This window comes from Thamnophis sirtalis, unplaced genomic scaffold (assembly GCF_051295495.1).
Source record: "Thamnophis sirtalis isolate CommonGarterSnake01/CBP01778 unplaced genomic scaffold, rThaSir2_p1.2 scaffold_1, whole genome shotgun sequence".
NCBI classification, from domain to species: domain Eukaryota; kingdom Metazoa; phylum Chordata; class Lepidosauria; order Squamata; family Natricidae; genus Thamnophis; species Thamnophis sirtalis.
This window is the reverse complement of record NW_028261381.1, coordinates 147255216-147399394: the sequence shown is the minus strand read 5'-3', so window position 1 is coordinate 147399394 and position 144179 is coordinate 147255216. Positions and strand designations below refer to the sequence as shown.

At 38.8% G+C, this 144179-nt stretch overlaps 1 protein-coding gene across 2 annotated transcripts; it reads left to right on the top strand.

Moving 5' to 3' along the window:
• The first annotated feature begins 39272 nt into the window (after positions 1-39272).
• JAG2 (jagged canonical Notch ligand 2) lies at positions 39273-117029 on the top strand. 2 transcript variants are annotated; one of them, XM_014072245.2, is made up of 26 exons: positions 39273-39667; positions 40450-40770; positions 76201-76255; positions 78444-78698; positions 80119-80179; positions 81712-81842; positions 82200-82319; positions 83573-83686; positions 84518-84631; positions 86863-86976; positions 87394-87440; positions 88248-88421; positions 90656-90806; positions 91525-91689; positions 92596-92709; positions 93741-93854; positions 94440-94553; positions 95522-95638; positions 97107-97134; positions 98306-98391; positions 101749-101862; positions 102029-102144; positions 106416-106664; positions 110199-110327; positions 113156-113315; positions 114470-117029. In XM_014072245.2, the coding sequence occupies exons 1-26, from the start codon at positions 39587-39589 to the stop codon at positions 114949-114951; spliced, it is 3726 nt and encodes a 1241-aa protein (XP_013927720.2). In that variant the 5' UTR covers positions 39273-39586; the 3' UTR covers positions 114952-117029. The 2 variants fall into 2 exon arrangements, with proteins under 2 accessions (XP_013927720.2, XP_087583342.1); XM_087727216.1 differs by lacking the exon at positions 86863-86976.
• The last annotated feature ends 27150 nt before the right edge of the window (positions 117030-144179 follow it).

Here is a 144179-nt window from a genome sequence, read left to right as displayed (position 1 = left end):
TTTGTACCTTGAGATTAGAGATGGGTAATCTACATTTCATGAGCTGCATATACTCCCCATGGCTATCAAACTGGCCAGATTCTATTAGTTCATCGGTGTTTCCTAAATCCCTTTTCGGGAAATTCTTCTTTCCCACCGCCATCCTTATTTAGGGATTCATGGCACTGTGTTGACTAAGGACAGAACTTGAGACTAGGTGGCTCTTTTAAGACAGCAATTATTGCACGATGTATCCGTTCTATTTCGATTTCAAAGGGCTTTCAAGAATACTTGGTCTACACATTATGCTGGCGGTGCTTTATATTTCCATGCTAGTTTTTTTTTATAATGCATTTAAACACTATGGAAACCAAAGCCATTACCAAGAAAGGGGTTGCATTTTCCAGAGAGTGCACTACAGAACTGACGTTGCATGTTGTGAGAAACTGTGTGTAACAGAGCCTCAAGCAAGAATGCTTAGCTGTACTATTTTAGTTTCCTCATCTGTTGCATCACACCTGACCAAGTATTTTATTTCATAGCTGCCATTGTTCATCAGCAACTGAAAGTTACTCTGTAAATTTGCTTTTTTCTCATTTCTGTTCTCTGTAAAACTCGTGCAAAAGGATTGTTTCGGCATCTCTCTATCTCTCATTTTAAACAATAACATTTCATTGAGTGAACTGAAATTCTGGAGAATCTTGAGCCTTCAAAGTTGCCAATCTTAAACTAAGCAGAACAAGCCGAGTAAGACCCACAACCAGTTTCATTCAAACCTCTTCCCAAAAAGAGGTTTTTATTGCTTTGCGTTTTGTGGAACCAACCAATGAATCAAATCAATGATGAGAGGTAAGCAGTAAGTATTCTGCTTATTTTTAATAAATATATTTTAATTTATGTATCACAGAAGTTGTCAAATTATGTGACATTGTAATTACCTATTGTCAGTTGTGAAGGCAAAGCGCAAAGCAAAATCAGAGTGAGTTGATGGCATTTCTGCTTTGCCTGTGCTGGTCTGATCAAATTTTCTTTTTAAAAAATGCAATCCCATCTCCCATGTGTTCAGAATCCCTTGAGTGTCCTACTCAGTGATGGGTTCCGGATCCTGGTGCAACCAATATGGTGCAACGGGGCCCGGCGTCTCCCACATGCATGTGTGTAGCACACGCGCACAGTGCGCGAATGCATCTTACCTCTGCGACACTCCAGTTGCTTGGTGGAGCGTCACACAGGCGCCGTATGCCTTGTGCACATGCGCAGAAGTGCCAAAGAGCTCAAATATAGGTAAGGAGCTCGGGCGGACAGGTGGGCCCTCCGGAGCACTGTACCAGAATGGTACCCAGTGCTCCCAGCAGGCACTGGTACACCCGTACTGGGGCGTACCACCTGCAACCCACCACTGGTCCTACTCTACAATTTAAGAACTTTTGTTTTTACTCATGGTTTGCTCCATTATGGTTTATTAAATGAATCGTGTTTGGCTGGCTCCAAAGCCATGGTTTATAAGCCTGAAAGGCTGGGTTCACATGTTGTATTAAGCTGCAAAAGGGACCTTCACTTTGCAGCTTAGCATTTTTATGTTCTTAGCATAAGGAAGCTGCCTAGGTTCCTATTTCCATTTTAGTAGACTTCTTATCCAATCAGAATCGAAAGACCTGAATTTTAGAGCGTTGTAAATGGAAAGAAAACACGCCATTTACATGAAGACTTTTAAATCCATGGTACTGTACTCATTCTTTTGTCTGGCCTTTGAGAGCAAAGAGTATTTTGATGAGAAGAGCTTTAATCTGAAGCTGAGAGAAACCTCAGTCTGGATGGAGGTCTACTTGTTTTCACACCTTCCTTGCATCAATGTTTTCAAACGTCAATATATTTGTTTTGTAGAATTTATCTGGCTTTGTAATTTAATTTGCACTGCAAACAAGATACTCCTTGGAAATGCTTTAAAAACTGAAAATACCTCAGATGTAACAGATTTACATATTGTTTTTGTAAGGGGAGCTAGTCACTAAGTAGAACGAATGGTTTCATCTTTGCAGTTCCATCAGACTCCATCCATTTTGAAGTACTTCCACCTCTGATCTTCCAGTGAGAGGAAACCCCTCCCACATTAATATCTGCCTCCACATTTCAAGGTTTCTATGCATGAATTTTCTTTTCTTGACTTGACACTAGATTTGGGGCTCTATCCTGGCAAAAATATTATCTTAAAAATAAAATAAAATATAAAATAAAAAGCACATTATTTTAAAGGCTTCAACAGTAATCACAATGTGGTTTTTTTAAAAAAAAAACTTCAGAGGAAATGAAAGAAATGTCTAAGGAAAGGGTCAGCAATACAATGGGATTGTCTACTTAGCCACAGTAAGAAGCAGAGAATAATGGAGAGTTCATTGATTTCCTTCTCTCCACCACCTCCCCTCCATTTACTGTAAGGTAAATTGGAGGAAGGCTGTGTAACAGGAAACTTAATGCTCTTCTAGGAGCTATATTTAGGCAGACTCACTGACACGATACTGCAGAATAAAATAAATACGTTGATGGAGATCCTCTTTGGGGACTCTCGGCTTCATCATCATGGCCCTCAACAGCTAAACAAATTATTCTGCAGACATCCATATAATTGTTGTTATAAAAAGATACAGTCATGAAGCACATAGTGCAGCTATATCAACAGACACTTTAGACCTCAGAAAATCCTTGCAATGAATGCCAAATTTAATTAATATTATTATCTAAGAAAGAGAGCACACTGCAAGATCAGGCCACTCATAATTATAATTTAAGATGCACGCTTCTAAAGTTATATTTGGTGCCTAAGCAAACTTCAAATGCTTTTGACACAGCTTCCTATTTACAAACTGTAAATTGTAAACTATTTACAAACTGTAAAGTGTAAATGGTCATTTACTTGAAATATCTAAACACTGAAATCCATCAACATTAAAACTAGCTAATGAGTAGTCTAATGTGTTATATAGTATATGTGTGTGTGAGAGAGAACATACATATAATAAAACTTGCAGATATGGGCTCTATACCAGATCTGTTCTAAACACACAACTGAATTGAAATGCAGCACACATTTTATTTTAGAAGTTTGACTCACAGGCCTTACCTGTTCAGATCTTGTATATTTGCACCCAAGCATAGGAACTTGGGGTGTGGAAATGAACAAAAAAGTCTATAGTATTCCAGGCTTTAATGAAATACTTCACAGCATGTAGCCTCTCATGTTTCCAACAGCCATCCAGAGAAAGACTTTTACACACAAGTGAGAGCCATAATGTATTCAGGTGTACCTAAAGTAAAATTCACAGAAGGATAGTGAAATAACACAACAAAGTTAACCCCCCAAAAAATTGGAAATTCTATTGAGGCTGTGTGTAGCTATAGAATCCTGGAACCCTGCTGATTCAAAAGCCATTCAGACAACATTTTTCTTTAGTTGCTTTTAACAGAAAGATACATACGTGTGTCAGCTCAGCATATACCTTGTCTTCTTCCAAGGATGTCTACAGATTAGGGCTGTACCCCAAAAAATCAAGCTGGCCCACAATCATGGCACCTTTTAACCAGTGATGAAATTCAATTTTTTTTACTATGGGTTCTGTAGGAATGGCTTGGTGGACGTGGCAGGAGAAGGATACTGCAAAATCCCCCATTCCCACCCCACTCAGGGGCCAGCCAGAGGTGGTATTTGCCTGTTCACTGAACTACTCAAAATTTCCGCTACTGGTTCTCCAGAACCTGTCAAAACCTGCTGAATTTCACCCCTGCATGTTACTAATTTCACCCATGCATGTTACTAATGCATGATTGTAGTGGCCAAGGTGGCGCAGTGGTTAAATGCAGCACTGCAGGCTACTGCTAGATCAGCAGGTCAGCGGTTCAAATCTCACCGGCTCAGGGTTGACTCAGCCTTCCATCCTTCCGAGGTGGGTAAAATGAGGACCCAGATTGTTGGGGGCAATATGCTGACTCTCTGTAAACCGCTTAGAGAGGCCTGAAAGGCCTATGAAGCGGTATATAAGTCTACTGCTATATTTTTGTAAGCACCAGGGACACACACACACTCCCACTGTGGAAAAATGTTAGTAGTAGATAGAAGAGAATTGGTCTGTCTTTGTTTTGCTATCTTATCTCACTTAGCTCTTATAGTGCTATACTTATTTCCCAATTTCCTACTGTTCCATTTCCCATTTTTATTGTAAACTACTTCACTTTTGCACTTATTGTTTGTTATCAGTTTTTATCTTCCACTTCTCCTATTATCTTTCTCTTTGTCATTTTTCCTTCCATTTTTGCAGTCAACTAGTTCCTGAGGGCTAGGCTACTTCATCAGTAGCTTAGCCTGCCTGCCTAATGTTTCAGCTATGGGATAGAGAACAGATCATGGCCCTTTTCCTTCCCTCACCCCAATCCTAAGTAATGCCAACCTCCCCTGCTATAATTTTGGCAATGGCAACCCCTGAAACCTTATTTATTTATTTATTAGACTTATATACCGCTTCATAGGGCTTTCAGCCCTCTCTAAGCGGTTTACAAATTTTTTAGCAAATTGAGTCAGCAACTTGCCCCCACAGTCCGGGTCCTCACCCAGGCTGAGTCGACCTTGAGCCGGTGAGATTTGAACCGCTGAACTGCAGATCACATTCAGCTAAAGTGGCCTGCAGTACTGCACCCTAACCACTGCACCACCTCGGCTCTTAGCATCCTTTGGGTAGTGCTCACTGTCTTTGATCATATGCAGGCATTTCTCCTGCCTCTGATGATGGGTTTGTCTAGATGACTGTGGAATAATATGGGTGGGGATGGGGAGAGATGAAAACTCCCAGAATATGGGCTGTTGGCACTTCCTTGCTTCTCCAATCCAGCAACTGGTCTGTCTCTGGCCAGCAGCTCATATTAGCTGGGCTACTGCTCTCTGGTTCCACAACTGCTCCATGGCTGACAATGGTCTCTACCCTGGATTCCTCTGGCTGCACCATCACTCCCTATGCCTAAATTCTGCCACAGTGTAGTGGCACTGTGGCTCTTTTGCCATAGCTGTGCATGCTTGTTCTTTGGCATCTTCACTGACACAGCCTTCCCTCCCCCTATCAAATTGTCACTCCCTCCAAAAGCAAGACAAGCATGTTCCTGTTTATAAGGGCCGGCTCCTTCTCTTCCCTTCAAGAAAATAAGGACGTACGTGCAGGCTGTTTGGCCTTTTTGGTCATCCTATTAGAATATGATTATGCAATATGGGATGTCTGAACCCAGTCCTCTTAGAAAAATGTGATTGACACATTCATTATTCTTTCCTTACCTGCTTTCAGAAGCTCTCAAGCCTTCTGATGATAGGTAATCATTTTTGTATGGTGCAGCACTCAGCACTGACCTCTCGATGATCTCTGCTGGTTCCAGGAAGACTCATGCAAGAAATCCACTGGGAGAAGCAAAAGTTTTCTGCCGTTTTTCCTACAGGATTCTAACAGCAGACAAAGCACCGAGATCATAGCGGCTGAAGCTAACAGTCAGTTTCCTGTGCTGTGCAGTCGGCACAGGAAGGGTCAAGCAGAAAACTATTGTCTCTGTGTTGCTATACATGTTTGGTGCGAAAGATGACTTTCTGGAATGCAGCAAATTTTATGCATAAGGGGGGAAAAGTGGAAAGTAGGCTGCATAACAGCCCCCTCCCCCAAGAAAAAGTTGGAAACCGTATTCAGCAGTAATGATCTTAGCAACATCAGAATACATAGCAAGAGCTTCAGGGTTTTTTGTTTTAGGTAATTTATTTGAAATTGCTAGTTGTGGCTGTCGTTTCCCCCCTCCCCCAGCTTTATTTTCTGTCTCTTCCCATACCCCCTCCCCTCCGGGCACTTTTTTTCTCCCCTGAGCCGTACTGTTTTTTTTCTTCCCAAGGAAACCAGGAAACCACCCATTGAACAGTGCAACTATTTAACTGTCCATCTCTGGATGACAGACGCTCTCCAGGTCTTAAAGAGCAGCTTTCCACAGCTCTGTTGCATGAAATCTCCCAAGAAGGGAGGAAGCTAATGCCAGAGATGGGAACATGGACCTGTCCAAAACACATGCTCTGCCACGGGCTTGTTTTCTTTGTCAAGCTTCTGAGTGTTTTAAGCACATTGTTCACAATATGCACATACTGTATATCCCCATATATTGTAAAATTCTGCATATCCAATTGACATTATAGTTTGGGCTGTAGTCCAGTTTGAGCTTTGTGTTTTGTCTGAATTTTGATTCATACTAAAAAGCTTGATGTAACTTGCTAGTCAGTAAGGTTGTTTTTGCTCAATGATATATGTGTGACTGCTATGAGAACATGGACAATAGCATAGGCCCCTATTAAAATCTATAATGACATAATGACAAATGCGACTTGCTATCATCATACTAATAACACCTTAATATACTTGCGTTATGACATCTGATGCAAGTGCATAAACTCATTTAAGTGCACGTGTATTGTTATTCCCCTCTTCCCATGAACACTCATCTATGTATCTGCATAAAAACAGCTGTGGGTGTGTATGTTCCAGCATAACTCTGGAATGCCTTGAACAGTTTCAACCAAACTTGGTACAAAGATGACTTACTCTCTGGAAACAAATACTGTGGGGGGGGGGGGTAAGACACCCCTAAAAGACCTTGGGGTGTGTGTTCTGTTAAGATACAGCCTGTTGTGTCTTAAAATGGCTTCTACTGTAGTGCCATAAAATGACTTCTACTGTTCAGTGCAGTGGAGTTGCCATGGTAATGGCTTCACAGTACTCTACAAGGGGGCTCCCTCTGGTAAGGGGGAAAATCCAACATTAGAAATTACATTTGGTCCAGACCAGTGATGGGTTCCGGATCCTGTTCCAACCAGTATGGTTGGAATGGGCCCGGCGTCGCCCACATGGACATGTGCAGTGCGTGTGCACATGCGCGTGGTGCGCATATGCATACCTACCAGTGATGCCTCCACAAGCCTCCGCAACACCCCAGCTGCTTGGCGGAGCATTGCGCAGGCACTGTACATGCTGTGCGTGTGCGCGTAAGATCCAAAGGCTTTAAAGGACGGGTAAAGAGCTCAGGTGGGAGGGTTGGCCCTTCGGAGCATCGTACAGGAATGGTACCCAGTGCTCCGGGCAGGCTCCCGTACACCCATACCAGGGTGTACCACCTGCAACCCAACACTGGTCCGCACATTTTCCCCCTATAAATAAATGCCAAGGCAACACTGGGTTATCGGCTAGTGGCCAATAAGTATGTGGGCATCAGGCTCCGAATTTACAGACGTGGCTCTGCTCTCCCTCTCATATGTTCAGTCACTCAGGAAGCGAGCCAGCTCTTTCTTTCAGTGTCTGTAGACTCAACAATTTGCCTACAATCTTTTGCTGCTCTAAAACTAATCATATGTGATTTGAGTTCATATCAAAATTATACTCAAAAGTCAAAGCACCGTAAATAAAAACACCTTTTAACCGGTACTTAAAAAGCAGCAAGGACGTTGACTCTGGATTACACCCATTTATCTGCAAACTGCAGGAAAGAATGGAAAAACTGCAGCTCATGCTATTGTAATCATTTAAGAACCAAACAACTCAAGAAAGAGTTAATGTCCCATTTTCTTCTTGATGAAATGAGCCAGCTTGTAGAAAGAGGGAGGTAGAAAGCATGAACCTTCTGTTTAAAATTACAGTTGTAAGCAAAGGGTACATCAAGCAGGCCATATTAGGCAAAGTGCAATCTTTTCTTGTAAAAAGTCTGGAGAAAAGTAGCTCTGCTGACCCCATTTGTAATCAGTCCACTCATATATTTGGGATAAGGAAAACAACTACAGATGTCAGGAGAAGAGAACACCCCAGCCTTCTGGGTCTCTCAAGGGGTGCGGAGAGGGACTAGCAGGGATCGCCACTTTTGCTAGTGGCAAAGAGATTTAAATCCTTTTTAAATCAAATGCACGAGTCGCTTTTTAGCTATAGCTTCAATATGCCCAAACTGACACTTCTACTTTTTGGTACAAAACAATGCTTTCATCATTTCTGACAGCAACAAAAAAAACCTAATTCAGCAATGAGCTCCTTGGTGATACGCTGGAAAATAAAAACAGTTTCAACTGGGGTAGATGAACAAAGTAAAAAGTCAGCAGTTCTCCCAGTAAGGGATTTTTTTTTTTAAAGGAAAAAAAATCTTCTTTATGGTCTTGCCATATTTAAATTTGAATTTCAATTTCATGTAGAGGGATCACATAGAAGTTTTAAACATCATTTAATTAGTGCACATTGGCTTATTTTTTATATTGAAGCGGATACGCTTCAAAGTGCTAGTGGTAACTTATAAAGCCCTTCATGGTATTGGACCTGGGTACTTGAGAGACCGCCTGCTGCCAATTATCTCCCAAAGACCCATTAGATCACACAGGGTCAGCCTCCTCCGGGTTCCGTCCACCAGCCAATGCCACCTGGCTACTACCCGGGGGAGGGCCTTCTCTGTGGCAGCTCCGGCCCTTTGGAACGAACTCCCCGCAGAGATTCGGACCCTTACCTCTCTCCAGGCCTTCCAGAAAGCCGTCAAAACCTGGCTGTGCCGGCAGGCCTGGGGTTGATGAGTTCCCCTCCTCTCTCGACCTGTGTGGCTGTATGATTCTTGTTTATTTTAAATCACGTGTATTGTGTTCTATGTTCCCCTTTCCCCCTTTGACTTGTTTGCCGCCCTGAGTCCCTCCCGGAGAAGGGCGGCATACAAATAAACTAAATCTGAATCTGAATCTGAATTTGTATTTATTATTTTATTTTACATCCCACTTTAGGAACTCAGGAACTCAAAATGTTTCTCAAAGCATCATCTGGTGAGGAAGGTTGAGTTGGGATATGATGACCTGCTAGCAAAGCTGGTTGTCTCCATATTTGCTCCAATTCTTAATGTGGTTTGAATGCAATGATACTAAGAGCTACCAAATGACTTCAGCCATATTTTGTAGAGGTTAAATAGGGTCCCATATTTTTCCAGGCTACCCAAGATATGGTTCAAGCATTGCCTAGTGTAAGAACAAGAAATAACCCATCCTGGCCTTTCTGTTAGGTCTTTTTGTTTCTAAAACACTGCCTAATAGGTAATAAGCCCATTGTAATCATACAATCTAAAGAGCTAAGGATGTTGGCTTCAAGAGTCCATTGTTGGTTGTCTTCAGCTGACAAGCTGAGCTGAAATACTCAGCATGCCAGCCCTTTGGGCTGTAGCCAAGATCAAAGAAACAGCTGCCTGCTGAATCAGCATCTGTTATCTAAAACACGCTGCCTGTGTCTCATTGCTACATCTGCTCAACGAGAGTGCTTCTAAGTTTTGTCCTGCTTCTGGCTTGACTAGAACAGACAGCAGGGATGGTTTACACACATTACAGATTTTTAATTTGAAGGGATGGGACAATTACATGGGTATTTTCTTACTGCACGTATATTTTGCAATGCATGTTTCCGAAAGTTATCACCCTTCATAGATTGCCCAGATTGCCCAGTTTACCATATAAGAAACCATGTCAGTAATAGGCAGGCAACACATTCTAATTCCACATCAAAGCATGTTTGCTGCAGAAATTTTGCTGTACAACTAAGCAATATAATATGGTTGTAAAACATTATAGTAAATTGCATTTCTGATGCCCCTAGAAATACTTCCAATTTTTGCCACATTAGTTAAACCACAGACCATATCACAAGTTCTGTATTTTGTTCTGGACAATGGATATGAATAAATTGAACCAGAGCATAGCAAATTTTATAGAAATTGATTGAGTAAATAAGGATTGTTTTGCTTGTAAAAGAATACTTTTCTAACGTTTGAAGTGCTATTGGTTTTATACATTATGCTAAGATTGTTTTTTTTTTGCACAAATTAAGCTAAATGTGGGTTATTTGAAAAACAATTTTAAAATAAAACCGTGTTTTCCCAAAAATAAGACAGGGTCTTATTTTCTTTGACTCCCGAAATAAGCACTTTGTCTTATTTTGGGGGAAGTTTTATTTTTGAGGTGCAGGAGCCAGCGAGCATGGTCACCTCATGGCTGCTGCTGTGTTGCAATATTTTTGGGAGGACTTATTATCCAGGGAGGTCTTATTTTTGGGGAAACAGGGTAGTGGGGTAGTGCTTAAGGCATCAGGCTAAAAACTGAAAGTTCACAGAGTCATGAAGCAAATGGGTGACTTTGGGCCTGTCACTTACTCCCAAGCCCTAGGAAGGAGGCAATGACAAACCACTTCTGAAAAACCTTGCCAAGAAAACTGCAGGGACTTCTTCCAGGCAGTCTCTGAGACTCAGACACAATTGAATGGAAGAAAATGATTTCTCACTTACATTTATAACATCAATAATCTTCACAATAATCCCCATCAAGCCAACCACATGTTCTTCTTGGAGGTATTTGCCTGCTTAACCTCTCCAGGCCTGAGACCATTGTTGTCACATGTTTAAGAAAGCAGAATAATTATGCGCACATGTGGATGAGTCATCATATGCATGTTTACTTGTTTAGAAAACCAGCATTTGTGTAGAGATGTATTTAACTTCTTGTTTCAGCCCACCTGCCAGCAATCCTCTATGCCTCCCCTGCTATGCATTATGAATGTGCGGTTGTTTCATGGAGATAAACAATTGTCTGCTGCCTGTTCTTCATCTATCCAACGTTCTCTCTCAGGCATATTGCTTTTTAGCCAGTCTGAAATGTACAAATAGCACATTAAAAAGTGACGGCATAAACAAAAAGAAAGAAGTCTTCCCTACTAAGATGTGAAAAAACATAAATTATCAGCCCTTTAAACAAATGGTAAAGACTGTCCATATTAGGCTTTTAGAGCCTAATGTATGTATGTACACGTCCCTTGTAAAAACCCTTCTATTCCAGGGACTTCTGATTTGTATATTTTTAATGTTTTTGTGCAGATTCAAGCGCCTGCAGCTACACTTTCACTGATATGCCTGCCTTCAAAGGAAAACTCTAGCTATACTTGTATGTGTTGGTGTTATGATCCAGACTGATTCCTAGAAAGACAGTTGCAAAGAGAGGCTTTATATCTGGATTTCCTGGAAAACAGAAGAATCCAGCTCGCTTGCATCCATTCCTATCAATTCTCTAATGCAAGAGTGCCATTCTTAACTGAGACTTCCCAATTTTTTATTTGTTAAGGTAAAGGAGGTGCTCATCTCCATTTCTAAGCTGAAGAGCCAGCGCTGTCCGAAGATGTCTCTGTGGTCATATGGCCAGCATGACTAAATACCGAAGGCACATGGAGCGCTGTTACCTTCCCACCAAAGGTGGTCCCTATTTTTCTACTTCCATTGTTTATGTGCTTTCAAACTGCTAGGTTGGCAGAATCTGGGACAAGTAACGGGGGCTCACTCCATTACGCGGCACTAGGGATTCGAACAGCTGAACTGCCAACCTTCTGATCAACAGGTTCAGCCATTGAGCCACTGCATCCTGTTTTATTTGTTACTAACGTGTTTCCCTGAAAATAAGACAGGGTCTTATTTTCTTTTGACCACCACCACCCTCCCAAAAAATAAGCACGGCCTTATTTTCGGGGAGGTCTTATTATTTTTGAGGTGCAGGAGGCAGCGTATGGTCACGTCATGACTGCTGCTGTGTTGCAATATTTTCAGGGAGGGCTTATTTTCAGATGAGGGCTTATTTTAGCACATGCGCTCAAAAGCTTGATTGGGCTTATTATCCAGGCTGGTCTTATTTTCAGGGAAACAGGGTATTTTTCAATGACTTTTATTTTCTGCTTTCTCTGTAGAAGTTCACAGTACTTCCAGAAGTCCCAGTCCAACATGTTAACTAGGAAGCCATCTAGATATTTGTCAGCTTTGTTTAATTTTAGGAATCTTCTTTCTATTTTTGCAGATCTCTCCATATCATGTTCTTAGGTGAGGATTTGGGAGTGTGTCTGGTTGATAAAATGGGGCAGGGAGTTTTTGTTCTTGTCAAGCAATCTTCAGAATTGGGCTTGTTCACTCTTATCATACCTGCTATCTGGAAAGCTAACCATATAGTAATTTAATAGACTCCTGTGGGTAACTATTATAATTTTTCTTCAAACATCTCATTCAGAAGAGATTACTGTGATGCTCTTTATCTTCGGTACCTCCCAATGAGTTTTGGAAACATATAAATGTAAATGTATATTCAAACTCTACTTGAGACAAGCAGTGAGGGCATTTTGGGAAGAAAATTGGTTAGCAAAAGGAAATAGCTATTATATTTCATTTGGCAAGAGCATTTTTCTGCTTTTAAACCTCTGCTACTACTGTATATTTACGGAAGAAAAGGATGTGTGCAATTCTGATATGAGATTAATGAACAGTCTTCGCCTTTAAATGCAATATCTATTTTTTCCCCACTGTAGTATCCTGGAAATAATAGGAAGTTCAAACTGGGCTTTTGTTCATTATTTGCCAATTGTCTTACATTTTTCATTTTCAATCACTTTCCCAGATGAAGCTCCCCTAGGCAGTTTGAGTTATCCAGATCTACAGAAGATAACTATTTTCACAATCCTGGCAGAGTCTATCTTTCTCCCCTTGGGACCTATTTCTTCCTGGTGTGTGTTTGATTATACTGTTCATATTAGAACCTGTAGGGTGCTGCATGATTAGATTGACTTTTTTTTTGCTAGATTGAAAAAAATGATTCATGTTTGGCAAAGTGGACTGAAGAAGATATCTGAAAACAATTTATAAAATGGCAGGATGGTGGTGGTGGTGGGGGAAGTGCCCACTGCAATAACCTGGGATAAGCTATTGATGATTGCTCAGAACAGGTGAAGGGTCTGAAAGTTTGTCCACATAGTTGCAAACCGTTAAGTCCAACTCTCTAACTAACTAAAGCTGGAGGAACTTCCACTTATCACATAAACAGCAATTGTTTGTGAAAGTGCCTTTGCCATGACAGATTTGTCTCTACAAAAGTGTCAGTGACAAATGCAAATGAGGGCTAATTAATGTTTTCCAGCAATCATACTGGCGATGATAGACTGGTATTCATGTCATTTCATTGCTGGTGACAGTGCTGCTTATGGAACTGAGTACAGATGGGTGGAATGCTTAACAGAACCAGAAGATAACCATGAAATGGCATTTATCAAACTGAGAATCAGTTTCACAGGGTGCATGCTAGGGTGGGATGGCAGCGTTTGAAGTTGATTTGGAAGGGAACAATCAGAACAGGGAGTTCTAGCTAACAGAATTTATGACACGTGGTTATGTGAAACACCTTTACTGATTAAGCAGAATTCCCGTATTGAAAAGATTGTGCCAAAACAGAACACCTGCTCCAGGAGAAAGGGACATATTATTGGCTTTTCCTGTGTTCTCTTCAGTCTGTTATATTGCTTTGTTGCCACCTAAATCATTGTATGATTGTGTCATATTGGATAGTTCACTTTAATTCATAGTTAGGAATGGAAGTTTCAAGCAGATTTCTCAAAAAAATGGCAGGTATATATGAGTCTGTTCTATTTATTTCCACATCATTTTATATATGTGCAAAAATGCATTTATTACACATGTACAGTAAATCTTGAGCAGAGGCCTTAATTCTCAATCTATATCCATTTCATTGGTCTGGCAGTTTTACATCAGTTTGTAAGCCTCTTGTATATAACTCTTCAGCAAAAAATGCCATCACATTTTTTTTAGAAGTCCAGGGGGTGCAAGTTGTGGCCAGTTTGCTCACAAGGTAGTTCTACAGTAATTGCAACAAAACATGCACGTTTGTATTCAGCAAAACACAGAATGGTGGATTATGTTTCTGTTGATCTGATAATTGTATTTCTAAAATGCATCTCTTCAGGATAAGTTCCCCTGGAGCTAGGGAGTGGAAGCGCTGCGTCTGGAATTGGAATAAACACCTTGCCTTCTTTTAAACTTGACAATAGGGATCATCCCTTAAGTGCTATTCAGTGATATTTGAAGGTTGTGTTTCTCAACCGTGGCAACTTAAAGATGTGTAGACTTCAACTCCCAGAATTCGTTTCCTAGCATGCCTGCCATACTTGCCAAGGTGAAAAAACGTTGTTCTAAGGCAGTGATGACTAACATTTTCAGCACCAAGTGCCAAAACTGGAGCACGCGCTGGAACACCGGAACCCAGAAGAGAGTAGCTGGCTGGTGTGCATACCCGCAGTGGCCAGGTGCTCTTCCGGGTTACATCACGTGCATGCGCACTGGCCAGCTGCTCTCTTCTGGGTTCTAGGTTCTGGCACGCGCATGAGCGCAGGCCAGCTGACCTTCAGACCAGCTGTGACAAAACCCATAAAAGCAGCTGGTGATGGCGCACATGCCCACAAAGAGGGCTCTGAGTGCCACCTCTAGCCATAGGTTTGCCATTACGGCAGTAAGACATTTAAAGCTCTGAACAGTTATAGGAGTGATCTCTGTTCTAAATAGCACCCTTTCCTAAGGATATCATTATTCTACCTATTCTATGCATTTGAGGTCAATAAAACTGGAGATTCCGATCTAGATTAGAAGCAGCTTATTTTATACTTTTATTATCTACATGGACTGCCAACATTATCAGAAACCGAACCTGTGAGCATTTGTATGCCAAGCAGGGGCTCTGTTACTGCAGAACAAATACTTTCCAAAATAGAAATGCCTTCCACAATATTAACAGACTCACCAAGCTAGTCCTACCAACAATATGATTCAATCAGAGAATGAACTATATGGGGTTCAGCTCATTAAAGCACGTTGACTGTCACCATTGATATGCCCTTACTTTATACAGTAATAGGAAGGTTCAGACTTTTCCATTCTTGGTTTTTTCCTAATAAGCTTCACTATATCTCCAACAATTGTTTCTGTCACTGGACTGGATCCTTGATATTGTATGCCTAGGAAATGCAAAAGGCACTTCACAAAGGAGATTGAAAAAGGACTTTTTATACAAAGTTATTTTTTTTAGAGAAAGAAAGAGGCTTCTAGCCTCCCTCTCTTTTCCTGGAATAAACTGAATGGTGCATTACTCGTGGCCTACGAATTATTAGCCCATGATCAAAACAAGTTCACCAAGGAGCAGAATGCTATTAAAATGGAAACTACTGCCTGTGTAATTCTGTTACAGAGGATAGTTGCAGTTAAAAGCCTTTTAGGCACAGGACTGTTTACATCCTTTCTCTTGATGAGAATATTCTCAGATATCATATTAAATGTAAATGGCTTCTTTTAATGGGTTGGATCTTGACATCAAGCCATTTTGTAAGTGCCAACTTTGAGGTGCTGAAAGGTGACAGCATTTTTTAATTGTCCCTCTGTAATCACGGGCTCCTTGTGCTGAAAAGAACTATGATAGAAAGAAATATGAAGGACCACATTTCTTGAATCTATCTAATATCAGATCAATAAACTGAGTGTTGAAAGAAAAAAATCACCCAAGCAAATATGAAAGCCTGATTTTAATGCAACTTATAGCATTTGGGGTAAAAATAATTTAAAAAGTAGCAGTCTTGCCTCTTGAACAAGGTCCTCACCAATTTATCTTACTCTTCCTGAAAGATATAGTTTCTCCTTAAGCTATGCAATGTTCTCAGCCTACAAACCAAGGAAATCTAGAGGGGGAGGGGGGAGATAAATAAAATCAAGATGGTGCCCATAACCATGCAATTGAAACTTACTTCTCTTTTAACTTATGTGACAAATACATTCAGTCATTCAGCCCCACAACATTTTTGACACCTCTCCCCCGCTTACGAACACCTCTGCACTCAAACCACTATCTGTTTCCACTTTTTCCACAGTCTCTTCCTCTCCAAGAAAGTATGTGTTGTTGAAACTTTTTGCAAAAATTGAATCATCCTTTGCCCGAAGGGGGCCTTTTGATCTTGGGACGTTTTCTTTTCCTTCAGGGAATCCTGCTGCCAGTGCTTTGTTCCTAGGAAGGTAACATTTTGATTTCAGTGCACCAGGAGTGGTGGTGTCAGGACCTGCATGATCCAACACTAAACAAAAGTGTTGAGACAGGGCACTTGTGTTCAGCAGTTTAAAAGAGCTGAAAGCAAATGTTTGGATCAAATGTGAGCAGTAAAACTTGATACCACACAAAAGCCCTTATTTCCTATGCAGAGACACTAAAGCCTAAGAGCTATCTACCTAAACCCTCTTCTCCTACTGTAATGGTAGAGGATCTGTTGTGGTCTTGAGCAGCAAACCTTGCCTCTTAACCTTGCAGTGAATCTTGGCTTTGCTGATATATTGCTTGACCATTCCTTGGACAAATTGCTTTTTAAGCATAGCTGAAGTATGGTAGCTATTTTGGCTTTTCTCACCTGTCTGTTGCAACCTCTTTCTATGTCTTAGCAGTTGGGCTGGCTTGATAGCAGCATGTCTCTTACTGCATCCTTCACCAAGCAGCCACTGAGGTTCTAATCCAATTTTTTCAAAGATGTGTGCAATAGTGATCAGTGGGGATTTAAATTATTCTGACACCTGCTGGAATCTAATTCTGCCAAATGTTAGAGATTTCAACAAATTCTTCTCTCACTCACAATAACAGTAGATCTGCTATTCTGAATTTAATCATTACCAAGGACTATTTTGTTGAAAAAGTGAAAATAATTTATTCCTTGGGGGAAAGTTATTGTATTATCCTTGAATTTGTAATATCCAGAAGAGGAAGAACAATCAGACTTGCATACTGGACTTGAGTAGAAGAGATTTTCATGAACTCGATGTGAAAATAAATTAGTTCTAATGACTTGGAATCCTGAAAGATGGGGAAGATTATGAAGTAAGCATGGATGCATGGAGGATTATGAAACAATCCTCATGATAAAGGAAATTGGAGAAGTCTAATGAGATTGGTGTCAGGGTTCTGACCAATGCCACAATTAAATGATGAATCTCAATCCGAGGTTCAAAATAAATGCAGTTATTTATTAGAAGTATCATGTCGGTACGATCCAAGTGAAGCCAACTCTGATTCACGCCTTGGCTCTGACCTTGTTTCCCACTCCCCCCAGGTGTGTCATCAGTCACATTCCCCAAGGAAGCAATTTCGCAGGTTGTAGAAGTCCCTCCTTCTGGCCATTGTGGATCTCCATGGAGATGTCCTTGACATTTGCTGACTGGAATGTGTTGTGTTTTGATTGAGGTGCAAACTCCTCAATACAGCTGCGAGGCTCAATTCCCCATCCCCCTGCCTATGGCAATTGAAGAGCAGGTCGGGAAGGCTTCGCGAGTTGACAAGTGGTGTGTACAGATGAACATTCATCTAAAATACTGATGTGTGAAAAAAGACACATACAGGAAATGCAAGAATATCACAACCAAAGAAGAATCCAAAGTTATCTTCAGAAACTTCATGGATTCCACCAGAAAACCTAAAGCTCAGAATGAATTGAAGTCTGAGACATAGCACCAAAAATAACAAAAAAAATGATTATTTAGATATGTTGAAAACAAAAGGAAAGCCAAAAGAAGTGTAATCCATTGTAGAAAAAGATGGTAAAACAGCAAAAGATTATTGTGAAAAGACAGAATTTATCTCCTTGTTAGGTCCTATTTTCATGAGAAAGGAAATAGAAACCTGACTAATCATTGTTGTGCAACTTGGGAAAGGAAAGAACTGCCACTTAGATTAAAAGAAAATTAAGAAAGAATTTAACTAATTAAATGAATTCAAATCTTCAGAGTTAGATGGATTGCATCCCAGGGTACTGAAGGACCTACCACAGATGATCCCAGAACTATTCCCAGAGTTCTTGAAGAACTCCTGCAGAACTGATGACATCAAAATATTGGATACAAACAAATATTATTTCTGTCTTCAAATTCAGGGGGGAAATGGAGTACCTGGGAAACAACTATCATCATGGTGTTGTTAGAATATTCATGACTTGGAGTGACATGGTAACAAGATCAGCCAATGAATAGGCATAGCAACTAAGTCAGCCAATGGGAGCTTAAACAGATCTGAGTCTGAGCTGAGAATCAAAACTAAAACTACTGTCTGCTCTGAACTCTGAAATGAAACTAATTGTTCTCTCCTGCTTGTGTTCTGCTTGTAACTTCTACTATGTTGAAAGAATTTACTAGTGTTATTGTGCATTTATTCATCTGTTAATATGTATATAAAGAAGTCAATGGATCCAGCTGAATCAATTATCTGTGTGTGTTTTCTGGATTTGATTTTTCTGCACAAATTCTGACAGATGTCTATGTTGAGCAAGATCAGTAGCATGTTTGTGAATACTCAGATAGACATGCTACAGTTAACAAGAGTCAACATGGGTTTGTACAAATACATTGTGCTAGACTAATGTTATTGTTTACTTGACTGTTATTAATTTAATTAAGAGAATGCCGTAGACATAGCATAGCTGAACCTCAGCAAAACTTAATACTTCATAATATTCTCCTTCATAAAATGATAGAATACAGTACCAATTTAACTTGGATGTAAATAGTTGGTGGAATGCCACATAGCTCTGTCCTAGGCCTTGTACCGCTCAGCATATTTATAGTCCATGCCTTTGATGAAGGAATATTTATGGAGTTTATAAATGAAACAAAGTTGTCAGTGGAAATGGCAGTCACAAAATATAATGAATTCTTCTTCACAAATTGATCCATTAAGTGCCCTTAGAACTTTTTATCTCCTAGTGACCATAGGAGTTTTCTCCATGGTGAACTATCCCTAACCTTATCCTTAAGACTTTCAACAGTGCATTCATTTTCACTGTAATGGGAGTCAATCCATCTTGCTCTTCTTTTTCATGCCACCTTTACCAGCATTAGAGACTTCACTAGAGGATTCCTTCAGTAGTAGATCCTGCACATTATAGTGGATTGGACTCTAGGTACGGCTAAAAAAAGATTGTTGTTTTGCTGTAACCCATATTCCTGTACATTCTAGTTTCTTCTTGGAATTATTTATAAAGCTACAGCCACAAAAATAGATTGCAAGTGGGGCAGTGCTGTAAGAAGGAATGCTTCTATTCAGGACACCAGCATCTCTCTTTCATTCCACCACCTCCTTCCCAAAACTTAGCCAATATTCCACACACATCAGAAATGTTTTCCCTCTAATTCTCCTAAACTAAAGCATGGTTATTGCCAATCCTACCTACATTCAAAGTACACTTTTTTGTACTGCTTTAACTGGATCTTTCTCAGTTCCATTTCTGGAAATGTTTAAAAATAGAAAATGATTTCTTTTGACTATGTAATGATCCTATCACCATTATTCTACCCTTTTTATATGGAGAGATAATAGAAAGCCCTAGCTGAATTTTTTTTTTTGAAACAGGGTTATATGGAAAGGGAAATTGTTTTTACCTCCTGCCCTTGAGTGATGCAGATCTAAATTTTTGCCATTCAGGATATATATTCCAATTTATATCAGATTCATAATAATGTTTGTTCAATAGTTGTTAAGGATTCAGGTATATGTATATGCATTTGTATTAACACACACACATATGTATAGATATGTATGTATCTATACATATATACATAGAGAGCCGAGGTGGCGCAGTGGTTAGAGTGCAGTACTGACTGCTGACTGCTAGTTCGGCAGTTTGGCGGTTCAAATCTCACCGGCTCAGGGTTGACTCAGCCTTCCATCCTTCCGAGGTGGGTAAAATGAGGACCCGGATTGTTGGGGGCAATATGCTGACTTTGTAAACCGCTTAGAGAGGGCTGAAAGCCCTATGAAGCGGTATATAAGTCTAACTGCTATTGCTATTGCTATGTATTTATGTATACACACAAACACACACAAACACACATATTACATTTTAAAATATAAATAGGCACAGAAGAGAGTATATTCAAGTTTCATCCTTTTTGTTGAACTTTTTGTTCATGTAATGCTAGACAACCCAGAAAATCCTTACCATAGCAACTACCAGTACTGTTAAAATTTTGCTACTTAGAAGCAAAATATGTAAATAATTTAATCTAGGCTACAGCATCTGGATCCTATGTGGCGAGATGCAGCCACTGGTAGTAGACCTTAACTTGCACAGATGCAGATTGTAGTTGAAGCAAAACTGGACATTGACTGTGCTGTCTGTACCATTACCAAAGAATGATGCATGTGTCACCGGTTTAATTAAGACTGGTAACCTAGTCTCTACCTCCTCTGTCTTACTAAAAAGCATTATGCAAAAATCATGATTGACTAAAGCCATGATCTAAAGGCCCATCCAATGATAATTCAATGATAGGAAATTATGACTTGAAATGTAACAGAAGCTAAATGTAAAAAGCATGATCTGACAACCAAAAGACAAAAATATATATTATGCAGTTATGATATTACATTAAAGTGAAGGTAGGTGATCAAATAATCAAACGTGGAAATAATGAATGCATGCAAGGAAGTAAAAGTTTTGATATAATTATGAATTAGCAATTGATTATGTGCCATTAGGTCAATATTTACTTTTAAGAACCTAAATGTCCTTGCATCTCTAGATGCATAAAAATAACAGGGCATGTGCTTCTCCAGTGCTCATACTACACTTGCACTGATATCAATTTTTGTACTAGTATTAGCTAGGACAATTTTACTTCATGCTGGTGTGTTGAGATACTAAATCTGCTCCAACATACAATGTTGCCAGGTTCTCTGCAGCAGCACTCAACATTCTCAGATGATAATTTCTGGCTTGTGTTTCATGGACAACATTAAATGCCCATTATAAGTCAATGGGCATTTAATATATACTATATTAGGGTACTCTGTAACCTAATAGATATAGTCTTTTACATGCTAACATTTTATGATTCCCTATATCTTTCCAATGTTCCTACCACTCCAGTTTTAAAATCATGCTCATAAACAAAGTTCCATAGGTTTTTTCCAACTGTTTATCCATCAGTACCAAAGGGATTGTCTCTGGTTTTGATTGTATATTATTGTATATTTTAAAATCTCTTCTGAATTACTGTAGGTATTTGAATCTATTTTTAAAGTTTTTTTAATGTCCAGCAAGCATGAAAAAACATTACCTCTTGTTCACATTCTCAGCATATATTTAAGATTCTTTTTAGACCATTTTTCTGGTGATAAATACCAAAATTGGTACACAATTTTGTAAAATTTCTCTTTTAAGATTGCAACCCAATGTGTATTTCAATCCTTCCGTCTACATAGACTCCCATACCCAAGGTTTTTAACCCATTTTATCATACTTTCACTTGTTCATCTTTTGTTTCAACATTGCATTTTGAATTCCATCTTACTTTGCTCAAAACCAAAAGCCCTTTTATCTATTTTGAGTCTTTCTAATACTTGTACATAGGAAAACCACTGACATGTACTATGTATCCTTCTGATATCAGATCTCTTTTGATTTTATTTTAAAATTTTCTTGGAAGAATTCCAATACACCACATGTTAACCTTTTATGCATAATTATCTTGTATAATATTCTTGTAGTGACAGCCGCAAAGGTATTTTCTGAGACATCCTAAGTTTACATCTATCCCATACTCTCTATATGGCATGTGTAGTAAAATGATTTTTGAAATCTACATTAACTTTAAATAAATAGCCATGCCAGCCAAATTAGAAGCATGCCCTTCTAATTCTAACAACCTCCTGTTTCTCAGCATCACTCACTCCTTCATCCAAACTAAGCAAGCTGCAAAATACAATTTCAAATCAGGTAGATTAAGCTTCCTCTATTTTTAATATCTTATAATACCTTGTACAGTTGGCAACATTCTGAAATAATGCAATCGGGGGGGGGATTATTCTTCTGGATGATGTGAATGAATTAAAGGGAACAAGAAGAAAAAGTGCAAAAAGGGAGGGGGCATTCAGAAATCCCAGAATGAATTAGAAGAGAATGAGAATATTTGTTTAGAAAGTAATCTGTTGATTTCAAATATGTAGTTTTCTATTCATAATAATAGTAGGAAATCTATATATATAAAAGCGAAAACCACTCACACCACATCACCAAATCTCCAAAACCTTAAAGCCTACAAACTTGAAATGTGGCCCGTATGTTCCATTTGGTTTCTAGGTGCTCGCTCAGAAAGGATTTTTTGAAATGACCATCAGATCATTAGTATTTCTTATACTATTATTAACATGCTCTGATGCTAAGGCATTCTACTCCCCCATCCCCACTGAAAAGATCTCTGTTCAAACTGCCACTTGGGCATGGCCAGCGCCTGACTCTGCCGGCCAGCTGGCTGTGAGTTTGGAGATGAGCCTGAGGAAGAGAAGGGGATAAGATAGGAGAAGTTTCTGTGGGGCAAGGCTGAGGGAGAGAAGGAGAGAGGAGAGGCTGATTGTAACTATTATTTTCAAGCTGTAAGTGTCAATTTATCAAGCTCAAATCACATAGTTTCATAGCGGAGCACGGGTATTCAGCTAGTAATAAATAAATCTAAAAGCACAATTGATTTGGGCATTTTTATGATGCTGAAGGACTGAAGGAATTGGCAAAAGATAGAAGAGTGATGAGTGTTTTGAATTTGAACAGATCATTTTTGGTAGGGCACGGTAGAAAGAAGATGCAGAATTTGTTTGATACAAAGTGAAGAGCAATCTATTGTATAGCACCATAGAAGTGTGTGGAGTTACGCTAATGGGAAATACAAAAAAATAATGCTTGGTGGAATGAGAACGTGAAAGAGCTTGTAAATGAGAAAAAATACATGTAAGAAAATGATTTCTGCAAACTACTATGAGAAAGAGATTACATTAGGCATATAAATGGAAAATGGAAAAAGATATAGTTGTAGAATGTGCTCAAAAAGAGCAAAGAATAGTTAAAATTAAAAGAGGCAGAGACAATTCAGGGCAATTTTGGTGGAAAGAAACTATCTTGGAAACGTATGAAGAGAATTAATGCACCTCCAGCAGTTATGTACTCAAATTTAAAAGTGATGCAATTTAAAAGAAATGTTATCCAGAGGTAGGATTCAAGCTAGACACTGACACAAACCTAGGTAATGTCTCTTTATTTGCAAATATAAATTCCTTGCAGAGGAATTGTATCCTAGAGTATTGTAGAGAACCATATGACCTTGGAGAAGATAGATGGGGCTTTTAGAACAGCAACAGAAGAAATATACATTCAGCCAGGGAGGCAGGAAGCTATAAGAAAAAAACTCAGACTAGTTCCTCCCAATTCCCTGGGTTGTAAGAGGAATTCAAGGGAAGACACAGCAAGTGTCTTCCCTTGCAAGATGCTATTACTGGAGGCCATTCAGTAATGTTTAGTCTTCGTCTGGAATATTTTCCTGATCTAGCTATCTTGTAAGGCTGTCAGATACTAAACAAATTAGTTGTTTGACTAAAACTTTATAATCTTTAAGAAATGCCAGAAATCTGGTGAAGTGACACATGATAAGGGCATGTGTTATCCCTATTTTATAAAAGGGAAATGAAGAATTCCAGGATTTGCAGACTGGTCAGTCTGATCTGAATAACTTAGGGGATTTTAGAGCAGCAGTGTTAAACTCAAGGCCCGTGGGCCGCATGAGGCCCACAGGGTACTTAGATCTGGCCCACAGGGCTCCCCTAGAAACAATGAAGGACTGGCCCATGGTGCCTCTGCCAGCAAACACAGAGCTAGGGAGGGTCGTACGAGGTCCTCCTGAGCTCTGTTTTCATTGCAGAAGGCACTGCAGGAGGCCATCACAGCTGAAAACGGAGCCTGGGAGGGGTGCCCTCAGTGGTGGGTTGCTAATATTTTTACTACTGGTTCGGGTGCGCTCCCACAGGAGCATGGGCAGAAGCGTTCTGCATGCGCAGAAGCATCCAGGTAGGTGGGTGGAGCCTCCTGCCATCCCTATTACCAGTTTGCCTGATCTGGGCCGAACCAGAAGCAACCCATCTCTGCCCCACATGTATGATGTCGAGCTGGCCACGCCCATCCTGGCCACACCCACCCAACCCCCAAGGTCAAACACAACCCTGATGCAGCCCTCAATAAAATCGAGTTTGACACCCCTGTTCTAGAGCCACAACATAAAGAGCTTGTTTGGTAACTGATCATGACTTTTGAAGCCATGCTAGACTTTTTCCAGGAGAATTTCTTTAATTATTATTTTTAATTCAGGAGATGCATCTCTTTCCAGTAAAATGTTTAGCAATGTATCCCATGAAATTAAGTGGATACATAACTAATTTTCAAATTATACTCAGAAGTGCTCATTAATAAATCTTCATCATAATGGAACCAGATAACAGATAAGATGTCAAAATGTTATTGGTAAGGGAGAGAAATTGGCCAAATGTAATAGGATGAAATTAGACAAAATGTCAAGCTAATTTAAGAGACAAAATTACATACAGCATACAAAACAATCCTTATTGTTTTATGTGCATAACACATAGTAAAGAAATCAATTTGTTCTCAAATCAAGGAAAAGCAGATTAATCCCAAGCTCTTAAACTCACCAGAAGGTAGATAAAATGGTTTCAGGAGACTCCAGCCTACCAGCTAGCTATTTACTTTTAAAAACATTTATAGATTGCAAGAGTAAAATTGAATCAGAGTTAGGACCCACTCCAGGTCATAGTCTCAGGGTAAGAAAAGCCGTAAGAAATAAAAGCAAGGCCAGAAATATTTGAACAATGCAGGGGATCCACAAGATATGATCAAGATAGCAGCTGTGATAGTGTGATCAAAAATTTCCCTAGGTTTTTATGTGTGTTCACATAAAACACACATATTGTTTGAAACAATATCTCTCCTCCATCCTTGATAATTTTATCCAAACTCTAGGTGTCTGAGAGAAACATATTGTCATCATTTGTCCCTTGAAAATAGTCTGAAGTTGATAAGATTATATCATGGATGAAAGAAATACAAGCTGAAATTGTAAATGATTAACTGCAACTTTTAATTAGTGAGACAAATCAGAGAAATTAAGATCGAAGAGTGTGAGCCTTTATCTTTTGAAACTAAGGGATGAATTTTAAATATACAAAAATATTCTTTTTCTTCCAAAAGTAAATTGTAGCATTACTGTCTTAATTTTCTCTCAATAGCTTTTCTGACCTACCGGTACCTGATAAAAGGATCGACAATGTTACTTTTCACATTTATTTATATTTAAATTATGAATTATTTTAGGTATATGATACGTCTATACATAGGTTGCATTACATCCAAGTTTTTAAGATTTTAAAAAAGTTGTAGTTCTACAAATATTAAGCAGGGAGTAAGTTTCATGGAAATATTTGGCTCACTTAAAGACTAATATAATATAATATTATGTAATATTATTGTTTCGGCTGTAAAAGCTTTGTGACAAAACATAGGAACAACAGTTTATATGCCTTAGAACTGCAAAATAAAGTGCATCAGTTTTATTCAGTGAGAATTATTTTGTATACTGACAGTGACAGATCTCTAATTGAATGCTTTAGGTGTTCTTGCTTCAAAATGTTAATTTGATTCTTGAAAAAAGCCATATTTCCTACTAATCAGAAAATGGAGTATGTTTTGCTTTGGTACAGATTTCATGATATTTTAGAGTAACAAAGTTGCATTATTTGATACTTCTTTAATTTGATAATACAATAAGGTCTTTTTTGTAACCCAGTTTTTATATATTTATTATTTATATTGAGATGTTTAATGTATTTTTTTAAAAAAATTTCTCTTTGTTGTCTTATTTTGGATTTTTTTCTGTTTTAATGACATTTGAAAAATTCATTAACTATTTCTAATATGTCATTGTGTATTTCACTGTTTATCTTTTGTATTTTTGTATTCAGGTTTGTGTTTCTAATATTTCTATAAAATAGAATAAAATGGAAGAATTAAAATAAAAATATGAATTGTCCAGGATGTACAACTATATTAACTGATTAATATTTCCTAGAACTATTGAGCTATATAGTATTTTATTATTTATTTATTTATATTTATTTATATTTATTTCTATCTCATCTTTATTATTTTTATAACTAGGTTATAAAGCAGTGTATGCACATGAGACTATTTTCCCCACAACAATAACCCTGTAAGGGGTGTTGGAATGAGACTGGTCCAAAGTCACTCAGCCAGCTTTTGGCCAAATAGCCCCCCAAAAGTGGGGGATAGTACATATCCCCCACTTTTAGTTACACCCTACTGCAATCTCAATTGTTTGTTTTTTCTCAGTATAATGACAGGCAGGGGAAAAAAACCTCATTGTTATCCCTAGATTTGCTGTACCAGACTGGATCAATATTTTACTTTATGTGTTACCATGCTTTCATTTCCCAAAGGATCTCAAGGATATGGGGCATTTGTTGCAAAACATTTATAGTATAGGAGGGTGGTTAACCCTTCTCCTAAGCAATTATTCTTCCCTGCAAACTGTTCATTTCCCTCCAGGACAATGTGTGAAACTAATAATTGTAAACCTAATCTTCCAGATCCTCTAATTCAGGGCTGTCGCCGTTTAGTGAAGGGGAAAAAAGTCCTGATACATCACGTGATGATGTGAGTTTGACACCCCTGCTCTAATCATCTAGATAACAATTCAACTAGTACTTCTGGGGCCCAAAGGAGAAGGACATAAAAACAAGAATCCTTCTCTATTAGCTATCTTTAAAACCTGGCAGTGTGTAGCCTTAAACACTTGTGACCAAAAAGACCCAAAATAGTTTTGTGGCCCGAAAGTTAGAAAATTAGGTACGAAGGGACATGTCCCAGATCCAAACCCTACTCAACCATGAAGATCCCTACGTAACATTGTATCATTTCTCTGTGTAGAGAGATGTATGTGTATGTAGACACACACACACACACACACACACACAACCCATGATTCATTGGGTCATTCTTCTTTCCACTTATAACACGGGTTGCACTGTTTCTTCTCCCTTCATCATGACCCTCAAGAATGCCCCAGTGAAGCTTTCTCCTTGGCTTACCCACAGAACTCTCTGCCACTTTGCTGGAGGGTGGGGTAGGGGAACAAAGGGAGAAGTGAACCACAAGGAAAAGGGTATCCACTTTTCTCCATTCTAATATGTGCCCAAGGGCTCCCTCTCCTCCATGAAGGAATGGACTTCTCAACCAGCCCTTCCGTGCCAGCAAAAATCCCAGTTACTCCCTTGTCATTCCTCCTTCCACGTATAATATAGGCCCCCACCATTTGTTCTCACCTCACAGTCCTCACAGAAGCTCTGGTGAGGCTGCTGCTATCACTGCTGCCTCTCCCCCCCCCAGCTGATCTGTGGAACTACCTGCCATTTTGTGGTGGGGAGGGGAACACAGGGAGCTTTGGACCACGAGGAAAATTTTACCCCCATTTTTTATTCCATCCTATCAAGGAGAAGGCAGGCTCGTGCATTGACCACTGGCCTCTCTCAGCCACCCCTACTTTGCCTGCAGGAATCCAGGTCGCTCCCTCATTCTTCTCTCACCAGCCACTATTATTCAAGAGATTTCAATTTTTAGCTTCAGTTCCAAAGCATCCAATGTCTGCTTGTCCAACTGTTCTTGCTGCCAGCTGATTGGGTATAGGGGTCAGAAGGAGGTGGGAAAGAAGGTAGGAATGTGCCCATCTCATCTTTCCTTGTGCCACGTGATCTATGGGTTTCTGGGAAGTGTAGGCAGAAGGCATGGGGGCAGTGAAACAGATACAACTTTGCCAACATTCAATCCCATGGGAGTCATGGGTCCCTATCAGCCCTCTCCCCAAAATAAACAAATAGGAAACAGGACTAGATGGAATGAATTCTACTTTATCATAAGATTATACTAATAGAATCTTGCAAAATCTGAAGGCATGAACTTTCCTGCTTGAACCATTAAAGCAGGACCTTCCTGTTGTTTTTTCTTTTCCTGTTAAGCTACTATGGACTCCTTCCGTTCTTTTCTAAAACAGCATCTCTTCCCCTTTTCCCCCAAGGCAATTCACACATTTTATTACAGTTTCAGATTTTGGACATATTCTATATGTTAGCTTATTTAAGGTATGTTGATTCAAAAATTATTGCTCTAGGATGCACTGTTTTGCCCAATTGATGCTTACAAAGTATCAAACATACTCTGAGGCTACACACATAAACACAGGGCCACATTTTGTAACAGGGGACCTAACCATGCCATTGAGAAAGAACGTTGGTCCTTACCTGAATGTCTATTCTCTGTAGCGTAAGTGGGAGGGGATATAACCGGGTTTGCGACAGCCTGATTGGTCCACAGCCTGAGGGATTTTTCTTTAATATCACCTCCTTTCCCTCCTGGCTCCCAGTTTCCCTCAGTCTTTTGGTCCAATCACTTGGCTCCAAACGAGGTTTCTCAGTACTAGTGCTTTAAGAGTTTCTGTTTCACTAAAAGAGTAAAAATTGGCTGCTTGAAATTGGACAATCTAAATTGTAAGTAAATTCGGAGCTACAGGAGAAAAAAGTCAATTAAAAATGAAATACAACCAAACAGATATTAATAAACCTTCTCTAGTGTTTGCCCGATTCTTTCAAGGTCATTAAGTGGCCATCATTGTAGCTTGTTGCTAAAAATTCCATAACATTATTCAGCAAACACAGATTTTTCACGTATTATGGATTTTCCTCCAACTTAATCAATGGAGGTTTTGCAGGAGAGCAGTAAGAAAGCCAAGGAGCGTAATGGCGAACCTATGGTAATGCATGTTTTTTTTGGCACGTGGAGCCAAATCTGAGGGCATGCGAGTAGTTGTCCTATGTCAGCTCAAGTGCGCATGCGTGCGCTGGCTAGCTGATTTTCAGGCTTCCAGAAGGAGCAGGGAGGCCATTTTTGCCCTCCCCAGGCTTCAGGAAAGCCTCAGGAGCCTGTGGATGGTAGAAAGGGGCCCAATGAGCCCACTGGAAGTTTGGAAATGAACTTCCAGTAGGCTCATTGGGCTGTTTTTCATCCTCCACAGGCTTCGGGAGGCTTTCCTGAAGCCTGGGGAGGGTGAAAATGGCCCACCGGAAGTTGGAAAATGGGCCATTTCCAGCCTCTGGAGGCCCTCGGGTAGGGGGGAGATCATTTTTGCCCTCACCAGGCTCCAAGTAAGCCATGTGCACATGCACAGGGGGCAGAAGGGGTGGGGTCACACACATATATGCACAGGTGGGCACAACACGGGGGGGGGGGGGAGAGGATATTTAATTATGGGTGTGGGCATGCACATGCGCTTTTGGCACCCGAGGAAAAAAAGGTTCGCCATCACTGTTTTAGGCTAAACTGGGAAGTGAAGAAGAGAGAAAAGACAACAGAAAATTATATTCACAATATTGCTAGTAAAAAAAAATAGAAGTGTTTATGTACTGTAGTTATTTGGAGGCGAGAGAAACTTGAAGATCTTTACTTTCACCTTATTTTGGAAAAAGAAAATTTGCTTTCATGGGACTCTTGCCTTAAAAGTTCCAAAGTAGCACTTTATCTCAGTGATATAACAACTGTTGTGAGTCTCTCTAAGCACCTATGAAAATTTACTGGAGAAGGAAACATTGCAGTAAATTGCAGCTGCACACACAGAGACTGACAGATGCTTGCCATTGAGAGCCACGTAGTTCTGTATCTGGATGTGGAAGCTCAATATCCAAGCACAGCTTGCCTTTGGCAAAAGCCCCAGGCACTCTGGAAATTAACGTCGTATGAATCACTGAATGGTTCCCTCTACTGCAAGTTATTAGCTTTTCATCTTGGGTTTGTGCCAGAGATTTACAATGCTTTTTCAGTATACTTAGTGTTTGGCAGGTGAAACAATCTCTTTCTTGCTATCAGCAGACTGTTTCTTCCACGGTGCTGCACACTGTTTTCTCTTACTACATAGTAACATTTCCCAAGAATTCTAGCCTTGTACAAACACTTCTACTGCATTGTTATTAATCTCATAGGGATAGTTTAATGTAATAGATCAAGCACAGAACTCCACAATTTTAGACATGTTTTTTTCAGGTACAAGTTCACTTACATCAAAGCAATTCGCTCACAGGTGAAGAGTTGCATTCATATTAATAATTTCAGCATCATAATCTATTGGTTTGCAGAATGGATATGCATCATCTTTATACATAACCACAATCTTGCATTTCATAATAACAGAAATTAATGTGGGAAGTTTGTAAAACTTAAGATGTTTTCAATCTATTTCATGGTAATTATTCAATTTGTTTTTCTTTAGTTATGGGTTTCACAAATACTTGCCGGGTTCATCTACTGTGCTATATATAAAGCCAATGACTTTAGTTTAAATGTTTTATTAAACCATGCTTTGAACAAGCTATGTGTATGTACTATTGAACCACAATAGGTGGATTCTTTCAATATTAAAAACAAATAACAGCAATGTATCTGAATGAAGTCACTCTATAGTTCTCAAATAGAGGCTGGGATCATATATCACACCAAATAAATCAATTAATCAATTTTACAAATCATAATAGCATACTAGATGTTAACCCAGCCAGTAGGAACCTACATAAACAAGTAAATTGAGCATCTTGCAAAGTTAAGGCAAAAGAGACTAGAGTCATCAGCCTCCTTCCCAGATAAAACAAGAGCTAGTAATAGTTTGAGGGCACTAGTTGTAATAGTAGCAGAGTTACAGCAATAGCAGCAAAACTAGTCAATGGAAAGATGATCTTAAAGTATAAGGCAAATTGATAAGGGAAAAGATTTATCCCCTGGGCAGATATCTAGATTTAAAGTCATGTAAACCTGTGTAGCTAAGTAACAGCACTTGGAATTATGTTCAGAAGCAGATCAGAAGGCAATATTGTCTAGAACAAGCAAAGATGCCAAAATGGTAACATGATGACATCAAATACAAAAATACACAATTATGTAATATTGCCCTGATATTGGATAAAAAACAAGCATACAAATCTCATTTCATTGATGACTTACCTATATACATGTTGTCATTTGCCCCACTTGCACTTCCCTGTGGGGACATCTCTATGCAGTGTAATTCCTTATGCACTAGCCAGATGTGCTACCAATAGTTTTGGCAGCATGACTATTATTATGAGAAAACCCAGGAGTAAAAACACATCACAAAGCACACAGAGCCTTTAGACAATTAATAATGGTTTTTATACAACCATATACAGGTAAATAAATCCCTTACCACTCAGCTACGGACACAAGGAGAGAAATGAGATACACGATGAGAGAGATACCCTAGGAGAGAGAGACATGCCTTCTCATGGCCTCCCTTAAATAGACACCAGTAAATCACATGTGTGGACTCCACCAGTCTTAAAGAGGCCTGTATTGCTGAATCATCCTCACTGCATCAGCTTACAGTTTACAACCTTACATCAGCTGGCAGCTATTAAATCCTCATACCTGACAAAAAGCACCTTAGCAATATACTGATCATACATTGAATTGTTTCCAATTTTTTAAAAGTAATGTTCAAGGGTGACCCCAAACAGAGCATGTTATGACAGTTTAATCAAAAAGTTGAGGGAAACGTAAAACTGACTTCAAAAGAGTTTGAGCCATTGAAAGAAATTTGGTACAGCTCTCCAGTGACCAGTTAGATCAGTTCTACAGGCTATGAACTTAAGTTTTGGCCAAGAGTGCCATAACCCTAAGAAGCTATTACCTCTTTTTTATGGACAACATATATAGTCATCCCTGCCATTGACCAGGTGACTGAAGGCCACTCAGTCTGCCCTCCTTTACTTTTAGAAAAGGTGTGCCATCACAGATGGGTTTTTGATTGCAGCAGGATACAAATATGTTTAAATAAATAAATGAAGGGGGAGACCAACATAACTTCATACAATTGCCAAAACAACAGCAGTTGCCTGCCAGAAATTAATTGTGCCATCAAATCATTTTAACTTCTAGTGACCACATAGCCTCTATGACAACCTAGCCCTAAGCTGGTCTGATCTTCCATCACCACTAATCTCTGTAAATGAGTCCACCTTGCTACTAGTCAACCTCTTGTTTTCTTTCTTTTCCACCTTTCCCAGCATTACAGCCTCCTCCAGAGACTTAGGTCTTGCATTTTGTGTCCAAAGGAGGATTTCAGTTTAGCCATTTGTGTCTCACGTGAAACTCTGGGTTGGTTTGTGCAATGATCCATTTGTTTGCTTGCTTGGCTGTCCTAGATATTCTCAGAATCTTCTCCAACACCAAAGTTCAAAAACACCAGAAATACTTGGCTCTAAATGTATATGTCTTGAATAAGTAGAATTAAGGGGAACCATCCATTGGCTAATCAGGTAGATGACCAAGGGCTGACTTATCTACACACATTCAGATGTATACCTGAATCCATTGATAAAAGAAGATAGAAGATGGAAGAAGAGGAAAAAGGGGGAGATAGGGGACAAGGAGAGAGAAAGAGAGATAGGAAGCCCTGAAAGGGTATGTGCTTACTAGCATATTATTTGATAGTTGCTTCTTTACATGCATTGGATTTAGGGACAATCTGAACAGAAATATTATGACACAATAACTTGTTTTCATCCTGGATATATGTATGTTTGGTGACAAAGCTGTCCAATATTTTCAGTATAGCAGTTATCCATGGTTATGCATCTATCTTAAGTTATAGTCAATAATTAATCAAGGAATTATCTATGCTTGATTTCCCTCTCTTCATTCTCCTGCATTCACCTAGTAATGATATTGAAAAAAGTATGCAACAAAGACGAGAGATTAAATGCTATGAACAGTTAAACCTAAAGAACACAAGACTAAAAGGAAAAAATACGGTAATTGAAATTCTGTCACAGAGGGAACTATGGGGATTTATTCTCAATAGTGCCAACAGCAGAGCAAAAAACAATAGATAGAAACTTTATCAAGAGATCCAAACTTGAAATAAGCTATGAAGCTAGCTGTTTCCTGAAACTGTGGATGCTTTAATATTGGAGGTTTTCAAACAAAGCTTGTTCAGACATTTACTCTTGAGAGGTCTGAAGATAGCTGTCTTGGCCAGGGGATGGAACTAGAAGACCTCCAAGGTCCCTTCCAAGCCTATTGTTGCAGAAAATGACAGGCTTTAGACGTCTCAGGATACAGGAAAGGTTTATTTGGCAGCCAGATTCAGAAAGCTAGCCCATGGCTATCATTGCAAGTTCTGAAAAGCCTTCATTATCGAAGCACACATTCTTATACATTCTCAAAGGCAGCGTAACACTTAACTCATTTCTTATTGGTTACCTTGAGGAGAAAGCCTTATAAGGAGATGGGGTCTTACTTCTCCTTTTGTTACAGGTATGGATTACGTGTCATTAACGAACTTTAATTGAACCTTGTGGTTTGGACTTTTGACATAGGGGCATTGACTAGAACATCTTGTCGTTAGAGAATGATGGCATTTCTTTTAAGCAAGTTTCTAACTATACTTTTTATGCCATGTCTTCATTCTTATATTTTTAATCCATATTTTATTCTACTTTACTATGATTCTATGGTCTCTAATGCAAAAGGCAAGATGCAGAAAATCACTGATATATTATTTCTCCATGTGAACTATACTGCAAAGAGAAAACAGTCAACATTAACTGTTAGCACCATTTTTTTTTCTTTTTACTCAAATATTTCCCAATGGCCATAGTACAATATCTAATTACAGCCTTCTTCTAGACCACAGGTATAATACAGCAAGTGGCAGTGAAACAATGACCATTCCATTGTTCAAAGTCTTGCATCAATGTCCATTGCATTTCCAATTATAGAAAATCAAGGTTCAAATGTTTCCCAGGTCCCTAGAGGCATTCAGAGCCTTCTATTTTGATAGGATGGCAGTGAGGAACTGAACCTGCCAAAGTCAGTAGTAAGAAGACCATGTTCTGCCACCATAAATGTTAGCTCTGTGTGAGGTTGAAGACTAGAATTCCTTCACCACAATTAGTTACTGGGATGGTGTCTATCCCCACTCTAGTAGCATGCAGGCCAGGGGTGGGTTCCTGCCAGTTCTAACCTCTTCTATAGAAGAGGTTCCACAAATCTACAGTGCCGTGTAGAACCGGTTCCAACTCCCTCCCCCTGCCCTTCTTCAAGATGAAGAGAAAGAGGAGGAATTCTGGGAGTTGAAGTCCACAAGTCTTATAGCTGTCAAGTTTGAACACCCCTGGGATTTTTTTCCAAAGGGTTAGATGTGCAAGGGTCTTGTAACTTGACAGCTTTAAGACTTGCATGCTTCAATGCCAGAGTCACATGGCCGGCAAGCCACTCCCACCCGGTCACATGACCAGCAAGCCACTCCCACAAAGTAGGCCACACCTACAGAAGAGGTTCTAAAAAAAATTGAAACCTACCACTGATGCAGGCCAGCAGGTATGCAGCCCACCTCCAGGCCATTTATTATGCATACTACGTGTATTGAACTTTTACAACCTGTTCAACTTCTCACTAGCTGGTAGTACACAGGAAACTCAACTTGATAAAAATTGATGTGGTATTCTATACATAACAGCCTCAGTTCTGAACAAAGGTTTTGAGCGCTAATAGGCTTTTGAACTAACCCAGAGATTTATGAAGTATCCAATGGCATCAATGTTTGATATGCTATTTCTGGGCATATGCCAGCTAAAGCTCCTGTATGAGTGGTATTTGACCTGTTGGCATCTACAAATGAGATGACAGGTCCTTAGAGAAGAAGGATGACCATGAATGATAATACCTCCAATTTCCCACCCACCCCCACCAGCCATGGCTGGCATAGATGCTGGGGAATCCATTCCATCCTGGCACAAGAAGAGGCAATGCAATGGTAGGATAGACAAGTATTGTACACTCCTTGGCTAAGATTTTATTAAAGGGCATAATGTTGTAGTTGGAGGAACAAATGATACGTGTATTCAGGAATTTCTGTAACATTCTTTGCTATTTGGGAAGGCTGAAAAGTAAGCTGGGCCTGGAAGACGAGGAATAAGTGTTGTAGGTAGGCAGTGTTTGGAAGGCATGAACTCCTGGCTGTCTGGTAGTTGCATGAATGAAGGGATAAAGTAGGTTTTTTTTTAAAAAAAAAACACTTTCTGCTCAATAGTAAAGATGTAGTTAATTAACTAGCAAAGACACTTACTAAAAACACACCATCATTTCAAAGTATTGACCGCCTCCCAATTAGTCACAGGAGCAGATAATATAGCAGTACTGATCATAATACATCTTGTTATGTTAGAGAAACTAAATCATTGATTTGGTTTACAAGCTACACTACATGCAATGCGTGAATGTAGCCATTGTGATTTCTAAACCATTCTAACCTATTGTTTTCTGCTGTAAGCCCAACTATTTTGTCTTGTGATCTGGTTTCTCAGACCTCTTTTGCCTTTTACTTAATTGGCAACCATGGTTTAAAGTATGTCTTTAGTGAGCTCAGATCCTGGTTCTCCTCTTGCCTTTCCCCAACCCACTTTGATAGGGAAGGTTCCTAGACTCCAAAGTGAGGATCAGCAACTATGCAAGTAGGCCCATCACAGTAAGAAGATAAAAGACAGGAGACATAAGGGGTAATGGGACAGATGAAGTGCAGCAGAAGCAGCTGAGCTGGGGTGAGCAGCTGGCCAGCTGGCTCCCATTTAGCAGCTGCTCTTGTGTCAGCTGAAGGAGGTACTGTAGCTCAGCTATATGCTGACCATGAATAGCAGAAGAGTGGTGTGCCGGTTGGCAGCTGAGGAATCAGGCTGGATTTCTGAAAAGGGGGGGCAGGGGGCTTGCTTTATGAAATGTTTCCAAGCCCAGCAGGGTGATTACAGTCCATTGACTTCTTGGTTATTTGTTCCCAACAAGCTTCTCTAATAGAGCAGTAGGATGAAAGGGTTAATGATAAAGGAAAGGTTTTTTTTTAGGCTTACAAGCTGCTGAATACACCATATAACTATGTGGATGTTCAAGCAGCTGACATCAATCAACTCCGATACCTTCAGCACTCACAGAACAGCTGGAAAAGAATGGATGGTTTGCTACAGGTGATTTACAGTCATGATGTGATCATCTTTAACTGCAAGAAGATTGGGCTGCATTTTTTTAATGTTGGTTTTTGTATTGCCTTTATTATTTTTATAAATAACTTAAGGCAGTGAACATACCTAATACTCTTGCCTCCTTCGATTTTCCCCACAACATCCCTGTGAGGTAAGATTGGCTGAGAGACAGACTGGCCCAAAGCCACCCAGCTGGCTTTCATGGCTAAGGCAAGATGAGAATTCAATTTCCTGGTTTCTAGCCACTAGACCAAATTGGGATTGTTGGAAGAAATGTCCTTCTGGGTTCAGTTCCAAGTGGGGAAAAAGACACTGGAAACATGGAGGCTTCTTGGAAAGATGGTTTAATGGTGGACAGGATCACATGACTTGAGCTCCTGAACAGAAAAGTGATCAAATGCTTCCAGATGTTGGGTGAAAAAGAAAAAGAGACAGAGATGCTGAAAGCCCCTGGTTTTATCCTCTCTGGGCTTTGAATTTGAGCTTGTATTCTGATTGGTTGTCAGACTCCCATGAGGCCATGCAGGAGCAACTCTGTAGGCTGCGCTTTGAGTCCAAGTTTGGTTTAGCATTGCTTCTTCCCAGGTGTCCTGTGGTGAGATGAGTAAAGGGCTAATACTCTCTTGCCTTAATCCCATCACCCTGGAGCTGAAGGGGGAGATCTTTGTTATGTAGAATAGACTGGCTCGGGCATTTTAATGGCCAATTGACAAAGGTGGGGGCTATTAAGATTGAGTTTGTTTCCTGCCTTAAAACATGTTTCTCCATTTCTGATCCAGGGAAATATAATATTCTGCCTTTTCAATATTTCCCAGGATATTTCATTTTTCTAGAAGAGGGATGGGTTTTAACTTCCTACAGAGTCATGCAGGTGATTGGTTTATGGCAACTACATTGGGGTTTACCTAGTAAAGCATGAAATAGTGCAATTTGGGAATCCAGTCAGCCTTGTAACAATATACATTTCCATACAACAACAAAAAGCTGAAACAAAAAGTATCAATAATTTATCAACATAGTTTGGGAAGGCTTAAGATGTATAGCAATGCATATTATACCTGTCTTTCCTCCAATGTCAAGAGAATTGAGCACCCAATGGCCAGTCAGAAGAACTATTAACACATTAAGGTTAAAGAAAAATGATAGGGAAGGAGTTGGGGAAAGCAGTACAGGGAATAAGGTGACTGAAAATTTACTAGCTCATAGAGCCTTTACAATCTGATGCCCTCCAGCTGTATTAAACAAACTCTCATAACCCCCATCCAACACAACTAGTGGTATTTTAAAGGATACCATTGTTAGTTGGCTGGCACTCTGAACATTTCTGTTGAGATAATATGCTATTTTTTGGTAGATCTTATTTTTCACATCAATTTAACATGGAACATCTGTTTTATTGGTTGAGTTTATGTACTGCTCCAAATCAAAACTGAAGAAGTATATTAAGCATTTATGTGAAAAAGTGCCTTAAGCATCAGCCCAAACATTATTAGTTTAGATTCAAAAAGGCTAAATCATAGTCTATCTAGCTAAATCTAGCTAATCAGAAGTCTGGTTCACACAAATCAGTTTATAAACCATTAATCTTGATAGGCTAGGTTTATACAACATGCTAGATTAAATTATGATTAAATGGCTTGTGGCTCAGTAAGACAACAGTCATTGTCCTAGTAGCAATTTATAACATCTTCTAGAGTCATCCAACCATTATTATGTTAAATAATTAAAATAATTTGTAAAATGAAGACAGACATATGGTTCAGTGATAGTTGTGTAATGCAATGAAGAAACTTTAAGGCCCATCATGGAAATGGCCAGTGTGGGACTTGGTTTTGATTTTACTTGTTAAATTGTCTCATTCTGGTGCCTTCCAAATAGGTTCAGATTGGGAAACTGGAATTGGAGTCCAAAAACGTATGGAAGATGCTACTTGGACAAGGCTTTTATAGAGTGCATTCAGAAAATGGAATTTCATTTCATCTCCATCTGACAACAGTAACAGAATCATTAGCTGGTTTTTTTTATTGCTCAGGTAGCCACAAATGCAACAGGTTCTACATGAGGATAACCTTGAAAAGTATCCAGAAGCTTCAATTGGTTCAAAATGCAGGCGGCCTTGAAGCTCATGTCTCATCTTTCCTGAGAGAGCTGCATTGGCTGCCAGTTTGCCAGGTCCGATTCAAGGTGCTGGTTGCCACCTTTAAAGCCCTACGTGGCTTATTCTACAACAAAGCAAACCATTTATGGTTCTGCATAATTTTTGAACCAATCTTGAGCTCTGCAGAGAAAGAATCAAGGCTAGAACAATAATAATCTTCATGAAATGGTCACATGCTAAGAACCAAAACTTGCAGGTTTAGCAACCTGCTAAAATATGCTAGGCTAAAATGGTATTGGTTAGTTTTTGGTTGTGCTGTACAAATTCAACCAGTGTGGTTTATGATTTTGTCTATTTCAGACTGGCTTCCATAAATCATAGCCAAGTATGTTGAACAAAAAGTCTCTCATTGGCATTTATTCATTATTCCTTTTGGAAGATAAGACAGCTTTAACTCACTCAATCTGGTACCTACTATAGATGAAGAGTTAAAATTCTCAGATTTCCCTCCAGCTAACATGAGCATTGATTGAGACTTGTAATTTAGGAATACTGCATTCCATTATTTTGGTCTCTGCTCCCTAACTCAAAATAAACATGCATTCTCCTTATCTATGGAACATTTATCCACAAGCGAGCATCACAAAACTTCTTTTACGGGCCTTTATGTTTCAGTTCCAAACGCTAGTAGTAAACTGCCTGAGCATATTTTCCCTCGATTCCTTTGGATACTGTAGGATCGAAGAATGGGGCATGGTTTCCGGGATGAGGGAAATCGAAAAAGCACTCCAAATTAGATTAAATTCAGAGAAATTTATCTTGGGAGTAAACGCGCACAGACAGGTATAACTGTAAACAGCCATCCCAAGGCATACCACGCTTGCTGAGCACAAGAGATACCACTCCTTTACTGGCAGCGAAGCGAAGTCTAGCACACGTTACGGGGCAAGAAGGCACACGTCCCTTCCTACCCCCACAGCGCCGCGCACGTACTGGGCAGGGCCTTGCCCACGCGCAACAAACCGCTTGCGCAACTCCCCGCCGCAGGGCCCTCGCCGGGCGGGAGATAAATGACAGGTTGGAAAAACCTCCGACGGCTGCGCACGCTCCGGCGTTTTTTCATTTCGCTTTTCTCTCTCCCACCCTCCCCGCCCTTGAAGGAGTCGCGTGGCCACACCCGTCCGCTGCTGCTCTGGGCCCTTCCCCCTCATTAATATGAAGGCAGAGGCGCTGCTGACTAATGGGCGATGAAGCTGTCACTCTGGCACCTACTTGTTGGGTGTTCGCACAGCAGAGGCGCACAGAGGAGCGAGCGGAGTTGCGAGGGACGGCCGCCGCCGCCGCTGCTGGCAGACCGTTCCCTTTTCTGTTGCGGAGTGCTCTCATCTAGGTGGATCCCGGCTGGCGAGCGCTGGCTTGCGCCTTCGCGGGTCCCAGGCTGTTAGGCTAAGCATCGGGGGAGGGGGCGATTAAGGCTCGAGAGAGCTTTCAGCTTGCACCCGGCGGAGAGCCTTCCTGCCCTTCTTGCCGCCGATGCGCCGAGCAGCGGCTGGTCGATGGCTTGTCGAGTCCTTGCCTGTCTTCCCTGATCCAAAGGCGTTCGGCTCGGAGCAGCAGGCATGCTGGATTGTGGCGGGCGGCACTGGGCTCTTTTTGCTGCGGCGCTCAGGCTGTGGCTGCTCCTAACTTTATGGACGCAGGTAAAAGAACCGCCTGCGTTTTCGGCAGGTTTGGCTTGGGGTGGTGGTGATGATTGTTCCAAAGGGAAGAGCGGGGAAGGGTAGCTTTGGGCGGAAAACGATCGGGGACGACTTTTGTGCGGTTTGTTTTACCTTGCCACTTAAACCCAGTGGTGAGATTGGAGTACCTTGTGGCTCCTTCCTTTTAAAAGGGGGGGGGAGATATACATTCTGTTTTGTGAAACTAACAAAAAAAAAACCCGATTTTGCTTCGGGGGAGGTTGGAAACCTTTACGGGTCTCCTGATGTCTATCTTGCAAGCTCCCTTAACAACTCGAGGCTTCCAATGTGTATGTATGTTTGCTTTGGAAGAAACGCGGAGGCAAACTTGCATTGCACGTTTGCGCGGAGCAACCCTCGGCGTTGTTTTTAATCCATTTCCCGAACGCGTTGATATAAAAAGCAATAACACGGTTTGCATGGCTTCCAGTTACTTTTAAACGTGGGGGAGTTCCTATTCGGCTGGCATCAAAATAATTTCGAAGTGCCTATTTGAGCTGCCAATGGAGTGTTCTGCAGGTCTTTTGCGCGGCTTGCAACCAGCCTTCCTATTCCTGCGATAAGCCGGAATTGCGGCACTGTTTCCTCTCTCCGATGCCCCTTTGAATAGTGCGTATAGTTTTAATAGTTTTTATCAGAAGGCTACTTTGTCGTTGGAAACTCTGGAGTGGCCGCTTGGCACTCCCCCCCCCCCCCGACACTACAGTTAATGAGGTTCTCCCTTTTTGCCTCTTTATTTTTAGGTCTCCCAGTCCACGGGCTATTTCGAGCTGCAGATTAACTCGGTAAAGAATGTAAACGGCGAATTGTCGAATGGGGAATGTTGTGATGGCACGAAACCCCCAACGAACGTGGACTGTAGTCGGGATGAGTGTGATACTTACGTGAAAGTCTGTCTGAAGGAATACCAGGCTAAAATCACGCCTATTGGGACATGCAGCTACGGCTCCGGATCTACTCCTGTTCTTGGTGGAAATACTTTTTATCTGAACAGCCGAAATTTTCATCAGGGTAAAAACCACGACATGGGGAGGATTGTTATACCTTTTCAGTTTGCTTGGCCGGTAAGTTCCATTTTTCCCCTCGTTCCTGGTCTGTTTCTCTATAAGCAACCGTGGTTCTGCAGCTGTGTTTTGTAAGTAGCTGCTAAATGGGCCGTCTTGCCGCTGCTTTTGACTCTTTACTTTGTGGGTAACAGCAGAACTGTAACTTGAGTTGGGTTTTTCTTACGCCCTTTCTGGTTTGTGGAGGATAGTGTGTCTAACGGGCGCCTTTCTTTTCCTTCCTGCTCTTCCCCAGCACGCGGAATTGGGGGGGGGGGGGGGAGAAGGCAACCACATTCAGATTGGAAAAAGAGCAGTATTGCAATCTTTCACCTTTCATGATAAAACTGCAAGTTTCCCCTCTAATACCCACGAAACCCAGCCACGCACGCTTTGTATTGCGGGTGTGTGGGAACCTCGCGCGAATTTGTGTGGCGCGGGGTAATGAAGCTTTAGTTTCCACGAGCTAGTGGATGGGGACAATAAAACTACCTGTGAAAGAGGGGATTACTTTGAAAAAAATTGAAAACGGCGCACCTAGAGGCATCTTGTAGGGGCGTGTCTACACTTGGTGGGAGCAGCTGCCAGGAGTGGCGGGGGGAGGGGAGAAGTAGAAGCCCGGTGTGTGATAGCGTCTCTTAGCATGTCCAGGTGCGAGTAGTTGACCTCTGCGTCAAACCTGTTATTGCTTTGGATTCTCCCCATAGAGGAAGATATTTACGGCTTGCATATTCTCGGGTTCTCCATCTTTTCTCTCCAGCGAAAAGTGCTGCTTGCCCAACCCTCTGTTAAAATACATTTGTATTATATACACCTCCAGTTTCCTGAACACTTCTTGGATTTGCAAAAGGCGTCTTTCCAGCAGAGGGCGCGTGTAGCTAGTTTTCCGCGTGGCTGCGCCTTCGGGGTTTATTTTATTTTAATTTATTTTGCCTTTTCTTTTTTTTTTAAAGAAATACTTAACGTGTATCACAGGGCGTGTTGCGCAAAAGAAGGGAATTGTGCCGGCGGGGCGTGGAAGGAGGCGGTGGCTGCCGCCGCTGCAAAGCAAGCAGCTGCTCTTAGCCCCGAGCTACGGGAAAGCGCGGGGCGCGTGCTGCTGCTCGCGAAAGGCGCGAGCGACTTGGCTCCTGGGACTAGACCTGGCGGGTAGGGAGGAGGCGTGGCGAGAATACTCACCCGCCTGGCGCGCGCTTCAACAGCGACCGTTGGACTTAAGAGCGTTTAAGGGCGAAGCGCATAGGAGCCTCGCTGCTGCTTCTTTCGTCTCCTCGGGCTTAATGGGGAGGAAACAGCTGGAAAGCCGCTCCTGGTTTTCCATAGCATTCCTCTTTCCCTTCTTCGTGGTTTTTATTTTATTTTATTCCAACTCTCCTCACTATTAGGAAATCCGTAATTTCTCCAGACGAATTTTAATTTATACCAGAATTCGATTCATGGTATAAAGTCTGTGTTGGGTACATGTGAAGTGGTACATTTACTGCAAAGTGGTAAGAGACCAAGAGACGAAGAATTTATAATTTGTTTAGGAATTCATTTCTCACTTCAAATTCTAGTTTTATAAAAAAAATCTCCATCCCCTCTTTCTTCCTCTTCCATTTTTTCTCTTTTTCTATTTATTATGACAAATAAGTGACTGGCTTATTCACTTGTTAAGCTGAGTGATGGCTTTAAAATTCACTCATGACTTTCATCATGATAGGATGGAGTAGTAGTACAAGTTACTCATTCTAAAAACCATGGTTCCAAACTACAGTGGCTGGACTTATTGAAACATATACATATTACACTTAACACCTATTAAAAAGATTTATGTTGAGCTGAAGAATGATTTGGGCTTGCAGCTTGTGTATAGAAAGCACATTCTTAACTGATTTTGATATAATCTCAATGGGTAGCATATAAAACTGCCAGTGTGGAGTTGTCCTTGTGAATTTTTACAGCACTTCCAAAGCATGCAGATCAAATGTGCAACAACTGTAGGATCATATTTTCACCCCCCCCCCAAGAGCAGCTGCATGTGATTTCTGCTCATGAGTGCTTGTATGACAGTAAATAATGTACTTTAATCTTTGGCTGTTTACCAGAGTACGTCTAGATGTATGATTGTTTGCAAAACAGAATACAGTATTATATGTACCACAGGGAACAAATGGGAAGTGCTTAACAAAAAAGAGTTGTCACAAAAGAATTAGGTTGGTTGACAAAAGATAACTGATGGAATGGATTTCTCTAAAAGGAAAATATATTTCCTAAATTCAGATGCTGAATTCTACCAATACAGCAGGTGTATAAGAATATTTGTTATTTGTACTTTTTAAATAGCTTCTATTGGTGTGTAGGAATGGCTTGAAATAATAGATAGCAATAGAAGATAAAACAAAGATTCTATAGAGAGTACCAAATACAATACAATCCACCTGTTTTTAGTTTTAAATGGAGTTTGTTTAGCAAGTTGCAGTGGCTTGTGATGGTCACTTTGATATCTGACTGTACTTATTGCATTCACTGTTGAATCTATTTTGTTGCTATTAGAAGCTAGGAATTCATATTTTCATAGTTGTCTTCTTAAAAGTTACTTGAATGATATAATAAAAACTATTCCATTCTTAAAATATTTCCTTTCATTGAAATATTCTTTTCATTGCATTTATTAAGAAAAGGATTATAAATGCAAAATTTGTGGGAGATAGATGTCTTGGTGAGATTTTGGACTTGGAAGTTTTTCAGGATTAAATTGGAACAGTAAAACTCTGCTTTGAGTATACTCTGTATGGAATATAGTTGTGTAATTGTGAATAATCCTTTATTGATGAGATACCTTACATTCTATCCATACAAATTGTTACGAATTTTAGAAAGCTGTTTCTTGGTCTAAAGGCTGAGCAGTTTTTATTAGCAACTGGTGATTTTTGCTACCTGAAAGTAATTGCTTATACTAATACTTGATATTTAAGGTCTAAATATTATAACATAACATGTTTATTTGAGGGAATAGAAACTAGTCAGTCATTGCTCAGTACATTCTTTTGTCTTTATACCAGTGGTTCTCAACCTTCCCAATGCTGCGACCCTTTAATACAGTTCCTCACGTTGTGGTGACCCCCAACCATAAAATTGGTGTCTCGGTTCCTAAGACCATCAAAAATATTTATTTCCGATGGTCTTAGGTGACCCCTGTGAAAGGGTCATTCGACCCCCAAAAAGGTCCCGACCCACAGGTTGAGAACCACTGCTTTCTACAGATTTGGATGCCAAAACAGTCTTCCGACTAAATTGGCTTAGTTTTTAGTCACATTTTGAAAAGGTCATATTTTATCTTCAGCACTTAATTTTGACTAAAGCACTTCATGTATGCTTTAATGATAATATATGCTCTAATCTTTTTAATATTTGTAAGGCCCTTTCATTTGATGTATTGCTTCACTTCAAGAGCTGACTAAGCATCTTTTCAACCTGTTGACTTTGCATTATTAATACTTTGTTTAAATCATTGTGCAAGTGTTTGAAGTTGGGAAAAAGTCAACTTTAATAAGTTGAAGTAATAAGACTAGGATCTATAAATGTTTCTCCTGGCTTTATCACATTTCAAAAAGGAACATTTTAAATTAATAGCAAGATGATCTACAAGAATATTTCAGGTTTTCACATGTAATCTTTTTAGTTTTTAAATATTCCCATGTGATAGATTATAAGGGGCTAACTGAAACAACTGTTGAGTTCCTTGTGTGTGTGTGTGTCTGTCTGTCTGTCTGTGTGTGTGTGTGTCTTTATAGGATTCTTTGAAATTACTCTTCAAAAATAATGGTACAGCAGACCATATCTGATGACTGGGGGTATGCTAGTAACGGTATAAGAAAGATGAGAAGCAGCCATACTTGCCTGAAGGGTAACATATGTTTTAACAAAACCATATTACTCAAGCCACAGTGCCACAGGATAAACAGTCTGCAAATTGTCAAATTAACTTGAGGAAAGGCAGTGGAAATGAAAATGTGAATCTTTCACTGTGCAGAGTAAAATGGGAAAATGCTTCCCATAGTACTGAAGATAAGACCTTTCTATGCAACTATCCACAACTTTTCTTGATAAAATACTACAAATTATTGTCTTTTATGGTGATTAACATAAGTCTAATCTTAGATTTTTTCCTACACTGATGAGTAATAAAATGTAAATGGGCTATTCATCTTTTGTATGCATAATATTGCAATTAAGAAAATGGGTCGGACACAGCATAGTTATCTTCTTGGGATTATTCAGTTAAGCATATATCTTCAATTATACCATGTGTGTAGTTTTAATTCTCACCTTATTTAAGAATGTCTGACTAGACTTAAATTTCTCACTTAAGGTGATGCTGAGTTTTTATCAACTAATAGTATTTTTACATGAGTGAACATTTACATTTGTTAGGATATGTGTAGAATGCAGTAGAGATCTGTCCTGTAATGTAATTTACCATAGGTTTTTTTTACACTTGTTTAAATTGCTGTAAAACTGTTTAAATTGCTGTCAACATCACAATTATTTTGATAGATGGGTGATTATATAAATTTATTAAATAAGATAAATCAAACATTTTCTTAAAATCTGTAAGACACATGAGAGAGTTTACTATCACAGCAGTGTATGAAGGAGTTACATATTTTTTTGTGTGTGTGTCATAATAGACTGTATATAATGCTTTTAGTAAGGTAGGAATAACAACTAGGAGAGAAAGAATGTTGATGTTCGATATTTGAGAAGACCATTACGAATAGTATGGACAACCAAAAAAATCAAATGGATTATTGAAGAAATCAATTCAGAATTTTCACTTGATGCATACATGACCACATTCAATTTTTTCTACTTTGGATACACTATGGAAGGAAAACAAAGAAGAAGACAACTACCGCAAGATGGATGGACTCAGTTACAATAATGATGGGTGCATGATTGAAATACATGAAGAATCAGATGATGTACAAATCGGAATGGAGAAAATATGTGGTTAAAAAAGGGCAGCACCAACTTGATAGCACATTTTCAACTTTCTAGAGTGATAACTTCAGCACTTTTACTCCAACTGTGATAATGTTGCTGTAGTTTTGGAAGAAAGAATATTTTTACCTGTATTTTTCGGATTATTTTGCAGCCATTTTTAGAGAAATAAAATCTGATCAAATTGTTGCTCAATACAAATTACTGACAAATTTGGTTATGTCCATGGTGGTACAACTGGAATTAGAATTTGGATTTGTCTACTAAACCAATTATATACAACCAGCTTTGTATATGAAAATGAAAGAATCTTAGTCTTTTCAGACTGTTATGTTTTATTAGTAAAAAGACTAAGTAAGAATAATATTAATGTACTAAACTATTGTATTGGGCCATGATCCAAATGCAATTAAAACAACCTATTATTTACATAGTTTTAATTACTGTACTCAATTGTCTATATTCAAATGATAATTTTGCTCAGACTTTGCCTTCCCATGCTTTTTAAAAAGTTTATTTTTTATTACAGCAAATTCAAGTTTCAATTCAGCATAAGACTGATAGGGTAAATCTAAAGTAAACTGATAGAATCTATTTGAATAAAATGGGTAAAAAAATATCTTGGAAAAGTGGTCAGGATGGTGAACAATTACAAAGATGAATATATATTTAAGCAACATTTGTAAAACATTGGTCCTATTAAGACATTAATTTGCAATGAAAGATTGGTGTATGTTGTGTGAAGTTTAACTATCTCAAAGCAAAATAGTATTTTTAAAACATATACCAACTTCTAGATAAACTAAACATTGTTCAGAAGCCATTCCGGAGCATGTCGGAATGTGTCTGAAACTGCTTCACAACATATCATGGCAATGAGTTATGTACATTTGCACTCATAGGAGATAGCTCAACTCAACCTGTCAAAATTGTATCTGTCACTACTCATGATTAAAGAGTATGTTAGATTTGTTTGGTTACATTGAAGCACTCTTATCTTGCTCAAAAACTGGCTTATCTTGCTCAAAAACTGGCTAATTGAAATAGTAAATCCATGCATTATTATGTGAGATGGGGAGGATATAGACTTTATTGGGTAGATAGTAAAAGGCTGCTGTTCAGGAATTAAACATACCAACCAAAAACCTAAGGAATCATGAAGTCAAGCAAGAGAGAGGATTTGTGAGTCTGGTTAAGATTTGGTCAGTTGTCTAGCTTATAAATGATGTCTTCAAAACAGATTTGCTTTAAAGACTATTATTTCATATGAATTAACAAAATAACCTCTTATTAGGACTACCTTGTATCCTTGTAAAGTTTTGATAAACCCAAAAATTAAGGCCCTTGAGTAAGTGGAAGTGATTACTTGATTCAAAGATCAAGTTGCTTGGCCTAACACTACAGATATTATAGGAATACCTGTAATATCTTTTTAAGATTTAAAAAGTATAGAGTATTGTAATCAAACTGATTTGTTAAAATGACTTTATTTCAAATTGAATTAATGAAACTTGCAGCAAAATAGAAGCAATAATACTAATAATAGATTTCATAGTATTAATACTATTTTTCCTCTTAGAACTTTTAAGTTACATATTTGATGTAAGAATTCAGCTGATAATATGGAAGTTTTAAGATAGAATTGTAAGTTTGTCTTTTAGTATCAATCTTCAAAAGTAAAGGAACAGACTGTCATGAAATATGCCACAGACTGTCACTTCATACCCAACAAAAATCAGAATCGCAAAATCATGGTATTAACTGTAGGACTCTATGGAAGTGACACTTGGATTTTGAAAAAGCAGAATCTGAAGTGTGTTGATGCCTTTGAACTTTGGTGTTGAAGAAACTCCTGAGAATAACATAGCCAAGAAAACAAACAGATCATTAAACAAATCCACACAGAGCTCTCACTGGGAAAAAAATGACCTGGCTCAAATTACCCTACTTTGGACACATTATGCAAATGAATAAGGTAGAAGGAAAGAGAAAAGGACAACCATCAAAAACATAGATTGCTTTAGTTATAGTGGTAAAGAATGCACCATTGGAAAAACTGAAGGATCAGGTTAGGGGAGATTGACATGGAGAAAAACTATGTTGCTACAAGAAGTTGAAAACAATTTAATGGCACAGAATAATAGAAAACCTGGTTCTGATTGCCTACTTCACTCTCTCTGTTTGAAGAAAGGTGTGTTATCCAATAGATGTTTTTGTAAATGAAAGGAAGCCAGAGTTTGGTTATTTACTGATTAATCCCCTTTTCTATTCCCATTCATTCTAGCATGGATTCTGTAAAAGAGTAGGGAAAGTAGCAATGTTCTATTGATATCTACAGAACTTTCAATTTAATTAAAAATATTGTGTTTAAGAAATCAGTATAAATTAGTTTATAATGGTTGAGATTATTTTTTTAAATTATTATATGTAATCTTAGATTTTGATATGTTCTACATTATGTTTATGTTCGTGGGCTACTTTGCCTAATTTAGGTATGTGCTTATACATCTACTTCTTTGTGTGAAGTCACTACCGGGTCATGGTCTATTTGGAATTGGGCCGCACAAGTGACTAGCCAGATCTGTGTCCGTGTGTTAATATTTTTAACGTGATATGCTAATACTTTTTTGACATAAAATATTGGTTATATCTCTTGATCACCAGTAATTGGAGCTTTTTTTCCTTCCTAGGTTATATATATGGCTGAATTATCGTTACTTCTAAAGTTTTTTTTTTAGTTTTATATTGAATTTTTCATTCAACAACTCAATTAGGTTTACATAATATTCTTCTCTCCAGCAATAACTCTATGGAGTAGAATGGATTAAGAGAAAATGATGGGCACTTAAAGTTACATGATGCTTAAAGTTGCACAATATTATTTTTTTACATATAGAGGACTATAAACTGATGTATGTATTGAGTTGCAGCAATAAAAGGCTACTATATTTCTTAGCATTGAATGATCACATATTCAAATACATTTACTGTGTTTGCATTTATACCCAAACTATGTATTGATAATTCAGTAACATAATACATTTTGGTTCTATTTGAAAATTTGATAGCTTCTTCATGCGGGACACTTCGATATTGAAAGCATACTTGTGATACATAAAATACTACTATAGATTGCAAACACAAAATAGGGAATATCTGTAACAATCTAGCATTTGATATATTAGTTTGCAGGATCAGGGAACTTAGCATTTTGAGTCCATAATTCATCATATAAAAAGTTATGTATGTATGAATATGTGTGTCACAGAAGACCGATAAAAATTGCAAATGTAGGTTTGCTTGATGAGGTTGCTAAGAAACTGAAGTCTCTGGAGGAAGTGGATATTGTCTGGCCAGAAACATAAAATTTTGCTCTCCAAATGCCTTTTCTTTAGATAAATTTCATGTGTAAGGAAAGAGAATTTTGAACATTCTTAAGTAGTTTTAAGTATCAACAGTAAATACAAAATTGTAGTCAAGTTCAGATATTGCATTACATCATGATTTTTTTTAATGATAAACAGACCATAAATGGCTGGGTGATACAACACAGGAAACCACAAAATATGTTTTAAAGACCAAAATACTGGAAGCATACTAAACAAAAAACCAAAGAAACCACATTAGTAGTGGTATAATTTTTGAATCTAATTCTTCCTTTTTACAGGTTCTAAAGCCTTTTGATATTTTGAACCCCCTCTTATTTATTCCAATTACATGAAGTGAATCCACATGAACGCCCAGCAGTTAAAATAGTAACGTACATCAACCATTCTCTTTACCATAAATTTTATCTCTTAATTTCCAATTTGTGTATTAAAATGCTAAAAAAACAGTCATTACTAAAATCTCTATCAAAATACATACAAATGCATCATGATGCCTACTAAAGGCTCTTTGGAATAATTCTGTCTTCATTGCTTTCTTACAGATTTCCACGGGGGGGGGGGGATCTAATATGCAAAGGAAGACTAAAGAGCCGAGGTGGCGCAGTGGTTAAATGCAGCTGACTGTAGTTCTGCAGTTCGGCTGTTCAAATCTCACCGGCTCAGGGTTGACTCAGCCTTCCATCCTTCCGAGGTGGGTAAAATGAGAACCTGGATTGTTGTTGGGGGCAATATGCTGACTCTGTAAACCGCTTAGAGAGGGCTGAAAGCCCTATGAAGCAGTATATAAGTCTAACTGCTATTGCTATTGCTACTTTCCACAAATTGGTACTATTATAGAAAGGCATTACCTTCTCACCTCAGCTTTTTAATCTCTGGAAAACGCCAGACATTTAAGAACCTGTCCCTATTCGATTGCAATACATGGGTCTGAAAAAATGGGTCCTGGAGAGATGTTGATTCCAAGTCACATGGAGCTTTTTACATCTTGAAGGCCTATAAATGTAATGTTCATTTATAACTGGAGATCCACAGCTGGTGCCCTTGCCAGAGCTGAATAAAGACCCCTTGACCAGTTTCCACCTCCTTTAAACAAGAACCATAAAACCAGTAGGATCCCCAAATTACTGTTGCAGCTTCCTGAAGAATAGTGTCTTCTGCTCAAGAAACAAAATGTGGAATTTAATTCCTCATTGGACTGGAGGTAATCACATATTTCTTGAGTTTAATTACAGCTTATTTAATTCTATCCAGATCTTAATAGCCTCTAGGCACTAGGGCAAAACTTCCAATATCACCTGTATGCCCTGAAGCATGCTGATGATTCTCATTCAAATGATCAGATGAGTTTTTCCAGCAACTTATGTTAATCAACAAGGGAGATATATTAAGCCCTATGGCATTTCATAAATTTATAGCTACAAGATCCTATAACCACTGACTGAAACTGCCCCCTAAGGACCCTTATAATGCATTTCCTTCATCAATTCTTTTAAGCAGTCAAGAGCAATATCAAGTTTAGTGATATGCAGGGTGGATTTGATTTAAATCATCTTGATTTAAATCACTAGTAAAAAGACTTGATTTAAATCAAGACGATTTAAATCAAGACGATTTAAATCATAATTTTTAAAGAGCAACTGTCATTTCTGTCCCATAGCGGCTCCTCCTCTGACCCACTATTGACTCACCGACAGTCACATTCACTTTAATGGGATGACTAATGATGTGGCAGTGACACAACAAGGTGAGGGACATGGTGGGCTGTAGGTGAGTGGATGCCTGATAAAAGACACTGCCATGATAAATCTGAAATGACAGGTGCTCTTAAAATGCAACAACTCATTCTTGCTGGTAGTTAGAATCGAATAATATTATTTGCAAACAAAACAATCATCTTCTATCTAGCCATTTAGTTAACTACTAGTTTCCAATCAACATTCTATTTCCATATCACCAATCCAAATCTAATCTATTGGTAACTAAAATGCAACTCTCCTTACTGATTGAAAAGTTGAAAAGTTGCCTGGAAAAATAATAGCAATCAATTCATAAGTTCTTAAACAATTGCCTAATCACAATGTTTGGATTACTTGTAACAGTCAGCTTCTTTGTCATATTCCTTTCATATGAAAAGCAAACTTGGAGGAATTCAAGATAAGATCAAGACCCCAGGTTTTTCAGAAATGTGGATGATTTCCCCTTCCCATTGGAAGTTTTCAAATAGGTATTTTTGTCTTGAGAAGGGAGATGGATGACTCATAAAGTGCTTCCCAATTCAGTGCTTCTTACTCAATGGATATCACAAAACACTTGAATTATGCCAAAGCTATGCTGGTTGATTTGAAATACAGAAAAGAATATGGTCAGGCTTTGGAGGCTCCAAAGCATTTGATATCTATATATAACACATCTTATTTACCACATCTCTAAACAGAAGTGGTACACAGGTAAGTTTAATGGCACTGAGTGTCAGATGTAAAAGATCAAGTTCATACTTGAAAGTCCAACTAATTTGCTAATCATGCCTATGCATAGAAATCTTCCCAACTAAAAAGATTGGATCTGATCTTTCACACCTGACAGGGATGTGCTTAACCTTATAGGTGGTGATGAATTATTAAATTTGTTTATACAGTACTTGGAAGTTACTTCTGTCAAGCATGGGAAAATCAGGGAAGTTCAGGCAGTTCAAATGAATAAAAGGTTTAGCGCAAGCTTATGCTCTCTACAAGAATCTGAACTACTAGCAGTTAAAGCAAAGAGGCAGTAGATGGAATTCAAGGTGGGTTGGACTTAGATCTCTTGTGAGCATGAAGGGACTTGAGACTGATGACGCATTTGAGCCCTTCCTTGGGCTCAGTGTAGTCATCTACAACTTCTTTATATATTTATTTTCTTTTTCTCTTGCACTTTGTCTTATTTCTTTCCATCTTTGTGTTTAGTTATATTAGTTCTTACTAGTGTAATTAAAATACATTTTGTGGTCCTAAGATCAAAGGAAAAGGAGTGAGAATTTGTTTTAATAATTCCCACTGAGTTTTCTTCTGCCATACAAAGGCACATTCAAAATGGTTTAAAAGTATTTGGTGTTGCTATCTTTCAATACTCAAACCAAACATTTTTTTTCACTGCTGCCAGATAGCAAAGTCCTTACACTCTAGTGTGCCAAGATCACTCCATTCTCTCAGAAAGTCGAAATGAGATCTGTTGGAAGACTGCTAGCAAGCAGTAACATGAAAGGGATTCAGCTTTTTTCACCTAGACCAGGGTTGTCCAAACTTTTTGCAAGGGGGGCCAGATTTGGTGAGGTGAAAATGTGTGGGGCTGATCATTCAGCCTGACATTCTTTGAACCATTAACATTAATGTGCGGTGAAGGAAAAAACGCTGACTGGCGGGGATGAGTGACAGGCTGAGCCAGTGGGGAGAAGAGGCTGTGGGCTGCTCGAAATTTGAAAACGGGCTGCAATTGGCCCCGGGCTGGACTTTGGGCATGCCTGGCCTAGACTTTATCATTCTAAATCAGACATAATTGGATTAATATTGCATATAGGACTAATTTATTGAAAGTACATTACAATATTTTTCAGGAGTATAAGATGCACCTTAGTTTTTGGGGAGGAAAAGAAGTGGGGGGGATTCTGCCTACCAGATATTCATGTGGCTGGCATCCTTAGCCTGATCAGCTTCAGCACATTACCTCACTAGTTGTGGGCACTCGTGTATCAACCTCGTTGGGACTGATATGCAGCTTGAAAAGCACAGCTGATCATCAGAGGGAGTTCCAGTGAGTAAAGGTGGTGAAGTGCTGAAGTGGTAAGACAAGGCAGCAGCTGTTCCATTTTGGGCTCCGCGCCTTGTGTTTTCGGCATCCAAACTCTACTTTTGAGACCCGTACAAGGCTGCGGAGATCACCAAAGCAGATTGCCCCCAATCACTGCCTGAAAATGCAACGTGTGGAGGCCTAAAATTGGATGTGCAGAGGCCAAAATCACGATGCAAGGAGGCGGCGATGTGCTCTGGCAATCCCCGCAGCCTTGAACAGATCTCAAACGGAGCATTTAGAGGCTGAAAATGTGAGGCACAGAGGCCAAAAAATACAAGCCACAGAGGGGGCGATGGTCTGTTGCAAACTCTGCAGCCTGGAACAGGTCTAAAACATGACAGAGGCTGAAGGATGGGGGTTGGTGGGTGGGCAGGGCTTCATTCGGAGTATAAGAGACACCCAAATTTTCACCCTCTTTTAGGGGGGGGGAGTGCAACTTCTCCAAAAAATACCGTAATTTGAAACTAAATTATGCAAGCTCCAGTAAAGTAAGTTCCCACATACTATATATGACATAGCGCTAAGGTGGTGTGTGACCAGGACGGCATGCAAATTTCGATCTCCTTGCTGGGCCACAGACCTGGTCACAGCCTTGGTTTGAGTTAACGTGCTGCGTTGGGGCTTTGAGGAGGAGTGGTGTGTGGTTTTACCAACTAGACCATGTCTACCATGATTGGGTGGTCGGCCTGTGCTGCTGCTGCTGCAACAGCCTTCCCAGCCCCCCCCCAGACTTCCCCCCTTCTGCCCCTTGCTTCTGCTATCCATTATCCATCATCTGCTGCCCAACAGGAAGACCTTTTACGACCGCACCCTAGGCCCGGCCAGCTACCACTCCAGTCATTTCCGAACTTTGGACTTTTGGACCCTTTTCCCCCACTCCCCTCCTACCCCTCCTACCATTGTTCTGAAGGTTGCCCTGTTTCACCTACGCCGCCTTGGGACTGTGCCCCTTCGGACTAATGGCGAGAATCGGGGGGATGAGGCTTTGGACTGCCTCCTGTTCTAATCTGGCATCTATGCCCCCCCCATCTACATCTACAACTATCCCATCTATCTTTGACTCTGGACCCTCACCCCCCCATACCTTCACAAATTCCTTGATCGGGCTTGCCTTGCGCAATTTTTATGGATGTTGTGTGTATGGTATGACTGTGGATGCTTGTGCCCCTTAATTTTAATTATTTACTGTATCCTCGTATTTTTAACTGCCTATAGTGGGGATTGTTTGAATGGGTGACTGTATGTATGAGAGGACTGGGAGTGCAGCCTGGTGCCTCCTCCACTGAGTGCTATTGCAGAAGTGGTAGGGTGCCCAGACCTACCTCCCGTCCTAGAATGATTGATATAGATAGCCTGCCGGAGAGAGCGGAGGCTATGGGAGGGGAAATGAGGTCTACGGGTGCGGGGGTGGGCCGGAGCATTATGGTCATGACGGGGAGGGGCAGGTACGACGGGAACTTAAAAGGCTAGCCATTACCAGGGAAGGAGGGTTCGCTACGTCACAGCGATCCCTCCTTCCGGCCCTGTTAGTTCCACTCCAGGACCAGATGGTGAGAGTTGTCAGGGCCCTGGTCTCAGGCTGTTGTTGCTAAATGCCAGTTCTGTGGTTCACAAAGCTCCCCTCGTCTGGGACCTAATATTAGACGAGGGGGCAGACCTGGCATGTACTGAAATCTGGCTGGGTCCGGAGGGAGGAGTCCCCCTCACTGAAATGTGCCCAGAAGGGTTTCAGGTGCTCCATCAGCCGCGACCTTAGGGAAGGGGTGGGGGAGTGGCTGTCATCATCCGAAGGTCATTAGTTCCTCGTAGGATCCCTGCTCCGGAGCTTGTCGAGTGTGAGTCCCTGTTGGTGAAGTTGGACCTTGAGGGTCAAGTGGGCTTGTTGTTAACGTACCTGCCTCCCAACAGCGTTGCAACAGCCCTCCCCTTGTTCCTCGAGTCAGTAGCCGAGCTGGCGGTAGAGTTCCCCAGGCTTATGGTGCTGGGGGATTTCAACCTGCCTTCGCTCGGTGAACACTCTGACGGGGGCGCAGGAGTTCATAGCTTCCATGACAGCCATGGACTTGACCCAAGTAATCCGGGGTCCGACTCACTCAGCGGGTCACACGCTTGACCTCGTATTTCTCTCGGAGTATTTTATTAGGATTTATAGGCCGCCCTTTTCCCTGAGGGGACTCAGTGGAGCAGTGGAGACGTGATCTAGATTTGAAGAGCATTAAGATCTTGCCCTTGTCATGGTCTGATCACTTCCTGCTGAGGCTTGACTTTCGGAAACCAATCCCCCACTGTAGGGAGGGGGAACCGATTAGGTGGTTCCGCCCCAGACGCCTGATGGACCCTATGGGATTTCAGACGGCTCTTGGAGAAATACCTGAGGCTCTCATCCACAGTCCGGTAGAGTCCTTAGTCGCTGCTTGGAATACAGCGGCGGCGGGGGCTCTAAACCGGATTGCGCCTTTACGGCCTCTCCGAGGTAGTGGATCCAGGAGGCCTCCTTGGTTCACCGAGGAACTCTGGGAGATGAAGCGCCAAAAGAGACGTCTAGAGCGCCGCTGTAGGGCTAGTAACTCTGAGTCTGACCGAGCACTGATGAGAGCCTATATCAGGACCTATCTCGGGGCAATACGGGCGGCAAAATGTGCGCAGTTTTCCACTCTTATTTCATCTGCAGAATCGTGCCCAGCAGCCTTGTTTAGAATAGCCCGCTCCCTCTTGAAAGGGAGGGATGCGGACGACCCTTTACAGGGTAGAGCTGAGGAATTTGTCCAGTTTCTGACGGATAAAGTCACTTGGATTCGGACGGACCTGGACTCCAATTGCACGGTACCAGTCGAGGTACCGGGGGAAGGTCTTGAGCGGATTTTATGGAGCAAGTTTCAACTTGTCGCTCCTGAGGAAGTGGACAAGGCCATGGGAGCAGTGAGTGCCTCCACCTGTATACTGGACCGGTGCCCCTCCTGGCTGGTCTCGACCAGCAGGGAGGTGACACGTGGCTGGCTCCCGGGAGGGATCCTTCCCGCGCCTTCTAAAGGATGCGGTAGTAAGACCCCTCCTGAAGAAACCTTTTCTGGAACCAGCCATTTTGAACAACTATCGTCCAGTCTCCAACCTCCCCTTTATAGGGAAGGTTGTTGAGAAAGTGGTGGCCTTTCAACTCCGACGGACCTTGGAGGAAACTGATTATCTGGATTCTTTTCAGTCGGGTTTCAGGCCTGGTTACAGCACGGAAACTGCTTTGGTCACGCTGATCGATGATCTCTGGCGAGCCAGGGATAGGGCTCACTCCTCTATCCTAGTGCTTCTTGACCTCTCAGCGGCCTTCGATACCATCGACCATGGTATCCTTCTGCGACGGTTGCGAGAGGTGGGAATGGAAGGCACCGTCCTACGGTGGTTCTCCTATCTCTCGGACAGGTCGCAGTCGGTGTTGGTTGGAGGGCAGAGATCGACCCCTAGGCCCCTCAATTATGGGGTGCCGCAGGGTTCGGTCCTTTCCCCCCTCCTATTTAACATCTACATGAAGCCGCTGGGTGAGATCATACGCCGGCACAGGATTAAATACCACCAATACACGGACGATACTCAACTGTATCTGTCCGCCCCATGCCAACTCAGCGAAGCGGTAGAAGTGATCTGCCAGTGCCTGGAGGCTGTTAGGGTCTGGATGGGAACGAACAAGCTTGCACTCAATCCTGACAAGACTGAGTGGCTATTGATGCTCCCTCCCAAGGATGGTCCAGCTATTCCATCTCTCAGCCTGGGTGGTGAAATTATACACCCCTCAGAGAGGGCCCGCAATTTGGGTGTCCTCCTGGACACGCAGCTGACGTTAGAACACCATCTTGTCAACTGTGACCAGGGGGGCTTTTGCCCAGGTTCGCCTGGTGCACCAATTGCGACCCTATCTGGACCGGGAGGCCCTTCGGATGGTCACTCACACCCTCGTCACCTCAAGACTGGATTACTGTAATGCATTCTACATGGGGCTGCCCTTGAAGAGTGTTCGAAGACTTCAGTTAGTTAAGAATGCAGTCGCGCGAGCGATAGTGGGCATATCTAGGTGCACCCACGTTACACCTATCCTCCGCGAGCTGCACTGGCTTCCCATTGGTCTCCGGACGCGCTTCAAGGTGCTAGTCGTTACTTTTAAAGCCCTACATGGTATAGGACCTGGCTACCTGAGAGACCGCCTCCTGCCATTTACCTCCCAGAGACCCATAAGATCTCACGGACTAGGCCGCCTCCGGATTACATCTGCTGGTCAATGTCAGCTGGCGACCCCCCGGGGGAGGGCCTTCTCTGTAGCTGCTCTGGCCCTATGGAACGATCTTCCCGTGGAGATCTGGACCCTTACTATCCTTCCGGCCTTCCGCAAAGCGACCAAGACCTGGCTGTTCCGGCAGGCCTGGGGCTGTTGATTTATCCAGCCCCATCCTAAGTTATGAATGTTGTGGAATTTTAATGTTGTTTTTTTTATCTTTTGTATGTTCCCCCCTTCCTTTTTTATTTGTAAGCCGCCCTGAGTCTCTTGAGAGTGGGCGGCATACAAACTCCATAAATAAATAAAATCAATCAATCAATCAATACTTACAGGGCAAGCATGAATTATACTCAACTAAAGCTTGTACTTTGAATTCTCTACAGGCTTCCCCATGTCCACAAAAAACACTAATATGCTTAATATGAATTAAACCTATAGGGACAGGGTGGAAGAGCAACTGAATCTTTCTACTTATTTCACTTTCCAAGTTGTCACTCTCCCCAAAGCTTAGCAACAGAGGAAACATTTTACAGAGGCAATATTGAATGAAGTTAAATATTCTTTTTAAAAGGTACAATGTATTATCCATGCAATATTACCTTGCAGCATATGCATATACCTCTCAATTTGAATCTGTTTCTCTTACAAACCTATTCCCCTTCTTAATTCCTTCTGAACTTCTCAGCAGTATTACATATCACCAGAGTGGATTAAAATTGATGATTTAAAAATATATATCAAAAAATGTATTTTTAAAAATTTAAATCAGATTTTTTAAAATCAAATTTATTTTAATAAAATGCTTTTGGAGTAAAAAGATACATCAATAATTTAATTTATTCATCAGGAAATGGAGCTTAGTTATGTAGCATGAGGCTTTATATTCTGCAATATTTTTGGTAAACTCATTCAATGAATCCAAGCTCTGCAAGCTAAATAGGAAAGCTTCATTTATTGCTGCTTGTCTCTACCAGTCTGTCTGGGAAGTTACTGCTGTTTTTGAAAATATACTTTGAGGAAGTTAACATTCATGTGGGTAAACCTAATAGATCATATATTTGTATTGTGCTATATTCTGCAAACAGATAATGGCAATTGTTGATTTACATTCAGTAAACATAAAGAAGACTAGAACTCTGACTTCAGTTTGCATTTACTTTGTAGTCTGGTGTGAGATTCAAATATGTTTAAAACATCAAAAATTGTTAATTTGAGCTTTTTTTCTTTAAAAAAGGGTATAGGTTTACATTCTATATATGATTTTGTGATATTTTAAATAATATCTCGGGTGATTATTAAATTAAGTCAGATGATAAGGATAGGGTGTTTAATAGCTATTGTGTTGTTTATAAAGATAATAAAGGCAGGATATAAATTAAATAAATAGTGGAAGCAAGGACAGTTTGCAAAAACAGAATGGTATGGAGATGTATGGGAACATATGTATATAAAAGCAAAGTATCACTCATGCATCATCATGAAATCTCCAGAACAATAAAGCCTACAAACTTGAAATTTGGCACATATGTTCCTCTTGGCTTCTAGGTGCTCGTTAAGAAAGGATTTTTCAAAATGACCATCAAATTATTTCTTATATTATTATTAAAATGTTCTGATGCTAAGAAGTTAGACATTCTACTCCCCCTCCCCACCTGAAAAGAACTTTTTTCCAACTGCCACTTGGGCATGGGTGTGGCCAGTGAGTGACTCATCTGGCCTGTGGACTGGGACTTCAGTGTGTTCCTACCGGTACGGTACGGTTCGGCCAAATAGGTAATGTGTTTCCCCGAAAATAAAGACGGTCTTATTTTCTTTTGACCTACAAAATATGGCTTGGGCCTTATTTTATCAAGGGAGGGCTTTTTGTTTTAGGTTTGCCGGGCAGCTGCTCTCTTGTGAGTGGGCTCCGGTACAGCCTCAGGGAAGAACAGCGGTGTTGTACTGTCACAGCAGCACAATCCAGCAGCCATGAAGTGAACATGCTAACAAGCACCCACCCGGCAAACCCCCTTTCCAGCCGGGCACAGTACCATTCACTGACCTAGGGGTATCGCCAAGCCGCGTGAGTGTCTGTTCGCCACCCGGCTCCCGCGGCTTGGTGCCTTCATGAGCGGTTGTTCTGCTCCCGCTCGCGCACCTCACAATGCCCTGGCCCAGCTCTCCTTGCAGAGCCAGGGCACCTCCGCTGCTACCGCCTGCCGCCATCCCAGCATGGTTTTTTTCAGCAGCTTCCAAACCGAGTCTTCTGGCAGTGGCCACTCTGGGAGTACGCTTTATGGTTGTGGGCTGGCTGCTGGCAGAGCATACACTCAGAGCGGCCACTGCTGGAAGACTCTGTTTGGAAGCCGTCGAAAAAGCCATGCTGGGATGGCAGGGGGCTGTGGCAGCGGAGGTGCCCTGGCTCCGCAAGGAGAACTGGACCAGGGCATCATGAGGCTGGGAGGCACTTAAGCGGGAACAGAACAGCCGCTCACGCAACCCCCCTCTCCAGCTGTGCAGAGCGCCATTCACGCATTTCAAAGGCGCCAAACCACGGGACCCAGCGGCTACAAACGGGCGCTCACACGGCTTGGCGATACCCCTAGGTCAGTGAATGGTGCTGGGCCCGGCTGGAAAGTGGGTTTGCCGGGTGGCTGCTTGTGAGCATGGTCGCTTCATGGCTGCTGTGTTGCAGCCGTTTGCCTCTGAGGTTGTGCCCGGTTCTTTGGGAGCCAGCTCGCAAGAGAGTAGCCGCCCGGCAACCCCCTCTACACCTGGGCACAGCACTGCTCACCAACCAAGCGGTATGCTGAAGGCACCAAACAACGCAAATACCTTTGCCCTCTCCCCAGTTCCCGTGGCTTGGCACCTTTGGGATACCACTAGGTTGGTGAGCGGCAATCTGCCTGGCTGGAGGGGGGGATTGTCCAGCAGGCTTTTTAGTGGGGGAGGGCTTATATTTTTGCCCACCAGAAAAATGTGGCATGGCCTTATTATCAGGATATGCCATATTTTCAGGGAAACACGGTAGTAACTTCGGCGGACACGTGACTGTACTGGTTCTATTGGCTCCACAGGCGGTGCCATCTTGTTTTTTGTTTCTGCGCATGCACAGAAGCCTTTTTTTACTACTGCTCCCTCACGCATAGTGCACATCAAGTGTGCAAAGCGTGTCCCTGAGTGAACTGGCAGTAAAAAAAATCCAGAACTCACCTGTGGTTTAAACATTCTACTCCCCCTCTCCATCTGAAAGGAGGAGAAGGGGATAAGATAGGAGAGGCTTCTGTGATGCAAACCTGAGGGAGAGAAGGGAAAAGGAGAGGATTCATGGGGCCAACCTGAGGGAGAGAAAGGGATAAGATAGGAGAGGCCTCTGTGGGACCAGCCTGAGGGAGAGAAGGGGAGAGGAGAGGCCAATTGTAACTACTCAGTGTTCAAGCTTTAACTGTCAATTCATTAAGCCCAATAACATAGTTTCATAGCAAAGCATGGGTATCCAGCTACTAGTATTGATATAAACTGACCTTTAGCTTACTCCTTTTCTTGATTTTTGTAACTTGTCACCAGTTTCTTTAGCTTACTGTTTCTTCCTTTTGTGCATCCAAATAACTTCATAAAACCCCCAAAAGGTTAAGATGATGGCACCCATTTTTCTTCCAGCAATCTATTTAGAAACAAAACAGCAAAACCAGCAACCTTATTTACAAACAAAACAGGAAAAAGTCAGTCTCCTAATTTCTAGGCTAGTACCTCAATCACTACTACAAACTTTCTGTCTTATAAAATCATTTTATAAAATATAAACATCTGAATGGCTTTTTAAATCAGTCATTATAAGAAATCCCATAGAGAAGATACAGGTTAATTTAAGTACATTTAAAGACATAAGTCATTCTCTTTGAACATTTCATCATAGCATGTCTTCCATCCTTGAGTTAACAAAAATTCTGGGATTGCTGAAGGTTGGGTCTGCTGAAGTAGGCTTGAGTTGGTTAGATGCAATTTTTATTGGTATTTTATCAATGCAGATACCTTTAGAAGAGATGAACAATGGGTGTTAAATCAAAACAAATCAGATTTATAATTAGTCCTGCAGTCAAAATTCCTGATGACAGGATGCTTGTTCAGATACAGAAAAATGTAGCTTATCAAGGCCATTATTTAACTAATGGAAAGCTCTTTAATCTTTGTATTATAAGCTCTTTGGCAATTGTAACCAAAAACAGTATTTATTTCCTTTGTCCTTTTGTTGGTTTCTACACTATTGGTATGTAATTAAAATGAACATAAATATTGACAAAAAGAGAACCACTATGGTACATGATCATATGTGTTTGAACGTTTTGTTTCTAAACTTATCACTAAAATTTCATCTTGAAAATCATATGGGTATTTGACATACATGAAATAACTTGTTGATTAATTGCAATTTTAAACTAAATTAAAATGTAAACTACACATGCCAAAGTAATTATCCATTGAAGTTATATGCCGCCTTATGTGATTGAAAATCTTTTAGCAAAATCTAATAATTTCAGCTAATTTATAGTTGAAGATTAACAAATATTAAATAGAGAGAATTTTGAAATAAATAAAACTCTAAGACAATAACTAAATGTAAAACTACTTTTAGCTGAAGGTATTCCACTCTGCTTTTGGCAAATTATACAGTCATGTGAAAAAGTACACTACATGTAAAGTTTGTTTTTTAATATATGTGGAAATACCAATATTTTATATTCATTCAAACAATATATAAAAGTAAAGGTAATATACATCCTTGACATTAATATCTAGTATTGCTCCTTTTGAGAAAAAGAACCTTAAATAGATATTTTTTATAGCTGCCTACCAATTTCTGATATTAACAGGGAGGAATTTTTTCCCCACTCCTTTATGTAGAATTTTTTCAGCTGTGCAATGTTTGAGGGGGTTCTTGAATACACAGTCTAGCCATTCCTTAGTGGATTTAATGGCATGTAAAGAGACATTGTCATGTAAGGTCTGCTTTTGGATGAGCTTCAATCTTCCGACAGGTGGTCTCTCATTATCCTCGAGTACTCCCTGGAATAATGTGCTCTGGATAGTTGAGACAAAGATAGAGTTATCTGGCCACAGTACCAGAAGACATGTATTCAATGTGGATTCTTATGATATTGAGCTGCCCAGGCTCTGATCTAGCAATGCATCCTCAAGCCATTACATTTCCACCACAATGCTTTACAGTTGGTATTAGATTCTCCTGGTAATATCGTGTTTCCACAAATATAAATCTTATTTTCTTTTGACCCCCAAAATAAGTGCTTGGTTTTATTTTTGGGGAGGTCTTATTTTTGAGGTGCAGGAGGTGGTGAGTGTGGTCACCTCATGACTGCTGCTGTGTTGCAAATATTTTGGGGGAGGGCTTATTTTGGGGGAAGGGCTTATTTAAGTGTATGCGCTCAAAAGCCCAATTGGGCTTATTATCTGGGGAGGTCTTACTTTCAGGGAAACAGGGTATGTTTTCTTTGGTTTTTGTCAAACATGTCTTATAGTACTGTGGCTAGATGATAACTCTTTGTCTCATATCTAGAGCATATTGTTCATTTTTTGCTTAGATATTATAAGCAAACTTTGATCTTTCTTGATGTTCTTTTTGGACAGCTAAGGTTTTCATACCTTCAATTTAGGAGTAATTTTTGTAGATTCTTTCTAATGGTAAACTCATACATTTTGACATCAGTAGTGGTGAGATCTATCTATAGATTATGTGATTAAATTCTGTTTTTCTAGAGATGACTTCTTCCATCTTTCATTTTGCTTTCTGGTGGAACTTCCAGGAATGTCCAGATCTGTGGAAGTCTGTAGGAAGTCCTGTAGTTGTTTGAAATCATGTCTACTTGTAGATTATTTTTCAGAGAATGAAAAGATTTGTGTTCAATTGTTGGACATCTGTTACCTTTATTAAGATCTCAGAGAGCTCTTTTGATATAGGCTTGATGCTATGACACACTTCAAAAATAAAGATTAAATCAAGCTATAAATGTGAGAGATTTTCATCTTACAGCCTTTATAAAATTCTTTCAGGATTTCAAGCAGGCTCTGATTTCAAGGGAATAGGTAGTCCTGGTTTAGCAATCATGTTTGAGATAATGTTGGTTGATTCACTTAGATAAGAAGGGAAGGGAAATAATATTTGCATTCATTGGAAAAAAGATGTGGTGCTGGCAGCTAAAAAGGAAGCGTATTCCTCATTGTGTGTCTGCTTACTCTCTTATGATCCTTTCTACTCCAGTCTCTGTGCCCTATGATGGTTGTGTAGGTAGGGTCAGACATAGGAGAGATTGCCTAGAGAGATTGCTTGGGGCTCCCTTGCTTGTGTAAGCAATCTTATAACTATGCAAGTGTGTGTGTGGGAGGGGGAGAGACTGTAATGATTGTAATAGCAATTATGACTGCAGAGGTCACACATGAGATTGTGTTGCATTGTTTAGCAACAGAAATTCCAGTCCAAATTACCATTATGTGACAATCACATGTATATCTGTTACCTGTATATCCACTTTAAAGTGTAATACCACCTTAACCTATTTTAAATGGGTTGTAGTCCTATTGATATATACTGTAATCACTGAGATCAGTGTCAATTTCTGATCTTTCTAACCAATTTCATTATACATATGTTGTGCACTGACAATAAAGAATTATAATTACTAAAGGGGTAACCTTTGACTTATAACCACAGTTACGGCTGGAAAAATTATCATTAAGCAGTATGGTCATTTAGTGAGACATCACATAACTATTTACGACATTCCTTGCCATCTTCTCCATGACTTTGGCTACTGGAAGTCAGGTGGGAGGACCACAAATAGGGATTCTGTACTGATTACATACATCTTGGTTGCCAAGTGCCTGAATTACAGATCTACAGAGGGCCTACAGAATTTATCTACAGAGTTTAGATTTTGGGGGAAGAAGAATAAGAAAACAACCCCCATCTTGTAAAATCTGAACTAGTTACTTGGGCATGTTGAACCATTTAGTACTTAGCTATTTGTGCTCTATTGTAGCACTCTGGTTTGATTCCTTGATTTTATGTCCATATTTCCTAGGAGGTGCTAAAACCAAAAGAACAATGGTAATATTTTTGTGCTGTGAGTAAAATTTAAGAGTGTTTTGGCACTCAGTTCATACTACAGGCCCTCGATTTACAATGGGTGATGGGTTTTCCATCACAAAGTGATGCATTTGTTAAGTGAGTTGCATCTGATTTTTTTTTTGCCATCATTAAGCAAATCACACAGTTGTTAAGCTAATACAGCTTTCCCCATTGACTGCTTGTTGGAAGCCCCCTGAGAAGATTGTTATGAGGGGCAATAAGTCTTCTCCTTCAGTACTTTCCTGATTACCCCTGGGATCAGTGGAAGGGATGAAAAGGCGTACAGGAGTCCATCATGTTAAGGATTGCAGCACCTTGGGCGACACTTGAACTCTGGCCGGTGAATGGCTCCTGCCTCCCCATTGGTAAGGGAGGAGGAACCACTGGAGTGACCTGAAGTGTAAGTGAGCGCATGGGACAATGGATGTGCAGGACACCATCTTGCCCAAGAGCTGAGAGAGGAGCACCAGAGACACTGAGCACTCCTGTATGATGTGACATGTCATTGTCATCTCTTTGACCCAGCTTGGCTCCTGCCTTGTCTCTCCAGCCTCTTCGCTTCTCCGTTTGGTCGCTGGGCGGCAGATCGAAAGCGGGAGCCAAGCTGGGTCATTCCTTCCAAGATGCAACTTTCCTATTGAATGACTCGCTGCCCTAGACTCGAGGAGACCCTCTGCAGTCCCTCTCGTCTGACCGGGATGCCAGCGAGAGTGTTGGGCTGAAGGAAGGAGGGATACACTCTCTCTTGCTCTCCTCTCCTATTATCGTGGAAGGCGTCTCACAAAAACTGCTGTGTGGCAGTTGGAAACTGTTGTGCGGTGTTTGTTGCCACGTGCACAGCTGCACAGCTTAGAGGAAACATTGGATGAAGGATTGCCTCCTAAAATAAAATCATTTTTATGGCAGCAGTTGATAACTTTCATTGCTAATATATTAATGAATACATCAACAACATACATGTCTTACTACCCAAATTTTCTTAATAACTTACTTTTGTTTTTATAAATCAACATGTTTTATTCAAAACTGAATCATATTTGTCAAGTATAGTGATGCTTAAAATTTGTGAAGTCTTTAGAATTTTCAATATTTCTGCATAAATATGGCTTAATGTGATCTATTCTCTACAAAGTTCTAAAGCTTATGATAAAAAAACCCAATTAAATATATGAGTTAAAAAAGTTTATTTATTCATTGAGCTGGTCCTCAGTTAACAACTGCAATTGGGAGTAGCATCTTCATTGTTAAGTGTCATGGTCATTAATTGAAACATCACATGGCTGCACTGGACTCACAGCATATGTTTTGCTTTAATTAAGCAAGTTATAAGCAGTCATTAAATGCAGCATGGCATAATCATGACTTTGAGACTTACTGCCAGGTTTTCTATTGACTTTGCTCATAGAAAGCTGACTGTGAAGCTCACAAATGGTGAGCTCAACTTTTTCAGTGGCATACAGCAATTGCTAAAGCAGGGTATAGTTAACAAAGGACAACCTGTATTGTATGTGGCAAAAAGTATGTGAATTTTTGTTTTCAGTAACTGGTTGCTGGGCCACGACTGCACCTAAACATTTCTGAGAACTGTTGACTGATAACTGCTGATTAGCGCTACACATTGTCTTAAAGGAATTTCTCTTGACCGAACAACTTCAGCTCCTTGCATGAACTGTCCACTTTAGGTCCTTCCACAACAGTTTTACAGGAATTAAGTAGGAAGGACTGAGTGAACAACTGAACCAATCCACCCATAGGGGTTCCTTAGAGGATAAACTTAATATGAATACCTCTGGTTCTAGTCTACCATCTTTAATATCTCCATATTTTAAAATCTGCAAATCAACAATCAATCCATGATCTATACGATAAGTTTGCATATAGAATTATGACTCTTTATTATGCTTGATTCTCTGTTGGTGTTAAGTAGACATTATTATCTTAGATTTCCAGAAAACTTTTGATAAAGTCTAATCAAAGACTTCTTAGTCAGTTTAACAGCAATGGAATAAAAGGATAAGGTCCCCTTCTTGAAAAGTAACTGGCTAAAGAATAGAAAACAAAGAGTAGAAATAAATGAACATTTCCCACAATGAAGAGATGCATCCCCTCCAGGGATTTGTCAGTTGTTAAGTGAATTACGTGATTAATTGAATCTGGCTTCCTCCATTGACTTTTTCAGACATCGGCTGGGAAGTTTGCAAATGATTATGATCCCAAAATGCTACATCCATTGTAAATACATGCTAGTTGCCACATTATTCTGGGGATTATGTAGTAAATATGGAAATATTTACTAGTAGTAAATATGAGGACCAATTGTAAGTCACTTTTTCAGTGACGCAACTTCAAAGAATGGTTGTAAGTCGAGAACTACTTGTATATTCAGATAGAAGCCTCCTGGTTACATACCTGCATAGCTTCTGTTCAGATCAGTATTAAAAATTGAGCAGAAAAACTGTAAAAGGAAACATGTTTTGCAAAAGTACTTTCCAGGCAGAAATAAATTTGTCATCAAAAGTCAGATGAACCAATGATTCATCCCAAAAGGATAATTTCAGCCAATTCTTTAGATAACAGTTTTTTTTTATTTTGAATGTTTCAAAGGAACATTTTAATTGTACCAAAAGATCATCCTTTGGGGCAGAGCTAGAGATTTGCAATAAAATTCTGTTGTTTCAAGGCCTCCAACTTTTTTTATGGTATTATTTTTGCTAGTCTCAAAAGAGTATAATACCTGTGTTCTGAAGATGTAATGTTTTACCTTCAGGGTTGATGGAAGAAATATTTAACAGCATTCATTATGTGGAATGCTGTTGTTATATGTTCTGATCCTATTAGTATGTCAGCAGCACATGCCTTGTTCCATTGACCGCTTTGTGGTATGCCGTAGTGTGCTGAGATTCCAGTTTTTTCTCTTTTCTATCTGAATTGGTCTGATAATGGAATTTGCTTGCTTCTTATTTGCAAATTTCTCAGCAGAAATATCCAAAAATGTGCTGATGTTTGTTCAATCATTATTGTCATCAGAGGTTTTGAGCTACATAAGGCATTTTCCAAAAGAGCTCTGTCATTAGTGGTGGCATTATCCATAGGAATTAAGTAATTCATTTATCTTTCTATTTGTTTTAACATATGTATCATAATGATAGCAATAGCAGTTAGACTTATATACTGCTTCATAGGGCTTTCAGCCCTCTAAGCGGTTTACAGAGTCAGCATATCGCCCCACAATCTGGGTCCTGTTCTATTTTTCATTTGGGCTTCAACTGTAAATTAGTTAGTGATAATATGATTGGCAAGAAACCATCACCAACATTGGAATTTGGACTCATTTTTCTTTTCTATTGCCAATACCCACTCCTCAGTTCTCACAAAAATGTAATTAGGATGCAAGCGTACACAACAGATGCAAATGTATACCTTATATGAGCATGCTCAGAACTTTTTAGTTCTAATGTTAAAATGGGATGGATGCCTGTATCCTGTTGTAGATCAACACTCTTATCATCCAGTTTATAAATGCCCTCCAGTTTTGAATAATAACTTCTATCTTCATTTGTCTTACAAATATTTGAAACTGTTTGCTGTTGCAGAAGTACAGTATTGCCATGAGTCTTTACCAGTGGTGGGTTCCTAACCGGTTTACTACTGGTTTACTGAGAGGGTGTTTCGCACGTGCGCTGCTCGCTTCTCTCCTTCCCAATCTTCTGGTAGTTCCCTTGTATTCCAGGAGCTCTGAAAGATTTGGTTTTGAGACACACCTGCCAGTTTCTTCTAAATAGCAATAGCAGTAGACTTATATACCGCTTCATAGGGCTTTCAGCCCTCTCTAAGCGGTTTACAGAGAGTCAGCATATTGCCCCCAACAATCTGGGTCCTCATTTTACCCACCTCGGAAGGATGGAAGGCTGAGTCAACCCTGAGCCGGTGAGATTTGAACCGCTGAACTGCTGATCTAGCAGTAGCCTGCAGTGCTGCATTTAACCACTGCGCCACCTAAACCCTGAGATGTAATCCATCTGTTCCTGGCAATTTGTACTTGTCAGAATGGATGGGTATTTTCTTACCATATTCTTGCCTATTTTGACTTGCATTCTTACTCCGTCTTCTACAGTGATGCTTTTGATAGACTGGATTATTATTTTCTTTCTTTTGTGTGAAGACAGATTAATTAGATTAATGCTAAATTAAGCCCATTGTTGCTCTGCAATTAGGCCCTAGTGGGACATTTATATACAATCAGTGTGACATATCTGTTAATGAAAAGCAGCCATCTGACCAAATATTTTGGCCTGTATAAATGATTTCCAAATGGCTAGTATTATGCATAGTATCTGCCCTTAGTTTGAATACAGTGATACAAGGTAGAATATCTTCATTACAGTATCCTCCTTACCCATTGAAGAAACTAAACACCTGGGCTAATAGTTTAAGCTTCAGGGAGAGTTTGTAAAGACCAGAAGACATAAAATTAATGACATTAAAATATTCTATTGTTTTAGAAGTCAAAGAATATATGTGCTGTCTTGGAAGTGAGTTTATATAAATATACCTTTTAATTAAAAATAATTTGGTCTGTGAAGTGTTATATTGTTTTATATAAGCAGTGAAGTTTTGTTTAAGAAAACAAATAAGAAATGGGTAGACTACATGTGATCTTCCAAGAGATTTTTTTGCAGTCCTCAATTTTTATGCCTTTCTTTACAGCAAGTAAAATAATTGCATTGGACCCTAAAGGTTTGACATTTAGAAACAACAACAACCCCAACCCATCCTTTTGAATAGCATTTCATCATTATTACCATCCGCAGTTCTTATCTTCTGGAAATATTTATTTAGAAAGAAAATGGCTTCTAGCAGGAAATTGGCTATGTTCCTGTGATTCACACATGGGTTATGCAATTACACCAAGCCCATTCAGAACTTGTTGTTTGGCTGTCCTGTAGTATAAACCATACAACTAAACTATAATATTGGTAAGTTTTTGTTAAACTGTCACCATTATTCTTGTTTTCAAGCCAAATTTGGGAGCATGCTCTCCAAAACACTATAATGCCATTATAACTCCCTCGTCATCTAACTTTCCTACTATATCCGGTGGTTCTTCATCTCTTGGGGAGAGTGATAAAAGATTCTTTTATCTGCAGGGAGTCCTCAAATTTCTGTTGTGTCATTATTGGCACAAGAGACATGCCTCACCTAGTTCCAACCAGGAGCATGATACAGGCCTTGTTACCTCCAACAGACTCATTAGTCATTGTGCTGCTAATGAAACGGTAGTTTACTTATATTCTACAAGACAAATAACAAAGGTTTGGGCAGAAGCCAAGAGAACTTGGAGAGAGGCAGTTAATAAATTAAGAAGAGGGAAAAGAAAGGGAAAGAACAGTATGTAGACAACAGAAATTATTGACCCCTGTAACAAAATGAACAATCAATACAATATAATACAATAGCAGAGTTGGAAGGGACCTTGGAGGTCTTCTAGTCCAAACCCCTGCCTAGGCAGGAAACCCTATACCATTTCAGACAAATGGCTATCCAACATCATCTTAAAGACTTCCAGTGTTGGGGCATTCACAACTTCTGGAGGCAAGTCTGAAAGCATTACATTCTGTCTAAACAGTCAAACAATTTGCATATTATCTTTTCATGAAATGCTATTGTTAATTTTTTTTTGTTTATAAACAGCTGCTCTTTGGAGTAAATGAAAGACAACCTATTTCCCACCCCCACAATAGAATACCATGCTCTCAGGAAAAAAGTTAATAACACAGAAGGGAACATGAGGTTAAGAATTGTTGCATCTTATTATTTAAGGATAGTAAGTTTATCAATAATATTTATCTCCAAGCACACTTATGCTACTTCTGACAAAACAATTATTTATTCAGTTCTTTGAAAAGGACAAATGTGCAGAATAAGGCCACAGGCAGCTTTGCTAGCTTCAAACTAAGACTCTTATAACCAAGTCCTTCTGAAATGAAGAAGGCCTGACTGGGGCATGAATAGAGATCATCTCCAGGGTATAGGAACAGCCTTGATAGCATGTGCAAAAGGTGGCATGAAGAAGGCCCAAGCTGGTACAGCAGTGACATTTGATGATGGTGGCAGGTGCAGCTGACGGCAGCTGTTAGACAGACAGACAGACAGACATAAATGCTGGTGACCCTGAATTTTGTTTATGCAATAGCAGGAGTGATGTAAGAGCCAGAACTTCAAGGATAATTCATAAGTCCCTTCATTTAGTATCATACCATAATTTCAAACTATCAGTGAACAAATGGAGGTTAAAGCAAGGACTGCCTGCATTGTTTCTCCCTTCAGTCTTTTCTTTTGTAACTTAAATATTTCTATCCCTTTTCTCTGAGCTTAATTTTCAAATGCTTTATCAGGTTATCTTCTAAATGAAGCTTCTTCATTTAACTTTTAAAATTCAGTGCCCAGTGCTGGGCTGGTACTTAAAGAGCAGTCCAATGTAGTGGAGAATGCAGTGGTCAGAATTTTGTCATTTACTGTGAATTACAGTTCCAGCATCAAAAGAATGATAGCTAACTACTTTTAAACATTCAGCAATCCGATAAACATTGAATGTTTTTCTATTGTTGTTCTTGTTAAATTAATTCAGTATTTTAAGGAGTAAAAAATATATCTGACATTGCTTGGAACTTGAAGCCATTGGTTGGACAAAATAGGATGCTGTTAATTCTCCTGCGTGCTGCTTGGAGAATCCAAGCTTGGGTTCAATTTCTGTTGATCTGCCCAGTAATTGAGGTTTTTTTAAGAGCATTGGCCACGCCTCCTTAGCTCAACTGCTTTCAGTTTTTCAATTCAGTCAAGCCCATAAGGTGTGATTATATTCTCCGCTCAATCAACTGAGCAGAAAAACAGAACTCTTCATCTTGTCTTCTTCAAGCAGCTCATAACATCTGCTGTTTGGGGTTTTTGCAGGGCTTGTAGCTGCTTTGCAGCTGGCTGAGAGCCTCTCCTCCAATTTAACAGCTCCTCAACATCAGTGGCTGCTCTCACATCTTCAGCCCTCAGATCTGATGGAGGTATGAAGGTGGAAGACAAGAAGGCCTTGGCCTGGGCAATCAAGACGGCTACCTCGGCTTCATTTTTTAATAGGACTACTCTCCTCTGGCTTCACCAACCTCTAGTCAAAATTCCCCCTGAGGATACTAGGCTCTGCCAAGATATAAAGAAGCTGGCAGCAGTGACAGAGTATTTTTCGGAGGAATTCGCAGGATGAGCCAGGATTGGGTATTGTCATGTCCACTTGGCCTCGAGACAGAGTTAAATTGAAGCCACACCTCTGTGCTCCTTGCTTCTGGCCCCAGTTTCACTCTGTCTGGCCTAAGAGAGACTGTTGCTTTTGGCTCCTCCATATCCAAAATCCAATCCAGACCCATCCTGCTTCAAATCCCTCCCTACCTTCTCTCACCTGCTCCCATCTGCCTCCCTGAAGTCTTCCCCGGGTGTGGCTGCTCCTGGCTGCCAGTAAGAGACCTGCATTTTCATGAGGGGGCTGTTGTTGAGGACGGACGCCATTACATCGGCCAGTTTGACCTTGTGTTATTGCCGCTTTGCTGGGGATGGGACAGAGGCTTCAGTGGAGGCTCACAGCCAATTTGCTTGCCTCGGGGGCATCTTTTACAGCAGCAGCGGGCTCCACTGACCCCCAGATGGGCCAGAATTCATCCGGATCATCACGGGATGCTTGGAGAAGCGTGGAGAGCCACATGGCACCGGCGGCGGCAGCAGCAGCAGCAGTCAGAAAAGCCTAGAAAGGGGCTGAAAAGGTCTACCAGTAGCTTCTTTAATCTCATGGAGACCATGAGTGCATTGGATTGACTCGTGACACTGGGGCCAGAAGCAAGGAGCACAGAGGTTGTTCATGGATGCACTTTGCTAATTTTCTCTCTGTTTGTCCTATATAGTGGCTGTTGCAATGCTTACACTCTATTTTGTAGATGATTCCTGGGTTTTCTTTCCTCTTCTTGGGTTGCTGGGTCTTTTAGTTTACTTGGGATGTTTAGTTGGTTTGTGTGCTATGGTGATGCCATGTATTGCAATAGTCTGTTGGTGGTTTCTGAATACTTTTGATTAATGGTAGAGTTGTCTTTTTCACAGCTTGTGTTGGTTGTGCTGTGTTGGGTTCAGTGGTTAGGCACTTTTTGGCAAAGTTGCATGGATATCCATTTTGGTGAAAAATGTTGTATAGATGCTCTTTTCCCTTTTTCTACTATTCAGGGTTACTGCAGTGTGTTTGTACTGTCTAAATTGTGTTCTTACACAGCCTCTCTTGTAGGAAGTTGGGTTGTTACCTTGCTAGTGGATCACTTGGTTGGTGTGGATGATTTTATGATAAACTTGTGTTTCTAATTGCCACTACTGCCTGTGCTGTTGAGGATATGCAGAAAGGATTATCATGTTAGCTGTTTTCTTTTATCCTAGTAAATTTTATTCCTTTGAAGATGTTGATAGTTTTGTATATGTTCTATAGTTGGTCCTTTTTTATTATGACAAAAGTGTCATAATAACACACTTTAGATCTATACTTTGGGTTGTATGTATGTATTAAGAGTCCTGTTGATTCCAGGCATTGAATTATAGTCCCGAAAACCAGACCACATGAATGCAATTGTCTTGATCCAATACAAATAGCAATAGCATTTAGACTTGTAGACCGCTTCACAGTGCTTTACAACCTTCTCTAAGCAGTTTACAGAGTCAGCAGATTGCCCCCAATAATCTGAGTCAATAATCTGCAGCTGTTCTTCACATGTTTTAGTCTCCAGTCCCCTAATCATCTTTGTTGCTTTTCTCTGTTCTCTTTCTAAAATCACATCTTTTTTTCATATATTGTGGCAACAAAAACTGGGTGCAATATTCCAAGTGTGATCTTACTGAATTTTAAAAGTCATGCTAACGCTTCCTGTGATCTTGATTCTATCCCTCTGTTAATGCAGCCTAGGACTGTGTTAGATTTTTAGTAGCTGCAGCACACTGCTGACTCATATTTAAGTGATTGTCTACTAGGACTCCAAGATTCATTTCACAGTTACTAGTACCATCTATTCTCTACCATGCATTTTGTTTTTCTTCCCTAAGGTAGATCCTTACTTTTATCACCACTGAATTTCATTTTGTTGGATAGGGTCATGTTCAAGTCTGTCAAGATCGTTCTGGATCTTGAACCTATCTTATGGGGGGTAGACTATTCCTACAGCTTGGTATCGTCTGCAAATGTGCTACTGCAAGCCAGTAGTAATTTTTCAGCTAGTGCGTTAGCTTTCCCTCCCAATTTCATAATATCTACAACCTTTATATGTATCCTTCAGCTGCCTCATCATTGATAAAAATATTCAATGGCATGGAGCCTAGACATAGGCAGTACCCAGTAGCAGCACACAAATTCCTCTAAGTCTATTTGGAACCTTTAATCAGCACTCTTTCAGTACAGTTGTTCTGTCAACTATGAGTCTTCATTATCATTGAAAGTGTGACATCCAGAGGAGGAGGAACTGAGAAAAAATGGGACCTGCATACGAGGATTCAGAAGAATGAATTTTGGATTTGGATTGGATTTATTAAATTTATAGGCCGCCCAATCCCGAAGGACTCCGGGCGGCTTACAGAAAATAGATTTTAAAAAGAAGAGTTAAAAACAGAGGAAAACAGGTTAAAAGAAACACATCATGCACCCAGTCTAATCGGGGCTGGACCTCGGTCAAGAGGTCAACAGCCCCAGGCCTGCCGGAATAGCCAGGTTTTGATAGCCTTTCGGAAGGCCATGAGAGTGGGTAGGGTCCGGATCTCTGGGGGTAGTTCATTCCATAGGGTCGGAGCGGCTATAGAGAAGGCCCTCCTCTGGGGAGCCGCCAGCCGACATTGTCTGGCTGATGGCATCTGGAGAAGGTCCACCCTGTGCGATTTATTGGTCATTGGGAAGTGTGCGGCAGATTAATTTTCCCAAGGGAATGTAGCATGGATGTAATGACTACATATTCTTTAGGAGAGACATGCGCAGGAATCATGGGAGCTTCTACAAAGAGCGTTCTAGAACATAACATGTAACTGTCAACAAGCTATATAACCTATTTCTATTTCCATGTGCATTTAAAACGCCCCATTTTACACCAGATGATTTCAAATTCATACTTTCTGACCTGCACTTTTCTGTATTAGTTTCTCAAATACACATTATTCATTCATTTGTGATTTCAATTTAATCTCTTATATTTTAGGACAGAATATTCCATCCTCTGTAGTCATCAGATGATCTCATAGACACTGACTTTGAGTGCCCAGCTTGGTCAGTTGGGACTTATTCTCTTGCCACAAAGCAATCAAAATCTAATTTTATCCCAAGTCTGCTCAGGTCATTCCATACAAACTAGGATCTTTTAATTGGACGTTATTTTTAGCCAACAAAAAGAATTGAAGGTAGACTATGGCAAACTTTAATCTTTTATTTCTCTAATTTCAAAACAGAAAAAAAAAAGGATTTTTAGACCTGAGCCTACCTCAATTTACTTAATCAAGTCTTCTCATTGACTTTTGACATTTCCCTTTAAAGTATAGTCTATATATTCTAAAGAGTATGTAGTGGTGGTTTTCTTTTTTCTGTGGTAGTTTTTTTTCCTTATATTCCTGGACAATTTTCTCCTCTTAAGTCATCAACATTGTAGACAAATTAGAATAATGAAGAGTTTATATTTGAGTTTGAAAAACTTTAAATGAGTGTTCCTGTGGGATTACTTCTTCAAACAGAAATGGTGCCCTCATACACAGCATTGAAAATGCAAGGAGTTTGCTATTGTATTGTAATTCCAATTAATATGAATAAAATACTTGAGACAGGCAGAATTGGTTTTATTTGCTTTGTGGTTATTATTCAGATAGCAGCTGCTTAACAATTTTTTTAATATTTGTCACCCAAAATCGCTAATGATTTGGGGGATCTAAATTATAAATACAACAATCAATCAATAAAGCTAGAAAAATGTTATTGTTTCCCTCCCTCAGCTTCTGAACTGAAAAATCCCTTTCTCCTATGTTGGTAGAGACAGCATCCATGCATGGGTTATCCTCATGTGTCATCCAATGGAACTGAGTCTGCAAAGTTTAAGTCCTGCCTCTTCCTGAAAGAATTCAGCTACCCAGTTCTCCAATAAACCAACTTGTTACAGGCTACTATATAACTGAAAAATAATGTGCCATCGTTTTAAGAATTGAGTTATTTTTAATGAAGGGATTCCTAAAAGCAATGGAATCTTTTTTTTTCAGATTCTTTTTTATTTTCAGAATCCCCAAAATAGAGGAGTTTTTTTCATGAATAAGAGAGAGATGTTCTAGTATTTTCCAGATTATTTCTTCCAAAACATCGTTGAAGCTTGAACAATCCTAAAATATCTGGTTAGGTATAGATTACATATGCAAAACATTGAGAACTTACCTACTCTAGTAAAGCCTCCTTTCTACAATCTAACATTTTGTTTAACCTAGAATTACTTTACAATTATTTTAAAATTTAAAATTACATTTATAATTAGTTATTTAAAAAACCAATTATACAAGTACAATCTTGGGGAAATTTTCTTAAATAGTACCTTTGATAGTAGTGATTGGATTTTTGAATAGCAAGTATTATCTGCCACCAGATATTTCTTGACTAAGTCTTTTAAATTTGCTTTGCAACAGGTCAGATCACTGCATAAATGAATTAAATCTTTCTGGAAGAAACAAGCAGTTGGTTTGGAATACATGATGCTAATGTTAAATCTGATTCTTCTTGTATGTCACTTTCACAGGATTCTGATATTGATTTAGCCTTTCCAGTAACTGATTTGTATGCTTTGTTTCAGAGGTCATTCACATTAATAATAGAAGCCTGGGACTGGGATAATGAAACAAAAGCTGGTGAGTATATTCTTAAAGAATTTGAACTCTCAGAGCTGACAGTTATGAGGAAATAGACATTTTGTAGGAAACATTTTGAATTTACAACAACAGATAAAATTAAAACAGAAAAAAATGTTTATATATTCCTTCTGTACACTGAATGTTAAATTAGGAATATTAATTAATATGAGGATTAAGAGACATAAGCAGTCTAACCTGTATTTTGTATTCTCAGAGATATATACAGATAGATTCTGAAATATGCAAAAAGTATATGAAAAATATATACTCAACAGTAATTCTGGTAGTACTCTTCTGAGCTGTTATAACTACTGATATCACATCTGAATCATTACTCTATAGCAGTGATGGCAAACCTTTTTTGGCTGCCTGCCAAAAGTGGGGGGAGCACACGGGTCGTGAGCCACCCACACCCATAATGCTATGAGCGTACGCCTCCCCCAGTGTGCATGCATGCGCATGATCAGTGAGAACCCCCCCTGCTTTTGCCATGGTTTTTTTGCCTTCCCCAGGCTTCAGAGGCTTTCTAGGAGCTGGGGAGGGGGAGGGCAAAAAACGGACCTACGGGGAACCTGCAAGTTTGGGAATGGTGACTTCCGGTTTGTCCTTAGGGCTGATTTTCAACTTCAGGAGGCTTCCCTGAAGGCTCTGGAGGTCGAAAATTGGCCATACGGGGAACCCGGAAGTCACTTCCGGTTTGTTCGTAGGGCCAGTTTTTGCCCTCTGAAGCCTTCAGAGAAGCCTCCTGAAGGCCCCTGAAGTCTCCGGAGGTTGAAAATCAGCCCTACAGACAAACCGGAAGTCTTCCCTGAAGGCTCCGGAGGGCAAAAACCGGCCCTATGAGCAAACTAGAAGTGACTTCCGAGTTCCCCATAGGGCAGATGTTTGACCTCCGGAGCCTTCAGGAGGCTTCCCCGAAGGCTCCAGAGAATGAAAAACAGCCCTATGAGCAAACTGGAAGTGACTTTCGGTTTGTCCATAGGGCCATTATTTTGCCCTCTGGAGTCTTCAGGGAAGCCTTCCGGTTTGTCCGTAGGGCTGATTTTCGACCTCCGGAGACTTGAAGGCTCCAGAGGGCGAAAAACGGTCCTATGAGCAAACAGTAAGTCTGTTCTCAAACTTCCTGTTTGCCTGTATGGACGGTTTTTCACACTTTGGAGGCTTCAGGGAAGCCTTTGGAGGGCGAAAAATGGCCTCAAAAGAACATGATCGCTGGCCAGCTGACAGGGCAACATCTCTCATGCCCTGACAAATGGCTCCGCCATAGGTTTACCATCACAGCTCTATAGTAATAGAGTTATTATAATATTTGACCTTTATCTTTTGTATATATTTATAAAGACACCTGTAAGCTTCCATATAGTTCATAATATTTTTGGCTAATGATTTCTTTTAGTATCTTAGATATTTGAAGACATAAATATGCTAACTTGTCTTTGGTGTTTGAATAAAAAAATCTAAATACATTTCTTCCCAGGAAATAAAAAATATAATAGCAGACATCAGGGATCTCAAACTCAAAAGAATAGTACAATACGCCAAATAAATCTCTGGAAGCTTTGAGGTAACTTGAAGAAGCATTGAGGAAACTTGAGGAAATATTTCATAATGTAGTAGAGATATTTTTTCCACAAGATTCCCCCTCCCCCAGGCCTTTACATTGCTAATTTCTGTATAAAAAGCAATGGGAATTCAGTGCAAGTACTGAACTCTATAGTATTTTGTTTTAAACCCCAACATAAATTCTACAATCTTCCCAATTTATTGAAAAATATGGGATGACAGGCAAAACACTAGTGCGACAAGAGAAGATTGAACCACAATTTTACCCTTCTGTATTGGGGGTATGCAGGAATCTTGTATTGTATTTCATTTGCCATTGGTTACTTTATTTATTTGTTTTTCGTGTGTGACCTTTTTCTTTTCTGAAAATAGGAACCCCTTTCTAACCAGCAGCAGCTTCCCTGCACCCTTAACAACATGATTTCCTTCATTTTTAAGAATAATTTGCTTTCTAAAACAAGTAGAAACCTAGAAAGGCTTTACTGTACATTCTTAAATGGGTGTGCTAACATTTTCTGGACTTCTGGCCACATTTTTTCCCTTTTGCAACTATATTGCTCTCCTTTGCTAACATGCTCTATATTAAAGTGTTTATTTAAATTCTTCATCTTTCCATTTTTAGATGACAAATTATTAATTGACAGAGTATCATCTGCTGGTATGATCAACCCAGAGGATAGATGGACAACACTACAGTTGAATGGCCATGTTGCTCATTTTGAAGCACAAATAAGAGTGAAGTGTGATGAAAACTATTATGGACCACAGTGCAATAAATTTTGTGGCCCGCGTGATGACTTTGTGGGCCACTACACATGTGACCAAAATGGAAATAAGGCTTGTATGGAAGGCTGGATAGGTGATGAATGTAAACAAGGTACTGTATTTCTCATGTTTATAATGCAACAGTTATATTGGAATTGTGATGTGTTTTTATGGCAAAAGAGAAGTGGCTACACTAAGAATTTTGACTACTCCCCAAGCCTAATTTTGTATTAGATACACTTGTGATGCAAACTTTTCATTTTAAGTGGCACTATTACCTTTGTTTTTTATTTATACACACATGTATGTTACCCCCCCATCCCTAGAGTAGATGTATTAAGCCTTTGGCATACATAACTGATAACAAAGTTCATATCATCAAGCCATCTACTGCAGCATTTGAAGATCAACATAAATAAATAGTTGTTCTTCTCCAGCATAGAATATCAGTGCACTATTATTAGCCCAGTACTTTATGCTGATGCCATATTTGAATTAGGCAGGACCTTTAATCCATATGTTGTCTATTCCAATTAACACTTGACTCTTAAGTTTTGGAGTCCTTTCTAAGTAGATAAAAGACAGGAGCTGAACTTTATAACTTCTGCAAGCAAAATAATGTTCATCATTGAATTATGCCTCCTCTAAAATAGCTAATATGATTTTGTCTATTAGAGATACTCTATTGAATCAGTAAGTCTTTAAAAAGCACATAATCACAAAATGTTTTAACCATAGAAGCTCTTGAACCAAGTTCATTGAAGCTCATTATTTATTAAAATGTTTTTATTCAACATTTCTTTTGAAATATTCAAGAATATACATTGTTTATCATAATCGGCAAGCTATAATGATCACTATTCACAGAACTTATATTTAAGTGGGGTTTACCTGTGATTTGCTTTCTTATCCAGATAAACTCAAGTATTACCATCTTTCAAGTATATTAAGAAATTAGACTATTCTAGAAACTGCTTTTGACAAGAGTGAGCTTGTGTTTTGAAAGCTGACCATAATGCAGTTGTTTTATTTGTCTATAGTGCACAGTTAAAACACTAAGAAGATATTTGTCTGCAATGGTATAGGATCTCCTTCTTGATGGGAGGTTGGACTAGAAGACCTCCAAGGTCTCTTCCAACGGTGTTATTCTATTTTGTTCTGTTCATCATTTTAAAGAACTTAATGTGCATCCATTCCAAAATTAGAATGTTGGCAGAGCATCTGAGATATTATATTTATATCTTGTAAGAATAGCCTTTGGACAGGATACTTTTATAATGCTTTATGTTTCCTCTTTGTATCTTTTTGTGTTTCCTGAAATAGATATTTTTAGACAGTTTTTTGTATACAGGAGGTTATGGATATGATCATTGTGACTGATAGTTTTAGCTAAAACTTAAACTTTTTCTTAAAACTATCCTTCGAGGGGGGGGGGGGGAATCAGTGCATAAAATGGTAGTATCATTTAATTACAGTAATCACTTTTTCTAAAGAGTTGGTTCTAACTGATATTTAATTCTTTCTTTTCATAGCTGTATGTAAGCAAGGATGTAATTTAATCCGTGGAGGATGCAGTGTACCTGGGGAGTGCAAGTAAGCTTGTTTATTTACTTACTTACTCTGAGTGGCATAGAACTCCCCAATATGTAATTCAGATTCAAATCATGCAATGTTAAAAAATAACTAGAAACATTCCTATGGAATCAGGAATAAAAACATTTAACAATTTTGAAGAATCCAAGCTCATGACTGAAAGACAATTATAGCAAACCAGCTTCCCTGGCTTGATAGAACAACAAAGTTTTCACCAGTTTCCTAGAAACCAGATGGTATATAACACTATTTTAATTTGTATAATTGACAACAATGTCTATATTTGAAAATATAAAAATATGTGCCCAATTTATTGCTAGTTGCTTGCAATACAATTTTGAAAAGTATCATCATTTGAAAAATAGAAACAATTTCTCAAATTCAGAGCTTTGTCTAGCAGTTAAGCATCTTCCCCACAAAATTACTAAATGCCCATAAAAATGCATATAAACAATGGTTTGGCAGTTAAAGAGTTAGATAACAGAAGGAGATCCAGTTTCCTTAGCCATGGAGACTCACTAAGTTACTTTAGGCCAATCCTTTTTTCTCACTCCAACCTACCTCACAAGATTATTGTTTGGGAGAAAAATAAGTGAATTGTATATACTGCTTTGGAACAAAATGAACAGAATGTAAATCAAACTTATATGGACAGGTAGATCATTTGAATGTCAGTAAAAACAAGTAAGTGTGCTTCTAGTGCTTAATTAAAAATACTGTTTCCTGGTGAATCTAAATGCCTCCAGTCTGATATAAAATAATGTATTCTTATTATCAGCTATAGATTACTTTCACTGTGTATATAGCTTTGGAATCAATACGATAAAATGATATAAATTAGTTAATAATTTATAGTTTTATATATTTTATTGGTGTTGTTTCCTATAGTTTTATCTTTTCTAATATTGTAAACCACCCAGAGTTAACCTGTAGTAAGATAGGCAGCCAGCAAATTTAATAAATAAATAATATAATTGATAGTGGACATCATGAATGTCTGATCTGTGGAAGGACTTTCAAGGATCAGAAATTGAGAGGGAAATGAGTTGCATTCAGCATTGAAAATGTTTTACGACAATCTCTTAGATACACATTAAAACAATGGCACATTCCCAAGTATTTTAAAATAATCAAGATGATAAAGTACAGATGGTTTTTAAAAAATAATTTGTACTTAGTATTCGAAGGAAACCTAAACATTGGTAAGCAAAACTTGACTCCTGATGAATGCTGAAATTATAAATCAGGCAGGCTGTCAGCAACCCAGAATATTCTTAATTTATATAAGAAGGGCCATTGATACAAAAAAACAACCCTTTGTAGTTTTGTAACTTTTCATTGACATATTCATTATGTCAGGTATAGTAAGAGATATGCATGTTTTTTAGATTATGGCAATCCATGTTGGCTGGATGCTTCGTTGTTAAAGACTGCTTATAGAAAATGATTGAATGCAAATTTGCAGCTTAAAATTGTATGAACATTGTAGCTAATCAATATATTGCTAACCTTTAATTTGCATTTATGTCTAGGTGTAATTATGGTTGGGATGGGCAATTCTGCGATGAATGTGTCCGCTACCCAGGCTGTGCTCATGGGAGTTGCAACATCCCATGGGAATGCAAATGTGAAACCAACTGGGGCGGCCTACTCTGCAACAAAGGTATTGCACTTCTATTTGTAATAAATATTTTAAAACTTCAAGATTAACAAAAATCTAGTAGCACTTGTTTATGTAAAGATGTTTACATAAGAGCATTCAGCAGAATATTATTTGTGTCAGGTCCTGTAACGTAGTTCTGTAGCTTGATGGATTTTTCTATATTTGCCATCATAAATGTTACAAAAATAATAGTATATGCAATCGCTTACATGAAATCAGATGCATTAAAGAAAATATAGATATGAATATATGTATGTTAGAGCTACCAAAGTATTTTAACATTATATTTGAAAAGACCTTCATATGAAATTTTGTACCTTATTTATTATTTTATTTTAATTCTTCCTTTCTGTTTAGATTTAAACTACTGTGGAAATCATCATCCATGTGTGAATGGTGGAACCTGCATGAATACAGAACCAGATGAATATAGCTGTGCTTGCCAAGATGGTTACTCAGGAAAGAACTGTGAAATTGGTACATAAAGTTAATAATACATTTTCTACTCCAGAAATTTTATTAATTAGTGAGTCTTGGAAAAATTTGGAATGTATGGCTTATTCCTTTTCCCTGTCTGCATTAGGAATAAATGAATTTCTGTTCTCTTCACTGTCTTTTATCAAAACATCTATACTTCAAAAATTTATAGATAACAGCTTATACTTGCAAGATAAAATTTGCTTTTTATAAATGACATTTATGTCTTAGATAATCCCGCAAATTGTACAAAATAATGATGCAAAATACACTAAAGCTATAATAGAGAAATGTTGAAAAGTATGTTCATCTTAACAATATATACAGTATGAAAACAATAGGAAAATAATTATTGTTTATTATTAAACGTCTATGCCATCTATCTCGCCAAGGCAACTCTAGGCAGCTTACAGTTGTATAATTAAAATCCTATATAAAACCTTAAAACAATACAAACCACACATATAATTCAGTTGAAATTCAATTAACCAAGATCAGAAGAAGGGAGCAAAGTACGTAGAGGGGAAGTAGTAGAGGGTCTGTCTAATCAATTAACCACTTCCAAGATGCCACTCCCCCATTGGGGCTCCAGGCCATCTGACAGAGCCAGGTCTTCCAGCTCTTTCAGAAGGCCAGAAGATGCAAATCTCACCTTGGGAGGGGTAGGCTGGAAGAGATAGTAGGAACCATGGCAGAAAAGGTTCTTCTCCTGAACCTCACCAGCCAAAATTTCTTTACTAATGGGGTCTGCAGCATACCTTTTCTACTAGTGCAGGTGGGCTGGCCTAATCCCAATGGGATGATGCAGTTTCTCAGATATCCCGGAGCTGTGCCAGAAAGGCTTTAAAAGTGATAACCAATACCTTGAATTCGACCCGGAAGCAAACTGGCAATCTACAAAATATTCATGAACATACACAAAATTTTTAAGCAGTTCTGTTGAATATCTCTGATTAAGAAAAAAGTGAGGTAGAAAAACAAGAAACTTGAGAAAAAATGAAATTGGCAGATATGAGATCACACTAAACCAGGGGTGTCAAACTGGTGAACCACAGGCCATATGTGTCACGCGCAAGCCATGCCCACCCTACCTCCATGAATGGAAAACATGAAATGTCACGTGATGGCAATGTGATGCAGCGAGTTTAACACTTGTGTCCTAAATGTATAAAATTTAATGGTGATTTTTCTTATAGAAAAACTATAAATAGGGTTTCAGCCTGGATTTAAAAAAAAATTTTTTTTTTTTTTAGCTGAGCATGCTTGTGTTTCAAATCCTTGTGCTAATGGCGGAATTTGCCATGAAATTTCATCCGGGTTTAAATGTCAGTGTCCTAAAGGATGGAGTGGACCAACATGTGCTATTGGTAGGTACTGACTAAGTTATATTTGTACCTTGCTGATAAAAAACTCATTTTGGTGTTCAAAAATTTCTTGCAACTCAATTGCCATTCCCTTAGAGATATCTTGAAGGAAGTGCCTGTTTCTGCAATTCACACAACTCACCCCTTTGTCATCCTTATCCATATGATTTTCTTTTGGATTCTTCTAATTAAAACTAACTAAAATTCCACCCAGAAATATGTCTTAAAATTATTATGGTATGTTGCCACAATACAGTGCTTAAGAATGTTAGCAAGAGAGAAAGAATGAGAGAGATAAGTCATGTTAGGATTGATAGGAAGGATCATCATCAGTTTATTTACTAGAAAATACTGTAATGCTCAACATGTAGCCTTTTTCTGAATTAGTTAATTTCTTTTCCCAATGGTGGTATGAAGTTGCATCATACAGTCCTTCACAAAATTCTAAATAAGCCCATAAATTCAAAATGTTTGGATGCAACTTCTTTTTTTTAAAAGAAAAATGTGTGTAATAAAATAGTTTGCCAGAAAATAAGTAGCAATGATGAAGGAGAGAAGCACAATAGATGAGACAAAGATGCAAAATGTGTGGAACTCCTCACATGGATGAGCAAGCCAGTATTTTTCTTTTTCTTATTTGATTGAGATTTTTTTTAAAACTATGTTCACCCTGTTTTTGGATTTGAACATCTTTATTTTTATTTTACTTTATTGCCAGTTTTGGCCATTGTAGACAGTTCTGGAATGACATGTCAAATTAAATTAGTATCTTTCTTTGCTTGAAAGATACTTTATAGTTCTAAAGCTATCTCAAACAACTGTTTCCCTCCCCAGATATTGATGAATGTGCATCTAACCCTTGTGCTAGTGGTGGTACTTGTGTCGATCGCATTAATGGGTTTGAATGTATATGTCCACAGCAGTGGATTGGGGCAACCTGCCATCTTGGTAAGTCTTAACATTTAAAAGTATCTCAAATTATTACTTCAAAAATATTTTTAAAGATTTTTTTTTTACAGTCATCTTTGCTGAATTATTATTTAGCTACTGCTCATATCACTATGAAAAATGTAAAATGTTACTATCTTTTGAATGCAGGACTCATATATTATACTACATTTAATCAAAATCTTATCTGTAGAATTCTTGCCTGCTATAGGGAGGCAAAATAACAGTGGCTAAATTAGGCATGTATAAATGTTTAAGCTACTGTGTTTCAGTGCAGAAAGGTTTTTGTTCCTGCTTCATGGCCATTCAGTTTTCCTTATTGCTTCATTTGCTTGACCCATTTCATGATTGTGGTATGTGCATGCTGCAGGATTACTCAGAAACATGGAGCTTTCTGTACAGATGTTTGGGCAGATTCTTTTTGAATACATAATTCAGGCTAGAGTTAACAAAAGAACCCTACAATTATTGTTTTGCTAGGGAAATAAGTAATGGCATTAGAGGAGAACCAGGTCAGTGAGAGCACTGATCTTAATGCCTCAGATATTATAACAATTTTCTGTTGAGCAAGCAATTGAATAGTTGCATAAGAGGTAGAATAGAAGCTGATATCTAACCTTTCTGTAAAAGGCTCGATAGCCATACATTATCCCAGTGTTTTTCAACCACTGTGCCGCGGCACACTAGTGTGCTGCGGCACAGTGTGAGGTGTGCCGTGGGAAAAACACTCGCCCCCCCTCCCCCCAAAAATCGTTTTTAAAATGCCTCTGTTGTCTTGGGAGCCTTCGGGGCGAATTCGCTTAATCTCCCGCCGCCGTCGTCCCTTTCACCCGAACCAGAGCTACGGCAAGAAATCCGTACGGGGGAGACATTTCGCGCGGCGCATTCCGTTCGGGGCCGGTGGCAGGTTTCGAGCGCCGCCTCGCCGCGAGCCTCGACAGAACAGGACGCCCCGAATTGGAGCAAAAGGGGCGGCGCGCGACCTGATGTCCAGCTTGACAGGCAGCGACCCTGGAGCCGCGCCAACTGAGGCAAACTGATGTGGGGACCGGGAGCCCACAGCCCGCCCGCCCTCCGCTGGGGCACAGGGGCCCTCTCGCTGGCTTCAAGCCGAAGATGCCCAGCCCGGCCGACGGCTCCAGGGAATAAACGAAGGACCACTACCAGGGCCAAAGCGCCCCTCTCGTCCTCAAACGTCCAAGGGAGCTGCAGTCACGCGGGGCCAGGGTCCGCCAGGAGCCCTGCGCGGCTGAGAAAGGAGTCTCGTCCGCCGCCCGGCTCAGCCCAACCCGCCCCTTCCAACGGCCTGACCCGAAGAAAGGGAGGGAAGCGGGCGGGGGGGGTAGAGGCTGACCACTGGCGGTGTGGGTAGCGGAAGAGAGATCCCCGTTTGGACAAAGGAGGTCCTCACCTTCGCTCTCCAAGACTGCCCCGGGCAGCCGCCTGACCATCACCAATGCTCCCTTCCCTGGAGGAGGGGAACCCAGAGGCAGCCCAGGCTGCCAGGGGCTTTCTCAGGATGGGACAAAGGTGCCGCTCCCCTTCCCTGATTGGAGTGATCAGCTTCGTGGATGTCACTTTGGCCCTTCCTGCAGCCCCTTCAACCGTCACTGGGCAGGGAAAGATCCTTCCAAGCTGACCGGGCAGGGGACCCTCCCCTCCCCTCCCACTGCTTGGGTCCTCCTTTCTGTCTTCTAGGGCCTAGAATTACTTTATATATAGTCGATATAGGCACAGAGTTAATTTTTTTAACATTTTCTAATGGTGGTGTGCCTCATGATTTTTTTCATGAAAAAAGTGTGCCTTTGCACAAAAAAGGTTGAAAAACACTGCATTAACCCCTGTGTCCACATTTGTTGGCTATTCTGCATATAACCCACAATTAAGTTGTTAGTTGAAAAATCCTAATGCAGCTGCCAGAAGAGTGATGTTGTATGGTGTGTGGTGTGGTGTGGTGTGGTTTGGTTTTATTTGGTATTTGAAAAAGTTGGAAGTAACATGTTCAGATAATTTTTATTACAGCTATTTCCCTGGATTTTATTTAAACAGTCACTGAGGCTTTCCTAGGGAAAAGAATGCAGCATGCATAATGCAAATATCAGCAAACAGTATCAAAGTAGTGAAAGAAATGCAGCTGATATTTGGAAAGCATGGAAGCTTTGCTTTGGTGCAAGGGCAGGCTCTTTCTGAGTTTGTTCTTCACTCTCTGCTTTTCTTCTCTTCTTTCACAGATGCTAATGAGTGTGAAGGGAAACCCTGTCTTAATGCTCATTCTTGCAAAAATCTTATTGGTGGATATTATTGTGACTGCATTCCAGGATGGAAAGGAGTAAATTGTCATATCAGTCAGTATTTAATATTTAGTGTATACACTTGACCCTAAGGGTCTCTTATTTATAGACTAAAAGCAGACAATCTTAAATTAATGCTTATATTTCATTTCCAAACCTAACCTTTCTACACGTCTTTACGGTGACACTTTTTATCACATACTTCCTTGCATCTAAAGCCTTAGCTTTTGAATTGTGGAATGAACTAACTGAAAGTTTCTGAGAAATTACTCACATGGGACAATTTGTTTTAAACATTGCTTGACTTTATGATTTGAGCTTTTTCAAATTTGCATCACTTATAACAATCATTTCCTTTCCTCTGGAAAACATCAGTTTGAATATTTGAAATCAACAGATATCATTAATTACGCTTCAGTCAGTTTCCATTATTTTTCCATTATTTTAATGATTTTCCTATTTTATCCATAGATGTTAATTATTGTCATGAGCAGTGCCAAAATGGAGGGACTTGCAAGGTAATTTTGTGTTCTTTTATGATAATTTGAGCAACCTTTTAAATTTAACATTTATCAAGAGGATCATAATTGGATCTTGACAGCATTTGTCTTAACCTCAACCTTTTAATTCTTTATATCCTTGTAGACAAATAACACTGTAGCAATTGTTCATGTATGGACAATACAGTACAAAGTTCAAGATTCAAATGGATAGCTGGCAGCCATTGAAGAATATACTTTCAGTAATGTACATAGGTAGTGCTTGAATTGTGACAGTAATTGGGACCTGAATTTCCATCACTAAGTGACATCACAGTCTCTATTGCTGTTGATAACTGAATCCCATCAGTTATTGGGAGAGGACCACCCAGTTGCTATCATGTCTCAGCAGCAGGCACTGCAGTAGGACGCAAGTTGCAAGTGCTTTTGTTCAGCACCATCATAGTTTCAAACAGTTGCTGAACAAATATTTGTTAAACAAGGGCTACCTGCATCAGATAGGCATCCATAGGAGTCATATAAATAAACAAATCCATCCAGTAAAATCAAGGAGATAAAAGGATACATTAAATCCAAGTTTTTGATAATATAGATTAGGTATACCAAAAGCAGTAGTGTGGGATACTGTCTGACTCTTAATTGCCCCTTTCTGTAAATAAAAGGATTATTTACATTTTGACGATTGCATTATCCTCAAAATGTAAGTAAAGACTATAAGGAAGAGTTCTGAAGTACTTCAGAAAGAAATTATTGAGGTAAAATTAAAAAAATTCTAGTATCTTCTGGAAATGATTATAATATTTTTTTTTCAATTTGTCCATGCAGGATGACGTGAATGGCTATCATTGCATATGCCCTCCTGCTTTCATAGGCAAGAACTGTGAAAAAAAAGTTGATGACTGCATGAACAACCCATGTCAGAATGCAGGTCACTGTACTAACCTCATCAATGGATTCCATTGTCTTTGTCCTCATGGCTTCTCAGGAGAATTCTGTGAGGTGAAGGATACTTTAGACTTGTTAGAATGCTTGGATGGTATAAATTCTAGGGCAACTTGAATGTTTGTTGTTATGGATGAATGGAACAAACAGATCTGTAGAAGAGGGCACCTTCATTTTTAGAGACCAGTTTTTTCAAGTATGCCTAAATAACTGGTATCCATCAGATTGGAAGACTTTGTCCCATGTAGCTAAGGTTGATCCCAGTTCCCACATCTTTTAATGAAAAGAAATAGTCCCTTATCTGACTATTTAACTGTTTTAATGCTGTAATACAGTTCTGTTGTGCTTTTATGAGTTTGATTAACAGGTGACATTTGTGGAAAAGCTTAATGCAAATAGCTGCTTCTTTAAAACATTTGTAGTTGACATAAAGAACTATATTAAGATTACAGTTCCTTATAATGTTTTATAAGTGTAATTCAATATTTTTGTAGTTACAGGATTTTAAAAAATTGCCACCTTCATCATGATAGTAACAAATCACCTCCAAGATGCTTTAATTATACCTTTAATGCAATTAAACAAACTTGCTTCTCATGTTATAAGTAATATATTCCCACCCCAAAGCTTGATTAACTGTCAATTGAGTGAAAGGGCTTGCCCAGCTCTCGTCATCAAAATAAATTTCAAATTTACATCTGTTTGGCAGAATAATTAAAATGGTTAGCTAGGAAATCAAATACTTTCAAAGAAGAACCACCCCCTATAATAATCTCCACACCTTTTTCATCCACAGAATCCTAAAGCAGTTTGAAAACAATAGTTTCTGCAAAAAATAATCCTAGCAGTTCTTTTGAGGAAACAGATTGAAAAGCAATCAAATTACCCTTTTCCTTGGAAAACATGCTAGCTGCTGCATATGGAGCCGAGGTGGCGCAGTGGTTAGGGTGCAGCACTGCAGGCCACTTCAGCTGACTGTTATCTGCAGTTCAGCGGTTCAAATCTCATCGGCTCAAGGTTGACTCAGCCTTCCATCCTTCCGAGGTGGGTGAAATGAGAACCCAGACTGTGGGGGCAATTTGCTGACTCAATTTGCTAAAAATCTGTAAACCGCTTAGGGCTGAAAGCCCTATGAAGCGGTATATAAGTCAAAGAAAGAAAGGAAAGAAAGAAAGAAAGAAAGAAAGAAAGAAAGAAAGAAAGAAAGAAAGAAAGAGGATGCAAATGAATTTCTGCAAATTGTCCCACAAACTCCACAGAACTACAGATTTTATAAAAACAAATTAGCTTTGTAGTGGTTTCAAATGCATAGCATTTAAGCCATACTTAACTCAGTACCAAATAAAACTTAAAAGAGATGCATTTTACCTGAAATTCTAGAAGAAGTCTTTCAGTTAAGAATTAGTCTCTATCTATCTACGTTTTAGAATTTAGGCTTAGTTTGATGTATAGAAAAAAGCAGGTGTATTAGAGATTGTATGATAGAGAAATAGCTTAACCTATTTTTCAGAGTATAAGACACACCTTTTTCCCTTTAAAAAGTGGGTGAAAATCTGGGTGCATCTTATACATTGAATACAAACAACATTTTTTGCCTCCTGAAACCCCGCGCCCTTCACCAAAATGGCCATGTAGAGCCTGTAGGAGGCTTATAGAGTGCTCCTGGGGGCTGGGAAGGGCAGAAATGAGCGAAAAACGGGCCATTTTTTGCTCAAATTTGCTCCCCCCCCCAGGCGCATTCTATAAGCCTCCTAAAGGCTATGCATGCCCTTTGTTTGACAAAAGACAGGCCTGTTTTTGCAAAAGACAGGCTGTTTTGGGGAGGTCTGCAGAGTGCAAAAACTTGTTTTTTTTAATTTGCCTCTTCAAAATCTTGATGCGTCTTATACTATGAAAAATATGGTAATATTAATTATTGAACTTAAATTCTTAGCAGAGTAATGCATTCAGCCAGTGTGCTTTAATGATTAATAAACTGGATTAGGATTCGAAAGATACAGATTCAAGACTGCCTTTAGCCATGGAAATTCACTCCCTCACACTCTGCCAAACTTAATTCACATGTTTATTGTGCCAATAAAATGAAGGGAGAGCCCCATTTAAGTCACTTTGAGCTCCAGATGTCGGAATATTCAACTAAAGGTTGAATACTTGACATAAATTAGAATTTAATTTTAGTGACATACCACTTTTCTCACTTTTTTAAGCTCATAACTCATCTATAAAAATGAGAGTAACTATCTTGTGGAATATTGTTACAAAACTAACAATACGGTTTAAATCTTTTGTAGATTGATATAGATCTCTGTAAGCCTAACCCTTGCCAAAATGGAGCACAGTGTTATGATCTGGGAGAAGACTATTATTGTGCTTGCTCTGATGATTACGATGGAAAGAACTGTTCTCACCTCAAGGATCACTGTAAAAATAACTCTTGTAAAGGTACCGTCTGTCCTGTGAAATAATAATAGGATTTTAAAAATATGAAGGACAAACTTAAATGCATGTAAATATGATTTTTAAAAAAAATTAAAATCAATACAGTAAGAAAGGAAAACAACAAGCCTCATTTCTTCCATAGAAAGTAAATATATGGAGATGAACATGAATTATTTTACTTATCCATAGAGGATCTGTTGGTCATTTTTAAAGATAAAACTGAGATAAACTTCTTATACACTTGTTCTTACCTTGTTTGCATTATCAAAACATGCTTCCCAGCAGTAGATTGAATTCTGTTTTGAGTGCCAGTGAAACAGACGGTAGAAGTGGATCACGTTTTCTATCTTTCTATAGCCTCTTTTTGTCTCTCCAAATCTGATTCAGAGAACTGGGAACTATTTTGAGCAGATTTAAAAGATCATACAGAGATAAAATTCTAATACAGTTAGAAGTTCTTTCATATGATAATTGGTAGCCAATTAGTATTTTATAAGACCATTATATGTCATATACTAAGTACTAGCAAGTAATATTTAGAATATATCTACTTCCTAATCCATGCAATGTTGTGTCACAAAGAGAAGTTTTGGTTGGTTTGCTGCTAAATAGTAGTGCAACTTAAATATTAGATACTGTGCCAGAATTAAGAAACCACAGGTTTATGGGGGCCTTCTATCCTAGAGGGTAGCTTATGTGCATAATTTTCTCTTATTCTTAGTAATAGACAGCTGTACAATAGAAGTCTTCACAAATGCTACTCAGAATGGCATTCGTTTAATCTCATCCAGTGTATGTGGACCTCATGGACGCTGCATCAGTCAACCAAGAGGAAATTTTACTTGTGCCTGCGAAAAGGGCTTTACCGGAGCATACTGTCATGAAAGTATGTAATATATATACATATATTATTAAAAACAAGGCTCACGTATTTGGGTTTAATTTATAAAACATGATTTCTTAACTGTTTAAAGTGATTCCATAGGTACATAATAGGATTTAGAGATCTAAGTTAATTGAAGACTTAGAGTTTGATCATGAGTGACTATTTCTATGAGTAGTAGCCATTTACTCTCAATAGGGTGATGGGCAGGTGTATTTGCAGAAACAGCTTCTCTGTTTTACAAATACTAAATTATAGTTATTCATTGGTGAACTGTTTAAGGATCTATTGTATAATGACTAGATTGTTACTGTTTGGCAAATTTACAAGATTTACAAATTTACTCTTTCTCTTTCTCAGTGATATCAAAGTTTTGTTCAAAAAAAGCACTTTGTAGTGAAATGTACATTGCATGGATAAAGATGTACAGGCACACAAATTTGTAGATCTATACTATTCAATATATAAGGTCTCCAGTGTTTATGAATGAATCAGAATCTTTAGATTGATTTTTGCCAAGAATTTCCAGCTTGTCTTGGCTTTATAGAAGCAATGATAAAATCACTGCTGAGTGAAGAGAGCTCAGAGAGAAAATAAGAAACAGAGCAGCCTGGTATCTGGTTTCCTGGCCATATTACACTTGGCCATATTTGATAAAATTAAGTTTTATGTAAAACCTTTAAGAGACATAAATAGCATTTATAATTGTGATTCGTGTTCTGCAACGAACTTGACATTTTTAGATTATGGAAAACCCCACAAAGTAATAAAAACTTCACAAAGCAAGAGCTCACTCAGATAACATCTTAAATGTAGCTAGATTTTAGACTATTTAATCACATCCAATTTATTTCACTGGAGTAGAACAAACAGATAGCAATCTAGTAATTCTGTATTATTATATTTTAGATATTAATGACTGTCTTGAGAAACCCTGCAAGAATGGTGGAACCTGCATAGATGAAGTCAATGATTTCAGATGCTTCTGTCGGAATGGCTGGGAAGGAAAATTGTGTGACATTAGTGAGTATAGCTAAATATTAATATGTTTAAGTTAGCCATTGAAATATTTTTGTCACTTGTAGTTTTTAGGGATAATGAAAAAAGAAATTTGGGTTTCTATTCTTAATTCTCAATCACATGTCAAGATACATTATAACTAGTTTAGTTTATATTTAAAAATTCAGAAAAATAGAACTGGGGGAAGAAATACAAAGAAGGATTTAAAGACTATAAAAATTAGACAAGTGTGCATTTTTAAGAAGAAAAATCATCCCTCTATTATTCTATTATAATAAATATGATTATATATCCTAATAATAATCATGTATCAACATATTTTAAAAACATTTATTAAAGTTAAAGATCATTAAAAGTCAACCAGAATTAAAAGAATCATCAAAGTTGACAAAAATTTCTACTTAATCTGAGACAGTCAATATTATCTTGAAAAGAAATCAGACAGAATTTTACATTTTAAAATCTCAGGTTAAGAACATCTTGAATTTTGGATGGTTATAATGTTCTTGTTCTGATCAGTTTGTGACTAATATACCTGTCTCAAATCAACAATTCTCAAATACAAATTTCAAATAAATTTTGTGTCAGTAATAATGATAGCATTTTGTTGCGAATCTTCATTCAGTCTTTTCTATAATAAGTGATTTATTTTGTGAGATTGGCGTTTGTTGGGTAGAGCGATTGGCCTTGAATTGCCATATGGATAGTGGAGATTTGAAATTGGTCCTTTTGCTCTCATCCAGTACCTTTACACTGATTCTCTATCGAGTTAAGTAATAAAATATTTCAGTTTGGTTTTAACTTAACATACTGTGCTAACCCAGCAGTTGTTGTTTGTTGATTGCAATTTAATTTACAGAATTTGGACTTGCATCATAGGGACCCATATTAATTTATTCAAAGTTATCCAGGGATCTATAGTATTTAAATCCAGATCAATGAGACTAGATTAAGTTTGTCTTAATGAATTGTTGTTTATGAAGATTCTTCTTTTCACAGACATTTTTGTGTACAATTCTTGATTCATTTCACAGATTTTAATGACTGCTCACCAAATCCATGTCACAATGGGGGCCAGTGCATTGATTTAGAGAATGACTTCTATTGTGCATGCAAAAATGGCTGGAAGGGGAAAACATGTCATTCAAGTAAGTGGGTGGCTTACTGCTTAAAATATTCAAAAGTTGAAAAGAAAACTTATTAAGAATTGCAAAAAAAATGTGATGAAAAAAGAAATGTAAGATTAAGTCTAACAACTGAAATTATCTGGATATAGGGAAGAGTATAATAAAATATCAAATTATAAATTATACTTTCTATCTAGTAACCATTTAAAATTATTATTTATAAAATGCCATTTGAAATTTTCATAGATTACTTTATTTAGAAAGGGCAATGCAGCAATATAGTGCCTCACATCAGGTAAAACAAAATGGTGCTTCATATGAGGTAGGAGCACTTGAATAGCACCTCTCTGCAGCTCCTTAAAACAGCTTCACATTTTCCTGGGATTATGCAGCTGCCCTACATAGTTGCAAAATTATCCCAAGAAGAGAGGTGTTCTTGTCTTTCAATGTGAAGCACTACACACCTGAAATAGAAAGTAAATTGAATTATAATAGGGCTAATAGTGTACATAATCCCATGTAACAAAGAATATCCCTACCTTCTATAACAATGAATTATATAGTGTATTTGATAGGCTGCTTTAATTTGCTTTTGTGATATTTTAGGTAAGTACCAGTGTGATGCAAACACTTGTACAAATGGAGGAACATGTTACGATGATGGTGACACTTTTCGATGCTCTTGTCCTCCAGAATGGAAAGGAAGCACTTGCAATATTGGTAAGTGCTTTATCTACTTACATTGTCTCTAAATTGAGAGAATGACTTGGCTGAGAAGCTAATATAAGTAGTCTGTTTCTTCCTTCTTCAAAAATAGGGTCTAGCAGATTTTAAAAAACAAAACGCTACACACACACACACAAACACATTCTGTGGAAGCTAAAAACAACCATTCTGCATGATGGAGCTCCATCTCTGTTACAACATTGTCTTTCCCTTCTATGTAACTGCATCTCTTTGGCAATAAAAAAAATGCCCACCTACATTTTACAATAACAGTGTTGGAGCTATATTGAAATAATGACAATGTGAATAAAGTTACCTCAGTATACTGTAGATAGGCAAAAATAATGCTCAAGTTACTAGTTGATAAACTTGGCAAAATAAAATATTTTGAATAGTTTAGAATATTGCTTCTGAAATATTTTGGTCTTAGGTTCCGCATTTATTCTTAAAAATGATTGAAGACCCAAAGAGCTTTAGTTTATGTGCATTATATCCATCAATATTTATTGGGTTATAAATGAAAACTAAAAAAATTTGAAGTATTTATTTATTTGACTTCCCAGAGCTCCTGGAAGTCATATTTGAAGGATTGCTAGCTTTAGATAATATGCTGGAAGTTTGCTTTGTAAGATTGAAAAACTGAAATCTTATCAAAAATCCCATCTATGGTGCTAACAAGGACTTTGATCAAACTCTGGACTCCAATTGAAAGGAGTCTGCCTGGCTGGTTTGATAATAGCTATTAAACAAAATATAAATGATTTTTGATAGAAGCTTGGTGTGGCATCTGATGTTGCACTTGGATTATTTGCTAATTATTTTTAAGTACTGTGCTAATCCACTTCACAGTCTAGAGCAAAATGATTGTAATGATATAGATTTTTATTTGGTGTGTCAGTTAATATTATGACTGAAAGTCCCTATGGTTAGAAAAAAACCTTTTTAAAAAACTTCTATTACAGCTAAAAACAGCAGCTGTATTCCTAATCCTTGTTTGAATGGCGGAACTTGTGTTGGCAGTGGAGATTCCTTTTCTTGCATTTGTAAAGAAGGTTGGGAAGGACGCACATGTACCCAGAGTAAGTATAATTAGTGTTGTATTAATATGATGTCATTAGCCTTGTAGCATACCCAAGATAATTTATTATGCTAGCTGCTTAAGAGTGGACTTTTGTACTAAACGTTATTTACATATTAAATTAAATTAAATATTTTATCAAAAAAATTGTAGTTGAATATTATAGCAGTTTACTAGCATTCTTATACATAGTACTAGGTTTCTTAGGTGTGATTGAGCTTCAGTTTTTGATTCAAGACAAAACTTGCTTTAAATTTTACATTTGATCAAAATCTTCCAATTTTTGCATTGAAAATATTTGAATAAACTCTGTTTAGATTATGTTTTTTTGTGCTATAAAGTATGAACAGTGATGATTGTTAGCATTATTCAATGTAAACAGTAGATAAGAGAGAGTTGATTTCTTTATGAATTGCATTGTCCTGTGGTTCTTCATTGTGGCACAACATTTTGTTATGCTAATTGGTGCAAGGGTAAAGGTTTAAAAGTACCATCATCTCTGCCAGTTATTTATTGGATAGCAACACAGAGAATATCCCTACATTAATGGTGTGAATAGTCTGATGTACATTTAGATCTGCTTCCCCAAGTCAACGCTTTGTCATTTTGTCATACCTCATCATTTCTGTCTACTATGTTAATTAGACATGCTGGGAAGGGGCTCATAAGAAAAGAACCCCAGTTGTGGAATAATTGCTTTAAAACCTCTAGAAGTCATCTCAATGTCTTTGTGACCAGAGTTCTAAGATCAAAAACAAACTTGGATTTCTTCATGTACTGTATCTATAAAGTAGGGTTGGAAAATCTATTTTTAAATAGATCATTATTTTTATTATCATTATTTAATAATAATATTAAAATGTTTATGATCTCACTTTGTTTAACTTCTATAACTATTTTTCCTAAATTCTGATACTAGGCCAACTAGAGGCAAAGAATGAGGCTTGGGAAGAAATATGTTTTACATAAGCTCATATATTGGCCTGAGACTGAGCAGATCAAGGCTCAAGAACCTCTTTAACTATGAAACTAACTTTGAACCAGTAACAAACTCCCAAGTCAACTAATTTCACCTCTTTGATGAAGAGACAACCCACTTAGACCTCCCAGAGAAAAATTGGAATATAAATCTAGCAGCAAGGGTTTAACTCCCATCATCCACTTTCAAGTTCCAACATGAAAAAGTTTCCTGTTTACATATTTAACAATGCACTAGTGTTATTTCACCAGAACACTTTCTTGTAGCTTTAGAATTGATACTACTGTGACTACATATAAAAACAAATTGAGCTATTTGTATAAAGTTGCCATTACTATTGTATGTTGTTGGGGGAAAGTTTTTGTACATACTATAGAGAAACTATAGAGAAATATGTACAAAAATTAGATGGAATAGCTAAGTTATAGTCTATATTGAATACTGTTTATATACTTCAGATGAGTAATTATTTCACTTTTTTCTTTTTTAGATATTAATGATTGCAATCCACACCCATGGTGAGTATTCAGTGAGAATTCTTCTTAAAAATACCCTAATACAGCAATAAAAATAAATGATCTTGATTCAAAATCTTCTCATCGATTTTAAGCAATTGTGCTGGGTTTACCAAATGCACTTCTCTATACTTATTTACTAACTAATTTCTACTCCTAAGAAATCTGTTGTATCAGATTGATAGCTGCAAAGTTTTGTGTAGACAAATTAGCTCAAAAGACAATTACTTGAATAATCCAATTTAAAATAGAATTATTTAGATCTAGTTATTTGATATCCATATTTAGAGTAGGAGAGCAAATAGGAAAAAGGTAACTCTTGTTCGTATCTTGGGAATATGACCCCTTGAATATTGGGCTTGACTTTGCCTCTTTCCCCAGTCGCTTAACCTTTCTGTTGAATAGGAAATCTTTCAGGGACTCTTCATTCCAGATTTTAATTATCACATTATTTTAGTATTTTTGAGAAAATACTTCTTAATTGCATCTTCATTATTAAAGTTTCCCAATGGTCCCCTTCGTGGGTCAGTACTCTTGATTGTATGCCATTGTCAATTCTTGGCAACCACAAAATGAACAGTTTTTAAAAGGCTTTCTCATGCCTATCTCAGTTCCTTGAGATTACAGAATTTAGGAAATTATGCAACTTAATATAATTGCATTCAAAATGTCCTGTTTCTTAAGTCATAAAATTCTAAAACTTCATATCCTTCTTTGAAGTAAAATCTAAACAATGTGACTGGATTAGTTTCCTTTGAATTATATAGTCACATTGCTAAAATGTCTCTTACATTTGAAATAATAAAATATATATATTCCCATAAAATGTATGTAATTAATAGAATTTGGGGAGTTTAAATCAAGTTTGTTATTACCCATTATTAAAATTCTGTACCTACTGCTTCTGTTAATAGAAGTCATTTGCTCAGTGTGATTTAAGATTCCGTTAACTTAAATTAACAAATTAAGAAAACAGAAATGTTTTATTAAATAAGCATACATTATAAATTAACTACACTACTTGAATTTTGCCATGTTGACTAAGTAATACAGTGATTATGGATAGAAATAAATTTAAATTTCAGCACATTATTTTATACAAGAACTAATGTTCTCTCAGCTTGAAAAACTGTTGACAGCCTTCATTGCGATGATAGATTTATCATTTTTACAGTTACAATGGAGGCATCTGTGTTGATGGTGTGAATTGGTTTCGCTGTGAATGTGCACCTGGGTTTGCTGGTCCTGACTGCAGAATCAGTAAGTATCAGTATAGGAAAAGGAGGGAAAAATTCACACTGTTGTCATGTCTTATCCTCAACCAGGCATTGAGTAAGTTTTAGTCAGCTGTACCTCAAATAATGAAGCAAAAACTAATTGAATTAATCATTGATTCTGATGTTTGTCTTACAAAAATGGTGCTCTCTTTGTTATTAGATATCATTTTATAAATAACCTTTTATAAATTATAATATATATTTTATAAATGAAATTATAAATAATGTGGTTTAAATTGTATTTAAATTATCTGCTACTTCCAAACAAATGTATAATACTAGTATATCCAGTCAGGAACTTTAAAAGAGAATTTCTATATTCAACTCAACTTAAGGGTGTCCTGTAGTATATTTGTTTATTATTACTGTATATTTCTCTATATATTTCTTCATTGTGATATTTATGATTTATACATGGGTTATGAACCTCTGCAGAGATCATTCAGAATATTCCAGAACCAAGATGGTAGGAATTTTGTCCTGTCCTTTATTTAAATTCTATTTCTTTTAAATTATTTTTCAGTGATGGACAGTTCCATTTGTTATTTGCAGTTCAAATCTTTCCATTTTAATTTTTTTACTAATTACAATTTTCTCTCTGTTGTCATTTCTGTGTTTATATTGGGATACACATCTCTTAAAAGGTTTCTCCCTTGTTTTGGGACTACGAGCTTTGACTGCTGCTTTATTTCAAATACAAGGAGTTCAGGGACAGATTCCCTTCACTGAATAAGCACACTTTGTCTTGCTTATGTTTAGAACAATCACCCTGGAAAGCCCTGACACATATGTCCAAAGCTTCTCACCTACTCACCATCTTTTGTTCTCTCAGCCAAAGTGCTTTTCTCAAGCTAGCTTCCACTCTAAAAACTTGTTTATGGCCTTACTAAGGTCTTGAGAAGCCCTGATATTTTAGTATTACACCAATCGTGAATTATTACTTTAAATTGCTGCACTGTATTTTACACCAAGTAGGACTATTAGCACATGATTTTACTTGTGATTTCTTGCAAGCATAGTATATTAACAATAGAAGAGAATATAGTAGCTCAGGTTTGAACTGTGGAATTCTTGGTGCTCTGTTGCAGAAAATTCATTATCTGACTAGATGTCTATGGAGATTCTCAGTCACCCAGATCATGGTTGCCCCTAGGATGCTCTTCAAGAAGCAACTGGACTTAATTCTTCTTGAAAATGTTTCAATTTTGATCCGAGAACTGAAGAAGCTTCTTGGATGAGCATCAAAGCATTTTCAAGGAAAAAAACAAAGTTCAGTTGACTTTTGAACAGCACCTTTGGGATTACTTAAGTAAGGGAACACTTTCAGTGCTAGAAGGGAGTGGGTTTTTTTCTCTTGTTTTTATACAATAGCTTTCCTTGTCAACATTGATGGGGGTATTGTTTTCTCCTTGACAGTTTCTTTTTGTTTACTGCTTGTTGTTAGCCTGAATTGGTTGTTTCTTGATTAGGGTATTGTTTACTGCGTGATTGTTTGCGTGGTTGTTAATCCCTGTTATCTGGGTGTTGATTTGCTGGTGAGGAGGTATCTGGTCTTTTTGTTTTAATTCTAGTGGTTTTTTTAAAAATTTGACTTATTTGTATTTTACATTCTGAGTTGCCCATCTCCCACAAAGAGGGACTGTGGGTGGTGCACAACAAAGCATCAAAATATAAAACATATAAAAATTAAAAATGTTAGAATTTTTTTTAAAAAATTGATTAAATGTAAAAATAATTACACCCTGTTAAATTTAGTAAGGCGTAGGGAGAGCTCTTAATGGCACCAACAAACTTCACAACTGTGTACTCCTTTGGGGTCCCCACTCAAGGTAGCAGATCCATGATTTACAGCAGAGTTCCCCAACCTTTTTGGGTCTGAGGCAGAGGTACAGGCACCTTTACGCGCATATGCTAATGCGAGTGGGGGGAACGTGTGCTCATTGGCCAGCCACTCACGCAGCTGGGTGGTCAACAGGCGCGGCCCACAGCTTGGGAACCTCTGATTTACAAGATCTGCACCACCAAGTAATTTAGAATTTTGAGTTCTAAGAAGTTCTAGATGACTAGGTGGTAGCATCAGGTAAAGCCAATGTTGGGTTCAAGCCTGTATCTGGCAAATATCATTCATTAATCTTATTTGTCAGCTGTTTCCTCCTACCATGTCAGGGAGTAACATGAATGTGGCCAGTAACATAATAAATTAGAGTGGGCAGTGCTAATATTTTTGAATCCCTTTCTTTTTTTAGACTGGAAAGGTTGCCTCTTAACCTATCCCCAGCAAACATGTTTTACTTTTGTTTTAAACTTAAGCTTTCTAAGGCATAAGATACTTGTTTTGTCTCAAATCAGACAAAACTAAGTTCTAAGATTTTTAGACTCATTTACTCTAGATTTCCTATGAGGCACAAATGGTAGACTGTATTTGGAGATATCTAGGTCAAGGTTTGCTAACTCTGCTAAAAGGCACAGACATAAATCTTAATTCCAAGTGGATCCAAACAGAGTTCTATGTATTCTATAGCTATGCATTCACAGATGACCAGCCTCTGTGACTATAGTGACTATAGTTACAGTTTGATCCATTTGGAGAGATATTACATTTTGATATTACATTACAGTTTGATCCATTTGGAGAGATATTACATTTTGAACAGAATGCTCTTTTTCTGGAATGCTCAGCAATATTACTGCATTATATAAGAATTGCTGGCAAACTGTTTTTATTTGTGTTTGAACAAAAAGTCTCTGAGCTTTCTTTACAGCTGAAAATAATTCTGATTTTTCTTAATTAGCTTTTTAAGTCCCAGAGTCTGAGTAAATATTGCTCACTTGAGACAATATTGATAATTTATAAATTTATATATTCCATTATTTATATATATATTCAAAAGCACTGGTTTCAAAAGAAAGCAGGTTAGATTCGTTCTTTGCCATAATTGAAACCCTACTGATTTTCTTACAGAGGTTGGATTTTCTCTATTTAGAAATAGAAATAGTTGGCTTCCATGTGGAGGAGATGGTTAACAAGTAAAACTCACTTTCATATTTTCTGCTTTAGTAAGATAGTCTCAAAGAAAATGTAAGAGGCATTTTAAAAAAATAAAGGTTTCCTAGCATCAGATCTCTATATATAGAGGATTATGGCACCCATCATCTTCAGACACTATAACTAATGGTCATGCGACTCAGTCTAATTCAATGCATCTCAAAGCCATAATTTTGGGAAACGGCTACTAATACAATATCTGAATAAATTCTAGTAAAAGTTGCTAATATCAGTAGCCACTCATACATTGAGCACTTGTTTTTTCTAAATCCCTTGAATTTTCCTTTTCTTTAGATATTGATGAATGCCAGTCCTCTCCTTGTGCATATGGTGCTACTTGCATTGATGAAATAAATGGTTACAGGTGTACTTGTCCTGCTGGACGAGCTGGAACAAGATGCCAAGAAGGTAATTTAAAGCTGTAAACTAAAGTAAGAAATTAGATATTGAAGTTTACAACTTGCATATCAGTGATTGCCAGACACTACCTGCAAACTTGAACTTGACATTTTCTTCCTTGGTTAAATTTACCTGTTCTTAAATTGCTGCCTTTCCTTCCCTTTTTTCTTCTTAGTTATAGGCTCTGGAAAATCTTGCTGGTTTAAAGGAAAGTCCTTTCCTCACAGGAGTAGATGGGATGAAGAATGCAACAGTTGCCATTGTCTGGATGGACACATTGATTGTACCAAGGTAAATTTGCAGTGGTTTCTTCTCCCACTTTAAACAATGACAAATGAATGTATTGATCTTTATGGCAACCTTCCTCTGAATGTTTTTAGAGTGAGAACATTTCCAATGCCCAGAGATTTGTGGCTAGGGCTGATAAAACAATACTTTAAAACTCAGATCTTAAAATTCATGGCTCTTGGACCACAGTGCAAGCCTCTAAATCATATTCTGTCACCAGCAACATTGTTTAGGAAAAAGTAAGCTATATGGGACAGGCATCTCCTACAGGAACTATCAGAAAAGAATGATAAACTGTGGCACTTCTTGCCTGTCAATTTCAGTGGGTATTACAAGTAAAATGGGAGCAAACTAGATGGACACAAGATAAAAGAGAATTTCAGCTTGCCACCCAAACAGCAAAAATATGTGACTGCCAGAAGTATAGCAGCAGCTTACTTGGCATTGTGGATCCTCCCTCAAGCTGAGACGAAATGGTTTTGCACCTAAACAGGGTTAGTAGAAGGATTGCTACATTCCTAAAACTACATCAAGGTGCCATCATAGCTAGGACTGGGCAAGCCAAGGTGGCGCAGTGGTTAAATGCAGCACTGCAGGCTACTGCTAGATCAGCAGTTCAGCGGTTCAAATCTCACCGGCTCAGGGTTGACTCAGCCTTCCATCCTTCCGAGGTGGGTAAAATGAGGACCCAGATTGTTGGGGGCAATATGCTGACTCTCTGTAAACCGCTTAGAGAGGGCTGAAAGCCCTATGAAGCGGTATATAAGTCTACTGCTATTGCAAGCAAATAAGGAAGAGTAGGCTGCAGCCCTACTTCAGATGTGAGAATAAGAATATGCCCTATCTGGGTACAGAACCATACTTTTGTCCCATCTGTTTGGGTCCTTAAATCATAATATTGTAGTACTAATAATTGTGAATGGCCAAATTGGACATACAAGTAGTCCTATTTTGTATTATTAAAAAATTTAAAGAGAACTTAAAAACTAATGCAAACTAATACAGAAGAGAGAGGGAGGGAGGGAGGGAGAGAGAAGATGGAAGGAAGGACTTTCCAATTTCCTTTGTAGCAAATATAACAATGCCCACAAAGTTATCTCTGTGATTACAAAAAATACCACATCTATCTTTTTCTAGTTATCAAATTCACTAGTCATAACTGCATTTCTTAGTTTCCTGAAAAAATCTATAAGGGGGTTCAAGTCAGCCATAAATATAGACACTGTTTTCTGTGATAGAAGAAGTCAGTTTAGCCATCTCTGCAAGTTCCATCATTTTCTCTAACCATTCCTTTATTGTGGGTAATGTAAGATCTTTCTACTTTTGAGCATATAGTAATCTCTCTATAGTTGTCATATATAAAAACAAAATTCCAAGGATTTTTTTCTAGCTGTCCACTGATCACAAAGAATAGCCTCTAGTTTCATATATAGGTAGTCCTCGTTTAACAACTATTCATTCAGTAATCATTCAAAGTTACAATGGCACTGAACAAGTGGTACTTGTGACCAGCTATTCCAGCAACCCTGCAGCCGTGATTGTGTTCGGACACTTGGCAACTGTCCCCCACTTACAAAAATTGCAACATCATGCAGTCACATGACCATCATTTTTAACTTTCCCTGCAAAGCTTCCCACAAGCAATGGGGAAACCAGCAGGCAAAGTTGCAGGTGATTCTGGCAAGTCACTTGCACTCTCCCCCAACTGGCAGCAGTCGCCTCCAGCACTGCCTTGCCATCCACCTACACACACTCCCTTGCCCAGCTACAGCCCCACTGTACTAATGCCACACTGACCACCCACACATCTTCCCTTCCCAGCAGCAGCCAGCCCCACCACACTCACCCTGCATTTTTCAGCCACCCACATACAGTCATTTGCCCAGCAGCACACCATACTTCACCTACCACTCGTGCACCCTCTCCTGCCCAGTAGCAGCTACCCCAACTGTGTGGAAGCCACATGCAATGTTCCCTCTAATTTTTTTTCAGTGTGAGCGGAAAAGTATAGTGTTTGAGCAGCACATTTTCATACCTGAGCACCTGGATTTTTTTCATAGATGTCACCCAAGACAACGAAATTAGTGTTATTTGAAACTCAATTCTACCATGTAAATATCCATTAAGTAAAGAAATCTCCCTATACAGGTAGTCCTCAATCTACGACCATAATTGAGCCCAAAGTTTCTATTGCTAAATGAGACATTTGTTAAGTGAGTTTTGCCCCATTTTACAACCTTTCTTGCTACAGTTAAGTGAATCACTGCGGTTAAATCAGTAACCTGGTTGTTAAGTCAGTCTGACTTTCCTACTGACTTTCCTTGGCAGATGGTTGCAAAAGGTGACCCCAGGACACTGTAACCGTCATAAATATGAGGCAGTTGCCAAAGATCCAAATTTTGATCCTATGACTATGGGGATGCTGCAATGATCATGTGTGAAGAACAGCTGTAATTCACTTTTTTCAGTGCTGATGTAGCTTTAGTCATTAAGTGAACTGTTGTAAGTTGAGGACTATACTTTCCCCCTTACTATCCAATAGTCTGCAGTGATTTAGCAAGTTATGAATAAATTACCAACTGATGTAGATTAGCAATTGGAGCACTTAAAGAAGCAAACAAAGAGGGGAGAGGAAGGAAGGGAGGAAGGAAAGAAGGGAGAGGGAGAGAAAAACAGAGACAGAGGGAGAGACAAAAAAGGAAAGAGGAGAAAGAGAAAAAGAAAGGGGAGAGGAGGGTGGGAGGATAAGAAAAAGAGGCAGAAAAAAGAAAGAGAGAGAAAGAGGAAAGGAAGGAAGAAGGAAGGAAGGAAGGAAAGAAAAAAGGAAGAAAAAAGGAAGAAAGAAAAGAGGAGAGTAGAGAAGGAATAGAGGCCAAAAAAGCAAACAAGGAAAAGTAGGGAAAAAACTTTCACTGGAAAACACTATTTTTCCATCAGTGCAAAACTTTCCTAAACAAGGTTAATTTTCTGGATTTTGACTTTCCGGTCCAGGTGGACCAAGAAGCCTTTATTTTCTTTTTCTAAAATCAAATAAAATCTGCAGAGCACCAGCACACCATATGAAAAAGAATTTGTATTTGCAAGTAGGTTGATCACCAATCCATGACAAATAAGCTGAAATGCAATATTTAAAACATTCTTACTAAACAGCAGTCTGCCTTCGCTGGACGGCTTGGATCTCTCGCTGACTCTCCATGAAAGCACCGAGATAGAAACAGCCCTCCTGTGCGACATTGACAGTAGGGAGATGGGGGAGGGGTGCCTCTCCCTCTCCTGGGGAGCCCTGTCTGGGGAAGAACCCCCCTCCTCCGGCCTCGGGACCGTCGGTTTCTCCGACGGGTCTCCCCCCCCTCCTCTGCCCCCGACCGACTTCCTTTTCTGGGCTTTTTGCAAATGAGCCGGACGCAGCCGAATCTCTCTCTGTGTGTATGTGTTTATGTGTGTGTGTGAGCGCGGGTTGCCCAATCCAGTTCCTCCCTCCGTAGTTTTGAACCTGGGAGGAACTGGTTTGGGCAACCCGAGAGCTCCGCCTGACGCCCGAAGGGCTTTGCACGAAGAAACGCGGCTTGAGGCGCAAGGACGGTCCTGGCTGTGGGGCGCAGGCCCCTAAAAGCCTCTCTTTGGTTCCCTCCTCCTCCCCCTCCTTCCACAGCCTGTGTGACGCCCTAGGCTGAGAGCTGCTGCTGCTGCACAGCTGAGGGAGGGAGAGCGAAAGCAGAGGCGGGGCGCCAAGCTTTGGTTAAGGCAGGCAAGGGAAACCGCGAGCCGAAAGGAAGTCTTGCTGGGAAGACGCGGCAGCAGGGCTTTAAAGGGCTCCCCCCTCCCCAGCCAGCCAGCCCACCCAGCCCATTCTTCCCCCGCCACAACTGTATCCAACAGGCCAAGTTGCTGGGAGGAGAAAGTTTGGGCTGCAGGACATGAGATTCCTCTGGGGAGGTCCTTTGCGGGCGGCCAGTTCTAGCTGCCTGCAGAGGACTTCCCCACGTTTGCTATGAAAGAAATCTCTGCGCGGGAGTTGAAAAGTCCTGCGCGGGGATTTCTTTCCATGTGCGCGGCCGTGCAGGCGCGCACCTTAGAGGGAACAGTGGCCACATGTCACCAGCCTACTTGTACACCATTTCAATTCCAGTTACCATTATTAACTGAGGACTACATGTAGATAAGAAACAAGAATTGAATGGCATGAACAGACAGTGATAGGAATTAATTGTAAATCTCCTTTAGTGTTTCCTTTTATAGTCCATTGAAATCAATAGGTCTGTATTAAATTCTAGGTATGGTGTGGAAGGAAATCTTGTTTGCTTACCAAACATGGGGACCGTTCTAGTTACCAATGTCCTAGAGGCCAAGAATGCCAAGAAAATTCATACATCAAATGTTTCCAACCACCTTGCATTGACTGGGGAGAATGCAGTGAATCAGAACCTCTACTTGTTAACATCAAGTGCTTCCCTAATTCGGGCCACTTGGACAACAGCTGTGCAAGAATTACTCTGATTTTTAACAGAGATAAAGTACCCCAGGTAAGACATTTAAGTTTTGTTTAAATTTTGCTAATGTTTCACACATCCTACTGTTTTGTAATTGATCATGTTGCTAGCAAAACTCTAATTGTTATTGCATGTAGCACTTTTACCATTTCTGTTTTTTGTCCTCTGCTTTGAAGGCAGTGAGAGAGAAAGTTTCATTTTATTTTGAAGTCTGTTGGTATTGTGTACTGATCTTTTTCTTAGAAAACTATTTCTGTCTGGTTATGTGGAATGTTACTAAAAATCAGCTGTCTTGTATAAAATCATTTTTTCTAATTGTGAAGGATTCCATGTGTCTTATTTAAGATTGTCACCAGCTTTTGATATAAAAAATTAGGTAGATGTGTGGAAAAATAGTAAAATATTATTATAATCGGTTCCAAGTTTGCTTCTGCTACAAGTATTGAGTAAATTATTTATATATTCTTCCTGGAATATATTGGGACTTCAAAATTTCCAAAGGTCTTTTGGGAATGACCTTACTTGCATATCTTTTTCAGAATTTGCCTATTATTTGGCCTTTTGTGGAATGAGCTTTTTGGCAGGATGGGTTCTATTTGGTCAGCTGGTGTAGCTTCCTTGTGCTACCATTCCATCTGTATCACTTGGAAAGGAAATGCAACAATTTTGGAAGCAGGCCAAATTTTACAAAGATTTTGGATCCTATCCCCATCACACTTAATTTGTTCTGATCTTCACATTTTCCCATTCATAGCCACCATGGTCAGTTACTACATTTTGGGTGGAATATCAAATTGTTTCTTAATAATTGAATTCTTCTTAGAGGAATTTCTTGTGATACTCAAGAGAGTAGAGGACAAAACTCTGTGACTGGTACATTTCTTCTCTGCATTTCTTGAAAATATTTTGGTTGTTGAAGAATTGGAATCCTTAAGTGGAAAAAATAATATAAATGAGAATTCAGGTATTTTTTATACATACCTATTTTGATCCATTTAGTCAACATCCTGATTGATTCTGTAAAAATGGAAACAATTTCCTGACTATGATTTTATGCCATTTTTAATGTACCTAAACATTGATAAAATGTCTTTTCACAATCTTCTTTTCTCCAAATGTAACATTCTAAATTCCTTCAACTTGCCCTTATAGAGTATAATGACATGTTTCTCACCATCCTCTGAACGTGTATTGACCCATCAGTATACCGGAAATGCAGTACCCTGGATTGTACATAGTATTCTGGGTTTGATCTCAACAAACTAGAACAGAAGAGAATAAGGTGTTTTATGTTTTATGACTAAGATACTTTTATGTATCTTTGATATACCATATTTTTGGAGCATAAGATGCACCTTTTTCCCTCAAAAAAGAGGGTGAAAATCTGGGTGCATCTTATACACTGAATACAGCATTTTTGGCTTCCTGAAACTCCGCTCCCTTCACCAAAATGGCCATGCATAGCCTTTTGGATGCTTGTAGAGTGTTCCTGGGGGGCTAGGGAAGGCAGAATTTTTGCCCAGCCCCCAGGAGCACTCTATAAGCCACCTAAAGGCTATGCGTGCCCTTTTTTTGACAAAAGGTGCTGTTTTCGCGAAAAACGGGCTTGTTTTTTGCTTGTTCCCCAGCCTCCAGGAGCACTCTGTAAACTTCCTAAGGGCTATTCATGCCCTTTTTTTGACAAAAAATGGGCCATTTTGGGGAGGTCTACAGAGTGCAGAAGCTTTTTTTTTTTATTTGCCTCTTCAAAATCTTGGTGCATCTTATACTCCAGTGCGTCTTATACTCTGAAAAATACGGTAGTCTTTCTTCTAATGCATCCTAAAACTCTCATTACTTGACCCACACCCAAGTGTTTTTTCCATTTTCAAGTCATAAATCTCTCATCTTATGCGTATCCTATATTTTTCTCCCTAATATTTAATATTCCTCATAGCCATGATGTCACTTTTGACATGCTGGAAGTTTTGCCTTTTCTGTACTCATGTGGATGAGTAAGCAAAATGTGTAATTGGTAGATCTAATGTGCTCCTTTGCATTTTGGATTTGGACACCTAGAGGATAGTATATGTGTCAGAAGGAATTATCTAGAATGTCATCTTTCTTTTATTATTCTTGGTGATAAACTATGTCCACTTGAATTAGATGACAAAATCCTAGCTTTTGTAGCTTGTTCTTGTTTTTAAAAGCGTCTTCAAAGGATAGAAGTTGAAATTGGTTACCAAACTAGGAATTTACTCTGTTTCACATTCATATTTCTTTGTGATAGAAACTTTGCCAGCTATCTTCATTCTTACCCTTTGTTGAAATTGTAGATTTCATATTACTCTGCTGTTTATTAGAAGTAATGGCATTCACACTACAGGTAGTCCTCAACTGAGCCCAATATTTATGTTGTTAAGTGAGAAATTTGTTAAGTAAGTTTGCTCCATTTTACTTTTCTTATATTTGTTAAGTGAATCACTGCAGTTCTTAAATTAGTAACATGGTTGTTAAATGAATCTGGCTTTCCCATTGACTTTGCTTATCACAAGGTCGCAAAAGCGGATCACATGACTCATATGACATTGCACCCATCATAAATGTGAGTCAATTGTCAAGCATTCAAATGTAAATCATATGACCATGGGATGCTGCAATGGTCATAAGAGTGAAAAATGGTCATAAGTCACATTTTTCAGTGCTGTTTGTATTTCTGAATGGTCACTAAATGAACTGTTGTAAATCGAGGACTACCCATATTATTTGGAAAGTATTTATCTTGAGAGAATTAGTTATAAGGATTATGCTTTGCCTCCAGTTCACCAAACTTTATTTTCAGATTCTCCACCATCCACACTTCTTTATTTATGATTTGATCTGGTCTGATTTGATTTTTAACCCACTTTTATTAACAAGATGTAGTAATACAATGGTCAACACAATACTCCTTCTTCCTTTTTACCCTACAACAACCCTGTGAGAGAAAGTGACTAGCCCAAAGACACCCAGCCAATTTTCTAGATTAGAACTCACCATCTCCTGCTTTCTTAGCCAGCATCTTTAAGCATTAATGTTTTGTTTTCTGGGAGAAGGGAAAAGGGTGCATCTTTTGCAGATGACTACCAGAACCTCATTTCTGGCCACTATCTCTTCTTTTTGCTTTAGAGGTAGGGGAAAAAAATATATTTGTCAAAATGTCATGCACTATCTCCTTCCATATCTGTGTTTTTAAATTATGTATTATGTATCGTTTATTTTTTATTTTTTGTCTGTACCCCCCCCCCTTCCCTGATTTGATTTGTTAGCCGCCCTGAGTCCCCTTCGGGGGAAAAGGGCAGCATATAAATATAATAAATGAATGAATGAAATGAATGAATCTCCAGTAAAGTGTATAGCAGTCCAGTGAGATTGCTGAATATGAGAATAGTGTTTCTAATATTACTTATATAGATTATAACATAAGAACTTTCCATATGTTGTTAAGTTATAACACTGATTTTCTTTTTGTTTAATAGTTTAAATTTTCTATAAAATAAATATGCACTTTAATTTTTATTTCCCGTTGTTACATTTTTCTTTTCTTAGGGCACTACTGTTGAAAATGTATGCTCTGAAATAAGATATTTACCAGCAACTAGATCTGTTTCTAGTGAAAAAATATTGTTAGTGTTGTGTGACCTATCCTCCATAGAGAATGCAGTGGAAGTCGCTGTTGTAAGTATTACATTTTTGTTAAGTTTAAATAAATGTCCTTTCTGGGTAATGCCAGGCTGTATTTTGCTTAGTAGATATAGTAAGAACTACCCAAGATTTGGATAATGAGCTGATTATTATTGAGAACTGGCTTATTATGAGTGAATCTGTCCAAGAAAAGGGCAGAATGTTGAACAAAGAAAGAACGTAAGTGTTGATATGACCCAGAAGGAGAAAGGGTTTGTCTCTTTCTTCAGTGAAAGAGAAAGAATCCCTTCAGGTCCATATAAAGTGAATGTTCATTCAGTTATTAAAGACAGATGTGTGACTTATGCAAATGGAAATGGAGTGTGATTCAGTTTAAGAGATGAAAGAAAATGCAGAGAATGTGTGGGTGTTAGATTTGCTTTCAGCATAACTGTTTGCTATTTTTAATTATTTGTCACCTGTTTTTAATTAATTTTGGTGCTAACCTGCTTGATATACCTTTGTTCAAGGCCAAAAGATAAAAGTATTTTTAGCATTTATAAAAATTATTCTAGATTTCACCATAGGATGATCGGGCATATATAGTTAAGTAGACATGGGGAGATCTATTGTAACTTGGAATAGTCGCTAAGCAGCAGGTCACAAGTCGAGGACTACCTGTAATAGATAGAATTTGATACCAAAATTGGAACAATAAAATGATACAAAGAAGTTAGTATATCAAAACGTGATCCTTTCATGGCTAAGACAATGGAAATGCAAGGTTCTTTTATATCATGGGGTACTTATAGCAGTTAGTTAGACTTATATACCGCTTCATAGGGCTTTCAGCCCTCTCTAAGCGGTTTACAGAGTCAGCATATCGCCCCCACAGTCTGGGTCCTCATTTCACCCACCTCGGAAGGATGGAAGGCTGAGTCAACCTTGAGCCGGTGAGATTAGAACCGCTGAACTGCAGATAGCAGTCAGCTGAAGTGGCCTGCAGTACTGCACCCTAACCACTGTGCCACCTCGGCTCTTATAAACAGCTGGGTGTTTCCCTGTTAAATTATTTTCTACTTACTCCTTGAGCAATACGAAAGGAGTTTGATTTGCTTTTAATTAATAAATTACAATGGTAGACTGACCTTTCCACTGTTTTACTCTTAAAATTAGGTTAGTCAGTGTACAAGACTAGAAGTGGGTGATTTACTTCCTTTCCAAAAAGTATCTACTGAAAAAAACCAAAACCCATGCCATTTGCCCACATTCATCCCATCTCTTCCCTTTTTAGAGAAAATTGTTCCTAGGATGGTTGTGCTGCAGCTTCAGAGCACAATCTTGAGGAAGTGGATTATTTAGATCTCTTTCAGGTTTCAGTCCCCAGTGTGGGACTGCATTAATCATGCTGATGGATGATCTCTGGAGAAGCACTGCACATAGTCACTCATGCTTTGGTCACCTCCCATATGAATTACTGCAGTGTGATCTACATGGAGGTGTTCTTGAAGAACATCCAAGAGTTGGAGTTGGTCCAGAATTCAGCAGCATAAGCAATCAGCGATATAAATGTGGCCATGTTATATTTTCACTATGCAAACAGCATTGGCTTCTAGTAGGCTTCTTAGTGCAATTCAGAGTGCTGGTTGCCATCTATAAAGTGTTCATGGCACACAGCTGTTTTTTGCCTTTTTCCAGTTGTCTCTGCCTATCCCAAATCTGCCAGGAGGGATATGTTCCAGGCCCTATTGATAAGATAATAGCATTGTATACAACTCATGAAGCACATTTTTTTCTGTTGAGCCAGCCCTGTGGGACACCATAGGACATGATATTAGGCTAACTTTGACCCTATTAGCCATTTTGAAAGCTGTTGAGCCCTAGCTATTTTTTCAGACATGGGGATTGGTAAGCTAATTGAGCCTAGTTGGATTGGTTGTTGAGTTTCTCAGTTATATATTGCCTATCCTTTTCTTTTGCTGTTTTTTTTTTAATTTCATTTATTATGCCTTTTAAAATACTGTTAACTGACGGGAATAACATTTGCAAGATAGGCAGCTATATAAATCAGATTTATCTTGTCTGGTTGAACTAAAGTGCCTTGAATACCAGAAAGGTAATAAGGTGAGTTCAGCCTAGAAACTAAGAAAAGTGGTTTGAAGGGACTGAAGACTGCTTGATGACATTGTTTTGACTGAATAATTTTGGCTGATCATTCTTAGCTAAGTTGCCCAACTCAACTATGGTTGCATCTATGATACAAATTGAAGAAAGTTTATGTAGTACATGTATCAGATTATATCATTAATGCAACTATCTAGCTAGATAATACATCAAAAACTTTTAAATGTTAATTCAGTTTAGTTTGCTGTAAATAATAAGATATCTTCAATATGTAAGCAGTTGAGTCAACTGGATTGAGGAGTCAATTAGGCTACTATAGAAAAGGGAGGGAGGAGGGAAGGAAGATGACTATTAGTATAAGAATATACTTAAGTATTATATTATAAGAATTATATCAGTATAATAGTTTCATATTATAACTGCCCACCTAGCAGTTTGAAAGAATGCTTGATTAATAAATACTTCTTTGTTAGGAAGGTAACAGCCTTTGGTGTATAGCCATGCTGGCCACATGACTATGGAAATGTCTTCAGACAACACTGATTCCCTTGGCCAAACAACTGAAATAAGCATTGTGCCCAAAGTCGGACCTGACTAGAGAAGGGAAACCTTTACCTTTTATCTTATTTTCATATTAGCTTGAAACCAATCTTCATGCCACAACAGTCAACTGGAATTCTCAAGTTCCCCATCATCAATCTCAATAAATTTAAATGTAACTTTTAAATGTAAGTTTCCTGTTTGCCTTTTCTTCCTAGTCTTTCATCTTGCATCAGGACGAGACGGATAATAGTCTCATACAGAATGCTGCCAATACTATAGTAAATGCAATTACAAGACGGCAAAACAGCACAGTTATGCTTGCAGTAACAGAAGTCAAAATAGAGACCATAGTAGTTGGGAATTCTTCTTCATCAGGTAAGATGAAATATGCATTTGAGACAGAATGCCTATCTCAGAATATACTGATTTCATAGTATAGGTACTACTTCTTTAGCTACTGTTTGCAGTTACCGTGGTAATGAAAAAGTAATTTTATGACTAAGCTTTGCACTTACAACCTTTGCAGGTCAGTAAGGCAAAAGAAAATTGAAGTAAGGTTGTAAGCATAATCATGGTTTCACTTAGCAATCCCTTCCCTTAACCAAATTGTCAGTCATGTTTTAAAAAAAAAAAACCATAGTAGTTTGCTTAGAATGTAAAATAGAAATGGACTATTGTGTTTCATTTTTGTTTGAACATCTTTTAAGCACTGAGGTTTGGTTTTGATTTTTTTTAATGTTCTATAGTAGCGATGCTTAAGTTAAAAATGTAAGTAAAAATTCTGTCTTTCCTTTTTTTATTGAAATGCATTTACCCATATTCCTTCTATACTTGCCCATAGAAAGAAGGAATCAATTATAAATAGGAAATTGTGTAAGTACTAAAATAAATGCCTTTTCCACATGTCTATCCATATAACTTTCCACTTTAAATTTATTGATTGTGTTATGTTGTAGAAGTGGAGAATGCCCCCTTCCCCAAATCATGACCATTTCACTCAAGTTCTGCAAGGAGCAGTGACAGGAATAACATTCCAACCACTCTTCTTTTGGGGGGGGGGGGAGTTGGTTCAAAAAATAATTCCAATATTTTGCATTGAAAGACTGTTCTTCTATGTCCAAATGTGCTTAAAATCACTGTGTCATAAATTGTGCACAGGTATTTCAAATGACAAACAAATTAGATACATAGTTATAATACAGATTTCCTTTTTTTAAATAACATCTTGACTATTAAGAAGTTCTATGTGCTCATCTACTTTATATTTTCTCGGATAATGATAGATAGATATTTTGTGACTGTTAATAAATTGAAGCAGACATTTAATGCCATTTGAAAGCAGCCCTTATTAAAAATTCAGTATAAATATGATAGTTGCTTCCTGGGTCCTGACTCATTAGTTTTGCAAAACAATTCATTGATTGCATGGCTCACTGCAAATGGTGTTTATTCTGCCTTTTGGAGATTTCATTTGCACTGGAAATAGTTTCAGGATTCCCTTTCTAAGTTGTGTTTGCTTTGCTTTCTAGATTATCTGGTTCCAATCCTCTGTGTAGTTTTTAGTATTGTATGGATAACCTGCATAATAATTTGTGTGTGGTGGACACGAAAGAGAAGAAAAGAGAGAGAAAGAAACCGCCCATCCAGTGAAGAGGCTACAAATAATCAGTGGGCACCTCTAAACCCTATTTGGAATCCTATAGATAGACCTTACAGTCATAAAGGCATTCATTATGAACAGAAAAATTTTATATCTCCTCAAAAAAGAACTTACGATGGGGTAGAGGAGTACACAGAGTATGAGGAAGAGGAGGAAGAGGAGGAAGAAGAAAAAGAGGTTATGGAAATGGACAAATTCCTCTCTCAAAAACTCTCTAAACCTTTGACAACAAAGGTAGCAATGGACTCATTAGAGAATAGTCCTGTTAAGAACACTCTTCAGACAACCAAAATGGACAACAGATCTGTAAAAAATGTGAACACAAAAAATCTTGAAGGTGGAAGAGACTAAATCTGTGTTTGGACCATGACTACATTGCTTACGTTTAAAACAAAAATGGAGAAATTGGCATCTCCAATGTGCATAAAAGACTTAACTGTCTGAAGTCAAATATTCATAGTTACTTTATTTTGAATAAAAAAAATTAAAATAAATAAAAACTTTATTTTGTTTCTTTTAACCTTGTATAAATTATTCAATGACTGTCAGATGATAGAGTAATCTTTGATAGTTGCTATTTTTGTAAATTTTACTTAGAATATACTTGTAAGGCAGAGGAGAGAAGTTTGTATTTTCAATTCAAAAGGTTTATCACAGAAAGCTTAACATTGTTTACAAAATGGAGGGGATTTTTTTTTTTTAACTTGTTACAACAGTGGCTTGGAATCCTCCTGGTTGAGGAAGTTGCTGAACTTAAGGAAGAAAACAAGAAGTGTTCTTGTTAATATTTACTAAAAACTTCTCTCTATACTTCTACAAGTTTGTCCCCTTGAAAAAAAGATTGCCTTATTCTGTGAACAGAAGAAAATCTATAGAGATCTTTCAAACTGTGATTGGTTAGAATAAGTGGCCTTTTTAATTTAATCTGTCAATTTGGTTTAATTACCTTAGAAATGCAGTATTGAAGCACATACCAAGTGCCTTGAAATATCATCTTTCTGTCTCAATAGCAACTGTCAAAGACTGCCATGCCCATCTAAGTTTACCACAAGAAGATATTTGGTTCTCTCAGACTGATAACAGTTTATTTTCAGATTGTGCAAGTGCATTTTTGTAAATATGTACATATTTAAATGAATCACTTCTGTATATTTGAGTTAATAACTTAAAAAATATTTTTGATCTTTTTAAATGTCATTCCTTTTTAATTTATGTCGCAGAAAGGGAAGTTTTATGGCAGTTTCTAAAAAAAAGATACAAAAACCTTATTTTGGTATTATGTTCATATTAGAAAATGATGTTACTATAATTAATGTTGGGAAACTGTTGGTCACTTTTTGTACTTTTTTTCAATGTATCGCAACCATTTCACATGTAAATAGATCCAAGGTGTTTCCTCGCATCTCAAGACACAGAGAGTAAGTATCCTGTACAGCATAAAGATGACAGGGCAATATTCTTTTTCTTATGAATGTCTCTATTACATGTGGTATTGCTTTTTTTGCATTTTTTTAAATACAGGCCTAATGAAGGGAACAATATTCTTCTCATTTCTTGTTTGTTATGCTTATTCACGCTGAAAACATGTTGGCAAATATGCTGGATCTGGTGGTGCAGCAGAAACCTGGCAATTATCAATTAGCTCTGGGATTCTTTCCTTTATCCCTGATAACTAGTGTTTCTTGGAGTTAGATGGGGTGATGCCACTGAATTGAGTTTCCTGCCTCTGTGTCATTCATTAGCTGCTACTTGTGGAGGCAGGTAAACCCACAGCACAGCAGCATCATGTCATGTGTTTGGGGTCGCTAGATGCATGTGGAGAGAATAGAGGCCTGCTCTTCTCACTCAGCTTTACGTTGGTTGTAACATCTGGTTCCATCTTACATGATGGAAAATCTCAGGAGAAATTGTTATTCCTAATAGAAGGCTTATGCATCATTTGTGGGGTTCTTTTTTTTAAAAAAGGCTTTATTATTTAAAAAAATGAGCTATACCTTTATTTTAATTACTGATAAAAACCCTATGTTAAGTGGGTTATCCTGTAATTGCAAAGGAAGCAAATATTTCAATGTCTTGGCCATTTTGGAACCACTTTTTATACATGAACGCAGGAATTGCTTTGCAAAAACTTCTGTGCAGTACATTTTGTTTGACATGTTCTTCTGTAGTTTTCAGATGAAAACTATTTATTAAAGCATTTTATAACAATGTCAGTAGTTGAAATTTTTGCCCCGACTCTGTACTTAAGTGTTCAGAATGGTTTGGAATCTCTGAATCACCCCATCTTTCTACTCCCAGGGCTGCAGTGTCTTTTTCCTATGCAACTCTCAAAATTCAGTTTTGTTGCTATTGTAATTTTATTTTGTATTGCAATACTGCTGTCTTCCAAAGCCTAATAAAACTATTTCCCTCATTTTATATATATATAACATTTGAAACAGTGCTTTTCAAATGTCTTCCTTGTCACCTGTGGTATTTTGAAAGGCCAAGGGGAGAAATTGGAGGAGTCTGAGCCTTCATGTAAAATACAAATAAGTTGTTTCTTGAATGCAGAGCAAAGAAATTTTAGTAATCTGGATGGAGTCAGAACTTAAAAAGAAAAAAGAAAACTTTCTTAGTTCAGAATTTTCCCAATAATTGTATCTTATTCCCCAGAATCATAAACTCCTGTTGTTGATCCATCTTCCCCCCCCAAAAAAATCCAGTCCAAATTGTTTTCCAGTTAGGTATAGTAGGTCCATTCCCCAATCAACTTAGGTACACTGTATTCCTTTTGGCCTTTTGTTGTTCTCTGTGTATGTTTATGTACTTTCATCAACCAGATTAATTAACCCTCAGGAGAGCAATAGGCTTCAGTACTATTAATGAATCTTTGAAAACCTTTCTGCGTTGATTCTTATGTATTGTAGGCCTTCCCCTGGTTTTAATATTCCTGAAACCTCACTTCCTTGGGTGGATGCAAGTTTGCTATGCCATCACCAGGTTTAAAGATAGAGCCTAACAAAAACTAAGTGAATAGTATTTCAGAATAACACAGTTTCTATAACAATGGATTTTCAGTGCCCCAAATCTGCTAGTTTCTTCACTTCCAGATTAGTACTGCCGAGCCATGTCCATATTCACAAATAAATTGCACAACACCATGTTTTCTTAGAACCCAAAGAATTACCTGTAGGCATCTAACATTTGGATCACTCAGCTATCCCTCCTTACCTGACACCTGTCCCTCTTGTGTGCAATATAATACCTTTTTTAAAAAGAGCTCATTTATTAATCAAATGTCTATCTCACAAAAAGTTATTCAGGGTGGCATACAGCAATCTGATATATATAAACAGTATAAAAAATCAGTATTCGAAGATAAATATTAAAGGTAAAATACACAGGCAAATAGAATGAAGGTGTCTGCCTCAGCAATGAAAACATCTGGACATGTGTCCAGTTGCTGGGAGTCCCTAGGCCTGGTGGCATAATCAAGTCTTGAGGGCCTTCAAGAATGTCAAGTGAGATGGAATTAACTCATGGAGAAGAATGTTCCATAAGACACCCTGATAGAGAAGGCCCTTTGCCTGGAACTCACCAAATGTACATCACTAGCTGATGGTATGCACAACTTACCCCGCCAGATCTAATAAGGTGGGCAAATGTAATTGGGGAGAGGAGATTCCCTGTTATGTAAAGCTTTAAAGGTTAAACCAGTACCTTGAATAGGACCTGGAAGCAAAGTAGCAGCCAATGCAGCTTGCAGTACTACTATTATAGAAGCACACAACTGCCTATACCATTACATTCTGAAGCTCTTCAAGGGCAACTCCACGTGGAGTATATTACACTAGACCAAATTGAAGATAATTAGGGCATGAATGATGGTGAGTATGACCTGCTGATCCAAGAATGTGCAACTGGCACAAGTATACCAAGGCCCTCCTAGCCATGACTGAGCAGGAGACGTGCTCCCCTGACTGCCTACCATGTCTATTGCAATGCCACCTCAGCACAAAAAATGGCATAGTTTTGGAAACTAGGGAGCCTGAAAACCCGGAGCTACTTAGTCTTGCAAGGATTCAGCTGAAGCCTATTGTTTCCCATCCAGACCCTCACAGCCTCCAAACACCAGGATAAGACATTCACATTTAACACTTACTTAGTTCCAATTATTTTCTGCTTCTCTCAGTTGATAGGATTTGTACTGTTTAGGACCATGATGGCAAGCCTATGGCTCGTGTGCCCGAAGGGGCACATGGAGCCATGTCGGCTGGCACATGCGGCGTTGCCCATTCCTTTTCCGGGTTTCTGGCGTGCATGCGCACGCGATGATCAGCTGGTCTTTGTGCGTACTGTAGTGCCGGAAACTAAGAGCTGGTCTTCCATTTTCCAGCGCAAACATGCGCCTCGGCCAGCTGATTGTTGTGTGCGCTTGTGTGCCAGTAACAGGAAGACTAGCATGCATGCCAGAACCAAATGTTCATTTTCTGGCCCACGCATGCCTCCTGGGCAGCTCCTCTTCTGGGTTTGCATGTTCCCTTTTCGGCACTCGATGCCAGAAAGGTTCTCCATTACTGGTATAGGATGAAAGGTCATGTAGCCAGCAGGATTTCTTAAACTATTGGGGGGTGGACTTTACCTCAGAACTTGAGCATATCTTTTAAACTTTCTGCTTAATCAGATCAAGTGTTTCAGAGACCTTAGTGGGCTAAATTGCATGCAATGTAAAGCAGCCTTCCATGTTCCTTGCTCCTTTGATATGATAGGTTATTTCATGATCCTTTAATTGTGAAGTGGAATCTGGGATATCATTGCTAAATGAAAGCTTCCTTTTCTTGGATTTTGAACACAATAGATCTTGATGATATCTTTTTCGCCTTGTTTTGGTATTTTAAAACAAGTTTGAGCAGGACCCAGTTTAGGGTGAAATCTAGCCAGGAATGCTATATTGAAGAGCTTACAAGACCAGGAGGAACAGGATTACTAGAAGAGCAAATATCCAAAATGAGGAATGCTGACAAAACTATTATTCTCCTGCAGTCTATCTTGAGATTGGAACTCTCCTACTGCTGCTATTACTATCATTACCCCCCCCAAAAAAAACCCACCAACCAACAGTGATTATAAATATATTTTAAAATATACCTCATTGTTTTTAAAACCATCTCAATATCTGGATAATTTGCTTATTGCATACAGAAATAACTGAATAGACCTTTTGCTTTAAAACAATTTATTTGTTCAACTTAATTATAGTCAGATATTTAAGAAACAATAATAACTTATCACAGGAGAGCTATAGTAGAAGTCCCTTATTTTGGTCATTAAGCAACAAAATTTACATTTGATGCATTAAAAGGAGTCTAGAGTTAATGTTCTATTAAATTTAGGGATTTGGGAACTAAAATTAAATTGTTTACATATACATACATACATACATACATACATACATACATACATACATATCAAATTCCAACTGGAGCATACTTTTTTTAAAGGAGTAATGGAGGGTGACACATCAATCAGAAATATTTGATAAATTGCATCCAAAGTCCCACCAATTTATCTTGGAATAAAGCAGACTAGAATCTATTTACAGAAATGTACATGTAGAATCTGAATACATGAATTGGCATAAGGTATAGGATAGCTATACCACAGAAAATGCATTGTATCTTGTACCGTATTCAAGAAGCAACCAAACATCAGAAATATGAAGTTTTTCATAGTTTAAACTACTGTCTAAATCACTACAATCTTCCCCATGATCACTTTAATCTGCTTTCTGAAGATGGGTGTACAATCCTAAAGGGGTGTACAATGTGCCTTTTCAGATTATGTGGATCAAACCCCATAATTTCCTTAACAAAAGATGGATGATACGTTTATACAGAAACTAAAATTTTATGCGATCCTTGTGATTATACCCTTTTAGTAGCTAAAAGACTGATAAACTTTACAATAACTTAATAGCTAGTCTTCCACTTACCTTAAAAGAACTTTAATTGGCTAGGAAAACTGGAAGCAATTTTATCTACATTGCTTGTACTGGTCATTGAACAAATAAATAAATAAATTTATAAATAAACAAATAACCTATATCATTTAACATTTGAATGAAAAGGGATTGTTTATAGTTGACTTGGAACCTACATCCAATTTCCCAAGGCCACCCATAGGCCAATTTGAGTTAGATTTACAGTGTTCTTCAAACACACCAAAAAACAATGACATCTTCTCCTGCGCTAACATCTGGCTATCACCTGTATTTTGCCAAATCTCTTTCTTTTAATAGCTTAATAGTTCTTCTGCTTTTGGAAGAGCAGTCTTGATTTAGCAGAGGCAACTAAGTGCAAGGGTATATTTGATCAGAAATTGACATTGACTGTTGTCTAAATTTAGGAAGGGAAGCTCAGAGATACTGGCTCTGTGGCAGATCTGCTTAGTTTTAATAGCACCTATGGTGGCATTCAGTGCACTTTATCTCCTTGTGGGTCTCATCATACACAGATGCACTTTAGATGTGTTTCAGCCTCTGGAGAGTTTCATCTCTTTTTTCAGCATCACTTGGCTAAAGGGCTGAAGTGAAGGTTCTTCACAGTCACATAGGGCAAACCAGCAACTTTTCATGATGTAAAAATAACGTCTGCGCACCTGGATGATCTACAGTCGAGGCAGCCTGACAGAATAGCTTCTCACCAATTTCTGCAACACTTTTCAGCTAATATATAAGGGACACAGCCCCTATCAACAAGCTGCTCATTCTCAGAATGTAAATTATTATGGGAAGTAACTAACTCCATTCATACAACAAGAAAGACAGTAGCTTAACTAAAGCTTATACAGTGATCTATGGTAACATAACCAACATAATCAGTGCCAAATAAGTTACTTTATAACCAGGGGTGGGTTTCTCGCCCCGTTCCAACCGGTTCGGTTGGAACGGGGCCGGCGGCGTGCACGCATGCGGTGCACACATGCGTACTAGTGTCTGCGCGATGCTCCAGCTGCTCCTGGACGATCGCGCAGGTGCTGTGTGCTTCCTGCGCATGCGTGGAAGCACAGAACTTGTCAAAACCGGGTAAGGACCGCGGGTGGGCGGGCGCGCCCTTCGCCGTTCCCGGAAGTTACTTACTTCCGGGTTCGGTGACCAACCGGTTCGCAGGGACCACCCCTGTTTATAACCTACTATACTTATAAATCAGCCAAAGAATATTTAATTTTCTTCTTGGGTTTCCTGTAATATCGCCTTGTCCACTTAAGAACATAAAAAGAGAGCCAATTGGATCTAGTGATTAAGGCACCAGGCTAGAAGCCAGGAGACTGTGAGTTCTAGTCTTGCCTTAGGCATGAAAGCTGGCTGAGTGACTTTGGGCCAGTCACTTTCTTTCAGCACAACTCATCTCACAAGGTTGTTGTAGAGAAAATTGTGAGGAAGAGGTATTATGTATATTTGCCGCCTTGGGTTATTTATAAAAATAATAAAGGTGGGATAAAAGATGTTTTAAAAACAAATTACCTAGGGAATATTTGAAAGTTCACTGTCTTTAAAGAGCCAAGGTGGCGCAGTGGTTAAATGCAGCACTGCAAGCTACTGCTAGATCAGCAGGTCAGCGGTTCAAATCTCACCGGCTCAGGGTTGACTCAGCCTTCCATCCTTCCGAGGTGGGTAAAATGAGGACCCAGATTGTTGGGGGCAATATGCTGACTCTCTGTAAACCGCTTAGAGAGGCCTGAAAGGCCTATGAAGCGGTATATAAGTCTACTGCTATTGCTATTGCTATTGCTATTTTCTTTGAAGTTGTACATTAATAAATCAATTAACAACCCAATAGATCTCTAATTGTTTTATATAAACCTTAATTTTTCAAAGGAAAACTGGGTAAATATTCTTTTTAGATTTTATAATTCAAAGAATAAAGAAGATTCTTATTTCTATGGAAACTCTCAGTCATCTAGGCCATGGTTGTCTCAAAGGTGCTTTTTCAATAGGCAACTGGACTGTTGTTTCCTTGAAGAAGAATAAGAGGATGTTTTGCTTCTCATCCAAGAAGCTTCATCAGTTTTGACTGAATGGTGGAGGAGATAGAAAGATTCCTTCCATACACTCACCCCACCCAATCAAAACTGATGAAACTTCTTGGATGAGAAGTGAAATGTCTTAGTCTTCTTCCCCGAGTAAAAAAAAAACACAGCCCAGCTTTTTCTATTGAAAAAGCACCTTTGAGACATGCTCTTATTTCAAAAAACTTTACTGAAATACTTAGATTTGACATAATACCTTGCTTTATCTTTAAAAGCTAACAGGCTCATATACAAAAATGGAAAGTTCAAAAAAAATCCTAGAAATAAGTAGTCACATACTTCCATGTTGCCAGGAAAACAACATTATTGTATATATGAAACATAAGGACTCATATCTGATACAATCATTATCTTTTATCATTAAACAATCAATAGTTCCATATCTTTAAAAAAATTCACTATTAAACTTCTATGCTTCCCATTTTGCCGATTATATTTTGTACAATTTATGTTGTGTACTTTATTTTTGTAAAGCATTTTGTTTTCTTTATTTATTTCTTATTTTTTGGTCTTCATGTTGAATATTTATTTATTTTATTTTATAAAATTTTATTTATAAATTTTATAAATAAAATTTATTGGCTCTCCATCTTACCACCATGATCATAAAAACTATACATAAAACATATATAAATTAATACCTTAAGAGACAAACTTAAAATAATGGAACTCTGTGTACAGTGCTTCTGATTTTAACACCAAAAGATAGAGCATAGAAAAACGCAGCTGTTTTAATGATCTGCAAAGAAGTGTTCTGTATGCACTCCCACATGTTCCAAATAATCTTTTGGAGACTGACTCTAAAGCACAGCTTTAATTTTAATTTAATTTAGTTATTTAACTTAAAGTTATTTGTGCATCCTGATGTCTTTTTTTCTTTAAGGAAAATTTCTAATATGGTGTTTCTCTGCCTACGGCAAGGGGGGGTTATTTTTGTATTTCTAATTCATGCTTATCTTTTGAAATTAAAGTATTTAACTCTAAAAGTTATTTACAAAATGCATATTAAGATGCTACATAATTAGGAATGCACGTAACCAGACACTTTATGGATTTGTAGTTAGAAATGCACCACGTGTAGCAATAATTACATGTTTTGATCTTCAGTATCTATATTCCTCAACTGGAAGGTCTTTTCTAGGTAAGAATTATGGAAGATGAATATGAGGTCACCATGTTAAGGAAGTTATGCTAGTTATTGGAGGTATTTTCCAAATGAAAGGAAGACCAAGGAGTTACAAACAGAATTGATAGTTGGCTGAATGATATAAATGCTGATCAAGACAAATAGTATTTAGTATTTGGAAAATGTATCTTTCCAATGGAATTTGTAAACTAATTCAACATTGGCAAACAAATATCTATTTGTTAAGTTTAAGAAATCAGCTCAGCGAGGCAGGGTGCATGGAAATCTCTGCTAGTTCGGCATACATAGACAACGTTCTGTTTAAGAAATGAGTTACAAAACAAGGTTACAGAAGTCTATGTTCAATTTCCTTGCAAAGCCATTACCACTAAGCTTTTAAAGATCTTGGGAGGCTTGTCTGTTTTAGCTCTAAACTGTTCTTCATCTATTATTCATTAGTGCTGATGGAGGAGAAGCAGCAACCGGGAAGGAGTGAGTGGGGGTGGACAGGGAGTGAAGAGAGCATATGGCTTTCAAGCAGGAGAACAAAGGGAACTGTGGCTTTGGACTCCTCAGGTAGAATCCACCTTGCATTACTACATTTGGTGGCTCAGTTCTGTAGATATTCTCATCACAAATAGAGAATACTTCAGAGAGATCAATACTCTCTATTATGCTCTAATATATTTATTCCAGATTTTGTTCTTTCACTCATCCCTCCCTCCTCCTGTCTCTCTCTCATACACACACTCCAACACATATGCCCACAAACACCTTTGTACCTGGGCCAGACATCTTGGCCGAATTTTTTAAAGCCATATTTATGCTTTAAGATAAAAAAAAAGATAACATTGTCATCTGCTTAGTCTATGTTGTGTTTGATCATAGGGCTCTTCCTCAATTTTCCTTCTTTGTCATGTACGATATATGAGGTAAATGGGAGGCTAGAAACTTGGAATATAAAGAGAGAGAGATGGAAATTGTCATATTCTTATTACTTGCCCTTTTTACATCCAAAAACTATGAAAGATCAATGTGTTATCTTCAATTTAAAAAGGTAGAAGTATTAATCTTATGACTTTTGTAATTGATTGAAAAAATGGTTCTGTTGCCACAATACATTAACCAAGCCAGTGAGAAAAGGGTTAGTGAGTTGTAAAGCAATCCAATCAAGTATCTCTCAAGGATTAAATATTGTCCCCAAAAGACACCATTTCACCAACAGTGTGTCCAGAATTTGTGTGGAGGGGAAGTGACAAAAGTCAAGATGATGTCTGCTATCAAATAACCAAAGCTCTAATTTAATAAGCATTGTGGATGCCATGTTGACTTTTTTGTGTGTGCATACATTCATATTTCCATGGGAATGTCCCTGTTCACCTGACCAATAGAGAACTTTTCCAGCAGTCTTCTAGCACAATTACTTCCTCAGGATAAGAGGCAAGGTTCAGAATTCCTAAAATAGCAACTTATAGCTGCTATGCTATTGATTAGAAACAGATGGAATTCTGTGAAAGAAAGAATATAAATTGGGAAATTTGGTCTGTGTGAAACATATCATGTGATCTGGATATAAAATATCATTTTTCCTGTAGTAAATGCTCATGTAGAGAACTTCCAAAACTTCCGTTGTCATTAATATTAGATATAGATGTTAGCAGTATACCCTTGAAGCAACTGGTTACTTCATATTTCCTCATGTTGGATAAAGCTGAATGGTAAACTAGAGATAATATCAAGTCTATTAATCAAATGAATGTTTATTGTATTTGAGCATATGTTCAAATTGCAGTCATGACAAACAACTACAGTATCTTGCAGGGCAGAAGTTCAATTTGTTTTTCTGCCATAATCTATGATGGAATGTAATATGTAGGTGGATTCCCCAAAGGGAGGGAATGCATTCCAGAAAAGTAAGAGGCAACTTAGTCCTGTTGTTTTGTGTAAAAGAGGGTTAACGGCAGCCCTACCCTAATAGTTTACAGAGTATATTCTTGATACAGATAGCAGGGCCCTTAGTCTACCAAGATTTTGTCTATAGGTTTGCAAACAATGAAGAACTCAACTTGAGAGACTCACTATGTGTCATTCTTGGTTTGGGACCTAATATAATATCAACCCAAGCCTTTTTAAACCATAATTGCCATTTTATTAGTGTTGGGCAAATTTACTTGCACATTTTTATAGCAGTTCTCTTTCAGTTTAGTAAAGTTTTGACTTTCATAAGTCAAACGTGGTGCTTTCACACGTGTTTATTTTTTATTTTATTTATTTATTTCATCAAGCATGAATTAGATAACAGATATAAGTATAAATATGGTTATGAATACGAATATAAGGGAATATTAGGACAGAGACGCTTGCGCGCTTATGACGCCCCTTAAAGACCTCTTAGGAATGACAATAGGCAGTCTAAGGTTGAAGTTTTGGGGGTTTGGGGAAGAAACCACAGTGTCGGATAGTGCATTCCAGGCATTGACAACTCTGTTACTTGAGTTGTATTTTCTGCAATCAAGTAATCCACAAAGTAGCCAAGGGGGTGTAGCTTTGAATGTCCTACTTTTATTTATATGCATCTCTCCAATTGCCTTCAACCTCCCTGGTTTCCCCTTCTTCAGTTAAATTGCAAAGTTAACAATGTTGGGAAAAACTTCCAACTGGCTTTGCCATCATTAAGAAGGTGGCCTTGAACAATTATTGAAGAATTCTGAAGAAATGTGGAGAAATTGCCCATACATTTCTCTGACCACAAATTGAATAGAAAATTCTGAAAGGCCAAACGTGCTCTAGTAAACACCAGTAAACAGGAAAAAGAAGTGCTATAGGTACCAAAGTATATTAGTTAAAGTGAGAAGATAAAACTGGAGATAATCCACCTTCTGCCATGGAAACTCACTGAGAGATTTAGGGAGAGTCGCTCTCTCTCAGATCAATCTACCTCACTGCGAAAAAAAATTTTTTGGGGGGGGACAAAAAGGACAAAACCCTCATGAATTCCTGAGAAAAGGCAGCATAGACATTTAATGCATAAATACACAATAAATATTCTATCACATTTTTATTGTAGGGACACCCAGTTGTGTTTGCCAAACACCACACATTGGTCTCATCACATACTCAATTTCAGAGACCTTTGAATTCCAAAACTTCATCCTTGTTCATCACTGGAGCTGCTGTAGACAAATTGTGATTGCATTGTTGAAATATGGTTGCATGATTTCTCTTGCTGGGAGAGTCATGAATTATAATATAAATCCCAAAATAGGATTCACAGTTATTCAAAAAAAGCAAATTCACCCCCACAAACTCAGAAATTTTCATTCCTATTCACACCTATGCAGTGATCCTACCCATTTCCCATCCCATTGCCTGGTTTTAGATAGACAGAGATAGATGATGAGGACAGATGATAGTGAAGAAGAAGGAAGAGAGAAGGAGGGAAGGGAGGACATGGGGTGGGTGGGAGAATGAGGCAGAGAGGAGGGTAGAGAGGAGAAGGAGGTATGCAGACATACACATGTATGTATGTGTAGAAACACAGAGATACACACAGAGAAAAGAGAAATAGCTGACAACTTTTGCGAGGTACAGCAACAGTTTGGCTGAAGGTGTTTGCAATTTGGTCGAATTAACAATGGACACAGTTTATATTGAACTGTATGATCTGTTGCCAAGATCAACCAGGGGAAAGGAACTGGAAGGAACACTGAAGTCTGTGGTAGTAGAGATACCCTACAGCATATCCTGTTCTGTGTCTTAAGTTTGCCTTGGAACTATTAAAGGCATTATAAATTAAAACATTAAAAAAAGAAACCTAGAAGGCAATGGAGAGGCATCCATATTTCCTTTTCCTTTTCTTTTTTTCGGGCGTCTGAAATTCTTGCTTGCCTTGTAGTTCATGGAAAAGTCACTCAATGGATTTTTGTGTCCTGTATGTAAAGCAAATGGTTAAGATGGGATCAAGCACAAAAGCACAAAACACAAGTAGAGTTTCTGCAATTATGTTCTTTGGCTCAGTCTCCCTGGAGTTGATGTATAATGGGTTTAATTCTCTGGAGTGATTTCATTGTGGCACTTATTCTGATCTTGCATCGTGATGTGGAATGAAGAGGGAGGCAATGCAGACAAATGGTCTGAGTCTTACATCTTCCAGGCTCTAATCACTTCCTGTACTTTAGAGATTAGCCCATTTCTGGAACCCACTTGATGAATCCAGGGGTGGATTGGATTCGGTTAGATTATGATGTTTGCTGCCTTTTCAGCTTTGAAAATCTACTACCGCAGATAAAAGTAACAAAAAAAAGAAAGCCAAATTAGGGGAAGAGATGGAGATGCTGATTCAGAATCTCCTATTTACTTCTCCAATAGATTTGCCAAGAAAACTGATGAGTTGTTAAGACAGCTAATACTGATGAATACTAATACTGGTAATATGAATCAGTGGAACTGTGAAATTGACTAGACTGCTTTGCATGTTCGGATAGGTGAGAACAAGGTAATACAATGAATTTGCTTTATGCACAGTCACCTCAGACACATATTAAGTTGTTGCCATGACAATTAACACATTCCTTCTGGAATAATTTCAACATTTTGGTTTGTAATATCTTATTTTGGACAAACTCTGAAAGCAAGTTCAAGGCACATTTTCTAACACACACACACACACACACACACACATTCTTGGTAGCTGAAGCCACACTTCATTTAAAAGCATTTTTGTTTCTGTTCTGCCTGTTGAGCTGTTTTTCAAAAATTAAATTATGAGAGTTTGTTTTTTATTTAAACTAAAATAAAAGCTCTAAGCTTACTGCATATTTAACTCATTTTAATTCAAATGTGCTTTTGAAGAGTGCTGCTATGTAAAAATAGGAAGAATCAGTTCTTCAATATATCAATAGTAGAATTTATTAGTATTCAGTGCACCTAAGTATTTGTCCCTGCATTAAGAAACAGAGAGAATTCAAGGAAACAGTAGCTGTGTTTACCAACTATGCTTTAACCATGTCATTGTTAACAACACTGGCTATATTCATACAGCAAGCAAAACCAAATTACATTTTGACTTAGCATTATGGTTTCTTTTACATGATATATGAAGTCATGTTCTGTTTATAAACCATAGTTTAGTGTTTAATGCATTGTAGAAGGACAGAAGCCTTGTAATAGGCCTATTAAATTAACCAGGGTGTGCTACAGGACGTTGATGTTAGCGTTGACGTTGATTTTATTTATATGCTGCCCTTTTCCCCCGAAGGGGACTCAGGGCGGCTCACAACTCAACCAGGGAAGGGGGATACAAACAAGAATTAAAACAACATAAACAACAATGCATGATTAAAACACAACAGTCATACCAATTCGAGACGGGGGCAACAGTTCTTTAGCCCCAGGCTGTCGGAACAGCCAGGTTTTAAGGGCTTTGCGGAAGGTCTGGAGGGTGGTGAGGGTTCGAATCTCCATGGGGAGTTCGTTCCAGAGGGTCGGAGCAGCCACAGAGAAGGCTCTCCTCCGAGTAGTTGCCAGTCGACACTGACCGGCGGATGGAATTCGGAGGAGGCCTAATCTGTGGGATCTAATCGGTCTAGTGGAGGTAATTGGCAGCAGGCGGTCTCTCAAGTACCCAGGTCCAATACCATGAAGGGCTTTATAAGTGACGACTAGCGCCTTGAAGCGTATACGGAGACCAATAGGCAGCCAGTGCAGCTCGCGGAGGATAGGTGTTACGTGGGTGAACCGAGGCGCACCCACGATCGCTCGCGCGGCTGCATTCTGGACAAGCTGAAGTCGCCGAATGCTCTTCAAGGGCTGCCCCATGTAGAGCACGTTGCAGTAGTCCAGTCTAGAGGTCACAAGGGCACGAGTGACTGTTGTGAGAGCCTCCCGGTTCAGGTAGGGACGCAACTGGTGCACCAGGCGAACCTGTGCAACTAGGAGAGCACTAGTCATTTTCCTAGAAATACAGCCAGTTGGCAGGCTCTCCACCAATGTCACTAGATCTCCATGCCAGATGGCAAAGCCATGTCTTCAAGTTCTTCTGGTAGGCCAACAAGGTTGGGGCCAATCTCACCCTGAGTTGGGTTCTGAGATCCTTCTGGGTCCTGCCAAATGACATTTATTTGTAGATAGGACCTGACCTGCAAATACCCTTTCAGCTGGATCTGTAGGAGGAGAAAGATATATTGAATATGTTCCTTGCCTTGGTTGTTTATAAAAAATAATAAAGACAGGATACAAATAATAAGTAAATAAATAAATAAATATTGACTTCACCTGATGCTTCCACATGCTCTTCAAAGACATCTTCATGTAAACATTGCAATAATCCATATGGGAAGTGCCCAGGCTGTGAGTGATTGAACATAGAACTTTCTGATCAAGGAAGGGTACAATGGGTACAACAGATGCACAACTCAAAATTGCATAAATGCCCTACAAGCGATAACTGTCATTTGCTATTTGGTTTCGTGTCATGAGTTCAGAAGGAATTGCCCCAGATTGTGCATTGAGTTTGCTGGGGTAGTGCCATCATCTAAAGATGGTAAATTCCTGGAGTCCGGTGACTCCAAAACCCCAAACCACTTGCCAGGGCTGAATTGAGATTCATTGTTCACTATTCAAACCCCTCCTGGGCAGGGGGTTGGAGTAGAAGACTTCCAAAGTAGCTTTCACCCTGTTGAGTCTATGAACCTATGTTTTTCTTCAATTTTTCCTACTGTACCAATGTACCCACTATAAGCAGTGGCTCCTGAAAACATTTCTAAACATGAGCAGGTTGACTGCAATCAATGTATCTGATACCATCTCTGGTTTGGCTTTGAGCACATTCTAAAATAGAGCTGCAGATCGATTGAATTTGCTGCATCAGAATTCCTTCATGACCTTTTGTTAATCTCCTACTCTCTCACTGACTTTGTTATGTGCATAAGACTTTAATCTCAAATGTTGCACTTTTACATAGGAAATTCTCAGAGCTGTAGAAATGAAAGAAAATAAATTTAAAGTACCAAGAAAAGGTTAATTAAAAACATCAGCCACCACTCCCAAGAGATGGTCACAAGCCAAGACTGAGGACCCAGATTGTTGGGGGCAATATGCTGACTCTCTGTAAACCGCTTAGAGAGGGCTGAAAGCCCTATGAAGCGGTATATAAGTCTACTGCTATTGCTATTTTAAAAAAAAGACATGATAACATTGGACATTTTTTTTCAAAAGTTTTGCTTACTGAAAAACCTTTGGTGATTATGATAGTCCCCTTCAAACTGAACACAAATATAATTTCAGAATGACTGTAGGAATCTTGAGAAATAGGAAAATAACGTTTAGTGATGATAATGTATTTAATATCATAATGTTTGAGGCATGCTGCATGAGTTCAACAGTTAAAATCTAATCTGAACAAAGAGATTGACTCCCAAGGGGATTAGTGTGGAACGTGGGGTGTTGAATTCCAAGCTGACATTATGGCAAAGGGGACTTAGGTTTAGCAGGTGCACCAAGATTCTATCTAAATTTGAGTAATTTCATTTCAATGAGCCGTGGCCTATTACTTTTTTAACTAGATATCTCCAGTAAACACAGTATGAGTCTACCTTAGAAGAAAATCAGGAAGTTTGGCTGATGCAGAAACAACTGCCCAACAGATGGGGCATCTAACTGTGGTCTTCTAAAGATTTGCTGGCTCCAATTAAAGATTGCACTATACAATCCTAAGTGGTTAGTATTGGAAAGACAGGGTCTTTCATTAGCACCAGCCAACAAAGGTCCTCTATGGAGAGAACCCCCCTTGGAAATCCCATGAGAAGTTACACACACACACACACACACACACACACACACACACATATACAAAGTATATGTATTATTTTGAGTATATATGTATATGTTCACTCTGTATGAACTTTGAAAATAATTGAAATAATGTAAAACCCCTGAAAGCCCCAATTATGTTGTTTCCTAGGTGATTCAAGATTCTTGCTCTCTCTTTCTGGTATGCCTCCAGAGAGCTTAAGATGAGGAAAAATGCCTGCAGCTTTGTAAAAGAAATATAAGATTCCTTTATATTTAGTCACAGTTATGGGAAATATAAGAAATAGGTTTTCTGAAAGCAAGAATGCCAAACTGTTCATGACTAAGAGGTGCAACCTAAGAGGTGCAAATCAGGGGTTGCATTAAGCTATGGAATGGTAAGAGAAAGAGGTACTGAGTGTAACATACTGTAGAAAAAGGCATACAATTTTATTCTGTTAGTGGACTATCATCCATTTATAACAGTTTCTAGCTTAGTATATAATAAACATTCCTTATTAGCTGTAGCATATTGTGCCTTCATGAAATTTCCTCAAAGCTCAAGCAAGCTAAGAGATAAAAACAGACTACAATGTTGCAAACTTATATTTCAAACAAGAGTTCCATTTCTCCTTGAATCGTATGCTAGCCTGGGTCAAAAAAATTAAGATGGAAGACATGACCATAATGTTAAAGTTCTACTTTTATATGCACATTGCAACACACATAAAAAGGGGGCAGTGCTTAAAACACACAATCATTTTCTTTATCTCCCCCTTGAGATAAAGTCCCTCCTCTATTGGGCCCAGAATCCAAGAATCATAATCAAAACATACCAAATTTAACTGTGATGAAAAGAAGAAAGTGTATATAATTGATGTAGCAATATCAGATGGACTGCTATAGAAAAAGGAAAAAAGAATATATATATATATATATATATATATATATATATATATATATATATATATATATATATATATATATATATATATATATATATATATATATATATATATATATACTTAAAGTCACAACCCCTGGTATGCCCAAGTGTGGGAGGAAGGTCACACTTCCACTCTCTGTCATTAGGCTCGTCACAAGAGTCCATCCAGACAGAAACCCAATATTTTTACTGTTGCCTTTGTTATATTTGTGTTTTTATTTGTGCTGATAAATAAATAAAGGAAGACTAGTATAGATCTATTTCAAGCTATTTAGCTCTCATCAGCTAGCCATATCCTTACTGGGATTCGAACCTGTGCTCTATTGCCTCCCAGGCAGGGAGTTAACCATTTGAGCTACAGAGAACGACTCCTTTTATCAGCCAGCCAGGGTGGGAGGTATATACTTAAAGTCACAACCCCTGGTATGCCCAAGTGTGGGAGGAAGGTCACACTTCCACTCTCTGTCATTAGGCTCGTCACAAGAGTCCATCCAGACAGAAACCCAATATTTTTACTGTTGCCTTTGTTATATTTGTGTTTTTATTTGTGCTGATAAATAAATAAAGGAAGACTAGTATAGATCTATTTCAAGCTATTTAGCTCTCATCAGCTAGCCATATCCTTACTGGGATTCGAACCTGTGCTCTATTGCCTCCCAGGCAGGGAGTTAACCATTTGAGCTACAGAGAACGACTCCTTTTATCAGCCAGCCAGGGTGGGAGGTATATACTTAAAGTCACAACCCCTGGTATGCCCAAGTGTGGGAGGAAGGTCACACTTCCACTCTCTGTCATTAGGCTCGTCACAAGAGTCCATCCAGACAGAAACCCAATATTTTTACTGTTGCCTTTGTTATATTTGTGTTTTTATTTGTGCTGATAAATAAATAAAGGAAGACTAGTATAGATCTATTTCAAGCTATTTAGCTCTCATCAGCTAGCCATATCCTTACTGGGATTCGAACCTGTGCTCTATTGCCTCCCAGGCAGGGAGTTAACCATTTGAGCTACAGAGAACGACTCCTTTTATCAGCCAGCCAGGGTGGGAGGTATATACTTAAAGTCACAACCCCTGGTATGCCCAAGTGTGGGAGGAAGGTCACACTTCCACTCTCTGTCATTAGGCTCGTCACAAGAGTCCATCCAGACAGAAACCCAATATTACTGTTGCCTTTGTTATATTTGTGTTTTTATTTGTGCTGATAAATAAATAAAGGAAGACTAGTATAGATCTATTTCAAGCTATTTAGCTCTCATCAGCTAGCCATATCCTTACTGGGATTCGAACCTGTGCTCTATTGCCTCCCAGGCAGGGAGTTAACCATTTGAGCTACAGAGAACGACTCCTTTTATCAGCCAGCCAGGGTGGGAGGTATATACTTAAAGTCACAACCCCTGGTATGCCCAAGTGTGGGAGGAAGGTCACACTTCCACTCTCTGTCATTAGGCTCGTCACAAGAGTCCATCCAGACAGAAACCCAATATTGGGTTTCTGTCTGGATGGACTCTTGTGACGAGCCTAATGACAGAGAGTGGAAGTGTGACCTTCCTCCCACACTTGGGCATACCAGGGGTTGTGACTTTAAGTATATACCTCCCACCCTGGCTGGCTGATAAAAGGAGTCGTTCTCTGTAGCTCAAATGGTTAACTCCCTGCCTGGGAGGCAATAGAGCACAGGTTCGAATCCCAGTAAGGATATGGCTAGCTGATGAGAGCTAAATAGCTTGAAATAGATCTATACTAGTCTTCCTTTATTTATTTATCAGCACAAATAAAAACACAAATATAACAAAGGCAACAGTAAAAATATTGGGTTTCTGTCTGGATGGACTCTTGTGACGAGCCTAATGACAGAGAGTGGAAGTGTGACCTTCCTCCCACACTTGGGCATACCAGGGGTTGTGACTTTAAGTATATACCTCCCACCCTGGCTGGCTGATAAAAGGAGTCGTTCTCTGTAGCTCAAATGGTTAACTCCCTGCCTGGGAGGCAATAGAGCACAGGTTCGAATCCCAGTAAGGATATGGCTAGCTGATGAGAGCTAAATAGCTTGAAATAGATCTATACTAGTCTTCCTTTATTTATTTATCAGCACAAATAAAAACACAAATATAACAAAGGCAACAGTAAAAATATTGGGTTTCTGTCTGGATGGACTCTTGTGACGAGCCTAATGACAGAGAGTGGAAGTGTGACCTTCCTCCCACACTTGGGCATACCAGGGGTTGTGACTTTAAGTATATACCTCCCACCCTGGCTGGCTGATAAAAGGAGTCGTTCTCTGTAGCTCAAATGGTTAACTCCCTGCCTGGGAGGCAATAGAGCACAGGTTCGAATCCCAGTAAGGATATGGCTAGCTGATGAGAGCTAAATAGCTTGAAATAGATCTATACTAGTCTTCCTTTATTTATTTATCAGCACAAATAAAAACACACATATATATATATATATATATATATATATATATATATATATATATATATATATATATATGTATGTATGTATGTATGTATGTATGTATGTATGTATGTATGTATGTATGTATGTATGTATATGTGTATATATATATATGTATGTACGTACGTACGTACGTACGTACGTACGTACGTACGTACGTACGTACATACATACATACATACATACATACATACATACATACATACTATATATATATATATATATATATATATATATATATATATATATATATATCCTCACACGTACAAAACTCACTCCACTTCATAGAAACAATAAAGAAACAAAACCTACAAGCCAACGACCTACTCGTGAGCTTCGATGTCATATCCCTCTTCACCCAAATGCCTATAAAAGAAACCATGACAGCTATCCAGAACAAACACAACCCCCCTAAACACATCCTGGACCTGACCAACCACTGCCTAACCAACACATACTTCATCCATAATGGACAAAGATACAAACAGATAAAAGGAGCAACCATGGGATCACCCCTCTCACCCGTCATTGCAAACTTATACATGGAACATTTTGAAACTAATGCCTTAGATAAATCTGAACACAAACCCGAACTCTGGCTTAGATATGTTGATGACACTTTTGTGATTTGGCCACATGGGAAAGAAAAACTGGACAACTTCCTCACACATCTCTACAACCTACACCCCAAAATACAATTCACTATGGAAATAGAAGCAAACAACCAACTTCCCTTTTTGGACGTCCTAATCTACAAAAGAAACCTAATTGCTCCCTAGAACACACCATCTACTGGGGAAAAAAACACACACCAACCACTACTTAAATGCACAATCACATCACCACCCTACATAGATCACCACCCTGCACTGTAGCCAAGACCCTCATCTCCAGAACCAAATGCCTAGCCGACAAAGACCACTTGAAAACTGAATTACACACTCTCACAAATGTATTAATCTCCAACGGATTCCAAAGAAAAACAATTACCAACCTAATCCAAAGGGAGACTCCACCCAAGAACCGAGACACAGAACAGGACAACAGCATCGTCTTCCTCCCTTACATCAAAGGCACCACAGATAAAATCAGCAAAATTCTCCACAAACACAATATCAAGACATCCTTCAACACTGACCAAAATATAGCCAACATCTTAAGAAACCCAAAGACAAAATCCAGCTAGAAAACCAAGGAGTCTACGAAATACCATGCAAAATCTGCCCTGCAACATACATAGGACAAATGAACAGGAGAATAAATGCATGCATCGCAGAACACAAGAGCGCATAAGAAAAAAAGAAAAAACTTCCTCCCTTTTCCAGCACCATAAAGCTACAAGACATGAAATTAAATTTGAAGGAACCAGATTAATCTCCAAAACTGAACACTTCAACAAGAAAGTAATTATGGAAGCTATCAAAATAAAGAAACACTCCTACAACAGAATAAATGTGATCATACCTCCCGCCTACCAGACATCTGGAAACCAGCCCTAGTCAACAAACGAGCCCCTCCCACCACCCAGGCCATTACAACCCAAACAACTACGGACACACAGCCAGCACCAATCTACCAATCATAATACAACCACACAACCAATCAATCCACTTACTGAAACAAAGCCAGCACTCCACACACACACACACAAACCAAGATTTATAGAAAGACGGCAGCTCCAACCACGCTTTAAGCCGAGAACACCAGCCTGAGGATGGCGAGTGAGACCTTGCTGGATACACACACACAAACATACACACACACATACACACACACAGTATATACTGGTGAAACTCGAAAAATTAGAATATCGTGCAAAACTTCATTTATTTCAGTAATACAACTTAAAAGGTGAAACTAATATATACTCATTACATGCAAAACAAGATAGAATATTACATACGATCAATAAATCAAGGATTGTACATAGAACAATATCAGACCTCTGAAAAGTATAAACATGCATATGTACTCAGTATTTGGTTTGGGTTCCTTTTGCAGCAATTACTGCCTCAATGCGGTGTGGCATGGAAGCTATCAGCCTGTGGCACTGCTGAGGTGTTATTGGAAGACCAGAATGCTTCAATAGTGGCCTTCAGCTTTTCTGCATTGTTCAGTCTCATGTCTCTCATCTTTCTCTTGACAATGCCCCATAGATTCTCTATGGGGTTCAGGTCAGATGAGTTTTCTGGCCAATCAAGCACAGTAATCCCACAGTCATTGAACCAGGTTTTGGTGCTTTTGGCAGTGTGGGCAGCTGGAAAATGAAGTCAGCATCCCTATAAAGCTCATCTGCAGAAGGAAGCATGAAGTGCTCCAAAATCTCCTGGTAGACAGCTGCGTTGACCCTGGTCTTAATGAAGCACAGTGGTTCAAAGTCCTGTTGCTCAGTGGTCCAAAGTCCTCTTTTCTGATGAGATCAACTTTTGGCAAAAACACCAAAAACTGGTTCAATGACCGTGGGATTACTATGCTTGATTGGCCTCTCCATTCTTCCTCGATATTCTGGGTCCTTGGTTTCCAAATTAGATGCAAAAGTTGCTCTTCCATAACACCTCAGCAGCACCACAGGCTGATATATTCCATGCCACACCGCATTGAGGCAGTAATTGCTGCAAAAGAGGCCCAAACCAAATACTGAGTACATATGCATGCTTATACTTTTCAGAGGTCCGATATTGTTCTATATACAATCCTTGTTTTATTGATTGCATGCAATATTCTAATTTTCTGAGATGGTGGATTTGGGGTTTTCATGAGCTGTACGCCATAATCATCACAATTATGACAAATCTTGGCTTGAACTATCTTGCTTTGCATGTAATGAGTCTTATGTCATATATTAGTTTCACCTTTTAAGTGTAGCACCATCAAACATCCAGCTCTGCCTATCCCAGGTCCTTGTTAAAGACTCAATAGGTACACAAAAATGCCAAACCCAGTCTGAACATCTGGCTGACTGAGCAATGGTCGATGATGATGATGATGATGATGATGATGATGATGATGATGATGATGATGAAGAAGAAGAAGAAGAAGAAGAAGAAGAAGAAGAAGAAGAAGAAGAAGAAGAAGAAGAAGAAGAAGAAGAAGAAGAAGAAGAATGGTGATTGTGGTGGTGGTGGTGGTGTAATAGAAAATGGAGACTCTAAAGTGCTTTGGAAGTTTCGAATTGAAACAGATAAGCACCTGCCCATAATGTTACATACTTAACAATTGTCAATAAAAAAGACAAAAAAGTCTGAATAGTGGGTGTTGCACTACCTGGAAAGAGTAGAATACTGCTCTCTCTTCTATAAGAAAAAGAACTGGAGAAGATCACAAAATACAAAAACCTGCCAATAGAAGTAGAACAACTGTGTCAAAAATGCAAACATAGTAAAGTTCCAGGAGAATAACACTGCTGTCATTGCATTCAGAAACTAGGTTTTTTAACATTTGGATTCCTGAGGCTCTGTCTTGTTTCTTTTAATGTAAGACTCAAAATAGCCCCATTCTCATATTTCTGTCTCAACTGTAAAAGCAGCACATGACACCAAAATAAAGATCAAGACGTTGTTAATGCATCTGTACATCTCTCTAATGCTTAGAATTAATTTCACATTCTCAGTCATAATTCACTATCACTTGTTTTCAGTTTATTTAATAAACTACAATTGGCTGAGTTCACATGTTGCACTAAGACAAAAAGGAGTGACAATACATTTTGATTTAACAAGATGTGTAGAGAATCTGATAAGACAAAGGGCATGCTACAATAACACAAGGACAGACTTTCAGGTTGTTGGAATGCAAGGATTCTCCGTACATTTGGGATAGGAAATCTATTTTGGATATCTGGACATTACAATAATGAGAGACACTTCCTGAAGAAGATAAGCTAAGTTTAAAAGGGGGAAATGATCTCATAAATACTCAGGAAGAAATTATGAATTTAGAAATGGCAGATCCTCAATTAACTGTCCTCTAAAGCATGTCTCCCCAACCAGCTACATAAGACTAATGAAGTACTGCATTTTTCGGAGTATAAGGCGCACCAGAGTATGACGCACCAAGATTTTGAAGAGGCAATTTTTAAAAAAAAGTTTTTGCATTCTGCAGACCTCCCAAAAACAGTCCACTTTTCATAAAAACAGCCCCATTTTTGTGAAAAAAGACATGCATAGCCTTAAGAGACTTGTAGAGTGCTCCTGGGGGTTGGGGGGGACAAAATGAGCAAAAACCAGCCCGTTTTTGCTCATTTTTGCCCTCCCCAGCCCCCAGGTGCACTCTGGAAGCCTCCTAAAGGTTATGCATGGCCATTTTTGCAAAGGGTGCAGGGTTTCGGGAGGAAAAAAAATGCTGTATTCAGTGTATAAGACGCACCCAGATTTTCACCCTCTTTTTTTTTTAGGGAAAAAGGTGTGTATTATACTCCGAAAAATCCGGTATTTAAGGTGTTGAACTCTAATTCTGAGTGGAATGTTCCAAGTTGAAACCCTACCTGAACATAGTCTAGGTGATGTCTCTTGGATCAATCCAACTCACATGATTTTTTTGAATGTATAAAATTAGAAAAGATTCCCAAATAAGCCATATTGTGCTCTTAGAAATAATAATACCCATATTTGTATCTCGCGTAGTGGGATTTGTAGTTCAATAAATCTAATAGACACAATGCATGGAAAAGCTAGATTCGCTCTATACCCATATTTACTGACATTCGAAAAACACTAAATGATTAATTGAAGGTGACATTCCTATCTGTAGAAGTGATCATGACCTCCCCCATCCCCATAGTGATGTGATTGTGAGCTAGTTGCTTGGCAATCTGTTTGCAATTAAACTGGTTGGCAAGTGCTCCATGTGACCATCACTTGAAATCTTCTCTGCCAGCTTTCCCAGAACGTCAATGGGAAAGCCGGTAGAGAAGCTTGCCAAAAAGTACCCCTAAAACATATATTCTCATTGTATCCATTTTTTGAAACTAGTAACTTTAATTTTAAACTTTCATGGAACATAGAAGTCATTCATAGATGTAATGGACGATCTTCAAAGAAGCAGTCACTATCAAATGTACCAAAGATGCCCTCTGCTGATGACCTGGTTTTATAGACTGGACTACTGCAATGTGCTCTACATGGGGCAGCCCTTGAAGAGCATTCGGAGACTTCAGTTTGTCCAGAATGCAGCCGCGCGAGCGATTGTGGGTGCACCTCGGTACACCCACATTACACCTATCCTCCGCGAGCTGCACTGGCTGCCTATTGGTCTTCGGATACGCTTCAAGGTGCTAGTCGTCACTTATAAAGCCCTTCATGGTATTGGACCTGGGTACTTGAGAGACCACCTGCTGCCAATTACCTCCAACAGACCGATTAGATCCCACAGATTAGGCCTCCTCCGAATTCCATCCACTGGCCAATGCCGACTGGTGACCACCCGGAGGAGGGCCCTCTCTGTGGTTGCTCCGGCCCTCTGGAACGAGCTCCCCATGGAGATTTGGACCCTCACCACCCTCCAGGTTTTCCGCAAAGCCCTTAAAACCTGGCTGTTCCGACAGGCCTGGGGCTGATGAGTTCCTGTCCCCGCTCGAATGGTTTGGCTGTTGAATTGTTTTTAAATTGTGGTATTGTTTGTCCATGTCTTTTTCCCTATTTGTATCCCCTACCCCCCCCCCCCCGACTTTGGTTGTGAGCCGCCCTGAATCCCTTCTGGGAAAAGGGCGGCATAGAAATATAATAAATTCAATTCAATTCAATTCAATTATAGACATTGCAAGCATCATTTCAACAGTCCTTGGAGTACTACAAAAAGTGAAATAGAGCAAAAGCGAAAACAGGCCCTTAGTGACTATTTGCAATAGGGCTAATTTTTCTTGCACTCCTGCACTCCTACAATAGGATGCTCAAGAATGTCTATAAAATTTATCCAGTACTTTGTGAAGAATGCAACTGGTACATTTGTTTTCGGTTAGACATCTTTCTGTCATCTGACATTCTCTTTTATTGCCCACAATTCCTGAACAAATAGAACAAAAGTTTTGCTCTCTCTCCTTATGCTTTTCCTTGGGAAGTGTGAACCTGAAGTGTGGGAAAGAGAGGGCATCCATCATCAGCTGTTGGTCATCTCTTATCTTATATAACAGCAAAAAGACGCCAGACACCATTAACTAAAATTATCTTCTACTTTGGGGTGAAATATATATTTCATGAAATAGAATGAGGATTGGGGGCAACATTGTGGGAGGAGAAAGCAGGTTAATTTTTCTGACTGACAGTAGGTGCAGCTTCCTGATTCTGGAGTCCCTATACTGGAGGGGGGAAATCCAAAGTCTTTGTTTTCAAGGAATTTTGAACAATAATAAAAAAAATGTTGCACCACTACAACCATCACCTGAGTCCTGAACTGGTGTAGCTTTTCTACCTTACAGTGGTCTGTCTCATCATGCATAACTTTAGCTGAGTAAGTCAAGAAATGTGGTATGCTTGAGGCAACTTTGAATAGCACAACCTGGTCAAAGTTTCAACACTGAGCAGATTAGCAGCAGCAAAAAAAGTTTGGCTAATGTGGCATGAACCAACAGGCTTGGAGAACCTCTCCTATGCAAGCTATTCCTCAAGACAATGCTGTGATTTTGGGCGGAGATGTGCAGGCAAGCAAGCACAAGAGACAAGAGACAGCCGGTTGTTGCACTATAGACACAAACAACCCTGTTATGCCTTTTTTTTTGTAGTACCCTCTTGTTTGTATCATGCACCCTGAGCAACAAAGCAAGTTTGTGGTAAGCAAATGCAACAGCAGACAGTGCATACAAAATACGTCAAAAGAGAGAGAGAGAGAGAGAGAGAGAGAGAGAGAGAGAGAGAGAGAGAGAGAGAGAGAGAGAGAGAGAGAGAGAGAGAGAGATCCCAGAGAGATTGTGATCTCAAGAAGAAAAATGAAATCTACCACTAAATATTTCAGAACAGCCCTTAGGTGTAGAATATAATAATAAAAAAGATGATTCAGAAATAGGGATATGATAGTTGAAGAATATAAAGCTGGAGAGAATAAATACCTTTCATTATGCTTTCCAATTTCATGTTTTCCGTCAACAGATTATATTGCTGGTTCCCAGCTTTCTGCTCGTCCCTATCTCAACTTGTTCTACAGTAATTTATGAGGATCATACATATATGCCAAACAATTGGGGGATGGAAGAAGAAACTAAAACAGGTTAAAGAAGTATCACGGCAGTCCTTCCAATTTGCTACCACTTCTGTCCTAACTCCCAACCCCTAAGAAACAACATCATTTTTTCAGTGTTCACAATTGGACAAAATGGGTTTTTTAGACTGGAAAATGTATGCAGGTCAGAATTACTTGCCAGCCCACACAAAAAAACAGGAAAACAATAACTGATTCTTCTGGAATCGTGGAAGGGGGTAAGCAAAGAGAGACACACCTAAATAATTATCAAAACCACTGTAGACACAAAACTGGCTTACATGCCACCAGAAAGGGCTAATTTGTGCCTCCAAGCCAGAGCAGTGAAGCTAGGCAAAGAGGGGAGCATTCCTGCTTTTATTGATAATGGAGTATTACCATTGCATACAGAGCTGGGCAAATGCTCATGGTATCAAAGAAAAATTTTGAACATTTGAGCATCAGATGCCATGGTTCAGTGACTGTTGTATGATGCAAAAAAAGAGAGCATATGCTTCCAAGTATTTTTCACAACAGGGTGTTTGACAAACACTGAAAAGAAGGGAAGGGCATGGGTTCCTGTTTGAGGGAACCAGAAATGGGTGATATTATAAATGTAGCACATTTTTCTTGGAACTGCAATTTACCTACCCTCATAAAATGGCTGCTGGGGTTTGCTCACTAACAAAATGGCTAGGGATATCTCCAATAGCAACATGTAAATTTGTTTCTTATTCTCTTTAGTAACCCCCATCACCCCATCCCAGGACTCCTCCCTTATAGGACTACCTTTGCTTTTTTGTGGGCAGGTGGGCAAATTACTGAGTTATCATTATGCTTCAAAGTATAGTTAATGCTTGTTTTATACTGGCCTGATTTCCATTTTTATTTTATTTTTTTAAATTATATATTGTTAAATTAATAGAATAAGTAAAACAATGATACTCTATAAATTACTACCAAAGCTCCTGGACGCAGGTGCCACAAGTAATTCTCACTTCCAAAACTTTTTTAAAAGGGAAAAACTCATTGTCAAGAACAGGGAGAGCTTGCAACAAATTAATGTTCATCACAAGACTGGTCCTTGACGTCTGTCTGTTGTCATTCCCTGCATTTCTCATATTTAGACATTGAGTACTACTGCTTCTGTTGCCAAAACATATCCATGTTCAGCAGGCAACAAGCAGGCTTGAGACAAGCCTTCAGTTGGCTGAAGTGCATAGGAACACATAATGGAAAGCAAGAAAAAGGGAAGGAGATGAAAAATCTTGACTTGGAAGAATGGGGAAAATAGATTTAAAAAATGAGGCTAGAGCACAATAGATCCTGAAAAGCAGAAGCCAGTGATTTATTATTTTCTTGAAAATTCCACCGTGTATTTATCTAAGCTATTCCTAGATCCCATTTCCTCCATGTGGCTCATATGGATCTCAGGCTATCACTTAGCCAGGTCCAATTCCCATTCAAACCTACTTAACCCATGGCTGTGGCCTGCTGAGCTTCCAAACCCTGCTAGGTATCTCCGCAGCAAAGTTTGTTCCAATTCCTCAGACTTCACTGTACCCCTCCCCCTTCTCCATCACCATCACTCTCCCCAGACCGTCTTACATGAGGATTATGACATGCTTGTAATTTACTATAGTGGGAGACCTCCAAAGCAGAAACGCCATGGAAAGAATCCCAGAGTTTCCATCTGTTGGATTCCCAAATGGCAGTAACCTGATTCCTTACAGAGAGGATACGATCTGTGTTATTACTGGGCTCAGAGATCAAGCTGCCTCAGCTTCTGGTAATGCATTATTAAGTGAGCTGGAAAGCAGAGCCAGTGCACTGAAAGGAAAAATGTCACGCTCAGTTTTATTGAGGCCGCATATAACTGGTTTAGGAGCCATCTTGATAACCCAGCTGATTGGGCTCTTTTCTTCAGAAAAAAAGTTGAATCAAGGAGGTTGTTGAACTCCTGCTCTTTAAAGTAGTAATGCTGGCAGCGGGATCTTTCCTAAAGCATTTCAACCATTACTTTT

Excerpts from the sequence above, each read along its gene's own strand:
- JAG2 (XM_014072245.2), top strand. The coding sequence starts at position 39,587 with ATGCTGGATTGTGGCGGGCGGCACTGGGCTCTTTTTGCTGCGGCGCTC. Across the intron at positions 84,632-86,862 it reads TGGGGCAACCTGCCATCTTG|ATGCTAATGAGTGTGAAGGG; the intron begins GTAAGTCTTAAC and ends CTTCTTTCACAG. Across the intron at positions 110,328-113,155 it reads ATGCAGTGGAAGTCGCTGTT|TCTTTCATCTTGCATCAGGA; the intron begins GTAAGTATTACA and ends TTTTCTTCCTAG.